Source organism: Carassius carassius, chromosome 37 (genome assembly GCF_963082965.1).
Source record: "Carassius carassius chromosome 37, fCarCar2.1, whole genome shotgun sequence".
Taxonomy (NCBI): domain Eukaryota; kingdom Metazoa; phylum Chordata; class Actinopteri; order Cypriniformes; family Cyprinidae; genus Carassius; species Carassius carassius.
The window spans coordinates 4,983,996-5,128,174 of record NC_081791.1 but is presented as its reverse complement, the minus strand read 5'-3'; the positions used below and the strand labels follow the sequence as shown (position 1 = coordinate 5,128,174).

The 144,179-nt window shown below is 39.0% G+C and overlaps 6 protein-coding genes across 14 annotated transcripts in view; 5 read left to right on the top strand and 1 right to left on the bottom strand.

Moving 5' to 3' along the window:
- Positions 1-28,887: 28,887 nt before the first annotated feature.
- snai1b (snail family zinc finger 1b) lies at positions 28,888-32,621 on the bottom strand. Its single transcript, XM_059526979.1, has 3 exons — positions 32,375-32,621; positions 30,648-31,193; positions 28,888-29,578 (listed from the first exon to the last, which is right to left on the bottom strand). The coding sequence occupies exons 1-3, from the start codon at positions 32,448-32,450 to the stop codon at positions 29,397-29,399; spliced, it is 804 nt and encodes a 267-aa protein (XP_059382962.1). The 5' UTR covers positions 32,451-32,621; the 3' UTR covers positions 28,888-29,396.
- A 15,084-nt stretch (positions 32,622-47,705) lies between these two features.
- On the top strand, positions 47,706-57,756 carry LOC132117874 (tumor protein p53-inducible nuclear protein 2). 3 transcript variants are annotated; one of them, XM_059527207.1, is made up of 4 exons: positions 47,706-47,987; positions 50,073-50,415; positions 52,646-53,066; positions 55,941-57,756. In XM_059527207.1, exons 2-4 carry the CDS (start codon positions 50,292-50,294, stop codon positions 56,203-56,205), a joined length of 810 nt encoding a protein of 269 aa, XP_059383190.1. In that variant the 5' UTR covers positions 47,706-47,987; positions 50,073-50,291; the 3' UTR covers positions 56,206-57,756. The 3 variants fall into 3 exon arrangements, with proteins under 3 accessions (XP_059383190.1, XP_059383188.1, XP_059383191.1); XM_059527205.1 differs by having other exon boundaries at positions 47,708-47,987; positions 55,938-57,756; XM_059527208.1 differs by having other exon boundaries at positions 47,711-47,987; positions 52,937-53,066; positions 55,938-57,756.
- A 2,970-nt stretch (positions 57,757-60,726) lies between these two features.
- Positions 60,727-87,189, top strand: LOC132117873 (glutathione hydrolase 7). The gene is made up of 16 exons (XM_059527204.1): positions 60,727-60,880; positions 62,185-62,378; positions 62,444-62,670; positions 64,947-65,098; positions 67,536-67,650; positions 67,776-67,843; positions 68,705-68,778; positions 68,862-69,055; positions 69,204-69,291; positions 76,233-76,360; positions 79,520-79,608; positions 79,696-79,848; positions 79,975-80,092; positions 80,844-80,981; positions 81,081-81,180; positions 85,623-87,189. Exons 2-16 carry the CDS (start codon positions 62,192-62,194, stop codon positions 85,790-85,792), a joined length of 2,001 nt encoding a protein of 666 aa, XP_059383187.1. The 5' UTR covers positions 60,727-60,880; positions 62,185-62,191; the 3' UTR covers positions 85,793-87,189.
- A 1,195-nt stretch (positions 87,190-88,384) lies between these two features.
- Positions 88,385-109,152, top strand: ncoa6 (nuclear receptor coactivator 6). Of its 5 annotated transcripts, none has more exons than XM_059527200.1 (15): positions 88,385-88,495; positions 94,552-94,806; positions 95,148-95,303; positions 98,773-98,895; positions 99,284-99,412; positions 99,889-100,719; positions 100,806-100,937; positions 101,046-102,438; positions 102,553-102,668; positions 102,746-106,246; positions 106,326-106,373; positions 107,796-107,826; positions 108,100-108,141; positions 108,430-108,581; positions 108,922-109,152. In XM_059527200.1, the coding sequence occupies exons 2-15, from the start codon at positions 94,596-94,598 to the stop codon at positions 108,972-108,974; spliced, it is 6,918 nt and encodes a 2,305-aa protein (XP_059383183.1). In that variant the 5' UTR covers positions 88,385-88,495; positions 94,552-94,595; the 3' UTR covers positions 108,975-109,152. The 5 variants fall into 5 exon arrangements, with proteins under 5 accessions (XP_059383183.1, XP_059383186.1, XP_059383184.1 ...); XM_059527203.1 differs by having other exon boundaries at positions 94,549-94,806; positions 100,806-100,892; XM_059527201.1 differs by having other exon boundaries at positions 94,549-94,806; positions 108,430-108,575.
- Positions 109,153-112,373: 3,221 nt separating this feature from the next.
- On the top strand, positions 112,374-119,242 carry zgc:114123 (uncharacterized protein LOC569174 homolog). The gene is made up of 14 exons (XM_059527198.1): positions 112,374-112,662; positions 114,210-114,241; positions 114,327-114,491; positions 114,592-114,717; positions 114,960-115,019; positions 115,650-115,823; positions 115,914-115,991; positions 116,498-116,675; positions 117,206-117,315; positions 117,656-117,775; positions 117,842-117,909; positions 117,982-118,009; positions 118,083-118,207; positions 118,416-119,242. Exons 1-14 carry the CDS (start codon positions 112,413-112,415, stop codon positions 118,582-118,584), a joined length of 1,683 nt encoding a protein of 560 aa, XP_059383181.1. The 5' UTR covers positions 112,374-112,412; the 3' UTR covers positions 118,585-119,242.
- Positions 119,243-128,836: 9,594 nt separating this feature from the next.
- Positions 128,837-144,179, top strand: part of top1b (DNA topoisomerase Ib) — a 16,461-nt gene continuing 1,118 nt past the window's right edge. The window contains exons 1-21 of one of the 3 annotated variants that reach the window (XM_059527196.1): positions 128,839-129,010; positions 129,241-129,265; positions 132,030-132,126; positions 132,337-132,415; positions 132,534-132,583; positions 132,746-132,835; positions 132,920-133,010; positions 133,094-133,188; positions 133,282-133,397; positions 136,085-136,206; positions 136,350-136,472; positions 136,546-136,733; positions 139,141-139,285; positions 139,567-139,710; positions 140,850-141,035; positions 141,345-141,413; positions 142,218-142,332; positions 142,450-142,577; positions 142,660-142,754; positions 142,918-143,067; positions 143,552-144,179. The exon at positions 143,552-144,179 is cut by the window's right edge and continues 1,118 nt beyond it. In XM_059527196.1, coding sequence (XP_059383179.1) covers positions 128,978-129,010; positions 129,241-129,265; positions 132,030-132,126; positions 132,337-132,415; positions 132,534-132,583; positions 132,746-132,835; positions 132,920-133,010; positions 133,094-133,188; positions 133,282-133,397; positions 136,085-136,206; positions 136,350-136,472; positions 136,546-136,733; positions 139,141-139,285; positions 139,567-139,710; positions 140,850-141,035; positions 141,345-141,413; positions 142,218-142,332; positions 142,450-142,577; positions 142,660-142,754; positions 142,918-143,067; positions 143,552-143,654 — 2,244 coding nt within the window. In that variant the 5' untranslated portion in view covers positions 128,839-128,977 and the 3' untranslated portion in view covers positions 143,655-144,179. Of the gene's footprint in view, positions 129,011-129,240; positions 129,266-131,765; positions 131,874-132,029; positions 132,127-132,336; positions 132,416-132,533; positions 132,584-132,745; positions 132,836-132,919; positions 133,011-133,093; positions 133,189-133,281; positions 133,398-136,084; positions 136,207-136,349; positions 136,473-136,545; positions 136,734-139,140; positions 139,286-139,566; positions 139,711-140,849; positions 141,036-141,344; positions 141,414-142,217; positions 142,359-142,449; positions 142,578-142,659; positions 142,755-142,917; positions 143,068-143,551 lie in introns of those variants that run through there. The other 2 variants (XR_009425864.1, XM_059527197.1) reach the window with 2 other exon arrangements.

The following is a 144,179-nucleotide window of genomic DNA, read 5'->3' as shown; positions in this document are numbered from 1 at the left end:
CCCTTGTGAAAAAACGAAAATTTCTTTAACATTCTGTGGACTGAGAGTGTCTCTATGATCCCTTAACATTCCCTTTGTATATCTGGTGTGTCTCTGTCTTATGTAACTGGAATCTTAGTTTAAGTAAGGAGACAGGTGTGGACCCACCTGACCACATCCCGAGGTCACAGGCACCTTCTGTCTCGCCTCCATCCACCTGTCTGTGCCTTCTGTGCTGGGACCTCCAGCTCTCTAAATAATCACACCCAAGAGAAACTACTGCTCACAGTAAAGCTCAAAGAAACTTTCTCAGAAAATTCCTTTCATTTCTGAAGATTTAAAATTAAACATAGAGTACTATGAAAATATTATTGGATAGCACAGGTCAGATAAATTAATCTTGGAAGAAACTGTTAGGATTTAGCCCCTTTCACACTGCCACTGATTTCCCAGACCCTGAGCATTCGTTCACACACAACCCGTAAAGGTCCCGTAATAACATTTTGACATCAGGATGGGATGTGTAATGTACGAGTCGAAAATGCTAGGCACGTTAACTTTCACTTAAACTGAAGAAAGATCTCAGCTACAGTGCGGAGAGTGAGGAACTACCTGATCTCTCCTTCATTACAGTTTGCACATAATTTTTTTTTTGTTGCAAACCTTGATCTGCCTTCAAAACACCCGCTAAAAGAGTCGCATGATAACGTACGTCATCACTACAACACACCCTTTACGCCATTGGTCAAGTCAAGTCAAGTCACCTTTATGTATATAGCGCTTTAAACAAAATACATTGCGTCTAAGCAACTAAGCAACATTCATTAGGAAAACAGTGTGTCAATAATGCAAAATGATAGTTAAAAGCAGTTCATCATTGACTTCAGTGATGTCATCTCTGTTCAATCAAATAGTGTCTGTGCATTTATTTGCAATCAAGTCAACGATATCGCTGTAGATGAAGTGTCCCCAACTAAGCAAGCCAGAGGCAACAGCTGCAAGGAACCCAAACTCCATCGGTGACAGAATGGAGAATGGAGAAAAAAACCTGGAGAAACCAGGCTCAGTTGGGGGGCCAGTTCTCCTCTGACCAGACGAAACCAGCAGTTCAATTCCAGGCTGCAGTAAAGTCAGATTGTGCAGAAGAATCATCTGTTTCCTGTGGTCTTGTCCTGGTGGTCCTCTGAGACAAGGTCTTTACAGGGGATCTGTATCTGGGGCTCTAGTTGTCCTGGTCTCCGCTGTCTTTCAGGGCAATAGAGGTCCTTTCTAGGTGCTGATCCACCATCTGGTCTGGATACGTACTGGATCCTGGTGACTGCAGTGACCCTCTGATCTGGATACAGACTGGACCTGGTGGCTACAGTGACCTCGGAATAAGAGAGAAATAATATTAGCGTAGATGCCATTCTTCTAATGATGTAGAAAATGCATCGGCCTAAAAATCCTTTAAACGTAAAGGTGGATTCAGTATTTTTTTGTTAGCATTTGCATTGTAGTTCTTTACATACTTTAAGTAGCGTCTACAGTGAGTGTGGTCTGCACAATTATTTATTTTTCTTAACTAACCAACTAACAAGAAGCAACTTGTGCATCACTATTTTCTCTGTCAGCACATCTTTTCAACCTTGTGTTTTGCCATTTTCTGTTGGTCACCCACCAGATGTAAATAAAGTAGTAGCTCACCTGAGCATCGCAAAGAAATGGCATGATTTCATTCATGCCTACGTCATACACTGGGTGTTCTCAAAGACCACTGCAATGCAAGCATTGTAAAACATTGTTTTTCTGTTTTGTACTGTGAAATCGGGTGCGTGTTCCTCACTTTGTGCTGCACCTGCAGTAACAGAGAATACACCTGCAGTGTCTCTGATTGCGCCACAGGTATTTGGTGCCTCAGGAGGTACTTTGTATTATTTAAAAGGTGCAAGGTGCACTTTTGTTCGGTCCTGAGACCTGCAGCACTTTACAGCTTTATTGTTCTGCCACTTGTGTGAGGCAGAGGTCAAGGAGACCGCCGTGAGTGTTAAGACCCTTTTTACACTGCAGGTTGGTCCTGGAAAATTAGCGGATTGCCTTCTGTGTGAACGCATGTCCCAGGATTGATTCCAGCATCGTTCCTGGGTCAGGGAACTAGTAACATTGCCGGGTTCAGTCCCGGAATGAACTCCGTGTGAACAAAAGCCAGTACCAATGCGTTAGACAGTACCTTAGCGTTAGCACTCGTTAGCTTGTTATTAGCATTTTCATTCGAACCTATCGCTGTTTTCTTTTCTCCTCTCCTCTCTCTCGCTCCAGTTTTTCACAAGTTCATCAAACAACTGTGGTAAGAATATTTCATCAAGCACGGTGAGTAATGGCTTCTCCTGCTATTGTTATTTGCACCTCTTGTCACATGTACAGTTTATCTATCTCTGTCGCAGATGAGAGATTCACATGTGATAAATGCAGGGAAATAGTTAGGCTGACAGAGAAGATTTCAGAATTAGAGACAAGCATCCAAACTTTAATTGAGGACAGTAAGAATGTAAGGGCTCTAGATACGGCTTTGGATGCGTCTAGCTCAGGGATTCCTGTACATTGTTCAGTTCCGGCAACAGAGCCCCTGCAGCAGGGCAACTGGGTGACAGTGAGGCAGCGTAGTCGTGGGTCAAAACACCGCTCTTCTGTTCCGATTAAAACATTAAACAGGTTCTCCCCACTCAGTGATGCACCCACTGAGAATCCTGATGAAAGTGCTCTAGTTGTTGATGATTCTATTGTAGGGAACGTGAATATAGAGACACCAGCCAGCATAGTCAAATGTTTACCGGGAGCCAGAGCGCCTGACATCTTGGCAAATTTAAAAGTGCTGGCTAATGCTAAACGTAAATGCAGTAAGATTGTTATTCATGCCGGTGCTAATGATGTTCGACTTCGCACGTCGGAGATCACAAAAAATAATATTAAAGAGGTGTGTGAACTTGCAAGCACGATGTCAGACAGAATATGCTCTGGTCCCCTCCCTGCTTACCGTGGTGACGAGATGCATAGCAGATTGTCATCACTCAATGGCTGGATGTCTAAGCGGTGCCCACAGAATAACATAGGTTTCATAGACAATTGGATGAGCTTTTGGGGCAGACCTGACCTGTTGAAAAGAGATGGTCTTCATCCCTCCTGGGGTGGCGCCACTCTTCTATCTAGAAATATGGCAAATAGTCTTAGTGTTTATACTTGACTAACTTGGGCACAGGTCAGGAAGCAGACAGACTGGCTAAACCGACCGTCTGCTAGTTGCCTCACGTCACAGAGGTCAGCTAATTCTCAGCACATAGAAACTCTTTCACCAAGATATCACACTATAAAGACTGTGTCTGTTCCCCAAACTAGAAAATACAAAAAACGTCCAAACCAAGTTAAGATTAACAATTTAATTGAGGTTCAACAAATAAAACACAGATGCAATACGGATAAACAAATGATAAAGCTTGGCTTATTGAATATCAGATCCCTTTCTACGAAAACAGTTTTGGTAAATAATATGATCACTGATCATAATCTAGATGTGCCCTGTTTGACAGAAACCTAGCTAAAACCTAAAGATTACATTATTTCAAATGAGTCCACCCCCCAAGATTACTGTTATAAACATGAGCCGCGTCTAAAAGGCAAAGGGGGAGGTGTTGCTTCAATTTATAACAATGTTTTCAGGATTTCTCAGAGAGCAGGCTTCAAGTATAACTCGTTTGAAGTAATGGTGCTTCATATAACATTATCCAGAGAAACAAATGTTAATGATAAATCCCCAGTTATGTTTGTACTGGCTACTGTATACGGGCCACCAGGGCACCATACAGACTTTATTAAAGAGTTTGGTGATTTTACATCCGAGTTCGTTCTGGCTGCAGATAAAGTTTTAATAGTTGGTGATTTTAATATCCATGTTGATAATGAAAAAGATGCATTGGGATCAGCATTTATAGACATTATGAACTCTATTGGGGTTAGATAACACGTTTCAGGACCTACTCATTGTCGAAATCATACTCTAGATTTAATACTGTCACATGGAATCGATGTTGATAGTGTTGAAATTATGCAGCCAAGTGATATCTCAGATCATTATTTAGTTTTGTGCAAACTTCATATAGCCAAATTGTAAATTCTACTTCTTGTTACAAATATGGAAGAACCATTACTTCTACCACAAAAAAACTGCTTTTTAAGTTATCTTCCTGATGTAGCCGAATTCCTCAGCATATCCAAAACCTCAGAACAACTTGATGATGTCACAGAAACTATGGACTCTCTCTTTTCTAGCATTTTAAATACAGTTGCTCCTTTACACTTAAGGAAGGTTAAGCAAACCAGTATGACACCATTGCATAATGAGCATACTCGCACCCTAAAGAGAGCAGCCCGAAAAATGGAGCGCAGCTGGAGGAAAACAAAAATAGAGGTATTTCGTATTGCTTGGCAGGAAAGTAACCTATCCTACAGAAAAGCATTAAAAACTGCTAGATCCGATTACTTTTCTTCTCTTTTAGAAGAAAACAAACATAACCCCAGGTATTTATTCAATACAGTGGCTAAATTAATGAAAAATAAAGCCTCAACAAGTGTTGACATTTCCCAACATCACAGCAGTAATGACTTTATGAACTACTTTACTTCTAAAATTGATACTATTAGAGATAAAATTGCAACCATTCAGCCGTCAGCTACAGTATCGCATCAGACAGTGCACTATAGATGTCACAGTCTTCAGCTGGTGTGCCCAGGATGGCGACCAGATGACACTGTTTTTCTGTGAGCACATGGCTTGTGTTGTTTGTTTGGTGCCATGTGCTCTTTCTCCTCTCTATTGTCTGATCCCGCCCATCATGTTATGTCATTATTGTTTTAGTTGCTCCACCTGTGTCTCCCTCGTTAGGTTCCCTACTTATTCTCCTTGTGTCTGCAGTCCTCTGTTGGGGACTTGGAACGAAGTTGGGCTGGCGAATAATCACCGTCTGCCGGAGGGGGTGAGTGATTGGGTGGCAGCCATTTTGTTGGAAGTTTGGTGACTGGAGACTTACCCTTTGGAAAGTTTACGCAGGAGGAAAAGTTGAAGAAGCGATGATAAAAGTTCTTCGAGTTGCTGTCACCTAATGAAGAGAAGACAAGGAACTTTATTGGAAGAAATGGGGAAACGTGACAAAGGAGTGAAAACGATGTCGGGTAGGCAAAGCTGTGCTGGAAATGGGCCAGAATGGGCTAACTCGGATGACACTGAGAATGAAGATCATATGGAGTTTAGTCAGGAGAGAGATAGAATAAGAGAGAAACGGGGTGGTGAAAGTGGAAAAGAGGGGTCAAAGAAATTCAAAGGGATGATGACTAAAGTGGATGGAAAGGATGATAATTTGAAGATAGATGATGAGTGCAAAGTAATACTTAGATTTGAGGAAGAAAATGGAGTGCTTGGTATGAATCCAGTGAAGTTGACTACGATAATAAAAAACCAAGTGGGAGATGTCAAAATGGCCAAAGTTTTGAGGGATGGAAACCTTTTAATAATATGCAAAAATGAAGATCAAAGAGAAAGGGCCTGTAGAATGAAGGAGATAGGAAGGTTTAAAGTAAGTAGCGTTAGTCGCGTGGAGAAGAGAAACATGTGGAATAGGGGGGTGATTTGGGGGATCCCTGTTGATGTAAATGTGGATGAAATAAAAGCAAACTTAAAAGGAGGGAAAGTGAAAGATGCCCGAAGATTAACCAGCTTTAAGAATGGGGTGAGACAAGTAAGTGAAAGTGTGTTGTTGGAATTTGAGGATGAAATGCTTCCTAACCGAGTATCCCTAGGATATATGATGTATAATGTGAGAGAATACGTTCCTAAACCTTTGAGATGTTTTAAATGCCAGAGGTTTGGTCACACAGCCATGAATTGCAAAGGGAAAAGAAGGTGTGCTAGATGTGGTGAGGACCATGATTATGAGAAATGTAGAAGGGATGTGCAACTGAAATGCTGTAACTGTGGAGGAAATCACAGTGTGGCATATGGGGGATGTGAAGTAATGAAAAGGCAGGTTGAGATTCAGCAGGTCAGAGTGAAAAATAAAATATCATATGCAGAGGCCGTTGGACTGGTGAATCACAGGGATGAAAGAGTAGTAAATGAGGCAAGTGAGAATCGGAATAATGATCAACATGAACAGATAAAAGGGGGTAAAGATCTGGTTGATTTAAGGAAATTTGTCATCTTTATGGCAGGGGTCATCAATGCTACCACTGAGGCAAAGTCAAAAACGGAAAGGATACAAATAATAGTAAAGGCAGCAGTGAACCATCTTAGCCTGAATGATTTGTCCTGGGAAGAGGTGAGGAATGAGTTAAGTGCTCAGGCCGGTCAGGAAGCTTCATCTGTTGGCTGATATTATGGTTCTTATTCTTCAATGGAATGCAAGAAGCTTGGTGGCAAATGGGCAAGAATTTAAGTATTTTATCAGTTCGTTACCAACTACACCTGATGTAATCTGTATACAAGAAACATGGTTATCACAGAAATTAGATTTTAGTATATATAATTATGTTAGTGTAAGGAATGATAGGGAAGATGGTGTAGGGGGTGGGTGTGCTACATTTATCAAGAAGAATATTCCATATCAAGTTATATCAAAAGGAAGGGAGGAAGAGTATATTATTGTTAAAATATGGACTAAGCAAGAGAAGTTTTCTGTGGTAAATTATGATAATCCATGTAGAAGATTAGATGGTAATAAATTAAATCAGATTGTTGAACTAGCAAGTGACCGCATTGTTTCATGTGGAGATTTTAATGCCCATAGTTCATTATGGGGAGGGGGGAGAACTGATTTAAATGGGCTAATAGTAGAACAGTTGTTGGATGAGTTTGATTTGGTATGCATTAATGATGGGAGAAGCACAAGAATAGATGTTCACACGGGTAAAAGTTCAGCACTTGATTTAACACTAGTGTCAAAAGAGGTGGCAGGTATTTGTGAGTGGGAGTTATGGGAGGAATCAACTATGGGTAGTGATCATTTTCCTGTTGTATGTAAGTTAGGTGTGAGAAAGGATGAGAGGGAAGAAGGAAGAGAGGATAAATGGATATTAAATAAGGCTATGTGGGGTAAATTTAAATATCTATGTGAGGAGGTGAGTAGTGAAATTGATTTAAGCCAGGATATAGATGAAATTGAAGAAAAGTTTAAAGAAGTACTGATTAGAGTGGCTAACTTATGTATTCCAAAAAGCAAAGGAAAAATGAATAGGAAACCAGTTCCATGGTGGACGGAAGAGTGTGGGAAAAGCATTAAAGTAAGAAATAAGGCATTTAAAATGCTGAAGAGTAATCTTAACTTCCAAAGATTGATAGAATACAAAAAGGCCCAGGCTCAAGTTAGGAAAGTAGTAAAGAAGGCAAAAAGAGACAGTTGGAGAGAATATTGTAATAAAATAGGTAGAACGACTACATTAGGAAATGTGTGGGGAATGATAAGGAAGATGAGGGGAATTAGAAAGGACTGGCAGATTCCAGTTTTAAAAGCAGGTGAAACCATAGCAGTAACAAATAGGGAAAAAGCTGATATCATAGCTAAGGCCTTGGTTGAAATTCATAGTTCTAGTAATCTGTCAGAGGCTGGGAAAAGAGGAAGAGAAGTGACTAGAGATGCATACCCAGAGGCACTAATAAGAAAGGAAAGTACAGAGGATGCTATGGATTCCCCTTTTACATTAAGTGAAATGAAACGGGCAATAGATAACGCTAAGGTAACTGCTCCAGGAAAAGATCAGATTAGTTATAGTATGTTGAAACAGTTTGGAATTTTAATGCAAATGAAACTTTTAGGTATATATAATAAGAGCTGGGAAGAAGGGAGATTACCAATAAGTTGGAAAGAGGCTATTATTATACCTATAGCAAAACCAGGTAAGGATTCAACGAATCCAGCAAATTACAGGCCCATTGCCCTTACGTCGCATGTTGGGAAAATTATGGAACGGATGATTGTAGAAAGAATGACATTTTATATAGAAAGTAAATATCTTTTATCCCCTTATCAAAGTGGGTTTAGGAAAGGACGGGGAACAATGGACCCTGTGGTTTGCTTGGAAACCGAAGTTAGAAAAGCTATGATAAATAAGGAATCGGTTATGGCAGTATTCTTGGATGTGGAAAAAGCTTATGATATGGTATGGAAAGAGGGGCTATTGATTAAATTAGATAAAATGGGTATTAAGGGAAGAGTTTTTAATTGGGTCAAAAGTTTTCTATCTGAAAGGTATATTCAGGTTAAAATTGGTGCTTCAGTGTCTAATAAATTCAAAGTGGATAATGGCACCCCGCAGGGTAGTGTGATAAGCCCATTACTTTTCTCTATTATGATTAATGATGTTTTTAGTAAAATAAGGTATGATATTGGGAAATCATTATTTGCTGATGACGCTGCCCTTTGGAAAAATGGTAAGAGCTTGTTGTTAGTTCAAGAGAAGATACAGGAAGCTGTAGGTTTAATTGAAGAATGGTCTTATTTATGGGGTTTGAAATTTTCAGTGGAAAAGACAAAGATGATGGTTTTTACTTAAAAGAGGGATAGGGTGGCTAAGGTGTTATTGTATGGGAATATAATTGAGCAGGTAAATTACTTTCGGTTTTTAGGGGTAACGTTTGACTCTAAACTAACTTGGACAGAGCAGGTAAGGATAGTAGAGGAAAAGTGTAAGAAGATTTTAAATATAATGAGGTGCTTAACTGGGATAGAGTGGGGTTCTAGTAAAGGAGCCTTAAGAGGGATATATGTGGCTTTAGTAAGACCAATGATTGAATATGGAAGTATAGTGTTTAGATCTGCATCGAAAACATCATTAAAGAGACTGGAAATTATACAAAATCAAGCACTACGAATTTGTTGTGGAGCCATAAGGTCCTCTCCGGCTTGTGCATTACAAGTTGAGGTGGGCGAGCTTCCATTAAGTTTAAGATTTGAGCAACTGATGATGAACTATTGGACTAATCTAAAAGGTCATAATGAAAGATGGCATCCTACAGTTAAGTGTCTTATTCCTTGTTGGGAAAGTGGGAAGGCTAAGATAGAATGTTTTGCTTGGGCATCTAGTAAAATAGCAATTGAAATGAAATTGCTGGAGAATAAGTTCAGTCCTATTGTTCCTTTTTCAAGTACGCCGCCTTGGTTGTTTTCGCCATTAATTATAGACTTCAATATTCAAGGAGAAATAAAAAGACTTAATGGGAAAGGAAACTGGGTAGAAAAAGTGGAGGACAGAATAAGGTCTATATATAATTAATTTATAGCTGCATTTACGGATGGTTCAAAAGATCCTAAGAGTGGTGTTACTGGTTTTGCATTCACTATTCCAGAATTAAAGATTAATGTTAAGGAAAGAACCTCTGATCATTTGACAGTATTTACTGTGGAAATGTTAGCTATTTTAAGGGTATTACAGTGGGTAGAGGAAAACAAAATTACCAAGGTTCTAATTTGCTCGGATAGTTTATCATCATTAATGTCTCTTCAGTCGTTATCATCTAATAGTAGACTTGATATTGTGTACGAAATTTATCAGACTGTATATAGACTGCAACATATTAATGCAGCGGTCAGATTTTTGTGGATTCCAGCTCATAGGGGGATTGAGGGAAATGAGACAGCAGATATGTTGGCTAAGCAAGCTTTGAAACTCGACAGAATTACAAAAGTGGCACTAAGTAAAGCTGAAGTTAAAGTAAAAATAAAGGAAAATATTATGAAGACATGGCAGAGACAATGGGATGAAGGGAAGAAAGGGCGACATTTGTACAATATTGTGCAAGAAGTAGGGAAAAGGAAATCTATAGATCGATGTACTAGAGAAAGTAGCATTATTTCGAGGTTGAAATTAGGACATACTGGATTAAATAAAACTATGTATTTATTGAAAAAGCACCCTTCAGGTTTGTGTGATTGTGGAGGGGGAGAGGAATCAGCTGAACATGTGATTAGTGAATGTGTTAAATATGGAAATCAAAGGATAAAATTAAAAGAGGAATTACTGAAATTTGGGGAAAATGTGTTGAACCTTAAAAATCTTTTTAAAATTGGAGAGCAGGTAATGGGAGCTTTGTTTAACTTTTTGAAAGAAACTGGTTTAATGAAAAGGATTTAATTGATTGGTGAAGTTATTATAAAGGTAGAAAGAAGGTAAAGTGAGTTTTTTTTTTTTTTTGTTTTGTTTTTTTGTCGCTTGTGATGCTTACATTTCTGGCCCACACTCCAGCACAGTAGGTGGCGGTTATGCACCTTAACCCTCTGGGCTTCTTCGTAAATGGGTTACACTTAGCTTCCTCCGGGTCAAAAAAGACCGAAGCCTTAAAAATGTAACTTTTTTTTTCCCAGGAAAACCAATCAAATATATTTTTGTTCAATAATATTTTTTGTATATTATTTAGAATTTTTAAAGATTTTTATGATACTTTGCATTAATTATATATTTTTTATGAGCAATTTTTTCCATTAGAATTAATATATATATTTTTATTTTATTTTAATTTTAATTTTTTTTCAATAAATGCACCATTGCACATCAAAATAGAGTGCAGGCCTAAAATAAAAAAAAATTCAAGTGAGAAGAGCGCCATCCAGTGGCTTTAAAATATAATAAATGTGTGTAATGTCCTGTAACCGCCTATAGGCTGCCATAGCTTTTTTTTTTTTATTTTTTTTATTCCCATTTGGAAAGAAAAAAAATCGAATTACTAAGCAACCACTGAATGGAACAACACAATCTATATATCATTTTAAAGCTTAGGATCTCAGCTTTTTAATGCATCTAATCACATTTATTAACTCTTAACGAGTGCTGAGTAATCCCTCTAAAACCGAGTGTACCGCCAGCAGGCGCCACCTAGCTGCGAAAATATTCATTACCATATTTTTCAAAAATATTGCCTTGATTAACACAAAGTTGATGTCATTTGAAAGCTTAGGGTATGACCTTTACAGTGAATGTATCCACTTTGAAAAAATCTTAAGTATTGCTGAGTTATTTGGTGATAAATACAATTTCTTTTTTTTTCATAATCTATAAAATAATGTACTGCAATGTGTCAAAAACATCATACAGCTCATGAAACATTCACAGATCATTGAAAATGGCACTTCATTTTTTACAGCATATTATTACAATTACAATGAGCCTAAAATTAACATAATCTATTGCTTTTATGACTAGATATTCTTCATGGAGAAACAATTGCCCATGAGGGGGCGTCAAAGACTGTACAAAAAGGCTATCTCTGTTCCAAATGCTGTAACTTTTGATTCCTTTATCCAAATTATTATTATTTTTTATCCAGATGCAGCTAACATGTAGGGGGACTTCACTAAAAAAGAATTTTCCTCCTACCTTATTTCCTTCCTGAGTTATTCCATGACAAATAAGAAAGATATGCAAAATCATAATACAAATTATATATATATTTTGTCTTTTATCCGCAATTTCTCTGCAGGACAATGTCTAAATGTAATCTAATTTATATTTTTGAAAAATTTAAAAAGAGTTCTTTCAAACGATACCTACCTTTTGACTCTCCTTGCTATAGTTTTGGAGTTATTATGATTATATAGTAAAATATAGCAAAATTTGCTGTTTCAGTCTTACCAGTTAATTTCTCTGTGTGTGTGTGTGTTTGTGTGTGTGGGTGTGTGTGTGTGGGGGGGAGGGTGTCTTATTTGCACTCTTGATGTTTTAGAGTGTCACCCCTTCATTGCTGTACACTTTTTTTCTGCACAGTGGCTGATCTGTAGTTTGTACCACCAAAGTTTCTCTGAGTTTTCGGATTTTCTTGTATTTCCCATTCATTTCCTATGTGGGTCGTTTTTGACCCGTAGGAAGCTAAGTGTGCAATTTTTTTTTACGACCCTTTAACATATCAGAATCATCTCCTTGATTTTTTTGTGTGTTCACATAGGTAATACAACAAAAGTCACCAAGTTTCATCCCCCTCCGATGAAGCAAAAAAATTTAAAAATTTAAAACGTACATGGTTTCGGTCTTTTTTGACCCGAAGAAGCCCATGTCGGTTGCCACCCGCCAATAAAAAGAAAGAAGAAGAAGAAGAAGTCCTCTGTTGGTTTGTTAATTAATGTTATGTTCAGAGTATTGTTGGATCTGTGTATGTTCCTCTTGCCTTGCCTTGCCTTGCCTTGCCTTGCTTACCATCCAAGCTCCTAAAAGAGGTGCTTCCAGAAGTCATAGATCCTCTTCTGACTATTATTAATTCCTCATTGTCATTAGGATATGTCCCCAAAACCTTCAAACTGGCTGTTATTAAGCCTCTCATCAAAAAACCACAACTTGACCACAAAGAAATAGTTAATTATAGACCAATCTCGAATCTCCCTTTCCTGTCCAAGATACTAGAAAAGGTGGTAGTCGATATAAAAAACTGGATGACGAGTAATTTCTTACTGCTAAATTCTGAAAAAACAGAGGTGTTAATTATAGGACCTAAAACCCTCCATGTAATAACCTAGAACACTGTCTAAGACTTGATGGTTGCTCTGTCAATTCTTTGTCATCTGTTAGGAACTATGACGGCCTATGCTCTCAATGTCAAATGCAGAAATGTTAAGTCATAATACAGTTGCACAATGAATACAACACTATTGGCATTGTGTGTTACCGTGCTGTTTATCTCTGCTCATGAACATAAACAGGAAATGCTACTCTTGACTTTTCACTCTTCTGTAAATGCTTCTCTTCTTTCATTACCATCTCTTAAATGTTTTCTCTCTCCCTCCTCTCCTTTCTTGTGTTGTTACACATGCATCTAATTTCCTGCACTCTCTTCAGTCTCCCTGTAATTGTGAATGTGACATAATTTGTTTGTTTCTTGCAGAGATTCTTAAATTGGGCCTCAAACCACGAACACCAGATTTCAGTGTGCTGCTGTTGTATAACAGCTGTTTTTCTCTGTTCAAGGTTGCCGAAATCTAAACTGTTAGACCACCACACTTATGGCGCGTTTCCACCGAGTGGTACGCTACGGTACGGGTCGGGTCGGTACCCTTTTATTTGCGTTTCCACTGCCAAAAGTTGAGAATGGTACCAAAAAGCCGAACCGTACCGTACCACTTTTTGGGTACCCTTCCGTTGGGGTACCTAGCACAGTGTAACGGTACTAAAGGGTGGAGCTAGACTCACTGCAGAACGTTGATTGGTTGACAGAGAATCGTCATTTGCGCGTGCCGCAAGGGGAAAGACACAACACACGAGGCGCCATTTCCTTTTCCCGCGCGATCGAATGACGTCAAGCTACTTTCCGTCATACACCATGCCTATCAAGTAAGGGTACTGTTGGCGGTGGAAACGCTAGCCAAATCATGGTTAACAGACCCGACCCGTACCGTACCGTACCACTCGGTGGAAAGGCGCCATTACCGTCTGTCCCCTTCACTCACATTTTGATTGGTACTAATGAAAAGTGGTTTTTCTCCGGGAGAGCCGCCTTCTGGAGTTTAGCACAATTAAACACATCTAAACCAGCCAAACACACTCGTTGGATCACTAAACTTCCATGCAGGTGGGTTGAAGCTGTGCGCTACCTTCATACAGAGTTTAGCTCCAAAGTTAATCAAACCCAACAAACACAATCAAGGTGTTCAGGATTACTAGAAAACAACAGCCAGGTGTGTTGGAGCAGGGTTGGGACTGAAGCTTAGGGTTCCACTTCGCTTTTCGACACAAGCTCACAAACCTACCTAAGCACTTCCTGCTGCCATTTTGAAGTGCATTGCAAAGTATATTAATTGTTTTTCTAAATATTTAAAACAGACCAAGCATACCTTAATAAACATAGAAAGAAGCATCAAATTCATAAGGGCTTGGGGCGTTCCAATTCAGCGTACTGCAATGGCTCCACTAGTAGTGTGCACTCATGCAAAAAAATCAATGAAGTACATCCAAGTTAATGAGGAAAAGGCATCAAAAATGGAGCCCAGCCCTGGATGGCATAGGTCGGGGGTGTTCATTCCTGTTCCTGTTTAAAGAGTTCAGATTCAACCCTGCTCCAACACACTTGTTTGTAATTATCAAATGTTCCTGGAGATCCTAATTGACTGGTGGTTTGCCAGATTGGAGCTGAGCTTTGCAGGAAGGTAGATCTCGACGAACAGGCCTGGATGAATTATGCATTTTTTAATTGCAAGTTTAAATTGCACTGTCAAAGCATATTTAAAAAGGCTCCAGCATCCTAGCTCCCTGCTAAGTGGTTCACAACCACATGCCTATAGCCCCCAAAAACCTGCTGCTCTGGGAATGTATTTGAGAACCACTGCAATGGATCTGATGATCAAAGCTCAAAAAACTTAAGGTCATTGCACACTGAGTCTGAAATTTTCACAGTTAAAAAAATCAATACGACCTTGCGTTGTGTTAAGCATGTTTACATACTGCCTCCGAAACGTTCGTCCATCATACAAAAAAAATTGTAATTGTATCGGGAAAGATTTTCTGCATTTTTTCACATCCATAGCAAGCATTTTCAGGGGTGTTTTGACAATTCAGAGCCACTGTAGAAATGAAAGCCAAAATTGTACACTGGTTTCAATGCCTGGCACGCACCTTTCCAATGACACAGTTTGATGCGTGTCCATACCTTAGACATACAGCCTAATAGGGAAGAATTGGTTCATGGAAATTGTTGGTCTTCCTTTAAATATGTGGCTCTAATATTGCTACCAAAGCATCAAAATCCTGTAGTAAACTTTGAATCTCGCAGCTTCTTGATGAGGGGAAACTCTCCTTCCTCTCTATACAATCTCAGCATTAGATGGACCCAAAATATTTCCTCTTTTACCCAAGAAGAGAGAGGACAACTAAATCATCCTCTCTGCCTGAAGACTCCATTTTGTATTGTTTTGTGAATTTTTTCACAACTGATTGATTAATACATATTTGACCAAATTTTTACGATGATGAATACGAAAAAATGCATACAAAAATTTCAGACAGTGAGCAAAAAGCTTTAGACTGAAATTAATACAGTAATTATGATATTTGAATTGGTCACCACATTGGAATAGTTCAATATGGCAACACAAACCTCAAATGTCAACTAACATCAAAACTCATTGGTTCTCACACATCACGTGACCAAACCACAGGACATTTGATGTTTGTTTTGATATATTTGATATAGTCTTAGTGTATGGTGACATCGTCTGCAGTTTGAAGATACTAGTTTACTTGCATAAATTAATTTCACAATATCTTTTTGAAACATAAAAGTTTAAATCACATTTGGACTCTAAAACATTTTTCATTTGCGCAACACAGAAGAAATAATTCATACAGGTTTAAAAAATGACATGGGGGTGAGTAAATGATGACAGATATGTACCTGCTAGGACATAATTCATGTTCATCATGAGGAGTGGGAACATTTGAGGAAACAGAATCAGAAGGGGAAGGAGACAGGTCAGATGAAGAGAACAGTGGCGGCTTCAAGGGAAGAGTTACATCTGGAAAAGAAAGAAAGAAAGAAAGAAAGAAAGAAAGTTGGAGAAAGAAAGCTGGAAGCCAAAGTATGTGGGTAATCCCCACACAAGAGCACAGTCACCCAGAACTCTGTTAGTAATCCAAACCATCATAACAGCTCCTGGCTCAAACATGATCCCTGTGACTCAGTTCTCTAAACCTCCACCTCAGACATGAAAAGACATGAACATCACTCCTCAAATATGCCCTTTTAAAGGCAATGTAGAGCCACTGCCAAACACAGAGACTAGAGCCAGGCCAAAGGCCCTCGCACTGAATGCAGAACCTGATTTTACCAAGTGAGACATGTTCCTGGGACAACATCTTTGTTGTCCCTGGAACAACATTGTGATTAACCAATCAGATTTGAAGAACCAGTTTATAGATATTGTGAAGTTTATGCTTAAAATCACTGTTTGGTGCTTGTACATCAGTGTCATTCATCTATCATTTCCTCTGATTTTAGGGACTACTCATGGTTAAGGTTAGGTTTAGGTGTGTTGATATGATCAAGGATACATTTTTGGAGTAAAATGTTGTTCCAGGGTCAGCAAAATATGTTGACCTAGGAATGCAACAAAATCAGGACATGCCGCACTGAATATCTATAACCAGTTCTCCCACTTCAACTATCTAGTCTCCAAATCTAAAACTGATCTCAGAGGTGTGTAAATGGCCCAAAACACATGAGGTTAGAGAATTAGAGATCACCCAAAAAATTATCACTTCAAACCTACATGATAGTGTGTAGTCCATCTCGAGTCTAAGTCTCAAAACATATTTTCATGTCTTGGTCTCGACTTCCTTCACCCCAAAAGAAAAAATCATGTCATTCAGCCCATGGTCAAACTCAAACTATAGAAGTCTCAACTACAAGGCTATCATACATTTAAATTGTCGTGAAATGTTTGTCATTAAACATGTCAAGAAGACACACTGAGGCAGGATTGATGTCACTATGTCATTGGTTCTAGCCTGTCAAAATGATCAAAAATGATCAGTGAATAACGTAAATTTGAACCAGCACCTCAAACGTAGCCGTCGCATGACTTGGAATACAATGTATGAACCATATGGACCACTTTTATGATACTTTTATGGTGCTTCTTGGATCTTCTTCTCTTAGTTTCCACTCTGTGGAAAATAGGGAAATTCTGTCTAATCTCCAATTGTGTTTCATAGAAAGTCATTTGGGTTTGGACCGACCTCAGGATGAGTAAATGATGACAGGCGTTTTATTTCTGGCCAAAACTATTCCTGTCATTTTCAGCTGCAGCTAGCAGGACGCTTCTCTCTATCCAGATGCTTCAGATGTTTTTTATCAGCGCTGCAGCGAGGCCAGTGTTTATATGTGACTGACAAACCGTTTCCTGAGTCCGATGGGCTCCTTCAGCCCAGAGAGAGGAAAGGAGGGAACAAAAGACCAAGAGAAAGGAGAAAGTGAGGTTAAACTAGATCAACTATAGGAGTATTTTGGCCAATGTAACACTGTTTCTATTAGCACCTTATGGCTTTCAAATTAGCTTGAATTGTATACTTCATGCAGCAATACAGGCTTTGACAAATGTGGTCTTCATTACTGTCAGATATATAATATATGCAGCTGAAGGGCCCTCACATATGTTTTTTCCAGCAGGAAAAAAGAGGAGACAGCAACTTAAACCACACTGCACCCACGTCAATTACAGACACATTATCTCTCCCGCTCACAGGTACTAGGAGACATTTTTTTTACTTTACGGGGCATTCTTGCAGATTCGTTCTGCTTCAAGGGTTGAAAGACAATGCCATCACCCTCTGACATCCATCCAGCCGCCCACACACAGTTGTCATCTCTGTGTGAACATGACTCCGAGGGTCTGAGGGGACGCTCAATCCTCCATGTATGTCTCCAGATCAGGCCAACCACATCAAAAACCGAAAGCCCAAATGACTTTTGTCTACTGAGCACCAATCATATCTGAGCATGTCGGCCCACATACACCCAAACATACACAGTTTAACACAGTATGAAAACTACCTTAAATGAGTAACTCAAATATTTACCACAGAAAACAATTTGACTCATACCTCAGTTTAAAAAGAAAAAGTTTACAGCAGTGTTATTTAGGATTATTTCTCTACTATTACAGTATTTATTGATATTTTTAATTAGCTTTTGTGTTTTTATTGTAATTTTAGTTAAAAGTGTAGTAATTTGGTTACGTTTTTTGTCATTTCTACTATACACATCAGATGTGTTGCATATATACAGTGGTGTTATCATTATTTATAATAATTTATTTTGAATATGCTTTATTGTTTATATTTTCAGTTTTCATTTCAATTTTAGTTAACGTTTTAGTAATTGTGTGTGCTTTTGTTATTTAAATTTTTTTAATATATATTTCTATATATTAGCTGTGTTGCTCTCAACCTTTTCTGAGGATGGTACTCCCCTAGTTATGCTTGGATATTTCAACATTCATCTAGAATGTCTGTTTGCCGATTTCCACACTCTGCTTGCCTCTATTGATCTCAACCGAGTGTCAACTACTGCTACTCACAAATCAGGCAACCAACTGGACCTTATTTATACACGACACTGCTCTACTGATCATGTTCTGGTTACTCCACTGCACACGTCTGATCACTTCCTCCTCACTCTTAACCTCAACATGGTCCCTGACACTTCACTTACCCCTCCACATGTCATCTTTCGATGTAACCTACGCACACTTTCATCCTCCCGGCTTTCTACAATGGTTTCATCTTCACTTCCTTCCCCTTAACTGTTTGCATCTTTGGATGCTAGTGCTACTGATACTTTCTGCTCCACTCTTACATCTTGTTTAGACACTGTTTGCCCCTTATCTTCCAGGCCAGCCCGTAACACCCCTTCTGCCCCTTGGTTATCTAATGTTCTACGCGAACACCGTTCTAAGCTTAGAGCTGCTGAAAGGGTGTGGCGCAAATCCAAAAATACTACTGACCTTAATATGTATCAGTCACTCTTCTTTCTCTGCTAATGTCTCCACTGCTAAAATGACATACTACCATAACAAAATTAATTTGTCTAACTCTCGCATGCTTTTTAAAACATTTTCCTCACTTCTTTGTCCTCCTCCTCCCCCTCCTGCTTCATCTCTAATAGCTGACGACTTTGCAACTTTTTTCATTAATAAAATTAAACACATTAGTACACAATTTTCCACACCACAATCAGTCAAGCTCATATCAACAGCAAACTTTCACTCATTTACATCCTTCTCTTCACTCTCTGAGGCAGAAGTCTCAAAACTCATCCTTTCTAATCACCCTACAACTTGCCCGCTTGATCCTATTCCATCTCATCTCTTTCAAGCCATTTCTTCTGCAGTAGTACCTGCACTCACTCACATCATCAACACATCCCTCCACACTGGTGTTTTCCCCTCATCATTTAGACAGGCACATATAACTCCACTACTTTAGAAACCCAACCTCAATCCATCTCTTTTAGAGAACTACAGACCAGTTTCCCTTCTTCCTTTCATTGCAAAAACACTTGAACGAGCTGTGTTCAACCAAGTCTCCACATTTCTCAAGCACAAAAACATCCTTTTACAGCAACCAATCTGGCTTCAGAAGTGGACATTCAACTGAGACTGCCTTGCTCTCAGATGTTGAAGCCCTAAGACTGTAAAGAGCGGAATCCAAATCTTCAGTACTTATCCTGCTTGATCTGTCCGCTGCTTTTGACATGGTTAACCACCAGATCCTCCTATCAACCCTACTGGCAAAAGGCATCTCAGGAACCACACTTCAATGGTTTGAGTCTTACCTATGAGATAGGTCCTTCAAAGTATCTTGGAGAGGTGAGGTGTCCAAGTCACAACATCTAACTACTGGGGTGCCTCAGGGCTCAGTTCTTGGACCACTTCTCTTCTCTGTCTACATGGCATCATTAGGTTCTGTCATTCAGAAACATGGCTTTTCATACCACTGCTATGCTGATGACACTCAACTCTACCTCTCATTCCATCCTGATGATCCGACGGTAGCTATTTGCATCTCAGCTTGTCTAACAGACATTTCTTCCTGGATGATGGACCATCACCTTAAACTCAACCTTGACAAGACAGAACTGCTTATGATTCCAGCAAACCCATCGTTTCATCACAATTTCACCATCAAGTTAGTCACATCAACCATAACTCCTTCAAAAACAGCTAGAAGCCTTGGAGTTATGATTGATGATCCTGCAGATCTGCTTTATTCAACATCAAGAAGATCAAGCCCTTTCTTTCGGAACATGCTGCACAACTCCTTGTTCAAGCTCTTGTTCTGTGGCTGGACTATTGCAATGCCCTCTTGGCAGGTCTTCCAGCCAGTTCTATCAAACCTTTACAATTAATTCAGAACGCAGCAGCAAGATTAATTTTTAATGAGCCAAAAAGAATACATGTCACACCTCTGTTTATCAATTTGCACTGGCTTCCAATAGCTGCTCGCATAAAATTCAAGGCATTGATGTTTGCCTACAAAACTACCACTGGCTCTGCACACATTTAACTAAATTTGTTACTTCAGACTTATGTGCCCTCTAGAAGCTTGCGTTCTGCAAGTGAACATCGCTTGATTGTGCCATCCCAAAGAAGCACAAAGTCACTTTTACGGACTTTTAAATTAAATGTTCCCTCCTGGTGGAATGACCTCCCCAACTCAATCCGAGCAGCTGAGTCCTTAGCCATCTTCAAGAATCGGCTTAAAACACATCTCTTCCATCTTTATTTGACCCTCGAACTTTAACACTCACTATTCTAATTCTATTCTTTAAAAAAATCTAACTACCTTTCTAATCTTTTTATATTCTATTTTCTTTTCATTAATTATGCAATTGTACAGTATGTGTGTGTGTATGTGTAAAGATCTCTAACACTTTTTTTCTTTTCTCCTCTCCCTCGCTCCAGTTTTTCACAAGTTCATCAAACAACCGCAGTAAGAATTTTCATCAAGCACGGTGAGTAATGGCTTCTCCTATCATTGTTTCTTGCACCTCTTGCCACATGTACAGTTTATCTATCTCTGTCGCTGATGAGGGATTCACATGTGATAAATGCAGGGAAATAGTTAGGCTGACAGAGAAGATTTCAGAATTAGAGACACGCATCCAAACTTTAATTGAGGACAGTAAAAATGTTAGGGCTCTAGATACGGCTTTGGATGCGTCTAGCTCAGGGATTCCTGTACATTGTTCGGTTCCGGAAACAGAGCCCCAGCAGCAGGGCAACTGGGTGACGGTGAGGCAGCGTAGTCGTGGGTCAAAACACCGCTCTTCTGTTCCGATCAAAACATTAAACAGGTTCTCCCCACTCAGTGATGCACCCACTGAGAAACCTGATGAAAGTGCTCTAGTTATTGGTGATTCTATTGTACGGAACGTGAATATAGAGACACCAGCCACCATAGTCAAATGTTTACCGGGAGCCAGAGCGCCTGACATCTTGGCAAATTTAAAAGTGCTGGCTAATGCTAAACGTAAATACAGTAAGATTGTTATTCATGCCGGCGCTAATGATGTTCGACTTCGCCAGTCGGAGATCACTAAAAATAACATTAAAGAGGTGTGTGAACTTGCAAGCACGATGTCAGACACTGTAATATGCTCTGGTCCCCTCCCTGCTTACCGTGGTGATGAGATGCATAGCAGATTGTCATCACTCAATGGCTGGATGTCTAAGTGGTGCCCACAGAATAACATAGGTTTCATAGACAATTGGACGAGCTTTTGGGGCAGACCTGACCTGTTTAAAAGAGATGGTCTTCATCCCTCCTGGGGTGGCGCCACTCTTCTCTCTAGAAATATGGCAAATAGTCTTAGTGTTTATACTTGACTAACTGGGGCCCAGGTCAGGAAGCAGACAGACTGGCTAAACCGACCGTCTGCTAGCTGCCTCCCGTCACAGAGGTCAGTTAATTCTCAGCACATAGAGACTTTTTCACCTAGATATCACACTATAGAGACTGTGTCTGTTCCCCGAACTAGAAAAAAACAAAAAACGTCCAAACCAAGTTAAGATTAACAATTTAATTGAGGTTCAACAAATAAAAAACGGAAGCAATATGGATAAACAAATGATAAAGCTTGGCTTATTGAATATCAGATCCCTTTCTACGAAAACACTTTTTGTAAATAATATGATCACTGATCATAATATAGATGTACTCTGTTTGACAGAAACCTGGCTAAAACCTGATGATTACATTATTTTAAATGAGTCCACCCCCCAAGATTACTGTTATAAACATGAGCCACGTCTAAAAGGCAAAGGTGGAGGTGTTGCTTCAATTTATAACAACGTTTTCAGGATTTCTCAGAGGGCAGGCTACAAGTATAACTCGTTTGAAGTAATGGTACTTCATATAACATTATCCAAAGAAACAAATGTTAATGATAAATCCCCTGTTATGTTTGTACTGGCTACTGTATACAGGCCACCAGGGCACCATACAGACTTTATTAAAGAGTTTGGTGATTTTACATCTGAGTTAGTTCTGGCTGCAGATAAAGTTTTAATAGTTGGTGATTTTAATATCCATGTTGATAATGAAAACGATGCATTGGGATCAGCATTTATAGACATTCTGAACTCTATTGGTGTTAGACAACACGTTTCAGGACCTACTCATTGTCGAAATCATACTCTAGATTTAATACTGTCACATGGAATTGATGTTGATGGTGTTGAAATTATTCAGCCAAGTGATGATATCTCAGATCATTATTTAGTTCTTTGCAAAATTCATATAGCCAAAATTGTAAATTCTACTTCTTGTTACAAGTATGGAAGAACCATCACTTCTAACACAAAAGACTGCTTTTTAAGTTATCTTCCTGATGTATCCAAATTCCTTAGCATTCCTTAGCATTCCAAAACCTCAGAACAACTTGATGATGTAACAGAAACTATGGACTCTCTCTTTTCTAGCACTTTAAATAAAGTTGCTCCTTTACGCTTAAGGAAGGTTAAGGAAAACAGTTTGACACCATGGTATAATGAGCATACTCGTACCCTAAAGAGAGCAGCCCGAAAAATGGAGCGCAGCTGGAGGAAAACAAAACTAGAGGTATATCGTATTGCTTGGCGGGAAAGTAACATATCCTACAGAAAAGCATTAAAAACTGCTAGATCCGATTACTTTTCTTCTCTTTTAGAAGAAAACAAACATAACCCCAGGTATTTATTCAATACAGTGGCTAAATTAACGAAAAATAAAGCCTCAACAAGTGTTGACATTTCCCAACACCACAGCAGTAATGAGTTTATGAACTACTTTACTTCTAAAATCGATACTATTAGAGATAAAATTGCAACCATTCAGCCGTCAGCTACAGTATCGCATCAGACAGTGCACTATAGACCCCCTGAGGAACAGTTCCACTCATTCTCTACCATAGGAGAGGAAGAATTGTATAAACTTGTTAAATCATCTAAACCAACAACATGTATGTTAGACCCTATACCATCTAAGCTCCTGAAAGAGGTGCTTCCAGAAGTCATAGATCCTCTTCTGACTATTATTAATTCCTCATTGTCATTAGGACATGTCCCCAAAACCTTCAAACTGGCTGTTATTAAGCCTCTCATCAAAAAACCACAACTTGACCCCAAAGAACTAGTTAATTATAGACCAATCTCGAATCTCCCTTTTCTGTCCAAGATACTAGAAAAGGTGGTATCCACACAATTATATTCCTTCTTAGAGAAAAATGGTATATGTGAGGATTTCCAGTCAGGATTTAGACCGTATCATAGTACTGAGACTGCTCTTCTTAGAGTTACAAATGATCTGCTCTTATCATCTGATCGTGGGTGTATCTCTCTATTAGTTTTATTGGATCTTAGTGCTGCGTTTGACACAATTGACCACAACATTCTTTTGCATAGACTTGAATACTTTGTTGGCATCAGTGGAAGTGCATTAGCATGGTTTAAATCGTACTTATATGACCGCCATCAGTTCGTAGCAGTGAATGAAGATGTATCCTATCGATCACAAGTGCAGTATGGAGTACCTCAAGGCTCAGTACTAGGGCCGCTACTCTTCACGCTTTATATGTTACCCTTGGGAGATATCATCAGGAAACATGGTGTTAGCTTTCACTGTTATGCTGATGATACTCAGCTCTATATTTCTTCGCAGCCCGGTGAAACACACCAATTTGAAAAACTAATGGATTGCATAGTCGATATAAAAAACTGGATGACGAGTAATTTCTTACTGCTAAATTCTGAAAAAACAGAGGTGTTAATTATAGGACCTAAAAACTCTGCTTGTAATAACCTAGAACACTGTCTAAGACTTGATGGTTGCTCTGTCAATTCTTCGTCATCAGTTAGGAACCTAGGTGTGCTACTTGATCGCAATCTTTCCTTAGAAAGCCACGTTTCTAGCATTTGTAAAACTGCATTTTTCCATCTCAAAAATATATCTAAATTACGGCCTATGCTCTCAATGTCAAATGCAGAAATGTTAATCCATGCATTTATGACCTCAAGGTTAGATTATTGTAATGCTTTATTGGGTGGTTGTTCTGCACGCTTAGTAAACAAACTACAGCTAGTCCAAAATGCAGCAGCAAGAGTTCTTACTAGAACCAGGAAGTATGACCATATTAGCCCGGTCCTGTCAACACTGCACTGGCTCCCTATCAAGCATCGCATAGATTTTAAAATATTGCTTAATACTTATAAAGCCCTGAATGGTTTAGCACCTCAGTATTTGAATGAGCTCCTTTTACATTATAATCCTCTACGTCCGCTACGTTCTCAAAACTCAGGCAATTTGATAATACCTAGAATATCAAAATCAACTGCAGGCGGCAGATCCTTTTCCTATTTGGCGCCCAAACTCTGGAATAACCTACCTAACATTGTTCGGGAGGCAGACACACTCTTGCAGTTTAAATCTAGATTAAAGACCCATCTCTTTAACCTGGCATACACATAACATACTAATATGCTTTTATTATCCAAATCCGTTAAAGGATTTTTAGGCTGCATTAATTAGGTAAACCGGAACCGGAAACACTTCCCATAACAACCTATGTACTTGCTACATCATTAGAAGATGGCATCTACGCTAATATTTGTCTGTTTCTCTCTTGTTCCGAGGTCACCGTGGCCACCAGATCCAGTCTGTGTCCAGATCAGAGGGTCACTGCAGTCACCCGGATCCAGTACGTATTCAGACCAGATGCTGGATCAGCACCTAGAAAGGACCTCTACATCCCTGAAAGACAGTGGAGACCAGGACAACTAGAGCCCCAGATACAGATCCCCTGTAAAGACCTTGTCTCAGACGACCACCAGGACAAGACCACAGGAAACAGATGATTCTTCTGCACAATCTGACTTTGCTGCAGCCTGGAATTGAACTACTGGTTTCGTCTGGTCAGAGGAAAACTGGCCCCCCAACTAAGCCTGGTTTCTCCCAAGGTTTTTTTCTCCATTCTGTCACCGATGGAGTTTCGGTTCCTTGCCGCTAATAATATTATATTATTTAAAATTCCATGCTATGTATACTGTGTTAACCTAACTGAGACTTGTTATAGCACTTATACATCATTGCTCTTTTTGTTGTTTTTGATTGCTTCCACTGTCCTCATCTGTAAGTCGCTTTGGATAAAAACGTCTGCAAAATGAATAAATGTAAATGTAAATGTATATACCTTTGACTAATATTTATTTAGGTTTTTGTCATTTTAGTATTTCAGTTTCAATATTTTAAACTCAATTTTAGTTTAAATAAAAAATAAAATAAATTACTTAACTATTTTAGTTTTTTTTTCAGTTAACATTTCTCAGCTAATGTTTACATCTTATGTTTCAGCTTTATTTTAATTATTGACAATGATTTTTTATTAAGTTTTAAGTTTTAGTTTTACTGTAATAACACTATGAGGCAACAGAATTTGTTTATTTATTAATTTATTTTGTTTATATTTGTTCTGTACATAAATGTTGTATCAGTGCAAAATTGTCTAAATTGTCTTTTTGAAGTGGCAGAACCTATTTTGCTGGATGAATGCAAACTTTTTTCTTTTTTTTTTTTCCTGTTGGTAACATTTAATTCAAGTAAGCAGTCTTTCATGCAATCCTTATGTAAAGGGTTTACTGGTTAGTACCTGCTGGTAATACCAGCCAAGAATTGGGAGTGTTAACTGAAAGCTTTCTCCAGGTATTATAGGCTTTTTGAGCTTACACTATGTCCCTGTTGTTTATCCTGGCACATATCATTCAAAAGTTACCAAGTCCACAGTGTTCAAATGGCCATGATATGAGATGAAAGACTGAATGTAAGAAACTTTTTAAACTCAAATACGGAGCCCTAAACATGACATGTTGGAAAAAATTTATAACATGGCCACAATTTCACTAAAACAAGGGATAGTGCTGGGTAGATTACTTACAAATTATAGTCTGTTACTGAATACAGATTACATGATGAAAACTGTAATCTACTTTTTAGATTACTTTTGGATTACTTTTTTATTTAACACTTACTATTAAAGGTGCCATGTGCAAAAATTGAGCTAAAAATATTCAATAAATGACCTACACGCATCAAAAGTATGAGAAGAAATAAGGGCGATAATGTCATTAAAAAAATGTAAAGTTATAGTGCTGCAGAGATATCAACCTTAATTAGCAGTAGCATTACTAGCCCCGGCCCGACAGGTGTCGTAATACCAGTTTCGGCCATGGGAGGCGGTATGCGGGCAACATAACCACCAGCCAACCTGCAAAACACGAATAACTCGCACGGCTTGTGGGCGTACTTATACCTGATGTCAATCATGTGGAAAGTACAGCCCACTACTTCATGTGACTTAAGCCCTTGGCAAGAGACCACCACCCGCTACAGGGAAACAACCACGCTCGGAATCACAAATCAAATCCGATAAGAAAAGGAGCCGAACCAGAGTAAACAACAGAGTAAACCAACTGATGGACTTGAAAGAAATGAGGTCCGACACCGAACTTGCAACATTTCTTTTGGATTGGTAAGTTAGATGCTGTTAGTATTTCGCTAGAAGTTTGTTTTATATGTTTGTGTATTTTTTTTCGGAAAGTTATAACATAGAAATGTATCGAAGGCTGTTCTAGAAACGTGCTAATGTTAGCGATGGCTAACCGTAGCTGCGTTTGATAACCCATTTTTTTATATCATAAGTAACCTGCTCTGTCTAGTCTGTTGGCCTCCGTATCCTCTTTGCTTCGTGGTTTTTCTGTACGTGAGAAAATTGATGTGTGGCGTGAAAGCGTGTGAAAAGAGTCAATTGCGTGTGTCTCACGGTGAATGCTTGAGAGTTGGCAGCTCTGGTTACGTTGGTTGGCGCTAGCTTGGTCAACATCAGCTGTCTGATGTTGACCAATGATGTTGACAGAATGCTGTCTGTCAAATTAATTTAATTCCAATAATGTGTATTTACAACTCAATGTAATATGAACAAAACGAATATGAACATATTCACTGGTAAAGGTGAAGGGGAGCATGTTTCAAAATCACTTGACATCACCCAACGTTCCTCTGGAGGCAAAACGTCCTCTTAGGCTTCGGCTATGGCTCTAGGGTTGTTGTGAAGGTAGAATTCACTTTATTGAGGCATACTGCCCCCATCTGGTATGGAATGTGGAGTATGACTTGATTTTTTTGCCAGATATGACAGATGGCACCTTTAAAAGTATCACATGATATTTTTAAAAAGGCAAAAGGAAAATATATTCCATTATTTGATATCAGTATCATGAAGTGCATTAAACACTTTACTCCGGGGGTTTCCCAAACTGGGATTTTTGGGAGAACTGGGTGAATCAATTAATTATGAATCATTTACTGCCCTTGTGTGAATAATATGTAATCATGTAATCCATAAAAAGTAACTGTAATCTGATTCCTGGCATTTTAAAATGCAATATAATACAATTACAAATAATACATTTTGGGATTTTATTACGTAATCCAGATTACATTTTAACACTACTGAGAACAAATTAAAACAACACTGAACAAAATCAGAGTATGGATTAATAAAATAAGGCCACAATTTAAGTAAAATGAGAGAACAAATGAATAAATTGTTGGAACAAACTCTTAATTCGTGCCCCCATTTTTTTTTTTTTTCAGCATGTCATGTATTGGGCTCTGTACTTAAGGAGTACAGCATTTTTAGTGGTCACAGATGTTGTAGATAGAGAATGCCACAGATACTTTCGATAGAGCTTAAGCTGCGTTCAGCCTGGAATATCCCTTTAAGCGTGCCCTCGCCCTACAGCTAGCTTCTCCCACCAAAATCCCACAGCTTTGAGCCTTCAAATCAGCAGAGGAAGTGCATCGTTACTCTAGCAAGACTGGTTGGCGTCAGCGCGGGTCACAAGGGCTTTGTGGATTCAGCTTCCTAGAGAAAGGGTGAGCTGCGGAGGAGGGTTACAAAACCTAAAACCTCAAAACTCTGGCTACACTGGAAGCACAGATTGTTGGCATTTCCCACATTTATTAAATGTCCCCTCGGGAGGGCGTATCTATCTGTTTGACAGATTGAGGTTCTGGAGCTAAGAGCTGGATCCACTGGTCTTAATGGTGCAGACTGGCCCATTTCTCTGGTGCTCCTCTAAGTCTTCTGCCTCCCTTTTGGTCTTTTTCCACCTGCAGTGTCTCAGACGCGAACATTTGTTGACCATGTGTCAGCTAAACTGGGTTAGTGTTGTATTAGCGTTAGGCTAAGCAGAAAAAGTGTGTGCAGGTGTTCTGACCATCACTCAAAATATCTGACTGCGTCTAGACAGGGACTTTTTATATTTATTGCACCGTATCTATTCAGAGACCCTTGGATGTACGTTCATGCATTCAAGGAATAATTCACATTTCTTTTTTCAACAGTCTTTTAAAATTCTGCAAGCTTTGATGTTAAACGTGGAGTGATGTAATGCATGAATGATATGAAAGAAAGATCTGACCGAATATTAGCCTGTTTGACTCATAAAACTTCTGAAAATGCACTCCTGAAAATGCTTAGACTACTAGAGCATGTTTTCTATTCCTTTAATACACAAATTAGACACGTTTCTGTTAAACAAACAACATAAAATTATTTATTGAAAAAAAAACAGCAAGTGGAAATACACTAAAACACATTTGGTTTGTGTCATACGTCCAACATATAAACAATATGTAGACAGGCAGCTTCATATATCATTGTGGCTTTGGAAAAAATAGGCTTCATGGAAGACCTTTCTCCTGATCCTGCAAATTCCCTTCAGTTCAGATGGAGTAAGCTTTGTACATGAAAAACATCTAAAACCCAATGACTTTCTTTTTGTGTTGTTGACACCTTATTCAGTCATGAATATAACAACATTCAGGAGATGCCAGCTGATATAATACCTCGAAGCTATGATTACAGAGACAAATTGCAGAGTCTAATTGAACTTCTTATTTAAACCATCAGTCTAGAGACACAGCCAATGCATTTGTCGACAGGCCTGCGCTGCAACAGCTGTCCCCATACATCCCTGCACGTCTGTGGAGATCTTGGTGAGAGATGACCTCTCACCACACACGCTTTACAGCAGCTGCCCCCTCACAGTCCTGGACCAGCCGGCACCGAGGTGCATCCTGGGATTCCACTGAGAGTCAGTCTGTGGGCCTCCTTCCCACGACAAAAATCTGCAGTCTACATTTAACAGGCTGCTACTGTACTGTGTGTGAAAGTGTGTAAGACTAACACTGGAAGAAAGATAGCATCTCTCCTTTGGCTTGTGGAAGCAAATATAAGGCACTTTATGCTTCAAAAACAGCATTCTCTATGAGTCCAAACATTCACTTATGGCTGAAACCCGTCCCAGCTCAACATGGAGTGATGGGCTCTAGGCAGACGGACAGCAGCTGGAGAGGGTGTGTTTGTGCAGGAGGGACATGCGGCTGAAGGTACGAGAGCACGTTCCACACTGGTACTTCTTCACTTCCGAGTGGGTCTGCAGGTGAGCGCGCAGGTTTGAGCGGTCCGCAAACGCACGGTTACAGTGGGGGCATGAGAAGGGACGTTCACCTTAAAAAAAAAAAGAGAGATAATTTAGTTTTTAGCATACACACACAGTTTAACTCTATATGCAATTCAGGAAATATAGACAATACGATTCTGCAAGAAAAGGTGAACCTTCAAAACTCATGATACTCTGATATGTTGTTGTTTTTTGTTTTTATTTTAGGTTGGGTTTAGCTAGGTATTTGCTTAAAAGAGTCCATCCCTAGGTTTCTATAAAATCCTTTCTATTAAAGTCTTTTTGGGAGTCCTTTATGCAGACAGTCAATGTTTTACTTGGTTAGCCCCTGCTGATAGATGTACCAGCCAAGCAACTGCCATTGACAAGAATGGGGATGTTATTTCTACAGGTATTATGGACCTTGTCACTTTTAAAGGTAATTTCACCACATTCCTCACATTTATCCTTCTAGTATCATGCAGTAGTTACCGAGTTCATCAATTTAAAAGACTATGAAATAAAAGACTATAACAAATGTACCATTTTAACTCAAGTACAGAGCCCCACATGACGTGAAAGAAAAGAAATGATATAAGAACTTGTGCTTATTGATTTATTAATTCATTTATTGGTTTTGGTTAAATTGTGTCCATGTTATACTGATTTGTTCCCTCATTTTAGTTGCAACCGAGCTGTAATCCATACCCTGGTTTTAATTGTGCCTATAATTTAATTTAAACAAGTGAATAAAATTGATTATTATTTAATCTCCATTATATATACTTTTTGGGATTTTATCACCAGTTTTATTGTCTGCCAAATGCAAATGCTAAATCCATTGGCTTGGAAAAGTAATAGCACGCCTCTTCTTGATAAACTGCATTATTTGGGGCTTGGTGATTGATAGTACAAGATTTATCATTTGTGTCCATGCCACAAACAGTGCAGGTTGAGTTACATACCTAACTTCAATACTTCAAAGTTTGATGGTCAGTTTCTGGTCCCCATTGACTTCCATAGTATGAAAAAAACAGTATGCAAGTCAATGGTGACCACTGAACTGAAGGTGAACTATCCCTTTAAGGGTTGACTTTGCATGCACCACTAACAGCCTCAATGCATCCGCTCACTCACCGGTGTGTGTACGGATGTGTCCTCGCAGTAACCAGGGTCTGGAGAAGGCCTTTCCACACGTGGTGCACACACAGGGGAGCGTGTGTGAGCGGATGTGCATCTTGAGCGCACCCAGACTGTTGTACTCTTTGGGACAGTGCTTGCAGTGGAAGGCCGCTTTGGTGCTTGTGCTGGTGGCTCCTGCAGCAGTAGTGAGCGTCTGTGGGCTGGCGGTGCAGTGCGTGAGCTGATGGAGAGACAGCACGGCCGGGCTGCTGCAGGTCTTGCCGCAGTGGGAGCACTGGAAGCGGTCGGCGGGGTCTGGGCTGGGAGGGTCAGATGTACGGCAGTCGTCCTCCTCTCCACTGCTGCTGGAGCTGGACTGAGAGCTAAGGTCCAGAGGCCCAGGAGGAGAGGGGATGCTGGGTGACACCGCTGTGAAGGTAAGGGGTAAGGCACTGGTGGTCCACACGAGCATGGAGGGATAGGTGGGCACCACGGAATCACCTTCTCTGGTGGGGAAGTCATCCAGAGGGAAGCATTGTGGGAAGACAGCATAGCGTTGGTCTGGGGAGAGACAAGATGCCTGTTTAGATGGTTGCTGGACTACATGAAATGTTTCAGAATATTGTTTTAGGTAAAACTTTTCTGTTTCCATTCCTTCTGGTTTATTAAAAACACACTCACCCTGGAGCAAAAAAAAACTGTCTTAAGTCTCTGGGGTATATTTGTAGAAATAGCCAAAAATACATTGTATGGGTCAAAATGATTGATTTTCCATTTATGCCAAAAATCATTAGGATATTAAGTAAAGATCATGTTCCATGAAGATATTTTGTAAATTCCTACAGTAAATATATATATAAAAAAGAAATTAGTAATATGCATTGCTGCAAATTCATTTGGACAACTTTAAAGGTGATTTTCTCAATATTTCGATTTCTTAGCACCCTCAGATTCCAGATGTTCAAATAGTTGTATCTCGACCAAATATTATCCTCCTAATAACCCATACATCAATGGAGAGCTCATTTATTCAGCTTTCAGATTACGTATAAATCTCAATTTCACAAAATTGACCCTTATGACTGGTTTTGTGGACCAGGGTCACATTTGGTTAGTAACTACCAAATATCTACTTCATACTCCAAATAGGGAGCTATGACTCACTTTATGAGATATCTTAATCAAATTAAATACTGTGAAATACTACAGTTGATGCATTTTAGCAGTTAGTTAAATTACATACTGCAGTTTGTGTAGATGCCATATTGAAAAAGTTAAAAAGTAAAATAAAAAAAAAAGGAAAAGAAATGTCACTAATCTATTTTAGAGTAGCCTTATATTATAAAAACTACATAACAAAGGCCCAGTTTCACAAAGAGGGCTTAGCCTAAACCAGGATTAAGCCATATTTAAATAGGGCATTTAAGTATTTTTTATAAACTTGCCTTAAAAAGAATAAAAAATAAAAAACATTATTGGTATGCAACAAAGGCACTGATATATTTTAATTTCAGTTGGTGCAAGTTTCTTTCAGCTGAAACAGCTCAGACTTACACTTCAGTCTAGGACTAGGCTTAATCCTTGTCTGTGAAACTGGGGGTAAAAGTAAGTTTTGGAAATATGAAAATGCTGAGATTTTTGCTCACTAAGTTTTGACTAAACATTAGCTGTTTAATTTGACATAGGTCTACTGATATTGTTTACTGTAACAAACATTAACAAATATCTCTCGGCACACTCACCAGTTTGACTCTCCAGTTCACTGTAGTTTGGCTTCTTGTTGGAAAAATATTTCTTGACAAGAAATGACCGTGGCATTTTGTAAAGATCCTCCCCAAACTCCAGCGAAGGTTTTAGATGAACTCTAGACTGAGTGTCTGGAGAAGCTGTAGTGTGAATCCCTACAGAATCACAGACTGCCTCAGATGTCCAGTAATCTTTGAGCTCGGAGCAGATGGAAAGGTTATTGCCATTCTGCCCAGATCAGTCTTTTTAAATGAGGCTAGGCTGTGAGAGGGGGCGGGACTTGAGCTCTGTCCACGCCCCCCAGGAACACCCACTGACTGACCCCGCCTGCTGGAGGATGCCCACGGGAATCACACCACAGCATCCAGCTTATATCCTCAAAACATTTATATTCAGGCTATTAAACTAAAAAAGATTGGATAAGGAGATCTGATTGAAAGACCTACTGTAATGAGATGCATTGCTTGGCAGCGTTAAATGTTGGTGGTTGTGGAAGTATTGCTTGATCATTTTAAATGCATTTGTAAAACTGTTCCTTGGAGAGGTTATCCTATTTAATAAAAATAAAAAAACACTTGTGAAAACTTTCCTTGTCTTGCCATTTATGAACAACAGTCACCCTAATACTCTGAATTAAACGTCAATACAGATGTTTGGCTATTTTCGTGTTAGACATGCAGTCCAATCTTTTGTTTACTAGCCTACTCAGTAAAATAATTTGCAGTGTACCTTTATTATAGTCTACAGTTTAAAACCGATATTTAAAACTGCTTTTGAAAATGCTTTTGTGTGACTAGACGATAAATACAGCCTTACACAATTTCAGCGTGAGACAACTCGCCCCGGTCACCCCTACAAAGGGCAGAATCCACACGCTTAAATTTGACACAAAGCACAATGCAAGTCATTTAACAATGAGGAGCACAAGCTGCTATCTGTCCTTCATCTCCGGGATCAGAGGACACACATTAGACTGATTTCCAGCATGGACACCGCAGGACATCAGGAGCTCAGCGGGTGTGTGACTAAAAATCAACCCACTTCTCTGAACAAAAGTGCCTGTCCTGAATGCTCCTCTGATGCTCGATCCTCTCATTCACCGCTCACATCACATATCACCACATGATATACAGTAATATAATGCTGAAGTTTGTCTTGACAAGCTTTTAGCTTTGTTTATTTATAGTATTGCTGTTATTCTGTTATTTGCTCTTTCAATGCAGGACACTTACACATATTATGAATGTGAAACACTGTCTGTTTTCTGACTGCAGTACAAGCATTAGCTCTTTTTTTTTTGTCCAAAACATCTCACACATACTATTAGTGTTGAACTGGCGATCACATAGTTTGCTGTGTTTTATGCCTGTCAGTACACATTAGAAAACAGCCACAGGTTGTGTTTTGCGAGCAGGGTGCCGTGATCTCTTGACCTGGACACAGGGGAGCACATAAAGCACAGAAATGTCCCGAGCTGAGAACAGATGTTTTCCTTGTGTTGCTCTGGAGAGACAGACACTCACTCAGCACAGTCATGAAAAGAGCATTTACACCCAGCAGCGCTCCAGCTTCATTCAGCACTCGCCCTGTCTGAGTCATGTGACTCCATCAGCATCAGATCTGTGTGTGTGTGTGTGTGTGTGTGTGTGTGTGTGTGTGTGTGTGTGTGTCTGAAACAGGGATGATTGCTGCTATGAGACACTGAGTAGAGAAATATGTCTTGTATAGCTGTGATTCAAGTAAAATAAACAAGGTAAATGCTGAATTGTTAGTAAACAGACTAACATTCCTATATATTATATAAATTATTTTAGCGATAAAAGGCTTTAAATGTGGAAGATGTACAATTAAAAAATAAAAAAGAATAATATATATTATTTTGCCCAGTTATTGCACAGAACACATCATTTGAAAACTATAAATATGAATACTATTTTAATATTTGACTAATTATAATATTTTACTGTGAGTAACAGGACATAGACTAAACACTAGTTCAAATGTTTGGTGATATTATAAAAAATATTTTTAAAAGAAGGTTCACGGAGGCTACATTTATTTGATCAGAACTACAGAAACAACTGTAATGTGTGAAATATATTGTGGAAGTATAATATATTGTCAAATACAATATATGTTCAAATGTAATTTATTTCTGTGAACGAAGCTGAATTGTCATGATCTTCAGAAATCATTCTAATATGCTGGTTTGCTGCTCAATAAACATTTCTGATTATTATCAGTGTTGAAAACAGTTTGATATTTAAGGTTTGATGAAAAAAAAAATCTAATATAAATCTATTGTAATGTTAATAAAGTCTTTACTGTCACTTTTGAACAATTTAAAGCATCCTTGTTGAATAAACATATACATTTCTTAAAACAAAAAATCTAGCCAAACTTTTGAATGGCATGTAAATTAGAAGGTAATTCATTCTTTTTACTTCCAAAAAGCATATTTACAGTATTTCACAATAAAATGCCTTGTCTTCCTGAATCTATCGTTGTTTTATATTAATTGTTCATTTCAACCAGTACTTGTACAGTATTCATACCGGCTTTTTTATTTTTCTGTTAAAATTATAAAAGGCAATTGTCTTTAAACACTCTTTAGGCGTTTCACTCTTGGTGTTATAATTTGTGGAAACTTCATTATAATAAAGATGTTAAGGCTTCTGTTTGAAGCTGAAAAGGGAAATGGCTGAGAGCCAGTGAGTGGTTGGTGTGAAGGGGAAGGGGGTGTGGGGTGTTAAAGAGGAGCATGAGCAAGATAAGGTACTACTTAACACCCCTCTGGAGTTTAAGCTGAAACATATGGTGAATTCACTTAACAACCTTGATGAGTCTGCTGTTCCTCTGGACTCGACCTCAATAAAAACACAAGCGGCTCTAACACAAACAAACCAGCGTCCTCAGATGACCGGCCGAGGCTGGACGCTGGGTGACACTCACCACGTGTGAAAATAACCCACTGCCTTCACAGGAGTAATTACAAAACTAAAGTTCAGAAACCAGTTTAGACCAAAGAAAGGGGAAACTTTTGATTAGGGAGTTCTCTTTTTTTAGAAGGCTTATGAAAATGTGAACAACATTCATAAAAGGTCTTTGGAATGGCATTGTGAATAGCATTTTGTCTCATTTATATATCACAAGTGTAATGATTTGTACATAGACATGACACAGTTATGGATCTTTAAGTCAAGTATCACTGGCGCTATGTTGGATGTTCTCTTCCCAGAACTTAAATGTCATTTACTTGTCAGTTTGGGAACTTGTCCATCTGCATTTCCTGTGAGGATGATGTTCAAATAGTGTGCTGTAGTTGTCATTAACATTTTTGGGGTTCGATGTCAACACCTCAGATATCTGCACGGTGTGAGGTGAAGGCACATGTTTTACTCACAGAGGTCTGTCCGTTAGCATCCCATAGACCTCAGAGACACTTTCCTGGCTCATACCAGTGCTGGACACAAGTAGCCTCACAATTTGAAAGGCTTTGCTTATGGGACAGAATATTTCCAGGCAAACACTGGGGGAGAAATCAAGGCAGTAGTATTGAGCTACAGTAATGGGTCACATTACAACAAGTAATAGCACAACAAGAACAGGGCAGGGGAAAATATAAGTGCATTTAATGCACAGAAAAAGATCTGTTTTTGTTAGTATTAATATGATGTATGCAAATATCTATTCTGTTAGAATATGTGACTACTTCTGAATGTCCATGAAAGCACAGAGAAAATGATGATATTGAAGGGGCTAATACAGTCATGCTAACCAGTCAACCCTTGACCTCTTGGTTCTCTCTGGCTCTTTCTGACACTGCCATCTACAGGACAACTGCAAAACTGCATTTAACTCCTTTGTTTTTAATTGTTATGCAAATGACAACCTATCAAATTAATTCATTGAGACTTTAAAAACAGGGGCATTTACTAAAAGGCTCTTTGGCCTTTAGCAGTTAGTTGATTGCTGGTTAATTCAAATCTAATTTTAAAACACTTTAAACACTTGCTTTTGAATACAGACGGCTCATTTAAATACTGAGTGAATGAAATAGGCAATTTACTCAAAGTGATCATGATCCAAACAAGCAGCAATTAATATATTACTGCTGTCAAATGATTATTCGCATCCAAAATTAAAGTTCTTGTTTATGTAATATAGGTATATGTGTGAACTGTGTATATTTATTATGCATACATAAATACACACACATGCATGTATATTTTTAAGCAAAATATGTTACTTTTTATGTATTAAATATATTTATATGATATAACATTACATTTACATTTAATCATTTAGCAGACGCTTTTATCCAAAGCGACTTACAAATGAGAATAATAGAAGCAATCAGATAAATTATGTACACTATGAGGACAACTCCTCACTCTCAATAGTTGTTTGGGAGTTCTTTCATTTGTTCTTTAGTTAACATTGCAAATGAAAAGACTAGCCAAGTAAAAGCATCTTTTTAGTATGTCACGTCAAACTTAAGTCATTGTAATTAAATTGTTTTGTTTGTTTTGGAAAATTAACTGAAAATTTTCACAAGAAAACTAAACACTGCAATGTTTGAATGACTGATGACATTCCTAACCAGTAGAGGTCACACATGCCAAAATAATGAATGGTTTATTTTCATTGTTTGACAAGTTTTTATAATTTTCTGTTTGTCATCTTTAGGTGAGGAACTGAGCCTTTTTAATCCCTGGTATGGTTTTAAGATTTGCCTGCTCGTTGATCTTAATCTGACTCTTTTGTTAGACCCCGTACTATAACTAGCACTGGAGAACTTGGGGGTCAAACATTAGCGTGTCTGTCTGTCTACTTTTAAAAGTCCCCTGAAATTAAAATTAAAGTTTTTTTTGGGGGGTGTTAGTATCAATATGTTAGTCTTACTGTTAGTGTGCTCCGAAAACAGTGACACAATTCGGGTTTTGAAGATATATGCATTCAAAGCTTGCAGTTTGTAACTTCTGCCAAAATGGATCGACAATTTTTTTTGACGTCACCTCGCATTTCAGCTTCTCATCAAATCTTCGGACCAATCAGATGCTCTCTAGAATCCAGAGCGCCCACCCCCTAGACTATTAGCAAAGGAGATCTGTCACTTGTTTACAGTAGTGTAGTATTTCCTGTACAGTGAATGCTCTTTGTGCACAGTGTAGGCCAGGGCTATTCAAATCCTGCCCTGGAGGGCCAGAGCACTGCAGAGTTTAGCTCCAACCCTGATCAAACACAAAGTTGCAAAGACTAAAGTCTCAAATGCAAAGAGATATTCTTTATCAAAGTTATGACTGTTCCACGCCCTCATAAAACACCCCCCCCCCCCCCCACACACGTCTACATCACTCTGTGGGAAGATTTGCATAACGCCGCCCAAATGTTCACGCAAACAGAAGGCGTAACTTTTATTCTCGCTGTAGTATTGTTGCTGCCATGTCGTGGAGATGCTGTGTTTCGTTGTGAAAGTGAAACTACTTTGTTCGGTCTCCCAAAAGAGGACACAACTAGAAATCACTAGTGAAGTTGTATTTACAACAATGTTCCAGAACAGTTCAACCCAAATATTCAGATGTGTGCAGCACATTTTATGGAGGATGAGGACTGTTTCCTGAACCTGTACAATGAGTCTGTGGCACAAAGGCTGTTTCTATAAAGTGGGGCCCTTCCAACTTTGCAAGGACAGTCCGGCGCTTCTCACTCACAGCCTGTAAGTATGTTTTTTTTATTTAAATAATTTGCCAATGATGATTCAAACGCGAGTTTTGCGCAGTGTAGAGTAGCATTTGTTGTTTGTTGTTTCTCAGATCACTAATGCAGACATGGTTTTATGTTTACACAGTGCAGCGTGATATACAACATTTAAATAAACAGTATAAGTCATTATAATCAATAATTATGTCCCACCTGTATGAACTGCTGTGAAGAGAGAACTGAAGATGAACACCGAACCGAGGCAGATAACGACTCGTTCACGAGTCAAGAACCGTTTCTGTCAGACGCGTCCGATTCGAACAAAATCAGGCCGAAAAGAAGTTTGTTTTGAGTCTGTTTCAGCAGTTCGAAACAGCTCACCAAAGCAAACTTTCTGGGGGAGTTCACCTAAACACCTCTGAGATTCCATTGGTTTGGGGCGATTACACAATCGGTGTGTGTGTCTGAAACTCCTCCTTCTTTGAGGCAAGATTTTATTTCTCGGTTCGTTCCTCGTTCTGCAGAGGTCATTAAGGAGAGCAACATCGCCTCAATACACTGGAGTGTCGAATAGCTGAGCTGCACAAATATATCCGCAGCTGTACGATCACTCGCGGACAGACTTTAAAGATTTAGAGACAGTATTTAATTCCTAGAAAGAAATAGCAACGAAGCTTGGTGTCGACGAACCGGAGTTATGCCAAAAGCGAAGCAGAGAAACATTCGAGGCAAGTTTTCCAAAGCCATGCAAAGACTGAAAGGAAAGAGTAAAGAAAGAAGGTAGTAAGTACCAAATACATGTTTCAAATAAAAGTTACACCATACTGCTGCTGTTGTTCTTTCAATAAGCGAATTTAAAGGGCATTCAGTAGATGAAATGCCAAACGAATATACAATAATAAACCTTTGTTTTTATCAAAACATTTTATCCAGTTTAAAAAAATAAATGAACACTAAAAAAAAATAAAGTAACAGACTCCAATACTTTTTTTTCCGACATCATGCTACAGTTTTACAGACTATGAGCCATTCACACATCTCATAAAGGACTGATTATGGTTCTTTTGTATTGTAAACATGATACTTGACTCTGAACTGCAGGTAATCATTATGCTTGTGTCTATAATATTCTGATCATTGGTGCCCGTTTCACACCTAGATTGCCTACACTTCATCATTTCATCATTGTTGTGTTTAGGGGATACACGCGAGCGTCGTGACTCATGTTTACATTAATCTACACCCTGCCTCCAGCAGTGCGGGGGTGTTGGAAAGTTCATTAACAGTATAGCATCGCTCAGCCTTTTCGAAATGCTTTTTGCCCCGAAGCAAAGAATGAAAACGAACTTCGTTTGAAGTATATCAGGGCCTCACCCCGTCCCCACATAGGGGTCTCGGATCACATCTCTGTTATGCCAATTAGGCTACTGGTTTTCCAAAGACTCACCTAAACTCTTCATATAGGGTTAGGTTTAGTTGCATGTAATCATGCATAATTTACTGTTGTTGTTATAATGGTAAGTAATTGTAACATGTATAACAAGGTCAGTGAAATATAAAGTGTTACCAAGTAATTTTCTAATGAGCTACTTTAGCTTCACTTGAGTCAGTTTCTATGAAGGTATCTTTATATTTACTTAGGTACAGTTGGATAGTTTATACTAGTACACTACTAACTCCACACCGATTGGCGAAGAGTCGAAGCTCAGGGTTTCTGGTTGTTTCTGCTTTGCACCTGCTGGTAGATGAGGTCATTACACCAGTCTATATTCCTCTGGATTTGAAGCAAAACACACTCGGTGGTGTTTTTAAATGAACTGGTTGAATGGATGATTGATGACTCAACACCTACTGGCATAATAATAAAAAAGACATTTAATGGTTTGGACCTCAATTTTATGTGTCCTTTGCATTTGAGATTTTAATGACAAAATATGCAAAGCAGCCTTTAATGCAAACAAACTTGTGGTTCTTCCTTTCAAAGTGCGAGCCCATAGCACAACAGGGATGGTGTCACCTGGAAGCTTCTTCATATGGCTTCTTCCAAACATAGCGCTTTCCTTTCAGGACAGAGAGTTCACCTTCAGCTTTAGTTTCAGGTTTTGTCACATGATTTCAAGTCTAGCCTGCAGTTTCCCTTTGGCAGCACTAGAGGTGACTCTCTGTGAGTACTGATACTGATGTTGTCTTCTTTAATTGCCTTTACTACTGTCACTGCAGTTGGCTGGTTCTGTTTTTATTGTTTGATTCCTATCGGATCCATCAATAAAGTGCCACAATACTTCTCTTCATTTTGAATTGTATTTATTTTTTATTATACTTAACTAGGCCTCGGGCCAATAACACCTCGTACAACTGACAGAAATAAACAGTGTTTTTAACCCTTTAAAGCCTTATATATGAAATAATAGTAAACTAGATATATTTATTATATATAGTATAGCTCATATAGTATGATATAGTGAAAATATGGAGCTCATACTTGAGGAGAAAAAGCACCTCTTTTTTATTTAGAGGCCCAAACTGAGCATAATTATGCATTTGAGTTCAAATAAACAGACAGCCTGTCATGTAAAACAATAAGATCTTTATACAGTTTTACAGACCACTTGCATGAACAGACATTAATATCAGCCATCACTCTATATCTCCAATAATACATTTTTGCAATAGTATATTTGGTAACACTTTAGTATAGGGTCCAATTCACACTAATAACTAGTTGCTTATTAGCTTGTCTATTATTAACATATTGGCTGTTTATTAGTGCTTATAAAGTACATATAATGCATGACATCCATAATCCTACCTAATACCCAAAACTTAACAACTACCTTATAAACTATTAATAAGCATCAAATAAGGAGTTAATTCAGGCAAAAGTCATAGTTAATGGTTAGTTAATAGTGAGAAATGGATAATCAGGAAATGTTGCTTCAGTCCAGTAAATGTTTGTGTGAATTTGTTGCTAACATCATTCTTACGTTTACTGTACAAAAAACAGAAAAGATTTCACAACAAAAAGACACGTGAAGCACGAGCTGAATGTGGACTTTTGTAACATTATATAAAAGAACTAAAGAAGTGTCAAAAGCCATGTAATAGTTTGTGTGCAACAGGTTCTTCAGCAAAGTTTTGGTCCTGTTAGAAATGTAGAGGCCTTTAAAGCAGCACTTCACCTGCAGGTTTTGTACACACTGTATTTCATTGCAGGCCTGTGGTGTCTCTTCACACGACCTCTGCTCCCAGCGCAGGCTTATGTTATCAGGTGAAGGCTGCGGGTAAGAGGAGACACAGGTCCGGGCAGGATATTTTAGGACGGGACAGAAAAAGGTTATGTAATCACCTCTACTTACTATCCATCAACCGGCCAGTGTGTATGTGCGTGATCTGCAGGAACACTGATGAGACAGGCCAAATAAGCCAGCTTCATTACTCAAATCTAGTTGTAAAGTGAAACGTGGTCTCTATATGACAGGTGTTTGGACGGGACGGGAGGGGAAGAAAAATAGTTGCTGGCGTCAGTCCCACCGGAACATTACATTTTGCTGAAGACAAACTTTTATTTGTTTTTTGTTAGAATAATGTGCACTGATGAATCGTGCATGATGATAAGAGCAGGAAGATATGTCTTGAGAAAGTCAGTGCTGTCCAAGCTGTTCTTTCGGTCCTCTGTATTCCCCAGAGACTCTGTGTGCTTCATATTCCTGCCAAGGGCATTCCTCTGGGATCGTTTGTTCCAGTCGTGTAGACACATCAGATGGCCGGACTCGGAGGAAGCCACTGAACCAGTGTTTTAGCCCCCGAGCGGAGACAACAGTGCAGCAGGAGTAGCACAAATGAGTCTTTCTCATCTGTGTTTATTCGAGTCTCAGCACTCAGCTGCAAACCCAAGTGGAGTTCTATGCAAATGCTGCAGTAGATAATAAAATGTTGCTTCACTCTTCCTCTGTATTCTACTATGCTTGCTTCCCTCAATGGATTTTTTTTACTACTTGAGCTCTTGTAAATCCAGCTAGACTTTAGCATTTTCTGATGTAAATGTGAGTGTTATTATCTATGCTATTCATGTAGCCTGTATTTATTATGGTGTTGTTGGTGATGGCTTGAGTGTTGCTATTGGCCCAAGTCAAAAACCCCATCCTCAAGTGTCTGGGATATTCCAGTTGACACAGGTCCCTCCTTCAGTGTGACTCAAAGAGAGTTTTATTATTGTCTTTTTTATCATGTTAAACTGAAGAAAACAATATTGGACTCCACTGCACATGAAGCTATTTTTTTCGGTCTGAAATATACTTATGCCAACTTTATCTTGTAAAGAGCACTGAACTGAAAAAAAAAAACTGAAAAAAACCTACTGAAAATATATTAATATAAACAGATTTTAAAATATATATTAGCAATAGCCTATACAGTATACTCAAGGTTCTTTATTGGAACTGATTGCTCCATGAAGAACCTTTATGGAAATGTTCCATTCTACAAAAGGTTCTTTTAGTGGAAATATGTTGTTTAGATTATATTACAATGTTCTTCACACTAAATATATATTTTTTAATATTTTAAATATTTTATTTAACATTTTAATTTATTTAATTTTTTTATATTTTATATTTGCAAATATAGTAAATATATTAAAATGTGTTTCAAAATATATGTACGTAAATATATTTTCTGACAATTACATTTTTTGCCATTCGTATATTTTTGAAATTATATTTAAAATATATTTTTAAAAATATAGAAAAAATTGTCAAAAACCATTTAAAATGCTCCAAAAAATGCAATATTGCAATATATACAGATTTTAAGAATGATTTAAATAATTATAAATCTACTTTTGTTTCTCTAGTAGGCCCGTCCACATTTGTATTTAGCCTAAATGTAGGCTACTGGACTGGAAATGTGTTTTCATGTCCCTTAAATATTTAATTGTATTTTGATATATGAAGGTTGAAACTAAATATATTTTCCATTTCAAAAATACATATTTCAGTGAGCTTCACTGTTTGTAACATATATTTAGTATATATTTCAAATATATGTTGGCCACAAAAAAATAAATAAATCATATATATATATATATATGCCATGTGGGAGAACTGTTCTCTGAAATTGTATTTTTATGGCATTGCTGTGAAGAAAAAAAAAGAAAAAAAACTTTTTGGAGCTTTATTTTTTCAAGAGTGCACCATTTAGAATTTTGAACTTAAACTAGACAAAATTAGACATTTTACAAAATATTTTATTTTATATTCTACTGAAGAAATTAAAGTCATACATGTTTGGAACAACATGAGTTCTAAAAATGTGAATTTCTCAAAGACTTGTTCAAAGAGCTATCTGCCATTTTATTTTTAAGAACACCATGCAAGACTTGCAGCTACAGTAGATTACCGCATGTCATCATATCCCTCTCAGACCGAAAACGCTCCATGTGAACTCTAAAGATAAAGAGTGAGAGCAGAGACAAACAGCAGGCCCCAGAAATGACCTCAGTCTTATCAAGAATTAGGCTTGGGTTTGTGTGATCCTCATGAAGAGCGAGGAGAGTCAGTCACTCCAGTCAAGTGTTGTGTACAGGCTGCTGGAGTTCAAAATATAACATCGCAGCACTGTGAACTTTCACCCACTGAGAGAAAACACCTGCCAAACAAACGCTCGAGGAAATAGCTGGGAAACAAGTACAGAATGTATGCATGTCAAGAATCTGATGTTTCTAGGAATGTTTAAAAGGGGTCATGAGAAACCAAAAAATAAAAACATCCTGTAAGTTTCAGAAGATCCAGAACGTATCAAGAACTTGGTCTTTTGTTCACTTCATTTTCTTCCCGCCGATTTATTTACAAACAAGGCACACTTCAATGCGGGATTTTCAGAAAGATTGAAACTAAAAGATGATCACTATTGCTTTGTCTGTTATTTCAGATCATTTGATATGTACTGAGAATGTATGCATTTTTTATTTAAATCACTGCAGTGTCTATCTGTGAAGGATGACTGTCAATCATAGCAGTGGCGTTTACTTCTGAGTCTACTATCCTCCAGAGCTTCTGATGAGAGTGGACAAAAACAGGACAAAAAATAGCCTATTACTTAGAAATTATGATGTTTTTGATCCAAAAATCTTGATAACATTATCAGGGGACCTCAGAGAACAGTACAAAATAAAAACAAAGGCAGTTCATGACTCTTTTAGAGCTGTGGTGTGAAGTTTCTGCAGCAATAGTGGTTTCCAAACAGGTTTTCCAAACACTAGTTCCACCCCAAAGTCACGCTATTGGTTGAGTCACAAGTTGATATTGCTTAAAGAAACAAAGCAATGTTGTGAAAGAAACAAGGAACCATTGTGTTTTCACAAGGGTTGGGAGAAATTTCCAATTTAAGTGTGTGTGTGTGTGTGTGTGTGTGTGTATTAATTAATTAAAGCATTCTGGGAAATTAAAGTCCATTGTTTTGTTTATTTCTTACCATGGTCCATAAAATAAAGATCATATGCTTGTTACATCTGATTCTTGTTACGCTTCACTATTTCCAGAGCCAAATGCTCTGTCAGATTCCAAAACAAGCAATAAATGGTGCTAATATACACTAAAAAGTAAAATGATGCTAAATAGCACCAAACGTGGTTCACTGGCTTGTAATCAGGAACCACTTTAAGTGCTATAGCAGTATAGCACATACCTTTAAAGGCCAATGGTGTCAAAAGGTGCTATGTGGAACCATAAGAGGAACCCCATTCTCCTCCTCAGATTTATATGTTACTCCACTCCCATATGTTTTCTACGAATTGGAATTTACTACAATGGCAAAATCTGTTTTGAATCACTTTTATGCTTTTCTGAAGTCAACACATCTTGTGGGGGCCCTGGAATATTTCCTTATGGGGGTCCTTCGGGGCAGAAAGGCTGAGAACCACATTGTCTTTGTCACGATCGCTGCCGGAAAGGGACAGAGAGCCATGGATAATCGAAATCGTCTTTAATAAATCCAAAAACACTGGGTATATCGACACAGGGAACTGGAGAAGACATACGAACACAACATAGTAGACCTGACAGAGACAGACTGAACAGACTAGGACTTAAATACACAGGATAATGAGGCACAGGTGACACTCATTGAACACAATCATACATGGGGAAACTGGGTCACAGACACAACACAGACAGTTCATAATCCTGACAGACTTCAGGAAACACACTGTATTTTAATGTTGATTTTTAATCCTTACTGAATTATACCAAGAAAGTTAGAGAACTTTTTAAAAACTATACAGTGGCTTAAGGGGTTCTTCTTCTCAGAGGAGAAATTGGGTTGTAATGAATGGAATCAATTATACAAATATAAATAAATAACATTTATACAGGTGGCATGACTGATTATTATATTGACATTTGTTGTTCATATTATGTAATGTTTCTGAAAGTAATAGGCTTACTCGTGTGTATGATAGTATGTTTATGGATGACAAAATGTGATAAATGTGTTATATATGTAGAGAAATATTAAATACAGTAGTTTTGTGACAGTTGTTCTGCCTCCCTAAATTCAAATTCATCTGTATTTGTCTTATGTGTTGTTGTGCACATTATCATTAGCAATAGCAGGACCTATTATCAAGGTGAAATCATATAAAATCAATATGTTTATGCAGAGTCCTTTTGTGTGTTTGTGTAAACATTTATGCTTGTGAAACATCCCAGTTAATGACAAGAACATACTGCTTGCTCAATATGTAATATCACCTATCATACCTGTTTGATTCTGAGGGCAGGTGTGAGATAAAAGCACATGCTGAAGGCTTTTGTCTCTGCTTATTCAGTTTTCATTTTAATTTTAATTATTGTTCTAGCAGTTTTATGTAGGATCATGTCCAAGTTTATTGTTCTTATTTTAATAAGGACAACCCCATCCAGGGTGTAGAAGACCAGTCACCAGTGACTCAGATAAGGGCAGGAATTATGGGAAAGGTGTCATTGTTTTAACATATGTAGTAGTATCATCTCTAGAATACGGACTGTGGGAATGGCTACAAATCACATTTCACAGACGTTTCGCAGAAGCAAAAGATGTAATAATTGGGTAAATTTCTATAGCAGTGAATATATATATATACACACACACATTCTGTTGCTAAAATGTTTTATTAGGTACAAGTGCATTAAGTGATTACTAGGATTTTGGGCTGCTAGATAAACTGACCCAAATCAAAAGAGGCCACTTAAAAAGTCTTTACCATATCCTGATCTGTAAATGTGTCTCTCCTATAATCCTAAAATACATTCAATTAAAAATTGTATTGCTAATATTGTCTAGTAATGTTTAATCACCATACAATTATTACATGTCTGCTAGTGTTAGAACAAATATGCAAATAAAAATAATACGAGTTACTATCTAAAGATCCTGAAGGTTAAAAACGCCAGTCAAACTTCAAGGGCTTTCCAAATACCCATAGGTTGCTGACATGTCAGTTTTCAGACCAGGAATTGTGATTGGTTGCTCATGTCTAAGTCCCACCCCCATAGCAGGAATGTGGAGAGGGAGGGACAGCCAATATTTAAAAACACTGTTTAAAGAGACAGAGCTCACATAACACCATCATATTACCTGCAGTACCAGGGACATATTTCAAACAGGCATCTCAGACCAGCCAAAGGCAATGACAATCTGTGACCCTGGAGCACAGAACCAGTCACAGCACAGGTGCACAGCCAACAATACACTGTATGGGTCGAATTATCCTTTTTTGTTTTATGACAAAAATCATTAGGATATTAAGTAAAGATCATGTTCCATACAGATAAATTTTGTCCTCCTAACAAAACATACATCAATGAAAGATTGTTTATTCATCGATAATGTGACATATACATCTGACTGGTTTTGTGGTCCAGGGTTACATATAATATAAAGCCTGTGAAATCAGTCCATATACACAACTCTGACTCTACAGTTTTAACGACTTTACACAGTTAATATAATTATTTTTATCTAGCAAAGTTGAAACATCTTAATAATTACATTTACTTGTACGTTTATTCATTTAGCAGACACTTTTATCCAAAGCGACTTACAGATGAGGACAGTGGAAGCAATCAAAATCAACAGAAGAGCAATGATATATAAGTGCTAAAACAAGTCTCAGTTAGGTTAACACCGTACACGTAGCATGGGATTTTAAATAATATAATAAATAAAAAGACAACAGATAGAACAGAGCAAGCTAGTGTTAGAGGTCTTTTTTTTTTGTTAATTGTATAATAAATAAAAGAAAACAGATAGAATAAAAAAAGATTAGAAAGCTAGTTAGTTTTTTTAAGAATATAATTACAATAGTGAGTGCTTAAGTTAGGGGGTCAAATAAAGATGGAAGAGATGTGTATCTAATAACCTTGTTCTTTTTCAGCATTATTCTATGCAAAATAAAACAACGCAAGCTATTCTAGTAGCTGTCCGCTTTAAGGCTAGGTGTAAACTTATTCGATTTCATAAGCGATCTTTTAAACTACAATGACGTCGATGACACACTATCCGCTTCACTCTGGTGTAAACCTCTGATTGGTGCCGCGGCCGCAGTGGGCGGGGCCAGGTCGTTGCTACGAGCGCCGTGACGTCACTCAATCAGCTGTTTGTACGCGGTCTGTATTGTGATCTGCGGATCAGCTGGGCGAAGCAATAACATCACAAACACACACAAGCTGCAGATGCTACGGCTGAAGCGACGTGTAAAACAACATTTACACGCAGATTTCTTCTAAGAAGAAGTACTTTTTCTTTTTTTTTGTGAAATTACTACCTCATACAAAAAGAACACCTAAAGCTATGCTTTAAGATTTTTGTGTTTTTTATTGTGTGGTCGTTGCGTTTACAACTTTACAACAAATTTTGCATCTAAGACAGGTAAGACGCTGCCTCTCTTCTGTTTTATAATTTATTAGTCCGTCTGTTGAAGCTGGACTCGTTTAGACCTGCCTCGAAGAAAGCAAGCGCTAATAAGAGCTGCCAAAAACTGTAGATGCTCCATAAATGGATCTGTATGAACAGTGCTTTATTCTGTTGTCATTCTTGTCATACGACATCATCATCATTACTCTCGTGACAGATCGTTTTCACAGCAGAGACCGAGGCCAGTCGATGTGGTTTTAAAATCGCATTCATTACAATATTGTGTTCAAGTCGACGTTTTGTTGCAGTGTTTTTGATCTCTGATCTTTAGCGTTATGGACAAGCACCTCGTCACAAACCGTCGGATCTCGATGAAAGCCGCTCTATCACTGAAGAGATTGTGGTTTTTAGAGCTGATGTGGTTATATGAGTGATCTGAGAGCTGGTAATACCCTGATCCGAGCTGTCATTGCTGTGACCCTTCTCTCTCTCTCTCTCTGTCTCTGTCTGTCTCTCTCTCTCTCTCTCTCTCTCTTTCTCTCTCTCAGCATTAAATGCTCCTGTTCACTGCTGTTATGCTTTTTTCTTTGCCGTTTTTCAAAAATATATGACCACGGTTGCCTTGGATTCATCTGTAAACAGGATTCGGTGTTGTTTTTCAAGCAGTATCTGTCAGACGAACGATAAATTCATTTTAATTAATTAAACGCGTTTTTGGTGAATGCATTCGGTTTATCTTGGGGGGGGGGGGGGGGGGTTGTTTTTATATCTTGTTGCTAAAGCCATAGATCATAAACGGGGTTGTTTTTGCTGATTTCTGTTAAAATGACCCTGCTTCCTTTCTGTTGTTCATACTCTGTCCGCTAGTCTTCGAGGGCGGGGTCAGTTGCGCCTGTGACGTCACCCCCACGCAGGGCTGCGCATCTGAAGCCCCGCCCACTGACGGGTGGTTAAAGCCCGCCTGCAGGGGAGCCATTGGGACTTTTTTTTTCCAGTTCAGTGAATGAGATGCAAAAAAATCCAAAGCAACTTACAGTGCATTCAGGCTATCTATTTTTTACCTATCATGTGTTCCCCGGGAATCGAACCCCCAATGCTCTACCTATTGAGCTACAGGAACAATTAATTTAAAATCATTGAAATGTAATTGATGACATGGATGAACAGAGAGATAGATACTGGTTATATTTCATATCCATATTCCAGTCATATTTCAACCTAAAATTACAAGATAAAAAGATTGCATTTAAAAGAATGTAGCATGTTTAGGACCATTATGAGTATTTTCATCAATTTTATCATAAAGTATATTTTCACCCTAAACACCAATTCTCTCTGTGTGTATGTGTGTATTTAGTATGTATATATAAATACACACATACAGTATATATTTAGAAAATATTTACATGTATATACATTTATATTCTTTTATTTTATATTGTTTATAAATTTAATATATAAATGACATTTTTAAATGTATACATGTGCTTGTTTTTATATATGCACATAATAAATATACACAGTACACACACATTATGTAAACAAAAACTTTTATTTTGGATACAAGTTTAAATCACGATTAATCGCTTGACAGCACTATATATATGTGTGTGTGTGTGTGTGTGTGTGTGTGTGTGCGTGTGTAAATTATTAATAAACCAAATTATTAAGTGAAAGTGACTTGACAATCAGCCAAGTATGGTGACCCATACTCAGAATTCGTGCTCTGCGTTTAACCCATCCAAAGTGGGGTTAAATGCATTTGCACACACACACACACACACCCGGAGCAGTGGGCAGCCATTTATGCTGCGGCGCCCGGGGAGCAGTTGGGGGTTCAGTGCCTTGCTCAAGAGCACCTCAGTCGTGGTATTGCCGGCCCGAGACTCAACCCACAACCCTAGAGTCAAACTCTAACCACTAGGCCACGACTTCCCCATTATGTCACATTACTCATATTCATACTCATAGTGCCACTAAATCTGTTGATCTAGAGGTTCCTACATGTTATTTTTATGTTGTTTTTTTTAAGTTTTATTTTATGATATGGTTTTCTTGACCAGTTCTGTTCTTCTTTTTTTCTGTCTTTGTCAAATGTAGATCTCTGCACCAAGTGAGACCTTATATTATATTGCGCCTTCTCTGTAGACTCAAAAAAGGCCAGTACACCTGTGATCAACCTGCCATCTGTTACATCACTGAAAAAATACAAAAAACTAGCCTCTTTAGTTAATTAAACAGCTATTTAAAAAAAAAAAACCTTCTAAGGCAGCTATCCCTCAGGGAAAAAAACTGTGACCTTTGACCTCCGAGGCAGCCATGTTCCAGCGGTTCACCAGTTTGTTCTTTGGAAGCGAGGAAGAAGTTACTCCAGATCTGAAGGGACCAAAGCCCTGTGTATCTGAGGCTGATGAAGAGGGATGGCTCCTGGTCAGTCTGCACGGTGAGTGTCCATCACAAACAACAAAAACATCTGCCTCTAATGGGACCTACATTTATACAGTTTACAAAATAAAGGCAAGAAAATAATTATATTTAAGTTAGTTTCAGGTTTGAAGAGTATGTCAGAGTAAAAAGGCAAAAATCTACTGAATGTAATGAATTAATCTTTATGAATGTGGAAAACATTGGCTTGGTTCCAAAACCCAGTTAACTGGCAGCTTGTGAGGCATCATCATCACAAACACCATGGAACCCGGTCTGAAATGCTTTTCATAGCCACCAGCTGTTTTAACACTCATGTATGCATAACATGCAAATAGCAATCCTCAGGCAAAGCCCACATCAATCATCAAATGCTAAAAATAGCATTTTGCTAAGCTAAAGATGTGATACTCTAAGGCCCAAAACAAACTCTTTGAATGTAAATATAAATACTTTTAGCTGCACAGCTCAATTTCATGTGTCGTTGAGTTCAAAATGTGTCATACAGCATAGAATAACTCAAAGAATGTAAATGGTGCTAATGGTGAACATAAAAATCAAAGAAATTAGCATATTTTTTTATTTCAGTTCAACTACCATCATAAGGTTACTGCACACAGTCCGTAATTCTTGTTAAAAAAAACACGACCTCACGTTGTGGCAATCATGTTTACACACACTGCCACAGAAACTTTCAGGTTCGATTTTCTGCGTTTTCGCATCCATAACAAGCATTTTAATAGGAAAGGATGACGAATACGAAATCGCATACTGTCTAGCAGCTACTACATGTGATTTGAAAGCATTAAATATGTTCACTGTAGTATGAATATGAGTACAGCAAATATTCCTGAGCAAGTTTTTCTTTTTCCCCAAAAGTAGACAGGACGCGAAGTAAGAGAGAGTATTAATCATGATTTATCGTTTGACAGCACTATGGCTAGGCTATTGGCACTAGCATATGCCTAAGCAAGATAGAAAAACTACCTGAAATTGTAATCTGGTTTAAACAGGTAAATCTATCAACCCCTGGGCTCTGAGGTTTGGTGAAGTGTGTAATTCCCATGACAATCCCCCTCTTTAGCCATTATTTGCGATAGTCCCTCCCAACTGTCCCCAATGGTCAAGTAAGTGTAGCAATACTGTGTCCCGTGGACCCTTTATACATAACTATGTTGACACGTTCAACAATCATCAGTTTAAGTTTAGTTTATTTATAGTGCACATTTATAAGACCAAAGTGCTGTACAGGAAAGATCAAATTAAAAAAGGTTAAGTACACTGATAGCAGCAAAACAGTAAAACGAACATTCTTATAATCTAACAGCAACACAGAATAAAAATATTTTGAGACATGACTTGAACTCAGACAAAGTGTAAGCCGATCTAATATACTGTAGAGTAGGGGCTTGTTCCACAGTGTCGGGCCAGCCACTTCAAAAGACTCAGTTTCCGCTCGATTTTAGCCGGGTTCTGGGTATCGGCAGGAGTTTACCTTTGGGTCCATGGCCTCTGGTGGGAGAGTACAGTTGAAGTAGATCGGACATGTAAGAAGGTGCCAAGTCATTTAATGATTTATACACCAGTAATACAATTTTAAACTCAATTCTAAAATTAATCAGAAGCCAGTGAAGAGATCTCAGAAAGGGGCTAGTATGATAAAAATGTTCCTTCCCGCAGCATTCTGAACAACCTGTAAGCATGCCATTTAGGACATATATACCAAAATAAAGGGATAATCCAGGCGAGAGGTAGTGAAAGCATGGATAGCAGTCTCCATGGAAAGCTTAAACAGCATCATGAATCCTCTAAAGTTTTTCAAATTTGTATTTTTTTAATGTATGTACATTTATAACACTATTCTTTGTATTGTATTACATTTGCATCAAATGACAAAAAAAACAAAACGAAAAAAATGGTTAACGCTAAAGGGAGGGTGTTTCTAATGTAGCGTCTATGGGAGGGACAGTAAATTTGACCTCGTTCTCTCTTTTGACTGCCATTATGTTAGGTTTTGGAACCAAGTTGTTGTGACTTAAAAGGGCTTTAAAGCAACTAATGGTAGTATTTTCTATGTTTTTCTGTTGTTTTTGTATCCCTTCTCATTTGTCCATATTTGAATGAATTCCTTTTATTGGTATGTGTGCTCATGGTACTGGTATCCCCCATTCGCATGGCTTCAACCAAACCTTTCATATTCTGGAAACACACCCTGTTTCTGTCTTCTATCACTTCCTACTTCACTGAAGGTGAGGATGGGCCAGAGGCAGCATCAGTAGCATGTGCCCGTCCCCGCAGTGAATGTCATGCATCTCAGATATGCAGCCCCTCTCCTCCCACCTGCAGAAACCGCAGGACTAGATCAGGCAGGATACAGGCAGCACATGCTCCCTCCCCTCCCATCTGCTCTCCTCCTGATCCCACCTCCTTCTCTCACCTTGATTCAGTAGAAGTGAATGTGTTGTTAAGCGAGCGGGGATCATGTTCCTGCAGCATGGATGAGAGCTGGTTTGTCACCCCTCCGCCCTGTTTTACTGCAGAGGGAGCCACGGCGGAGGCCAGCCCCATGGAGGACCTCCTCATCGAGCACCCCAGCATGTCTGTGTACGTCTCCGCTGGCCCTCTCCCTGCGGTGGAAGAGAGCACCACCAGCCTGGCTGGCAGTGTCAGGTACATTTCACTTCTGCTGTTTACGCTCTTTTCTGCAGTGAGAAGAATGCAAGCTCCAATCCCCAGTTAAACACAGCTGAACCAGCTAATCAAGGCGTTACTGGGAAAACTGGATACTTGCAGGCAGGTGTGTTGAGTCAAGCAGAAGGTAAACTCTGAAGGCCCTCCAAGACCAAGTTTGGACAACCCTGGATTAACACATATTGATTTATTGCTTGCTGGTGTTGACATTTTGTTGGGTTCAGGGGTTCTATAGGTGCATTTCCATTACAGATTTGTGCAATATTTTATATATATTGATTAAAAAAACACTGCAAAATGACGACGTTTCAATTGTTTCCATGTTATGTGACTAAATGTAATTTTTTTCCTCTCGCAATAATTCATGGTAGGTTTACGTATATTGCAGCCACCGTTATAGCCATTATTTTTAATCGAAGGAGATGTAGGCGTGTATTTTAAGAGAAGAAGTGCAGAGTGACGCTTTTGGGATACTTCTGAAACATGCCGTGGTGCAGCTGGTATGAACACAATCATTGATTAGAGTGGCCACGATCAGCTCCAGTGGCCGTGTCGGAGCTGTAATGCAGTGTATTAAAGAGGTTATCCATGCATTAATGACAAGAAAAGCCCCTTATACTTGAGAGCGGCCACATATGAGGGGTTTCTTTGAGATCATAGTACATAAAAAAATGATCATGTGACTTATGTACGCCAGATGACCTGTAAATGCGAAATAACAGTTTCCATTGCAATTTGTAAAATAATAATTTATCTAATTTCCTGAAAAACTTTTTTTTTGCAATATATGGGAGTTTTCTTAAAATTGACGTCTTTCCAATAGGCGTATTTGAAGGGTAACGGAAATGCAGTTTATGAGTTTTGCTCCAACCTTAATCGAACACCTGAACAAGCTAATCAAGGTCTTCAGGATTACAAGAAAGCTAAAGTCACGTCAGTTTGATCAAGGTTGGAGCTAAACTCTGCAGGAAAGTGGATCTCAAGGACCAGAGTTGCCTAGACCTGGCCTAGTTAGTACATAATATGGCAATACATCTGAAAGACGTAGCCAGCATACAGAGATAAGAAAGCAACAAGGCATGTCCGAATCCAATTATCATGTCACATCCAGTCTGCTGTGATACCTTCATGTGATCGTTTTCTAAAGGCAGCTCAGATATATCCTTCACTGCCTATGATATCCCACGATTTTATGCATTCTATTTCGTGACAGTATAGCTAAAAAATAAATATGGTGTCTGAAAGATGTAGTTGGTTGTCAGTTTTTGACCCACTTTCCCACTTTTGATGTCATTTCTAACAAGTAACTTGTACTACTATTATTAAAAATCTGCTTAGTTATCACCAGAGTCTGGTGATATCGGAGTATCTTCCCGCGTTTCCACCGCAGGATCTTTACCCAGGAACTAGGGACTTTGGCATGGTACTCGGTGTGTTTCCACCGCAGGAACCAGGAACTAAATAAAGTTCCGGGTAAAAAATGTCCCTCAGAAAGTCCCTGCTGGCGAGGTGGTACTTTTTCAAAGTTCTGGAACTTTCGGGGGCGGGACTTGGCCGCTAAACATCCTGATTGGTTGAGTTCACGCAGCATTGGTTGAGTTCAACCACCATTTATTCGGATCAACATTTTCAAAATATTACTGTTATTGTGTTATGAAATGTAATTTTAAAAGTATTTCAGGCGAGAATGTAGTTGTTTAAAACTCAAATCTGTGGTTTATTTATAAAGAGAGCGCCTATTTAAAAATGTGTTTCGCCGATCTCAGAGACGGTGAGCTCCACGCGAACACTCCCGAGTCGAATGCACAAAGTCTGAACTACCGAGGATGAACGTCCAAAATCAGCGTACTTTGTATTGAGAAACGCGTGCAGACCTACGTCACCAGTCTATTTGCCTAATCTTCCCGGTACTTTACACCGTGGTGGAAACGCAGAAAGCAACAGGTCTGGGGGGAAAAAGTTCCTGGGAAAAAAAGTTCCTGGTACAAATGTTCCGGGTGATTTCGGTGGAAACGCGGCATCTGTATGTTGTAGATCATTAAACTATAAAGCTACCTGTTCAAAATCAGTTATGGGGGTACTTTCATGTGAAAATGCTGTCTGCATATCCATTGCCATATCCAAGCTTTCAGACATAGCCTATTAGAAATTCACGAATTATAGTACCACCTGGTGGATGATTGTTTACAAAATTTGGTACACTGCCTCTTAAATGTACCCTGCAATAATACTATCTTTATCATGAAGATCAGACATTCCTAACTGACAAAAACTGACCACTTAAATTGGCTGTTAATTACTGTTGTTGTTCATCTATAAACCATTCAACATCTGTAAGTAATAAAAAATTGTAAGACAGGGGTGTCCAAATCAATTCCTGGAGGGCCACTTTCCTGCAGAGTTTATCAACCTTAATTAAACACACCTAGACCAACTAAACAAGATCTTTATACTCACTAGAAACCTTTAGGCAAGCGTGTTTGTGTTGGGGTTGGTTGGAGCTAAACTATGCAGGACATCGTTTTTTCAGGAACAGGAAAGGAACTAGGATATGTCAGCACTTACACCAGGAGTGTCTAGTCCTGGTCCTCATTGGCCTCTTGCAGAGTTGATCTCCTTCACCAGTTAAACACACCTGAGTTAGCTGATCAAGGTGTGTTGGAGCGAACTAGAGATGAACTCTGCAGGGCTTTGGCTCTCCAGGAGCAGGACTGGACACCCCTGACTGAATAGGAAAATCTTTTTTTTAATTTTGTCTTCCATCTTATCTTTTTTCATTAACACTCCATTCTGTCCATTTGCTTCTCACTCCAATGCTTCCCATTCCTCCTCCTATCTGCACTGTTCCAGCAGGATGTCTGAATCAGCAGCACCCGTAATGGCCAGGAGCAGCATGCCCACACGGGTGTCCCGAGGAGCAGCCGCACAGGCAGGGGCCCTGGCTAAAGTCACCCAGGTCTCCAGGGTCCAGAGGGCCAAAGCCCGCACTGAGCGTCGCCAACTGGCTCGCAACCGCATGCAGCGTCAAAACCGTGTGCGTGAACAGGTGCAACGGCGCGCGACCCACACCCGCAACTCCTTCCTGCACCAACCGTGCCAGCGCAACTTCAGCCACTGATGCATTAAAGTTTACATTGAGGGCATTTTAACCCACCCCAAGAAAACCCACACCTCCCAACGAATCCCCTACCTTCTCAAGTTCTCCTTTTGCTTTTACTGGTTATATCCATAATGTTATTCATTTTCATATTAATCAGGTTTGTCGTTGAGCACAAGCCAGTTTATCCTCTTTTCATTCTTATCTGAAAAACCCACTACCAAGCACAATTACTCTAAGACGATTAATGTATTTGCTTAAATGGCCATGCACCTCCAATAACACCTAAATCAGTTTCCCTATCTGGGTGTGTAGCTGAAAAGGAGACATGTGTAAACTATTTATCTTTACATACACCCCTTTAAATGTATAACAATGACACTTCAGGTACATTGACACTATTCGTTGAAACATAATCAGGTTAAATTATCAAAAATCCAACCACTGAATGCTTCATAGAAATATGATCCTAAGATCACGTCACACTAAGAGAACAAAAAGCTACTACAGCAATGAAAAGTTCTCTTTAAGACAGCAAGAATGAAAAGTATGTAGATAAAGTGTGAGCAAGAATAGTTAGCAGATACATGCAGTTGAGAGTTTGCAGATTAAGACAAATCTAGCCAGAATTGTTTGTTAAGAGGTCATTTCAAAGCAGATGTTGCTGCCTGATTTTCAGCATAGTGGTGCTAACTTTCAAAAGTAATTCAACTCCCAAACAATTTCATTTAATTGCTTGCTTTTGAATGACCTCTGTTCCTAAACCTAGTACACCTAAACAGCATTTAGGAAACAAGGCAGTATCCATCCAAGAAAAAGAAGAAATCAATTCTAGATGGTGGAGAAAGTGGGCACTGTCAATTTTATACATAGTCTGAATGGGAAAACATACCCCAGTGCATTTATAAATAGATATTTACAAACAATATTTAGATGTGCTATGATAGTTTGAGCTTATTAGAGCATTGCCTTGCCTTAGCTTAGCAACATGGTAATATTAAATTCTATTTGAATCAACTGTAAGCATCAAAACGCTTGTGTATTTAGTAATTCGTTCAGTACCAAAAAGGCAACATGCTACCATCAAACTCTATTAATATATTTTTTTATTTATGTCTCTTGAGGCAGCTTCTCAAGGTATCTAGCTCACTAGATTTTGAAACCGAACCTTCAGGTAAACTGACAGAGGAGTCCATCATGGATAGTACTCATATAACAATAACAAAATATTACTAAGAAAAATAATTATTCTTTTTCAATGATCTTTTAGGGATATAGCCATTTAGCATTTCCGTAAAACATGACATGAGCTAAAGCTGACATGATAGCTTCCCTGTCAACATCTAATCTATTAGGAAGCAATCGCAGGAGTATCGGGGCAATGTGCAATGTCTTTACAGATCAGCTTATAGAGCTGAGGAGAGGTTGCCGTAGATTATGGATACAATTGCTTATAGAATGTGCAGAATAGTATCGATTGTGACTCTTTATTTGCTTCATGGAGGATTACTGTTTGGTGAATTCCATAATCTGCAAAATATAGTTACTTTAGATTTTGGGATGCAATATGTCAAGTTTTTGTGAGATTGACCAGATGCTCCATATGCTTGTCCACTGCAAAGCTTTCAGTGTAGCTTGAAAGTTCCCCTGTCCAGCACTTAATGCTTGCACTGTGTGTGAAATAACTGTGCCCACAGAGACAACAAATGAAAACGTCTCCCATGACCATTTCTCTGTTTCTCAAAACAACCGTTTTTCAGATAATGTCATTATTTGCATTTCATCATACCTCTTAAATACTGATTGTACGATTGTGCTTTACATCTTTCTTGTATTCTGATGTCTGTCAGCGGTTGCTGGGTCAGCGTCTCTCTTTTGATGGACCCAGCACACATGCACTTACACGAACGCATACGTTGAATCCTAAACTGTGCTCTTCCTTGATAGTCAGCGAATACTCTCGGCACATTTACAGGAAATGCATCCACCACGTTGTGATCTATCTTACATGTGTATTCAGTAATGAATAGACTAACAATGGTGCTTAAAGTATATAATTATGACTGTTTGTACATATTTTGAGACTTTGAGAAGTTTGCACTGTCTTACGTTTTATGGAGAATCATGGTATTTAGCAGTATGCCGTTTCGTTTGCAATGTTGAATGAGATGCCAACATGCATGAGTTGGAGAAAAAAAAGCTACATTAAGAGGTAAAGTTGCATTCAAATGTATGTAATTGCAAACTATTTACAGTTCAGTGTTTGCATTATTTTCATTTTGAAACATCACCTTCCAGTTTTCATGGTATCGTTTAACCATATGTTGCTCCAAAAACTTGAGTACATGTTCTTATTGGGTATTTTATGATAGGAACCAACGTTTGCCATGCTGTCAGTACCACCATAGAGCTCTTTTGCATTAACAGGATTTGATTTTACATGCAATTTTCTTTTATTCTTCGGTCAGATTAATGTGGAATCATTTTAAGGGTTCTTCTTGTAGTCTTTCCTATCACCTGCCAAAATCTGTAAAGCTATTATCATAGTAAGCTATCTAAAGCTATCTATTAACAACATAATGTAACTATAATGTAAATCTAAATATGCTTTTATTTCTATGTTTTCATTTGAAACTGACTGTTTCTACATTATATTGACTCCACAGAGAGTGCAGTACGAATGTCATTGGTGTATCTAGGAAAATCCAAAGCCCTGTAGCCTTACAAGGGTCCTTAACATCGTCCACTTGATGCTCGTCTTCTATTTGCATTGGTTATACATGTTAGATGAAGTGGACACGGCAATATCGCATAATGAACATACATTCAGTGATCTCTGCCCTCTGAACAGATCCACCGCTGCTGTTCAGCGCAACAGCTGGGCAATGTATACTCTGTGTTACTTTTCTGTGTGTGTGTGTGTGTGATTCATTTAATTTTTGGGACTAGAATGATATCCATTAGGCCTCATAGCGATAGTTATTTGTGATTTAAGGAAGGGTTGACTGAAAACATGAAACGAGAAAAGACTACAAAAATAAATATGCTTGTATTTTTTCCTCATATTGTTAATAGAAGAGATGTTCACCTTAGTAACAAAGTACAAATAGAGTATAAAAAATGATTGGTGTATCATGATATCTATGGTGATTGTGCCTTTCACTGTTCTGCATGGTTTTCATGATGTGCCGACTGTTTCAAACATTTGACATGGGCACCAGAGACCTATGCAAGATACTCTGATGGGTTTCCAGCGTCCTTGCAGAAATGCAGGTACCAGACAATAACAATAAACACTCAGGATGCAACTGCAATCTGGGCTCATTATTTACCTGCATGCTTCTGTCTTCATGCAAACGACTTGAAATAATGCCTTCGATGAATTTTAGAAGTAAATGACTGTAAAACATAAAATAGCTTGTAGGCCTATATGTAAAATAAATATATGTGGTAGACTATATAAACATATTCCACCTGAGGCCTAAAAAAAAAAAAAGTTTGGTTCCGGTTGGTTGTCAGTTGAGGTCATTGGTCGGTAGGGATTTATTTTTTTTATTTATTTATTTTTTTCTCCAGTGGCAGTTTTACACACACACACACACACACACACACACGCGCGCGCGCGCTGATTTTAAATGTGTGTACCGGTACTTTTACGACAGTGATTCTGTATTCCCGTTTAAAGTCTGTTGTTGCCATAGACACGCAAAACGCACACACACACACACAAAAAGCCTTCGCGGGAGTTTGACAGGCGATCTCATAGTAGATTAACATGGAGGATTTGAACTTGAAAAACGGAGTGTACAGACATCTTTTTGTAGTCAAACAACATTCTTTGTTATGTTCATTTATGTGGTTTATTTGATTTTGATGCTATAAATTAACTAGAAGCAAGAGACGATCAGTTAGTTTTTAACTGATGATCTAACTTACAGCGATCTGTTCGACACATTCAAGAGCCACAAAACGGTATTTATTGTTTACATTTCTTTAAAAAATGAACACATTTGAAAGGTGAAATAACCAAATGAGACTTTGTTTCATATTAAAAGTAAGCTGGTAATGTTAATGTCCTGTCTGTCAGCATGTTGTCAGTGCCCTCTCTGTTCCGCGATATATTGTTGACTCCCCCCTCCCCCCGTGTTTCTCTTAATGTTACGATTTCCAAACCTTAAGTTATAGCTCACTTTAGGAATTGACAGTTAAAGGGTTTTGATGCAATACTTAATGGTTTTTAACGGATTACTTAAGTGTAAAACAGCATTTAAAGGAAACTGTAATTTAATTAACGATGTGTGAAAGACCGTTCTTTCCCAGTCTCATAAAATAAATTTGGGTCGCACATAAATTGACAGGGTCTGTCGGAAACCGGAACCAAACAATTTTTTTTTTAGGCCTGACAACGGTTGAATGCAAACCAGACACAATCAGTTTGTGTCTGGTTTATAAATATAAGAGATAGCTACACTGTAAAATTAATTATTACACCGACACTGTCCATATTCCTGAGAAACACGGAGTGCGTTGTACGTGCTTCAGTAAGTAGACACAAACAGAGGAGTAACCTGCTCGGCAGGATCCGCTTCTCTTCACCCGGAGCGCGCATGCGCAGTGGCAGATTCATTCATCAAGGAATGAATGCACAAATTCAACTTCTATATGTGACAAGAGAACTGGACTGCGTATTAAACCTGTAAGTATGATGAATACCCTGGATTTAAAAACGTTATTGCTTTTGTGCTGGTGTAAACAGAAGCATCAGACGCGCGTCTTTGGCGGTGCGTCGCGTTTTAACGCGGGGTGTAAGATAAAATACTAACGTTGCATAGTTAAAAAATGGAAACATCTCGAGATCTTTTTGTTTTGTCCCCGCCGTCTTGTTATATTAAGATGTAAACGTGTCGTGTAAGTGAACTCCCGCACACCTGCGTCTTTATGCGTTGCGTTGAAGATGTCAGCTGATCTTCCTCCAGTTTCTCTGTCAAACACGCACAGAGTGAGTCAGCTGCTGTGTGTACAGCCTTCACGGATCTGAGGGGCCTGGGCGGATCATGGAAATTAACCGCATCTCTGCTTTATTTTAATTGTGATCGTTACAAATAACGCGTGTATTTATTACTGTTCGCCCGTGGCCTCGACACGGATCATCCTGCGCTCTCTCGGAGGTGTTCAAATCCAGGAAGCGTCATCTGCGCTGGATGTATGACGGAGTGTTTATTATTTCTTTCGACTGATTTTCATGACAGATTGTTGTGGTTTGTCTCTATCGCGCTCGTGATGAACGAACACACACCAGGCCTTCACTGCTGTCAGGGAATAGAAGATCTGGAGGCCTTGATTTATAATGTGACACTGGAAGTGATGAATGTGCTTTCAGATGAGTTTTGTATTAGATATTGACTAATTCAGTTCAGGGTACAATGTCAGTAGTCATCATAGTTATACTAAAAGAGGAAGTTTACAAAATGCAAAAAACCTTATAACTGATAGTTACAAGAAGAGAAGCAAAATGCTTTTCGGTAGAGAATTGCGTGTCAGCTAGCCATGAATACGCATACAGTATAAACATGCAGTCAAACGAAGGCAGATAGAAGTTACTAATAGGTTCTCACAGCTGCCCATTGTGTACAGGTGCATCTCAGTACATTACAATGTCGTGGAAAAGTTCATTTATTTCAGTAATTCAACACAAATAGTGAAACTCATGTATTAAATAAATTCAGTGCACACAGACTGAAGTAGTTTAAGTCTTTGGTTCTTTTAATTGTGATGATTCGGCTCACTTTTAATAAAAACCCACCAATGCTAAACCTATATTACATCTTGTAAAAAGTGGCATCCTTTAAGGACGATGGAACCAGAAGTGCTGAAATGCATCTCGTTTACGGTTTTTTGGCCTACAAACACACCTCATCCCTGCAGTACTCTGTGTGTTATACTGAATAATTGTGCTATGAATCTATCAGCATTGTGCTGAGCTCCAGTTGGTGATTTCAGGTGAATCATGTACACTCCAGCAGCTGATGCAGGAGTGACGGTGGAGAAGGATGCGGCTCTGAGCGGTGCGTACTCACCTGTGGACTACATGAGCATCACCAGTTTCCCTAGACTCCCAGAAGATGAAGCTTCAGCCGACAACACGCTCAAATCACGCAGAGAGGACGATAACTTCCTCAGCGAGCAGGACACAGGTAATGCATTTGATCACAGTCCTGTCTCCTCACAGCGGCTGAAGTCCTGTCCCGTCTCTGTGCAGACCCTGATCTGTTCCTGAAGTCGGCCCGACTGCAGCGGCTGCCCTCCTCTGCCTCGGATTTGGCAAGTCGGGACGTCTCTCCTCTGAGAGAGACCAGCAGAGACCCGCTGGCACAGGACTGCGCCTGCACACGGGACGGGCTGACCGTCATCATCACCGCCTGCCTGACCTTCGCCACCGGGGTCACCGTGGCCCTCATAATGCAGATCTACTTCGGAGACCCACAGGTGCTGAGAAGTACTACCGCCATTCTGGTTGTTTTTCAGTGCAGGATATACCTAAAATCTGCTTTGCTCATTGAAGAAGTGTGTGTGATTACTAGGGCTGTCAGAATTAACATGTTCATCCGTTTTAAACAATTAACACAGCATCCTTTTTTTCCTTGCCATCCTTTGGCTAGTGTTACAGTAGCATTTATAAACACAGTATCAAGCACGAGAAGGAAAAGAGAGCTCAATTCGCTGTCTGTGAAGCAGCTCACTGTGAACACAGGCATCCAGCTCATGCATGCACACAGAAAGTCGCTTCAGAGAGGGCACTAGTACAGCAAAAAAAAAACACAAAACTGTCAAAATACCCGTGATCGGTGAGTGACCTTGTAAACGCAGTCTGAAAGAAGTTAAAAAGTCATAAATGACTGCAAAAACTGGGAGACAGCGCTGCTTAAAGTGAAACCTGCTGCAGTCTGTCATTGTTGTAAATCAAAGAAAAAGAGAAATCCCTCACTGCTCTTCACGGATTACCTTCTGTGGCTTGAATAAAGATTAATCTAGATTATCAATTTATAGTTTTTGCATGTAAAATGTATGGTTTATTTTAGGTTTATTGCAGGATTATTTAAGTTCACTTACGTCACATTTTCCCAAAAAAAACATCTTTCGGTTATACTGTAATGTTCAATGGCTATAATTAATGGCTAAAATTGAGCGAAATGGCATTTAAAGGGGACATCTGATGTAAAATTCACTTTTTCAAAAAACTCTCGGATGGATCGGGACGCACTGTCCGTGATCCAGCTGTATTTTCAGAAGCCTCACACATTGTTTATTTTGATTATTTGATATTTTTGATATTTAGTTCTTTTTTTATTGATTGACAGCACTTGTTGGTAGCTATGTTTCCATCACACTGTTTTTATGTCCAATTTGAAGTATCGCATCAGAAATGAGTGATGGAAACAATTTCAACTTCAATTTCGACAAATAATGGAAGATGGAAACACATTTTGTAGAAAAAAAAGTTATCCATGCAAAAAAACTCATGTCTGTCATCAAAGTATTCCTGTAAAGTGACGTGACAATCATTCAAGTACGGTGACCCATACTCAGAATTCAGGCTCGGCATTTAACCCATCCAAAGTGCACACACACACAGTGAACACACACCCGGAGCAGTGGGGAGCAGTTCGGGGTTCGGTGTCTTGCCCAAGGACACCTCAGTCGTGGTTTTGCCGGCCCGAGATTTGAACCCACAACCCTAGGGTTAGGAGTCAAACTCTCTAACCACTCGGCCACAACTTCCCTGAAGGTAGAATTGCCTCCCACAACTATTACTGCTTTCCCAAAGAGCAGCATCCATCTCCAAAATCAATGACAGCATTTATTGTGTTTCAATTGCTCGCCCTCAGGCGCAATAGTTTGTAATAAAAGAAAATGATTGTATTAATTTTTTTTATATATATATATTAGTGCCAGTTTATCAGAAAGTGACGATTTTGTTCTCTTTGTGATATTTCAATTTTGGGCACAGGTTTGCAGCTTTGGTTGAAAACCTGGCTATTGAGTTTCACTTATGCATTTTGGACGGTGGAAGATAAAATAGGTGAAAATAAGAGAAAAATTCCAATAGATTCTTTTGATGGATATTTTTTCCCAAAAGGACTATAACCTTCCCAGTTATTCAAGACTGGGATTGCTATACCAGAAAAATTTACAAAGCACAAACAAACTTGCACATGGGGTGACGTACAAATAAATAAACAAACAAACAATGTCCAGTGGGAATGTGCAAAGGCTTGAGAGGGGAATGTCCCATAAGCTGTAGATTAGCCAAACCAGTTCAGGTCAATGGTTGCAGTGCATGAATAAGTCAACGGTCTTATCTGATGATGAGATGATCTCTGTGGTGTAGAAGTCCTTGAAGTAGGAGGCCGGGAATGCTTTGGGTATAATCCTTGAGCAGTTGCAATAATGCATCAAAATTAAAACACCCATTTTGTGCATTCACACAGCAGTACTGTTGTAAACATGCAGGCATTAAACCAAATATGATAATAAAACATCAAATTTACGGTTGAACAGCAAACTAAATATTTCTCAAACCAGCGCAGCAAGAAACCATGTGGAGTTCAAACAAACACTCACTCTACTGCTTCCTTAATTCCTTTATTCAGAAATGGTAGAGCTACTACTGCCACCTAATGGTCTGGAGGAACACAGCACAACAAAATAATGACAGGTTACAGGACAGAACTTTTCCTTATGTTAGCCTCTTCTGTCCTCAGGTGTATAACCAGGCCGCGGTGGTGACGGATGTGGCCCGCTGCACGTCTCTGGGCTTTGACGTTCTGGCCAAACAGGGCTCCAGCGTTGATGCTGCTATAGCCGCTTCGCTCTGCCTGGGCATCATCCATCCCCACACCTCAGGCATCGGCGGGTACGAGCGCAGTCCAGTGTTTCACAGCAGTCTTTGTTCACATTTATGTATTTAGCAGCTGCTTTTTATCCAAAGCCACTTACAAAAAGTGTTGAAGAGCCAGTTTTATTAGACAACTAGATTAGGAAGCGAGCTAGAGAAGAAAAGAAATACTGTGTGTGCGTATTGGTTAAAAGTGTCTTCAGCTATTTCTTGAAACATGATGGTATCTCAGTAATTCAGTTGGAGGTTGGCAGATCGTTTCACCAGAGGGGAACAGAGAGGGTGAAGGTCCTGGCGAGTGATTTTATGGGCTCATCACTGTTGGGAACATTACTATAAAAAAGTAATTAGTTATAGTTACTCACTACTTGTTCCAAAAAGTAACTGAGTTAGTAACTGAAATACTCTATAATAAAAGTAACTCGTTACCAGGGAAAGTAACTATTTGCGTTACTGTAAAAAAAAAAAAATAAAGTTGCTAAATGTCAAAGAATTTGTTTTTTTTTTTTTAGCAGTTTTCACAAGTAAGTTAAAATAAGTAGAACAGACAGGTGTTCGTACATAACTTTCGAGATTTATTGCACGTCAACAGACAGCAAGAGTTTTATCCTGCACTCTTTGTAAGAAAAGTGTTTTTGGCCACTAGCTTTGTAGATGCGTGTGTCACACATTACATGCACGTTCTTGCCTTTGACTACAATGAATTTGAAGTAGTGCTTATATCTCCACCTTGAAAATGCCAACTTTTCATCGGATCGCTCCTGACTCGCCATTTCTCCTGCTGCTGCGAATCTCTGTGTAGCTGTTGTGTGTGTGTTTGGAGCCGCTGGCGCGTGTGTGTAAAAACACTGGCTCTGATTGGCTACCATGAAACGCATGACTCTGCTTTAGCCAATCAAAAATCGCTTATCTCGTTATTAACCCACCTGCTCACTCGCTGTGTGAGCCAGGGGTGCGTTCGGATTGCATATTAAATCAATGCATAGTAACGCACCGCATTTAACGTTCAGTAACGTTAATGGCGTTGTAACGACGGGAAAACTAATTAGTTAGATTACCCCGTTACTGAAAAAATAACGTCGTTACCTAACGCCGTTCTTTTAAACGCCGTTATTCCAAACACTGGGGCTCATTGAGAAGAAACAACTACCGTATTTTCAGACTATAAGTCGCACCTGAGTATAAGTCGCATCAGTCCAAAAATACGTCATGATGAGGAAAAAAACATATATAAGTTGCACTGGACTATAAGTTGCATTTATTTAAAACCAAGCACCAAGAGAAAACATTACCGTCTCCAGCCGCGAGAGGGTTGTAGACGGTAATGTTTTCTCTTGGTTCATTTCTCTCGGTTCATGTCAAATTGATTTTGATAAATAAGTCGCACCTGACTATAAGTCGCAGGACCAGCCAAACTATGAAAAAAAGTGCGACTTATAGTCCAGAAAATACGGTAGGTGTTGCTCTTTCTTAATGTTTTATAAGGTAACCTTTAAAAGGATGGTTCACCCAAAAAGGAAAAATTGGTAAATGGAGCCAATAAGGTTTGTTCTTGTGCATCAAGCAAGTGCTGTTTATCTTCCACTTACCATGTGATCAATGTTTATATGTGAATAAAAGCCTAAATGAAACCTGCTCAACATATTAAGTGATTGTGTCTCGTCAGGAGACTTGGATTAAAAAGCTTGATTGATATTCATGTCTCGATGAACAAAAACATTTCGAAGTGTCAAAGTTTTGGTTATCTGGACTGAAGATTAAAATACTTTTTGAAGATTAACAGTTTGGAATGACAGGAAGTTGTGTAACTGATGACAGAATTCTCATTTTTGGGTGAAATATCCCTTTGAAGATTACAGACAAGAAAACAGTGTTCCACTCTAATGGAAAAATGAAAAGATTTTGTGAATTAGAAATTTAGCTGGAAAAGTAAAAGAAATAAGCAAAAGTTATGGCCATTTTTGTAGGGAATGTTTTTTTTTTTTTCAAATATGTTATTTAAAGAATATTTTATTTAGAAAAGCTCTATTTATGATGCCCATATTTTGCTTATTATAACTTATATTTTAGGGTCTGTTAGAATACATTTACATAATTTAAATAAAAGATTGCATGTTTTTTTTTCTTATTATGTACATTGCTGCAGCACCTCGACTGCTGTGAAACATTTCAGATATCTCTTTGTGAGTGTTGGTCTAGACTAAAACTTGCTCACAGATTAATGTGAAATTGTGTGCAATGTCCATTTTTGGTCTTATTGTTTAAATGAGTTCTATTGAAAGTCTAGCCAGAAATCTCTGGAAAAAAACATCCTTTTCCAGTAAATCACTTATAACTGGAAAGGTGATGGAGATTAACTGGTGAACTCCAGGAAGGCACATGTGCAGGGCTAGAGAAATGGATTTTGTGGGTGATGAAAGAGAAACAGTGAGAGACTGTCTCATTCTCTTCCCAGCGGCGGCGTGATGCTGGTCCATGACATGCGCAGGAATGAGAGCCGGGTCATTGACTTCCGTGAGACGGCTCCCTCCGGGATTCACCAGGACATGATGCTGCATGCTAATCAAATGGTAAAGGTTTATTTTCATCTGCTTTCATCTTGTCTGGAAGTGCGTCATATGATACTGTTAGCGAATTAATAATGCAAGCACAGTTTCTGCAATGATGTGTGTCTGTCTGTCTTTCTGTCTGTTAGTCAGGTCTGTTAGTGGCTGTTCCTGGCATGATCAGTGGACTACACCAAGCTCACCAGCTCTATGGGAGGTACAGTTAAAGATGAGCTGTGCAGAACTGCTTGGTTTGAAACTGACTTCTGTGTTTCATGCATCACTACACTAGTGACAGTAGACAGGGACCTACTTTTTTGCCCATGAAATATTACCACTGCATCTTATAAAGTGGGTAAATCCATAGAAATAAAATAATGAATCTCAAGTCGAGGCACATTCATTTCTATAGTGCTTCATACAACACAGATGGTTTCAAAGCAGCTTTACAGTGATTACCAAGAAAATAATGTCGTGTTAACTAATAATGGCACAGATGTTTGTGTATAAGAACACATCTGGAAATGAAACTTCTGCTTGTGGTTTTGTGACTGATGTCAACTTCAAGATCCTATATAGACCCTTCCATATTTTAATCAGTTATCATTTTATAATTTTGAGTTGGTATGAAAGGATTTTATCCTCAGAAATGTGCGTACGTTATTGCATCGGACTAAAACGAACTGATTTGGCTTACAAAGTATATGACAAAATGTAATATTTTTTTGTGCTTTTTTCCACCACCTTGTTACACTTCCGATGTTCTCCAGCGCTACAAATAACAAATTGCATTTTTTTGCAGTTTTTCTTTAAAGAACAGTTTTTCAGAACTGACTGGTCATAGACCTCAATGCTTATATTTTTAGATGAATAAACAAGATGCATGGGCTCAAATCAGTGAGTCCAATGAAATACAAAACCAGTGCTAACTGAAAGAAAACAAGCTGATAAAAAGTATTTCATTATATTATAGCATAAGATTGAGAGGTTAACAAGGAACACCAAACTAGACAAAGGATTTCCAACACAGCCCAAGTGTTAATGATGGCTGATCATTAGTGTTTTCTCACTCCTCTAGAATGGCCTGGAAAGACGTGGTCACTATGGCCGCAGATGTGGCAAGGAATGGATTCAATTTGACGCATGAGCTGGGTGAGCTGCTGGAAGAGCACGCACTGTACACTGGAAGACTGTAAATGTAATATCTGTGGTATAACTGGCACGATCTCTCGCAGCTGATGCACTGTCTGAAGTGAAGGAGCAGAACGTGTCGGATGCGTTCAGAGACGTGTTCCTGCCGAACGGTCAGGCTCCCCTCGCGGGACTCTTCACCAAACGGCTGGATTTAGCTGCTGTTTTGGACAGGATTGCAGTCAATGGAGTCTCAGAGTTCTACAGCGGGAATCTGACACAGGAAATGACATCAGTGGTGCGTCTCCATTGTTATCTTAGTACTATTGATATGCTATCATTTTTAAACCATTTTAGCTATTTTCTTTGTTTTACAACTAAGAGTTTAATAACAGATCATTCAGCATTTAACAGATAATATAACTATTATGTGTTTTTGTGGCCAGGTTCAAGCTAAAGGAGGTGTGTTGACAGAGGACGACTTCAAAAACTACACCACTGTCATAGAGAAGCCCCTGCAAAGCCTTTATCAGGGTAAACACACGTCAGCTTTCAACAGCACCTACAGATGTTTAAATACTGCAGGAGTTTAGATGTAGTCATCTGTTGACCTTCAAGGCCTCCAAAGTCAGTAGACCAATAAAAACCTTTCTTCTTTACCCTATATCAGTTTCATAATAGTGCATATTTATCGAAAGCCAAATGGTTCAGAATTTGTGTACTTTTCACTGCCGTATCAATATTAAAACACCATTTTCATAAGTTAACGGCGGACTCCACCAAGCGTTAAAATAATGCCGACCGATGTTAAGTTAACGTCACATGCCACTTAAGATGCAGATTTAAGTGAAGATGGCCAGGACAGCCCTTACAATACTAGATACATGGGGGAAAATACCCCTGAATGGGCTTTTTATTTTATACAAAAGTTATCATTTAGGGCCCTATAATACACCTGGCGCGACGCGAGGCGCAGTGCAAGTGTGTTTGCTAGTTTCAGTCCAACGCCGTTCGCATTTTCCCGACCAGGGCCACGTCGTTTAATTAGTAAATGCATTTGCACCCATTTGTGCGCCCATGGGCATGCTGGTCTAAAAAAGAGGTGTGTTCAGGGGCAGTGCTGGCGCATTGCTATTTTAAGGAGCTGAAAATAGACTGCGCCATAGACCAACTCAAACATGGTCTAAAGTCAATGGCGCAATTTTTTTTGTTATTTAAAGAGTGCGTTGGTAGAAAATGTGCCTCTGGGCGTTATCACACAAACATGCCAAATATTAAAAACAAAAGGATTACAGTGAAATAATATTATTGTGTAGGCTACATAAATATAAAAATGTAATGATGGATAGTCATTGCATGTATTAAAATTAGGCTACCTATTTGCAATTCAGCCTATTACTATTATAATGATGAATGATGAATTCTACTTCATCCCATGCCTTCTTCACCTCAAGAAGCTTTGGTGGATTTCTGCTTGTCCCGTAGATGATCTGTTCGCACGCTTTAACTTCGCGCAGATCAGTTTCTTCGCTTGAGCTGCGCATCTCCAAGCAAACACACAGCTGTTTCCTTTCTTGATGAATCTGCGTTTTTGAACAAATCTAGTTTATAAATGTGTCCATGGACCACAAAACCAGTCTTAAGTGTAAATATTTCGAAATTGAGATTTATACATCATCTGAATAAATACGCTTTCCATTGATGTATGTTTTGTTAGGATCGGACAATATTTGACCAAGATACAACTTATAAAATCTGGAATCTGAGGATGGGAAAAAAAAAATCTAAATATTGAGAAAAACGCCTTTAAAGTTGTCCAAATGAATTCTTAGTAATGTATCCCACTTATACTACTAAAAAAAATTAGTTTTAATATATTTATGGTAGGAAATGTACAAAATATCTTCATGGAAAATGATCTTTACTTAATATCCTAATGACTTTTGGCATAAAAGAAAAATCGATAATTTTGATCCATACAATGTTTTTTTTTTTGGCTATTGCTACAAATATACCCCAGTGACTTAAGACTGGTATTTTGCTCCAGGGTCACAAATCTACATGTTTTGGCTCTAAATATGACATGCATTTAAAGTTTGAAAAATGGGATTACAAAGGGAAAAAAAAACATTAAAAATAAAAAAAAAACATTAAGGAGTCAAATGTGACTGTTATTCTGTGTTAATTCTGTCATTGATCAGAAGGTGTTCCTAAAAAATATATATATCAAAAAAGAAATGTAAGCATTAAGACTATAATATTACCTTTAAAACCTAATTGCAAATGTTTATGCAAAGTGTATTAAATGTTATTTACAAATCATGCAATACTGTACCACAAAATAAGAAAGATTTTGAGGGCAAAGCTAATCAGGCCAATGAGAGACAATTAATAATCATTCTCATTTTTTTAAATCATTCTTTGATTTCAATAATCAATCTTTTTATTTTATTAATTTTTTTATTAAACACAAGGGGTCATGAATGATGCTTACATTATAGCATGTGCAAATTCACACACAAAGTATCTATAATTTGACCAAAATTGCAGGTGCCAATCTTAATATCCAAGAAGGGTTAACATAGAGAAAATATTAAATAAATGTAATTTTATTATAGATTACAAAGAGATTTACAATTAAATACATCCGAAAAGTCATTACCTTTTATTATTTTTTTATATATTATATATGTTTAATATATAAATTAAATATATATATTCAATTTATATATAATATATCAATTCGTCATGCTTAGGTAACGATGTTCGTTTGGAAACTAAGTAAAAGTTAAAAGAGTCCATGAAAATACTAATGTATTAAAGTTACTGATATTTTATGTACTTCTGTACTACAAGCACAAGGGACTACTTAAATAATGTCCCACAGATCCATCTGTGGTTGCTTTTCTGTGGGTCTATAGAAATTACATTTTCTTCTAAATATGGTGTATTATAAGTCAACATAAACGCTGACTTCTGTATAGTGAGTATTTCTGCTTCGTTTCTGTACACTTCTTCTATGCAGTTGGAGTGATGACTCATTAATTAAGATAAAACTCTATTATTTCCCTTTTAAATTGTAAGGGGTGTTGGTAAATAAATTTGATAAATTTGATGCTTCGGTGGATAAATGTCGAGGTTTTATTTGACAAGTAGAAATGTATTTTGTCTACTAGAAAGACAAGTTTGCTTCTGCTTTTTTTGATGATACTCCTTACGGGAAGAGTGATTACCTGGGCTGCTGCTGTTTGGGAGTCGGATTCACTAATTCGTAACACTTATGAATACTTTAAACAACAGCTACGTGATGTTTTTGAATATCCCATTGGGGGCCGGGTTATTTCGACGCCACTACTTTCTATGACCCAAGGAAATTGTTCGGCAGCAGACTATGCAGTGGAGTTCAGAACACTGGCAGCTCAGAGTGGATGGAATGATGTCTCGCTGAAAGCAGTTTTCCAGCTAAGCTTAACTCAGGAACTTCAAGCAGAACCGGCCTGCATAGCCATAAGGATTGATAACCTAATGAGGAATTTTCCTAAGAGAAAAACCTGATTATGGGTTGTTGTCAAGCACATCAAATCTATCCCAGTCACACTCAGTTCCCTCGGCCACCAATCAGGAACCTATGCAGCTTGGTATCTCAAGGCTCTCTGAGTAAGAGAGAGTTTGAAGACGACTGCACAACTTGTGTTTCTATTGTGGTGAGGCCGGACATCATAGGCTGAAGTTCCCACACAAGACTTGGACATTTTCCAATCCCACATCCCAGGTAAATATTGATTAGTTCTTTCTCCTGCAATGTAAAACACTCACCATTCCTGTTCAACTGGCTTCTGATGAGAACTAATTTTTGTTGAGAGTGCTGATAAACTCTGGACCTGCCTTAAACCTCATTCACAAAGACATTTGATAACTTATATGACAAAGTCATAAAATACAACATTCCCACTCAACCTTGTAAACCACCTATCAAGATCAAAGCAGTTGATAATTCATCCAATGGAGATAATGGAACAAACTCACCCCATTCAACTCCCAAGTCAGCCTTTTCCATCAAGAGGCTATCTCCTTTTATTTAATCGACTCTCCAAGAAATGAAATCATCCTAGGCTTTCCTTGGCTATCAGTTCATGAACCAGTTATTTCCTGGCATCATGGTGAGTAAACCAGTTGGTCAAATTTTGGCTTAACCCATTATATGCACTCTGATATTTCACCTGTCTACCAGTGTTGAAAGCCATGTCACCGAGCAAACCACAGTTTGCACACCAAGTCCCAGACTGTTACAATGACTATGCTGAGGTATTTAGCAAGGTGAAGGCCACCTCGCCATCCCTAGGATTGTGCTATCAATCTCCTTTCCAATACCATTCCACCAAAAAGTAAAGTGTACAAGCTAACCCATAATGAAACCCTTGCTATGGTAGAGTTTCATCGAAGACACCTTAAACAATGGATTTATCCACCCTTCAACGTCTCCAGCCGCTGCATGTTTCTTCTTTGTAGAGAAAAAGGATGGTAAACTTAATCTTTGTATCGACTACAGAGGTTTGAATAAAGTAACAGTCAAGTTCCGCTACTCACACTCCCTCTGGTTCCAGCAGCCCTTAAACAGCTCAATTATTTTTACTAAATTGGATTTAAGAAGTGCATACAACCTGATCCGGATCCGTGAAGGGGATGAGTGGAAGACAGGTTTTCTCACCACTAGGTGGCACTACGAGTACCTCGTAATGCCATATGGGCTAGCCAATGCTCTAGCTGAGTTAGAGTCATTCATTAATGAGATACTTCATCAGTTAAATCAATATGTGATATATTATAGGAACAACATCTTAATCTATTCCAAGTCAGAAGTAGAGCACATCCAACATGTCAAGATGATTATTTTACTGCTCCTTGAGAATCAAATCTTTCTCAAGGCAGAGAAGTGTGAGTTCCATGTTTCACTAACAATATTTCTAGGGTATGACATCAGCCATCAAGGGGTAGAAACAGACAAATCCAAAGACAAGGTAGTCAGCGAATGGCCACAACCAACTACCATGAAGGGACTGTAGAGGTTCTTGGGATTTGCTAACTTTTACAGATGCTTAATTTTCATTCAAAGTTTCATTTCCTCCACATTAACTTCTCTCCTCAAAGGCAAACCTTCCAAACCGACAAAAGTTGACAGAAGATGCAACCAAATCATTCAATACCCTCGAGGTTAGCTTCACAACAGCACCCATATTACAGCATCCAGAATCTGGGGAAGTCATGGCCTAATGCAGAGAACGAATTCTGAGAATGGGTGACCATACTTGGCTGTGTGTCACTTCACTAATCTCCCCTTTGTGGTCGAAGTGAACATATCTGACAGTGGCATTGGAGCTTTACTCTCCCAGCGTCATGGACAACCTGCAAAAGTATATCCTGTGCTTTCTTTTTGAGAAAACTCACACAATCAGAATGTAATTATGATGTGGGCAATAAGGAACTGTTGTCTATGAAGGTCGCCATTGAAGAGTGGAGACACTGGTCAGAGGGGGCAGTCCATCTGTTCTAATTTATCACAGACCACAAGAACTTGGAGTACATCAAAAGTGCAAAACGTCTGAATCCTCACCAAGCTTGATGGTCCCTGTTTTTTTACAAACTTCCATTTTACAGTTACATACAGACCCGGAAGTAAGAACAGTAAAGCAGATACTCTGTCAAGACGCCTTGACTCTCTTGTCATTCCTGGTCCACCTGAAACTATACTGCCATCAACCATTATCATCGCACCAGTTACTTGGGACATTATGGAGGAAATTCAACATGCCCATCAGCAAGACCAACCATCAGCCGACTGCCCCCCAAGCAAACATTACATACCTCAAGCACTTTGCCAGAGAGTCATGCAATGGGTTCATACAACTCTAAATTCAGATCATCCGGGGATCTCACGCACAATCAACCTGCTACAAACTTCTTTCTGGTGGACATCAATGAGTAGAGGTGTTACTGCTTAAGTCAAGACATTTGTTCCCAATCAAAGACCCCCAAAGAACTGCCCTCTGGCCTGTTACAACCGCTACCCATTCCACAACGCCCTGGACATATCTATCGATTGACTTCCTCACTGATCTACCTCCCTCTGATAGATTCACTACCATTCTGGTAATCATCGACCGGTTCTCTAAATCATGCTGACTAACTCCTCCTTAAGGGTCTCCCTACAGCCATGGAAACAGCACAGGCTCTTTTCTACCATGTCTTCAGAATCAATGGCCTACCTGAGGACATAGTTTCCGACAAAGGAACTCGGTTCACTTCACGAGTCTAGAAAGCTTTCTGCAAGCAACTTGATATAAACATAAGCCTCACCTCAGGTTACCACACTCAGTCTAATGGACAAGTTGAATGACTCAACCAGGAGATTGGAAGATATTTGCAGAGTTATTGTAGCCAGGAGCAACATCGGTGGGCCGATGATACTCAAAATTCAGCCACCTTGTAACAATATAATAACTTGCCATTTCACTTTGTTTCTCACCAAACCCTCAGTATACCTTCAAAATGCTTGGAATATACACCACGAGATGCATAGGATTATTTTACGACAGATATGCATCTGCTTAAAAAAAAAAAAAATACAAAAATAAATAGTCACCATTCGCTGCCATTAAATTGCCAAGTGCGACATTTTTGTGTTAAGTAATAAGCCTTCAGAACAAAATTAAGATGAGTAGAGACTCAAGTTCACACAGTTCCAATAAATTACGATGGGTTAAATAAACTCAATAATTAGCAGACAGACGCGACTACAGTCAAGAGCAGACCAATATCGAAGTGCACGGGAAATAAGCAGCAGTCATATTTAAAGCAGTTTAAATATTGTTTCAATTACTATTGAGTACTGACTGATCTTCAGTGGGATTTTTTTTCCCTATCGAGGGGAAATAACTTAATAGGCTACTCTGTCATTTATAGTCGTATGGTACAATGTATATTTTTGTGAAACGTTACGTTCAAAATAACTACAAAATGTAATTGTCTTTGAAAAATTCTCAAATCCTTGAGCATCTTTCTGGTGATAAAAAGGAGCCTTTTTCAGATTTTACTACTTTCAATATTAGATAAAAAAAATTAATGATCGAATCATACATGAATTATTGAGTTTTTTTGCTTTTTTTGGTTTTGGTGTTTTGTTTAAGTGGTTTATTTTAATTTAAGTGGTTTAAGAATGCATTTCTCTGCTGTAAAATCACTTTAATGGTCTCTCGTGGCTTATTACTTTAAGGAAACATCATTAGATAAATGTAGACTAGACTGCTGCCTGGGTTAATGTGACAATTAGGACTTTCCTGTTGCCTGTTAAAAGCATTTCCTCAAACCTTTAATGCCTTGGTTTTTCATTAAGTTCAACACCTCCTGTAGTCTTGAGCACCTCAGCGATGTTTTAATGGACAGGTTCAGCAGTGCTTTGCCTTGCGTGTCTCTGACAGGCTACCAGGTGTTTGTTCCCCCTCCGCCCCACGCAGGAGCCGCCCTGCTGTCCGCTCTCAACATCCTGGAGGGGTTTAACATCACAAACCAGGTGTCTAGGAGCAGCATTTACCACTGGATAGCTGAGGTACTGCAGCGCTGCAAGCATCATAACTCACTTCACATTTCTGTTGATTTATGGCTTTAAATAAAGTGCACCAGTGATGTATGTTGTGTAATAATACGATTTCTTATTCTTCTTGGTCTTTGTATCATGTACTTTGTGCTTTTTACAGAGTCTCATGCCTTTAGTAGATGCCTTTAACTCTGTTCAATAGATGAAGTCATTTTAGACTTTATTGCATTTTTTTATTGCTTTTCACAACATGCTTTACCCTGGGTTAACACCTTTAAATCCTGGTTAAAGCCAGTGCAATGATTGTTCAAGGAAAAAAGCTTTTTACATAGCAACCATGCGGAAGAAATAATGTTGCACACAAGACATGAAAATTAGTTTGGAAAGCCATTTGATTGATTGAATTCTAGTAAATGCAAAATAATTGCAATGCTCGGGCAAACCACTATTTATTTATTTACTTATTTAACCAGGAAGGTCCTGTTGAGATACAATATCTCTTCTACCAGGGAGTCCTGGTCAAGATACACAGCAAAGGACAAAGTTAGAAAGAAATACATATCACCACACAATGAACAATCACATAACGCAATTTTCTAAAAACAATACAAATCCTAGTCAGTTATTAAAACGTATACACTGTTCTATATAAACAGACTTTAAAATATTTTGGAAGATTTGAAATAGGCCTATAATTTGCCAGTACACTAGGATCTAGTTTTGGTTTCTTAATAAGAGGCTTGATAACCGCCAGCTTGAATGGTTTTGGGACGTGACCTAAAGATAACGACGAGTTAATGATATTGAGAAGCGGTTCTTCGGCTACAGGTAACAGCTCTTTTAGTAATTTAGTGGGTACAGGATCTAATAAACATGTTGTTGGTTTAGATACAGTGATAAGTTTATTTAGCTCTTCCTGTCCTATAGTTGTAAAGCACTGCAGTTTATCTTTGGGTGCGATGGATGAAACTGAAGTGTTAGACGCTGTAGAATCTACATTCGCTATTGTATTTCTAATGTTATCTATTTTATCAGTGAAGAAATTCATAAAGTCATTACTATTTAACGTTGGTGGAATATTTGAATCAGGTGGCGTCTGGTAATTTGTTAATTTAGCCACTGTGCTAAATAAAAACCTTGGATTGTTTTGGTTATTTTCAATGAGTTTGTGGATATGCTCTGCCCTAGCAGTTTTTAGAGCCTGTCTATACCTGGACATACTGTCGTATGTTTTCATAAATTTTCATGAATTTTCATAATCAAAATTGTCATTAATGACTCACCCTCATGTCGTTCCAAACTTGTAAGACCTCCTCCGTTCATCTTCTGAACACAGTTTAAGATATTTTAGATTTAGTCCGAGAGCTCTCAGTCCCTCCATTGAAACTGTGTGTACGGTCTACTGTCCATGTCCAGAAAGGTAAGAAAAACATCATCAAAGTAGTCCATGTGACATCAGAGGGTCAGATAGAATATTTTGAAGCATCGAAAATACATTTTGGTCCAAAAATAGCAAAAACTACGACTTTATTCAGCATTGTCTTCTTAAAAAAAGTTAACAGCTTAAGTCATTTGAGGATTAATGCGTATTGGAGACACGAACCGTTTAAAACGATTCAGTTTGATTTGGTGAACTGGTTCAAAAAGATCCAGTTACATCGAATGATTCGTTCACGAACCGGATATGACAAACTGCTTTGTTTTGAACTCTCTCTCACAACAGACACGGAAGAGAAGACAATGCTGAATAAAGTCGTAGTTTTTGCTATTTTTGGACCAAAATGTATTTTCGATGCTTCAACAAATTCTAACTGACCCTCTGATGGACTACTTAGATGATGTTTTTCTTACCTTTCTGGACATGGACAGTAGACCGTACACACAGCTTCAATGGAGAGACTGAGAGCTCTCGGACTAAATCTAAAATATCTTAAACTGTGTTCTGAAGATAAACAGAGGTCTCACGGGTTTGGAACAACATGAGGGTAAGTTATTAATGGCATCATTTAGATTTTTGGGTGAACCATCCCTTTAAGTAAGAGTTTATCTGTTGATCTGCTATTATAAATATTTGTGCAGTATGTCAACAAACTAGATGTATACTCTGGTAATTTACCCTCCAAAGCTTTTAAAATAAAAATTAACATACAGTTTGTTCGTTTTTTTCCTTAAGCACAATGAAGTCCATTTTGTCATTTCATATAAATTACAGTGATGTGTGCGGACACTTGTACTAATGACAAAGTGACTTACAAAGGAGGAAAACATTATATTATATTATATTATATTATATTATATTATATTATATTATATTATATTATATTATATTATATTATATTATATTATATTATTATAAATAATTTACATTTCTGTGTGAGATTTTTAAAAACATTTTTTAGATTTTTAATAGAATTTTTTGGTAAAACAGCACTGTAAAAAATGTTTTCTCTGGTAACCTAAATTGTGCATTACATAAATTAATCAAATCAAATATAAACAGCATGTTAAAGTTAAGTCACACACTTCTTTGGGTGTGCACTGGTATAAATAATGTTTTTGCTCAGGCGGCCGAAATATCCACCCAATAGATAAAAGTTTTGCTTGATAAGAAAAAAACAATTGAGAGAACACTGGTTGTAACATGCCTTTTAAAGGAACGTAATCCAGCATAAAATCCATTCAGAATGTACAAATATGCAGTTCACTGCACTTTACTGCAATATTGCAGATTTAAAGTTTTTTCTATTCCGCTAAAAGCTCACTTAGTGAAGTATCAATGAATCAGTCCCACACAATTCACAGGTCAGAGTTCACCGAAATTTAACTTTAAATTTCACACGAGCTTGCGTTTCCTGTCTCCTGCATTTGCATGTGTATAAATAAAGTCAGTGGAAAGAAAAGAATAGTGAACTTTTTTTATATATATATATATGTCCATATGGTCTTAATTCATTTCAATTATAATTATTTTAGTACATCAAGTTAAACTAAATGAAAATGAGAAATGTTGCATTGGGGATTAGCTGAAATAAATGTTAAAAAACTTTTTTTCAGTTAACATTTGTTTGATTTCAAGACTTTTTACACTCACACTGTTTGGTGCACAACAGCGCTTCTGCTCGTCCACTATTGTCAAAGTATTCCTGTGTGTTTAATTTCCTCCACATGTAGTCTCTGAAGATCGCTTTGTCTCAGGCCAGTGGACTGGGAGACCCCATGTACGATTCATCGGTTTCTGAGCTGGTGACGCAGATGCTCAGGTGATTATTTAATCCAAACTGAAATAGACAACATGTTTGTTTCAGCAGCAGTGTTTTAACAGTGTCTTTCTGTCTCGTCTCTGACAGTAAAGAGCAGTCTGCTGTGCTCCGGCAGAAGATCAGTGATTCTCAGGCGTTAGCGGCCGAGCTCTACACGCCGTCATACGAGCTGCAGGAGGGCGCTGTGGCCAGCCAGCTCATGATCATGGGCACCGATGACTTGATCGTGTCTGTTATGAGGTGTGTTAGTTAGGGCTGTGATGGAGTGCTTGTGAGCAAACCCAGTACCAGGGATGTCCAGTCCTGCTCCTGGACGGCCACTGTAAATATGCATAATGAATGAATTCATGCTTCCTCTGTTCCTAGCTCTCTAAACCGGCCGTTTGGAAGCCGCATTGTGACCCCCTCGGGGATTCTCCTGAACAGTCAGATGCTGGACTTCTCTTGGCCCAACAAAACCCACAGCTCTGCAGCTCTCAATCAGGTACGCCTGGATGCCTACGCATGCCAAAAACAGGCTCCTCAGTAAATATAACCGTTCTTGTGCTCCGTTTATCATCAGTAACTGTACCCAAATAGTTGTATGAAATGACCTACTCAACTTCTTTACCTGCTATCACTTCTTTTAAATGAAATATCAACGTACAAAACTGCGCTATTGAACAGTCAATAGCAAATACTTAAACTAATAACAAAACATACTTCCAGTAGCTGATTCAGAAGCACCAGATTGTCGTAGCAGAGTCAGAATGACCTCCTCTCCTAGTTTCACGAAACGGTCGTCCATAAAATGCGTTGCTGCTCTGTTGTAAGTAATCTTAAAGATTCCTGAATGCATCTACTTTGGGAAGACCAAATAAACAGCTTTTTCTTTCTCCTAGATACACACAGCATCTCCCTGACGTGGCTGCTTCAACACTAGCTGTGTTTTACTGAAACCACGTCTTCTTTCTTTGCGTGAACATTTGAGCGGCATTACGCAAATCTTCCCACATAGTGACGTAGACATGTGGGCCGTGTTTAAACGAGGTGTTTTAGGGGGGCGTGGACGAGTGTTAACTTTAATAAAGAATATCTCTTTGGATTTGAGACTTTAGTCTTTGCAACTTTACAGATCTTCTTCATGCACCAAGAGCTTGTAACACTCCAAAGAGAAAGGAAACATTGAACTCGTATCATATGACCCCTTTAAGTGATATGTGTGAGGATTGTAAGATGTTGTGTGTTCTCATCAGCGTAACAGTATTGAGCCTGGCAAGAGGCCGGCCTCGTTCCTGACGCCGATTGCGGTGCGGCCGTCCATCGGTCTGTGTGGCACATACGTGGCGCTGGGCTCCTCTAACGGCGAGCGGGCGCTGAGCGGCATCACACAGGTCAGCACTCATCACGTACTGTGTGGATCTTCACCAGCACAGTTCATTCTGCTACTAGCATCAATGTATATCACCCCATACTCTGATGTGTTTTTGCAGGTTTTGATCAATGTTTTGTCAGCACGTAATAACATGAGTGAGAGCGTGTCCTATGGCAGACTGCATCCCGTCATCCAGAACAACACCCTGCTGGTGGACTGTAAGTTCTACATTTCTCTAATATAGTGTAGAGTCTACAGTCATTTTTATTATAATAATGCCCAAATGTGTATTGACTTATGTATCTGAAAGAAGTCTCTTCTGCTCACCAAGGCTGCATTTATTTGGTCATAAATACAGTAAAAACTGTAATATTGTGAAATATTTTACAATATAATGTAACTGTTTTCTTTGTGACTATTGAACTGTAATTTATTTTTGTGATGCACAGCTGTATTTTCAGCATTACTCCAGTCACATGATCCTTCAGAAATCATAATAATATATTGATTTGCTGCTCAACAAACAATTATTATTATTAATGTTGAAACATGGTGTGCTGTGATGCACACTAATGCATTATTTTTGACTGCAGACGTGTGATTTTGACTGAGACGTGTGATTTTAACTGCAGACGTGTGATTTCAGACTGCAGACGTGTGATTTTAACTGTAGATGTGTGATTGTTGACTAGACGTGTGATTTTAATTGCAGACGTGTGATTTTGACTGCAGACGTGTGATTTTAGACTTCAGATGTGTGATTTTGACTGCAGACGTGTGATTTTAGACTGCAGACGTGTGATTTCAGACTGCAGACGTGTAATTTCAGACTGCAGACGTGTGATTTTAACTGTAGATGTGTGATTGTTGACTAGACGTGTGATTTTGAATGCAGACGTTTGATTTTAATTGCAGACGTGTGATTTTGACTGCAGACGTGTGATTTTAGACTTCAGACGTGTGATTTTGACTGCAGATGTGTGATTTTAGACTGCAGACGTGTGATTTTGATAGCAGGCGTGTGATTTTGACAGCAGACGTGTGATTTTAGACTGCAGACGTGTCATTTTGACTGCAGACGTGTGATTTTAGACTGCAGACGTGTCATTTTGACTGCAGACGTGTGATTTTGACTGCAGACGTGTGATTTTAGACTGCAGACGTGTCATTTTGACTGCAGACGTGTGGTTTTGACAGCAGACGTGTGATTTTAGACTGCAGACGTGTCATTTTGACTGCAGACGTGTGGTTTTGACAGCAGACGTGTGATTTTAGACTGCAGACGTGTCATTTTGACTGCAGACGTGTGGTTTTGACAGCAGACGTGTGATTTTAGACTGCAGACGTGTCATTTTGACTGCAGACGTGTGATTTTGACAGCAGACGTGTGATTTTAGACTGCAGACGTGTCATTTTGACTGCAGACGTGTGATTTTAGACTGCAGACGTGTCATTTTGACTGCAGACGTGTGGTTTTGACAGCAGACGTGTGATTTTAGACTGCAGACGTGTCATTTTGACTGCAGACGTGTGGTTTTGACAGCAGACGTATGATTTTAGACTGCAGACGTGTCATTTTGACTGCAGACGTGTGATTTTGACTGCAGACGTGTGATTTTAGACTGCAGACGTGTCATTTTGACTGCAGACGTGTCATTTTGACTGCAGACGTGTGATTTTAGACTGCAGACGTGTCATTTTGACTGCAGACGTGTGATTTTGACTGCAGACGTGTGATTTTAGACTGCAGACGTGTCATTTTGACTGCAGACGTGTGGTTTTGACAGCAGACTTGTGATTTTAGACTGCAGACGTGTCATTTTGACTGCAGACGTGTGGTTTTGACAGCAGACGTGTGATTTTAGACTGCAGACGTGTCATTTTGACTGCAGACGTGTGGTTTTGACAGCAGACGTGAGATTTTAGACTGCAGATGTGTCATTTTGACTGCAGACGTGTGATTTTGACTGCATACGTGTGATTTTGATAGCAGACGTGTGATTTTAACTGCAGATGTGTGATTTTAGACTGCAGACGTGTGATTGTTGACTGCAGACTAGAGCTGGGCGATATATTAAAAAAAAAGATATCTCGATATTGTCAAATTTTTTACGATATTCGATATATATCTCGATATGTTTGCATTTGAATTTAAATAATAAAAAATAAAACATGATTTTCGTTTGCCCATTAAAAAAAAAAAAACTATTTAGATTAAACAGCTAATTTAAGCAGTTAAAAAATCTAGACCAAGAGATCACTTACTGCTTTTTATTAAATGAATACATGTAGGCCTATATGTAACTGAAGCAGTGCAAATTAAGTAACAGTTACAGAAAGTGCATTCTGTCAACTTTTTAGTGCATGCAATTCACAATTTAAACCATGCAACTGGGATAAGTATTTTATTTTAATTTTTTTAACAAGTTTTTAAGCTAAGAACACAAGTCTGTCAACTGTCTGTGGTTTTAAGAGAAGCTCTGTGGCATGAAACTATGTTCTTACTGACACTAAAAACCCTCTTAGATGGGGAGCTAGTTGCTGAAGCACATAGCTATTTCTTATATAAATATATATAAATGAATACCAAAGACTTTTGCATTCTCTCTGTCTATATTATGGAAACTGGTAAACATATCAGTGAAATTCCCCAATAGTAATTCCAAATGGCCATAGCCTATGTTTCTCTATTCAAACATCAGCGGTCGAGTAAGTGCATTTATTTTGCGATCACAAACGCAAACAATACAGTTGAGATCTCACGACAGAACACAGACCGGCTGAACGACGCTTTCATTAGATCGCTCAATTCCAGCTTGTTAGTGTTTTCAGATTATCGTCGGCGGCTCTTCCGCAATGAGGAGTGAGCACGTGCGCATGGTTGCCAGATTGCTTAAAATAAGCAAACACTGGGCAGAAAATGTATCCTTGTAACAGTGGAGCTCTGATTCGGAGATTTAAACTCTTGTTATCTGGCAACCGCTATCATTACAGCTCTCGTAGTAGAGGGGCGTAGAGCAGTCAGCAGTTACAGGTTCCTTTTTTGGACATTCGGCGCGTTCTTTTGGGAAAGTATGCTTGAATTTGAAATATTCGATATTCCCGATATATTCAAATTGTACATCGTCGTCAAAATTATTCCGATATTATCGCTAATATTCGATATATCGCCCAGCCCTACTGCAGACGTGTGATTTTTGACTGCAGACGTGTGATTTTAACTGCAGATGTGTGCTAGTTGACTGCAGATGTGTGATTTTAACTGCAGATGTGTGCTAGTTGACTGCAGATGTGTGATTTTAACTGCAGATGTGTGATTTTAACTGCAGATGTGTGCTAGTTGACTGCAGATGTGTGATTTTAACTGCAGATGTGTGATTTTAACTGCAGATGTGTGCTAGTTGACTGTAGATGTGTGATTTTGACTGCAGATGTGTGATTTTAACTGCAGATGTGTGATTTTAACTGCAGATGTGTGCTAGTTGACTGTAGATGTGTGATTTTAACTGCAGATGTGTGATTTTAACTGCAGATGTGTGCTAGTTGACTGCAGATGTGTGATTTTAACTGCAGATGTGTGATTTTAACTGCAGACGTGTGATTGTTGACTGCAGATGTGTAATTTTAACTGCAGATGTGTGATAGTTGACTCTTGATGTGTGATTTTGACTGCAGATGTGTGATTTTAGACTGCAGACGTGTGATTTGTTGACTGCAGATGTGTGATTTTGACTGCAGATGTGTGATTTTGACTGCAGATGTGTGATTTTAACTGCAGATGTGTGATAGTTGACTGCAGATGTGTGATTTTGACTGCAGATGTGTGATTTTGACTGCAGATGTGTAATTTTAACTGCAGATGTGTGATAGTTGACTGTAGATGTGTGATTTTAACTGCAGATGTGTGATTTGTTGACTGCAGATGTGTGATTTTAACTGCAGATGTGTGATTTTAGACTGCAGACGTGTGATTTGTTGACTGCAGATGTGTGATTTTGACTGCAGATGTGTGATTTTAACTGCAGATGTGTGATTTGTTGACTGCAGATGTGTGATTTGTTGACTGCAGATGTGTGATTTTGACTGCAGATGTGTGATTTTAGACTGCAGATGTGTGATTTTAGACTGCAGACGTGTGATTTGTTGACTGCAGATGTGTGATTTTGACTGCAGATGTGTGATTTTAACTGCAGATGTGTGATTTGTTGACTGCAGATGTGTGATTTTGACTGCAGATGTGTGATTTTAGACTGCAGACGTGTGATTTGTTGACTGCAGATGTGTGATTTTGACTGCAGATGTGTGATTTTAGACTGCAGACGTGTGATTTGTTGACTGCAGATGTGTGATTTTGACTGCAGATGTGTGATTTTAACTGCAGATGTGTGATAGTTGACTGCAGATGTGTGATTTTGACTGCAGATGTGTGATTTTAGACTGCAGACGTGTGATTTGTTGACTGCAGATGTGTGATTTTGACTGCAGATGTGTGATTTTAACTGCAGATGTGTGATAGTTGACTGCAGATGTGTGATTTTGACTGCAGATGTGTAATTTTAACTGCAGATGTGTGATAGTTGACTGTAGATGTGAGATTTTGACTGCAGATGTGAGATTTTGAGGGTGGAGTTCCATCTTAATTCTCTTGTTCTCTGTCCAGCTAAATTTGCTGAGGCGGATGTGAAGTCTCTGATAGAGAAGGGTCATGATGTGCGTAAGGTGGACATCATCTCACTGGTAGAAGGGACCCGGAGGACCAATGACCTGATCATCGGTGTGAAGGACCCGCGCAGCACTGATGCCTTGGCGCTCTCCATGTCCATGCCCTAGATTCTCACACACACACACACACACACACACACACTGTGCTACTGTTCTGTTTGTGCACTAAATGGTTATGAGGTTCCAAGTTCCAAGGATAGAGCTGATCACTAAAATAGATGGACAATGTCCAGTAGATGGAAATGAGCTGGTCCCTGCTACCCCATCAAAAAAAAACAGCAACATACACACACACACACACACACACAATGATGGCAAATTGTAAAAGACAGCTCAAATGTTGTAATGCTAAATTTCGCCAAATCTATTTTGATGAAGAAAAAAACATTTTCTACTTCTTGGATGATCTGAAGGGTCAGTATGTTTTCAGGAGAGGTTTATTTTTGGGTAAACTGGTTCAAGTCAAGTCAAGTCTGCTTTATTAACTGCTCACATAGAGTATGTGTCAAAACATTTGGACATACCTACTCTTTATTTATTACTGATATTTTCCACATTGTGGAATTACAGTAAACCAATTAAAACTGTGAAATGACACAAAAGAAAGTGTGCAAAATACGTAGTGACCAGAAAATTTTAAACAAATCAACATATTTAGCTTATTCAGTCATCAGCCTTCATCTAGAGTCCAGCTGAGCACACTTCTTTAAAAAAAAACCCTCATGTGGAGCATCAAACAAACAGTATTGAAGGTGTTTTGTGTGTGCTAGATGTCTGCTGGCTGCTTTTCCTTCACTCATAAGATCATAAGGAACAAATTCAGTCACGCGTGTGTAATTTTTAACTAGTTCTGTCAGGGTTGTGTAGGATTATGCCTTGTGCGAATTAGAGGTAGATAAAGGCAAACGAAAGTATTTTTTAATATCTTGAAGTTTTCATGAAGAAGTGTCCTCACAAATGTGAGGAAATGTTACTTGAAGTGAATGTTACATGAGTAAATGCTCCCATTTACGAATGAATGAATGATTGTACATATTATATAATGATTAAAGAGGTTTGGGTGGTAACAAAAGTATAACTATATGCTCTTATTTTATTAGCCGATCAAAAAATCTTGGAATCATTAAGGAGCTGGTCTAAAATGAATAAAGCTGTGAGAATGGCTGTTGTAAAATAGTAATATGCTTTCAGATGCAGTTTAATATATGCCATGATTATTTCCTTTTACGGTTTTATTTTGAATTGTGGATGTCAGTTTGTTGATGTAGGCCTATATAATTGTAATACATTTTCTCTTGGGTGTGGAAACGGTAAAATAAGTTTCCGCACATATGTCTGAGAGACGATCAGTTGATTATTTAAAAGTGATGTGAGCTTCCTGTTCGTGGGCACATTTGGTTATTTTCTGCCCTAATTGAATATTATTGCACTGTAACAGCACTACTGTTGTGTTTAGTAGCTTAACAATGACAGTGATCACGATGGAGAATAAATATGTACATGTAGTGTAGTTTCCTTGCATTATTTCCAAACTCGTTCATTTCAGCATGCAGCAGTACTTGATATGTTCATTGTTTTGTAATGAACCTGTGCCCATGCATTGCGTGTGCTTAAACTGAAAGGATTAAAGATATTTCATATGAGTGAAAGTTTAGAATAAAATTGTATTTAATTATTTACAATTAGAGTTAAACGCTCAAACGTAAGCTTAATAATGATAATAATAAAACGTCACAGTCTCACGAAAGTGAATAAATTGAAAAAAAAAATGCATTGCATTACAATTTCAGAAAAAAAAGGATTAAGCCGATAAAGCATACAAGTAAAACTAGTGATAACTGATCTGAAAACGTTTCTGTGCATTAAGAAATTTGAAATGAAGAAACTAAAGTGAAGAATCAATATATTTATGTATAAACCACAAAATAAGATTCCCAAATGAAGCTGTTGTCATATTCAGTGGCGTGGTCATTACTCTCTATATCAGTGGTTTTCAACCTATGGTCCGCGGCCCCCTAGTGGGTCGCGATGGTATTGCAAGTGGGCCGCCAATTACTATTAAAATAAATAATAATAGTTCATATATGTAAAAATGTCTAAGTCATAACATAATAACATCATTTCATATATATATATATATATATAATTAAATAACAAAAAAATAAATATTAAACTGTAACTATGATTCCACTATTCAAGCTTGCTGATTGGTTTAAGAATAAACCTCCAATTTATCTTAGATATTTTTGCTGCACGTGTTACAGAACAACAAGAATTGTACCAAGCGGTGCCAGCCCAAGTTATTTTCTGTTCATTGCCAGTTCATTCAATGGAGACAAGTTAACAATCTAGCTTCTGAGTACTAAGTTATTAACCCAATAATAGCGGGGTCAGTTAATTTTTTTTTTGCAGTGGGCCGCGCAAACATATGTGTTTGGTTGTGTGGGCCGCGAGTTGAAAAAGGTTGGGAACCACTGCTCTATATAAAAAATATATACATATTTCAAGGATCCTAAACAAGTGAAGCGGAGCAGTGCTGCTCTGAAACACTTTCACTTCCGGTCACTGCGTCCCGCCCCTTTAGTCACCACTGTTTTGTGCTACTAGCGATCTTTCTGGCACGATAATATTTCTGTGATCATAACCTAACACTTTATCGTAACACAACAGTCAGTGAACATCATAACCCTATCTCGCGAGTACGCGCACAGCGTTGAACTGACGTGCTCAGCCGCCTCGCGAACGAGCCTTTAGCGTCTGCTAGCAGAGACCTGTTTACAACAGAAACCCGCTCCTGATGGACTGACAACGGTGAGATCTTACCTCCTCCTGACCTTAAAGAAACATTACCATGAAGTTAACACGTAAACGCGTGCGCTGCAGGGAAACACGAGGCTGATATCAGCGAGACCGTGAGCAGTGATGCTGACTGTGTTTGTAGAGCTAATACATCAGTTAACGTTAGCCGGAGAGAAGGAAACTCCTTGTGATTATTCACTTATTCACTGCGGTGTTATTGTTAGGACTGCGTGTACCACACATGAGCTAAAGGCTTCTTAATGTTGTTTTGTTTGTCTTTAGCTGAAATTAAGCGGTTTGTCTTTGTTTTCATATTGCTAATGCTAATGCTAGAGAAATAAACCCATATGAAGCTCTTCAGTCAAGTCATCGATAATCGCAAGGATAATAATATATTATTAGAGGTTATGTATTGGATGTTTCCAGGTTAGTTTGCAGTGAAACTCTTTTCTGTGTTTCTAAAGGCACCTGATGGCAGTATTTGACATCTCATTATCACGAGTTCACTCGTTTAATCATCATCGTTGTTGTTGTTGTTCTTTCAGTTGATTATATCTGTTTGATAAAGAAACGTTGAGTAGTTTTGGGTTCACGAACAGAGAAATACAAAAAAAAAATGTTTTTTTAATACCATGTACTGTATCAAAGTGTGGTTTTATCCTCTCTGCTACAGTACCTTTTTATTAAGCTTTAAACTACATTACAGCTTTTCTCAGAAAGTGACGTTACCTCATGTTCAGTCAGTGTTTCCTTTTGTATTGAATTATTGTGTGTTATTAAATACTGTATGAAGTATGTTTGGGGTCAGTGAAGTGACTGGCGTCTATTAATTATGCAGTTCATATATGCACATTTGAATCTTCCATGATAAGCATGTTTTTTTAATCTATTTTTTAATTATGCAAAAATGTTAGGGGAATGCAACTTTATTGCGGTAAAAAAGTAATTAAGGTATTGTTTAAAAACAAAACAAAATGTTTAATTTAAATGATTAAGCCTGGGAGCCTTGCGTAATCATTTATTATTATTTGGAAACTGCTTATTAATGTTTGAAACATCTTTGTCCTGCAAATATAAAAACATACAGAGAGAGCCTAACAGGAAATGATGTCATACAGTAGTGGTGCTCCTGTCGGACATTTAAAAAAAATATATATAGATTTATCCCTCTTAAATGTTTGATCATGAAGTGCATTTTTATTTTTACACTCATGCAGTTGTTGCACAATAGCTTACACACAGCACACACAGTTGCTCAAACAAGTGGCAAAACATGTAAACTACATCACCACTGACAGAAACAGTCAGTTCTACTGCCTTTTCTTTTGCATTTTAAACTTTATTACAAGCAGTCCTGCGGTTATAAAGAACTTTGTTTCCCTACCTCCATGAGTGGCATCTATCAATGCCTTTTTTATCTAAAAGTGCTATTGTCCTTTAAAACATTTGTGGTGTAATTACTACTTTTTTGTTGTCATAATTACTGCATACAAGTCGCTGTCACTTTTAATTCAGCGTGTGCAGCGGAACCGACCGCAACCGTGTGCAGTGTGAGCACTTTTAAATCCATTAAAGCTGCAGTCCGTAAGTTTTGCCTCTTTGTCGCCGTCTCTGTTTGAAAACCTGCTGAATTATCTGTCTTGTGTACTCTGGCACACATGCGCACGCACCGCTGTGAATCCTATACTTAATAATCACAGATTCTAGCCTACGTCTTGGAATATATGATCCAAATAAAAGTTTTTCACAATATATTGTCATCTGAACAAGTAAATTTAAATAAAAATAAATTTATGCATTTAGCAGATGCTTTTATCCAAAGCGACTTACAGGCTATCAATTTTTACCTATCATGTGTTCCCGGGGAATCGAACCCCCAACCTTGCGCTTGATAGCGCAATGCGCGAACAATTGAGCTACAGGAACACTAACAAGTAACAAGTAAGTAACAAGTCTGCCACGTTTGTTCTGACCAACTGAGGAAAAAACGTATGGTGATTTAATCTATAGATTGTATCACATCAAACATTGCAAATTATTATTGTTGTTATACTTTATTCTCAAATTAGTAATGTTAACAACATCAGGATTGTGTGACTATGAGTATATTGTGTATTACATTACATTACATTTATACGTTTAGCAGACACTTTTATCCAAAGCGACTTACAAATGAGGACAGTGGAAGCAATCAAAAACAACAAAAAAGCACTGATATATAAGTGCTATAACAAGCCTCAGTTAGCTTAAACACAGTACACGTAGCAAGGGCTTTTAAATAATATAATAAGAATAGAATATTATAAGTGTTACATGTAGATTTAAATTTCTGTACAGTCTAATCTCTAAGAAATTCTTTTAACCCAAAAAGCTCATTATTCTTCCTTCGAAATGGTTGTCTTTAAAATACAAATCTTGTGTAAACCCAGGCTATCTGTAATCAGAAGCACATATAAAACTGGAATATAATTTAATATAATTCACATGCGTTTCATAAAAACAGTAACCGGTGCAAAATCTACTTTTTATATACAGAAAATTTATATATTCGACTCTAATTAAATGTACCATTATTTTTCTAGCATATGAAACTGATGAACTTCAGTGATTGTGTGATTTAGAAAAAAAAGTAATTTTCACTACAGCTAATAGTAGCAATAGGTTATATACCAATAGTCGACTATTAGTCGCACTTTTAATAATAAACCATATAAATCATAATAATGAGCCTTTAATTGCCTTCATAGCTCAAGCGCACGCAAAAAAGGCTTGCCACAGCGATGCACTGAATGTTCTAATCACACCGGTGTGATTTACATTAAATATAGAAAATATAAATCTTTTTGTCTTTTGGAAGCTGCATGACCCCGCGTGACCCCCTCACTTTGATTGGGCATGATTCCTCTAAGCTGCCATGTAAAGTTGCTACTACTAGGGGTGCTCCGATCACGATCGGCCGATCGTTAATGCGCATCTCTCAGTAAAGCCGGTTCTCTAATCAGCGGTAAATTCCATCAGGTGCGTGATTTCACATAGAGCAGCTGTTACTACACAGAGCCGTTGTTAACTGAGAAGATGCGCCAATAAACGCTGAAAATGAAACTGGATTTGCGCATCTTCTCAGTTAACAATGGCTCTGTGTAGTAACAGCTGCTCTATGTGAAATCACGCACCTGAGGGAATTTACCGCTGATTAGAGAACTGGCTTTAGTGACGAGATGTGCATAACGATCGGCCGATCGTGATCGGAGCACCCCTAGCTACTACATACATACTTCAGATGATAAGCCATATCTGAGGTCGTGGTCGATCGATATATCGGCCAATATTTGGCATTTTTCAAATATCGGCATCGGCCGATCAGTTTTTCTGCTTGGCCGATGTGTTCGCGGCAGGACTTTTATTTTGACGGCGCTGAGAGCGGCAGCGCCTGAGCGAACACAGTGCTCAATCTCTCTCTCGTTTACTGTCGGTGTTAACAGTTCTGTCTAATACAGATAGAAGTCTGTCTAATAATCAGATCGAACGGTTAAACAAAGGAGTTAATGTATACAGAAAGTATTACAATGATTGCTTTTATATTATTAGTAATAGAAAGACAAACATAATACTTTCTCGTTTGCTGTCAGCATTAAGCAAATACACATTTAATTAATTTAAACAAATCTTTGAATGACTCATGAACATTAAATTTCACAAACCTTGGAAACTTAGTCGAATCCAGCTGTGAGGTGTGTGTTTTTATCCAGCATGATCATGTGCTCTCTGTGTGACGGTCCGTCCGTGTGAATTAAATGCTTAAAACTTTAAACTCATGATTTCAAATTATGCTGTGCTTTATGCATTTGCCCACTGTCATATTCATGTCATTTTCACTGTGTGCTCAGGATTTTTCTGCATAGAGAATTACGAGACCTCCGCCAAATTTTGTGCCGTTTCTGGTTGTCGCAATCATGTGCAATCGTCACTGAACTGCTTCTTTTAAAGCTTTAGTTCATATGCGATCGATGAGCATTAAAGGGTTAGTTCACCCAAAAATCTAAATTATGTCATTAATAACTCACCCTCATGTCGCTCCAAACCCGTGGGACCTCCGTTTATCTTCAGAACACAGTTTAAGATATTTTAGATTTAGTCCGAGAGCTCTCAGTCTCTCCATTGAAGCTGTGTGTACGGTCTACTGTCCATGTCCAGAAAGGTAAGAAAAACATCATCAAAGTAGTCCATGTGACGTCAGAGGGTCAGTTAGAATTTGTTGAAGCATCGAAAATACATTTTGGTCCAAAAATAGCAAAAACGACAACTTTATTCATCATTGTCTTCTCTTGCGTGTCTGTTGTGAGAGAGAGTTCAAAACAAAGCAGTTTGTCATATCTGGTTCGTGAACGAATCATTCGATGTAACCGGATCTTTTTGAACCAGTTCACCAAATCAAACTGAATCGTTTGAATAGGTTCGCGTCTCCAATACGCATTAATCCTCAAATGACTTAAGCTGTTAACTTTTTTAACATGACTGACACTCCCTCTGAGTTTAAACAAACCAATATCCCGGAGTAATTCATTTACTCAAACAGTTCACTGACTGAACTGCTGTGAAGAGAGAACTGAAGATGAACACCGAGCCGAGCCAGATAACGAACAAAACATTGACTCGACTGAAAAATTTTGGAAGAAATAAAATGGAATTTTGGAAAAAAATAAAACTTATTTCATATATTTAACACACAATTACAGTAATATATGATTTGTATGTTATTTTAATGAAATTTGCGGTGTATTCTTAACAATAAAGAAAGTTTAAATGAGAAATGCCAAGCTGCTAGCTTAGTATAAAAAAAACTACAAGTAAGTTATTACAAACAGTCGATGCTGGTTTGAAGTGAGATTTGAGTAAAAGCTTACTATTAATGTTAGCTCTAATGCACCTGCTACCATGCTGCGACTGCATTTCATGATGTATCAGAAGAATACAATTAAGGTTGTAAGAAAAAAAGTGTTTGTTTCAGGGTGGGTACAATATGTACATGATCAGGATGGTACCTTATTTTGAGCCAGGAAAATTCGACGTACTTGTATATAATTATGGCGTTAATATTTAGGATACGCAGACAAGGGTTTCTCATCAATGGTGACTAGGGCTGGGCGATAATTCAGTAACGATATTTATTGCAGTATTATTTAGGCTATTTACCTGCTCTGATCAAAGTTCAGACTACAGCGCAGAGCAGATGTGTTTACTCGTGTAACAGCGGTGTAAGATCCAGTGTGAAGCGCTTGAACTAGTTTAAAGCCAAACAGGAGAACACTGTGTGCAACGAGACAGTCAGAAGGCTTTTCAATCTACACATCACCATCATGTACCATGGATTTACTGTAGTAACACTCACTGCACCAAGATATTGTGGCAGAAATTTGGGATATTCACACTGAATTTAAATACATAATGATATAGTACGTATTTGTGATTTAAGACTACTGTTTTTCATTCAAACAGGCTGCCTAAAAACAGTTATATTTTTACCATGGTATTGAGGTGCTATATGTGTGGTTTTAACTGTTTATCATGATTTAAATGTATGCTGATATGGGAAACCAATGCTTAATAATAATATAAAAAAACCTTGGTCAGAATAAATATAACCATAGGTTGATACATTTTTTTTTACAGATGTTATTGATTTTGATAATGAACAAAAATGTACCTCTGCATCCTAATTCAAGCTACTATCAAATGTGCATTTCTAAGAGACAAAAAAGTGATATTACTATTAATATTATAAGGCAACCCAAATCTATTGATTTGAAACAATATCACTTGTTAGAACATGCAGAAACTAAGAAATATATTTTTCTATTTACATATTTATTTTAAGTAAAATTAATGGTCTGGTTTCTACAACTTTCATCTTGGAGCAAAAATCTGGCTTTAAACTTGAAAGAAATATAAATGTGATATTTATCGTGAAAATTATCGATATCGACTTATATGAAAACTATTATCCTATCTTTTTTGTCCATATCAGCCAGCCCTAGTGATGACTGATGTTGTTGTTTGTCTTTAAGCAGTGTCACTGTCGCCAGAGGCTTCGCAGCTCTTTTGGTGAAGGGCTATGGCGCATCAGCTGTCCCTGGATGCACAATCCCCTCGAGCCGTCCCGCTCACAGATCACGACTCCGGAGTGGAAGATGGAGACGATGGCTCCCACAGCCCTACCACAACCTCCACCATCTTTGTTGCCTTCAAAGGGAACATGAATGACGAGGACTTTCAGGAGAAGCTGGATACCATCTTACACGGGATGCCTGATATGCTCTTACTAGGTCTAGATTTGGCTTCAAACTATGATTATTACTTGTATGCAAAGAAAATGGTTCGTTGCTGCTGGAAAATTGGATTTCTGCAAAGATTCATTGAAGTTTAGACTTATATGTTAAATTTTAATGTTTAATTAATAAATATAGAGTCATACTGTCTTACCTCCATGTTTAGTATATGGGCTAGTAGTCCATTTTTTTTTTTGCATTGTTGTATTTTAAACCTAAAAGTCTAAAAGCCCTAAAGTCTAATTTTATTTCATTTATATTTTTGGTGTCTTTAATGTTATGTTTCCTATGTCAGTTGAGTTATATTGCTCCTGTACTCCACTCGTTGTCTAATAAAGGTACTCCGAGGCTGGAACCCGAGCGCGTGGAGCCGTGGAACAGCGTGCGTGTCACTTTCAACATCCCCCGAGAGGCAGCTGAGCGACTGCGCCTCCTGGCTCAAAACAACCAGCAGCAGCTGCGGGATCTGGGCATCCTCTCTGTGCAGATTGAAGGTACGGATGTGTTCAATCTGCTCGGGCTGAACCACTGGCAAAGGGTTAGCTCACCCAAAAATGAAAATTAGGCTGCGTTTTACTCAACCCCGAGATATCCTAGGTGTATATGACTTTCATCTTTTTAAGACGAATCCAGTCGGAGTGATATAAAAAATGGTCTTTGATCTTTGATCTTTGAAGTCAGCAGGTGTTGCATTGCTTCAGTCCAAAAGATTTTAAATAAAAAGCCAAAAAGTCTCTCACACGGCTCTGGGGGGGTGAACATAGTCCTCTTGTAGCGAATCGATGCATTTTTGTAAGACAAAAATCCATGTTCAAAACCTAAAAATCACTTGAATGTAGCTTGCGCCAACAGTTGTTCTGTTTTGATATCCACTGCGTTTCTGCGTGCGTCACTTTTGAGCAGTGCATGTGCAAAGCTGACCTCATACGTCATACACCCTCCTGAAAGTTACTAAATACAAACATGTGTATAGATTTAAGGCTATTTTTGATCAACAGGTAAGTGTTTTCAACCAAAACTTTTAAAGACAAGTAATTTCCTGACAGTTAAAGGTGTTATATAGCCCACTGAATCATACTCCGACTCAATGCTGGCAGCAGTGGAAGCACTTGGGAGAGAACTGCCTGGTGACATATTTCTTAACATAAAAGAGGACAATGGTACAAGAGATGATTGTTTTAAATGTGACAATATAGCCGAAGTAGCACCCGCTTTAAAAAACAATGGACTTGTGACAAAGCTCCTGAAATACTCCGGTCTTCACTTTAAGATTTCATTTAGTGATGAGTGAATTTTTGCTAGAAAAAGAGCAGGAAAAATAACATGCAAGCGTCTCAGAGCCGGCAAAAGCTATGAAAAGAGTAACACAGCCTGCAGAAGTGACATGCATGGTTGTTGTCACCACTAGAATTACCTACTGTAGCCAAAGCTAAATAAACTCATTTAACCTCTTCCAAGGCCCATATGTACAAAAAAGAGACTTCTGGGAATCCATACTCTGGTCTCAAGAGACCAAGTCAATCATTTCGGATCCTAAAGCATCCAACATGTTCTGGTGTTGCTAGAGGAGGAGTACAGTGAGAAGTGCTTGGTTCCCACAGTGACGTTCAGTTGGATGAATGAGTGCTGAAGGTGTGCTTTATCAACGCTGGCATGAATTCACACACTACTGTGTGATCTAATACAAAACCCGAAGCAGAAGATTCTACCCTTCCCTCATTCCCTGCATTATTGGGCATTTTTTCAGCAGGACAATGAAGATATTCATTCTCCCAAAGTAAAAATCCTTCAGTGGACATGTATTTCACTCAGTCTTAATGCTCTAGAGCAGCTGTGGGGGATTCTGTAGAGACCAGCTGAGCAACACTCCCCATTATAGACCAGAGCATTTAAGGAGGTCATCACGAGTTAAACAGGACAGATGTGAAAATTTGTCATGAACTTGTACACTCAGTGCCAAGAAGGGTCAGAGCAGTATACTTTAAGTTCTGGAGGACATACTAAGTGCTAGAATATTATATATTTCCTGAATTAAATCTAGGATGTACTAATTTCTGCAGTCCTTCTTTAAAAAAAAATTGGCTAATTTACTAATCTTATAGAATAAGGAGTCCCAAAAACAGGAATATCTGCTAATCGTCCATCTCGCTGTTTATATTACACATGCATTACCAAGACAATGACTGACGCATTTGTATTGCAACATGTATTGCAAAGAGCTCCATTATCAGCACCACCGTGGAAAATGAAACCATATCCATGCTGACTGGCCCGGATCGACACGCAATGGAACGGTTAAGCAAAGAGGACCTTTCTGCCCAATAGTGGAAAAGAGTCTTATAGCTCGACCATGAGTGAACATCATGAACGTCATGAATCATTTTATCTGGAAGAGAAGACAAAAATGCAGAAGACCTCAGCTGTGTGGGAGCACTTTAAACTGAGTGAGGACAAGGCAAAGGCAGTGTGTCAGATATGTGATTTGGAACTGTCCTACTACAACAGAACATCAAGTTTGAAAAATCACAAAAGTAGTATGCCTATAATATATTGTTGGTGTAAAAAAAAAAAAAAGAGCTGATTTTATCCTCTCTTTTACTTTTATGTTAATCAGTAATTTTACACAATAAAAATGTGCAATTAATTTGCTTGGAAAATACTTGCAAATACGGCAGTCATAAAAAAATGTACAGTATCCCAGCCTAATAATAATCTGCCTATATTAAACGTATTGCTCTGTGTGTGTGTGTGTTGACCTGTGTTTTTTGTATCACAGTGTCCATTCTTGGAGAATATAAGCCCTGCACGCGTGAGACGCGCTGCTTCCGGGTCGCACTGTTCTGTAGTTTATTAAAAGTTTATTAATTCTGAACACATGTCCATATTCCACCAAAATGTGACACTGCACTCTCTTGGGTCCACAGCAACACACCTGACATGCATGAGGTCGATTTGATGAACAGTTCTCGACATAATAAAAATGCAAACCGACAGACAGACACCCAGAGATTCTTGCTTTTATAAGAGAGATGAATATGTTTAGCCCCCTCAAAATATGGTATTCGGACCAGCCCTAGTAAAGACAAGGCTTTGTAAGACAAGTATGGATCAACTTGTGTATGGATTAACTGGTTCTCGCTATGAATATAGCCATAGATGCTGGATTGGCATTAAGAAATAAATAAAACAAACAAATTTACATTTTAGACACAATGTGTAGTGTTTTGCTCTATTTCACCTGCAAAACTAGTTCCAAACAAAGACCACAGCAGAAGTATTGCACATTCTCCAAGCAACACTTGGTGGTGTTTTATATGGAATGATTCAGCGTTTTGAACTAATCAGTTGAATGAAGGTCTTAATGACTCACTAAGTGAATTACTGCAACTTACGAGTGGTTTAGTATGTTTAAGAGTGTGCATTTCCCCCACAACATTCTTATTTGTATGCTCAAAAAATTATTTTAAACCTTAATTTAATTGCATTTGTAATTTTACTGTAAAAAAAAATATTTAATTTGACTGGTAACAGCCCTATAGTGTAAATTTAATTAATTGGTCAATTGTAAGAATTAAAAATATGTAAGAATAAAAAATATGCAGACTTTAGTTTGTAAAATCTGATAGAACATTTAATGAAAATATTGCTCACTAATGTGGGATTATTTTGTATGGAATATTGTCTGCTGATATGAAAAGTTCACTGTATATTGTAACAGTAAATAACATTTATGACTGCAATGACATTTTGTTTTCTTTTCACATTAAACACATTAAATATTACATATATGTATGTAATATAGTGTATTTCCATCACAGGGTTAGGTCTTAAATTTCATATAAGGTGGTATTAAAAAGGTCTTAAAAGGTCTTCAATTGAAGTTGTTCATATCAGTAGAAACTCTGATTTTAATACTTGACGTCATTGGCACAATTTGTTGATCGGCCTGTTGGGTTCATACAGGTGAAGGAGCCATTAACGTTGCGGTTGGACAGGGCCGAAGTCAAGAAGTAAGGGTAAATGGACCCCTTGGTGCTCCTGGTCAGATGAGAATGGATGTTGTGTTCCCTATGCAGCAGGGCCAGGGTAACTATGCACAAGTGCTTAACTCAACAGCTTTATTTAACTCCTGAAGGTGCACTGTCTTGCAGAGTTTCTCTCTAATGCTGATGTTTCACTGGGCAACTTTTTGAGCAATGTTGCTGGGCAACTTTGGTTAATGTTGGCATCAATGGGCAACCAGGTGAGACACAGTGCCCACGACAGATCTAAAGTATCTAGACAGAAATCTGTTACCCATTCTCAGTACAAAACACAAAAAAAAACAGTTGCCCGACACAATTGCTCAAAAAGTTGTTCTGTGTATCATCAGCCTAAACCTAAACAAGCACACCTGAACAAACTAATCAAGGTTTTCAGGATTACTTAATATTTAATTAAGAAAGTGTATGCTGAAGAAATACTTGTTTTTCAGCTGGAATGCGTATGAATAACCCTTCGGTGTCCATGATGCCTCCTGGGGCTAATATGGCAGCACAGCGAATGGTACCGAATAGTGCTGGACCAATGCAGCCAAGAGCACCAAGGCCACCTTCACAGACAAGTAATGGCAATTATTTAGTTCAAAGAAGTGATGAAGTTACCCTTATTTATATTCCATACTGCTCTATAAAGGCAAATGCAGTAGTTGCAGCACCATTGGGACTTTGTTTTGAAAAGTAATTTCACACTCTGTTTTCTCTGAATCAGACTGTATTAAGATTTGTCTTGAAGGCACAATTGTCAGGCAGGACTCAGAGCTGGTTCACAGCTTGTTGTAACATGCGTTTCAAATGTCACCTATGACCATAGATTTAAGTGAGTCCTATGATCTCATGACTACATGCATCAGTCACTATGCAAATGTAACTATATGTTGAAAAAGCACAACAAAACGTTTCGAGCTAAAGTTTTAGTGCCTGTATTAAGTGAACTCTTGAGGATAGAGCTTCATATGTTCTGTGTGAATTTTTTTGGCCAGATATACTGATGTTGAATTAATGGATGTAATTTTCACATTTCTGTTCACGTTTTTTTCAGACACAATGGATCCCATGCTTTCAGGGCTGGCCTTACAGCAACAACAACTCCAACATCCACATGTAGGACATGGTCCACTTGGTAACTTAGGCCCACAGGGACATCACATGCAAGCCATTCAAGCAAATCGACAGCTAAATCCAGCAGCCCTACAGCAACTTCAGCAACAACAACACCAACAACAGCAGGTTCAGATGGCCCAACTAGGTGGTGCACGTGGTCCTTTCAACCCCTCCAACCAGATGCCTGTACCCCCTGGCTGGAACCAGTTGCCCTCTGGGGTTCTCCAACCACCACCTGTCCAAGGTCCTATGGGACCAGGTTGGAGAAAAGCCCCACCACAGCCACAAATGGGGCAGCGTCAACCCTCTTTGGCATCTGTTCAGACGCCCAATCATCCACCACCACCATATCCATTTGGAAGCCAGCAGGCCGGACCGGTTTTCAGTACAATGACACAACATCAGTTGCAACAACAGCAGCAGCAGACAGGGGCAAACCAGTTTGCAACCCCTCAGCCCAAAGTCCCTCAGGGAGCACCAGGTGTAGTTGTTTCAAGAGCGCCGCCTCCTCTGCCTCCCTCCTCTGCCCCTCAAGGAAGTCTCACAGCCAAGTCCCCTGGTTCGTCATCATCTCCTTTCCAACAGGGCTCACCTGGAACACCTCCAATGATGGGACAGGGGCAGATTGGTCCACGTCCCACAACCCCCCAGGGTTTCCCACAAGGTGTTGGATCTCCAGGAAGAGCTGTGATGGGCCAGCAAGGAAACATTCAGCCCAGCTTTATGGGCATTCCACAACATGGACAGGTTCCCCAAGGTGGAATGGGAGGTGTGTTTTCAGATATTCAATGTAGAAGTGAGTGTGTCTTGTTATTAATTTGGTTACCTGTAATTGAATATGTATATATTTTGCAGGTATGCCCAAACGAATGCCAGTGGGGTTCCCAAATGCTCCTGTTAATCAGAACTTCGGACAAGGACAGGTTACTACCACTGGAGCAGGTAGTACACCTCAAATACAAAATAGTCAGAGCATAGCAAACACTGGTAAGATGTGTGGATTGTTTTAATACTGTTTTGAATCTTTTGCTCTAATATGAAGTTTTGTCCACTTTCTATATATCGAGTTTCAACAAGTCTGAATTCTCATTATAGGCGTCCAGTCATCAGTCCCAGTGCCAAATCATATGCAGTCAAATCCCCTTCAAGTTGCTGCAGTGACCCACCACAGTGGCATGCAAGCTCAACCTTCAGGCACCACCTCAGGAGGTAGTATGGGACAACCTCAGCAAGGTCTTCAGACTCAAATGATGGGTGTACCACAATCACAACATCAAACACAGGTTGTAGCTTCCACTCAAAGTCAAATGGCACAAAGCCAAACAGGAGGCCAGACTGTTTTGTCCAGGCCAGTGAATACCGGGCAGCGAGGAATGACCCCTCCCAAGCAAATGATGCCACCACAAGGTCAAGGGATCATGCAGAACCAAAATCAGCTGGGTGGAGGACAGGGACATCAGGCTTTATTGCTTCAGCAGCAGCAGCAACAACAACAACAGCAGCAGCAGCAACAACAACAACAACAGCAGCAGCAACAACAACAACAGCAGCAACAGCAAAATGCCATGATGGAACACATTGTAGCTAGTCAGATACAGGGTAACAAGCAGGCCTTTGGCCCAAAGGGTCAACCTGGTGTAATGCAAGGCCAGATAATGAGAGGTCCTTCACCTAATATTCAAGGTAATATGCCGCAGTTTCAATCTCAGATGGGTCAGCAACAAATGACACAACAACAGCATCAGCAACAACAAATGGCTCATTTACAACAACAGCAGCAATTACAGCAACAGCAACTACAACAACAGCAGTTACAACAGCAACAACTACAGCTGCAACACCAGCAGCCACAACAAGCACAAATGCAACAGCTACAGCAACCCCATCAGCAAATGGTACAACAACAGTCTCAACAAATTCCAATGAATGGCAACCCCAACCAAGCATTAGGGATGAATGGGTCTCACATGCGACTTCCAGGAAATCATCATTTAGTACAACAACAGCTTCAGCAAAAACAACAGCAACAGCAGGTGATGCTGCAGCAGCAACAGGCTGGTCAGCAGCATCAACACCAGTTAGGAGATAGTAGTGGAAATGCTGATATCAGCCAACAGATGGTTCCAGACCTGCAGAATCCACAACAACAGCAGGGTATGTTGGGAAATTCTCAACATATGCAGGTGGGCAATGGTCATTTTCCTGGTCATGGTATGTCCTTCAATCCTCAGTTTGCTGGTCAGATGCCAATAGGAGGCCCTTGTGGGCAAGTGGGTGGATTTCCAGTAAACAAGGATGTGACACTAACCAGTCCCTTGTTAGTAAATCTTCTCCAAAGTGATATTTCTGCCAGCCAGTTTGGTCCTGGTGGGAAGCAAGGAACAGGTGCGGTTGCTGCTGCTAACCAGGTCAAGCCTAAAAAGAAGAAACCTCCCCGTAAGAAGAAGCCAAAAGTAGAGGAAGGACAACAGACTACTGACAGTCTGTGGTAAGAGCTTTTTAATCTTTTTATTTATTTAATTATGTTTTTTTTTACACTGAAGATGAGTAAACTACTTTGTTGCACTGTTGAATAGAATTAAAAAGTTTTTGTCTTTCTAAGTGGTCTGGATTCACTGCCTCATGGAATGGAGGAAGTAGAGATGCAAGGGTTGGGAGGCGACCAAGGGGGTGGCATTGACTCGAACTCTAAACTTTCTGAATTCACTAGTCGACCAGGTAAACAATTTAATGGCTTTTGATTGATCATTTCTTACTTGTACATAACTTTTATTTACTTAACATTTTGTCTTTAGGTCTGCCTGGTCAGTCTGGAGATCAAAGGGTATTACAGCAAATGCCAATGCAGTTTATGCCTCCACAACAGCAACAACAACAACAGATACAGCAAATGCAGCAGCAGCAGTTACAACAACAGCAGCAGCAGCAGCAGCAACAACAACAAATACAGCAGCAACAGATGCGACAACAGCATCAACAGATCCAGCAGCAGCAAATGCAACAGCAGCAAATGCAACAAATGCAGATGCAGAGTATGCAGGGTCCTCAAGGTCAAGCTGGAACATCACAAGGACCCCATCATGTCCAGACCCAGATTCAATCACAACAGTCAATGCAGATACAACAACAACAACAACCACCACCACAACATCTCCAACAACAACTGCAGTCACAGTCACAACAGCAACAACAACAGGCACAGCAGCAGCAGCAGCAACAACAACATCAGCAGCAGCAACGACAACAACATCAGCAGCAACAACAACAAATGATGATGATGATTAAAATGCAACAGGAAGCTAAAAATCGAATGACACTACAGCAAGGTGGGCACATGCAAAAGAGTTTAGTCAACCCTAATGATCCATCTCAGAGAATGCCTGTATCACAGCCAGGCAACATGCCTGTAATGATTGATCTTCAAGGGCATGGAGGTGTTCCACCTTCTCCTGATAAAGCCAGAGGAATGCCACTAATGGTAAATCCAACTCTGACTGGACAAGCAAGAAGGACACCCCATTCAGAGGTCGGACAACCAACACCATCAGAGGAAACCCCTGGAACCCATAGCATGCAGGACCGGGGACCCCTTGAAATTAGTCAACAGTCAGGAAATGGAAATCAACCAATGATTCCCAATCAAGGTCCTAATACTCATTTAATGAAATCGGTGCCATTATCAGTGCCCCACCAGCCAGGAGCAAGTCCCCAACAGCAGTCCCAGCAAGTGTCAGCAATGGCTGGCTCACATAATATTCACTTTTCCAGTGCTCCTGCAGCTTCCCAAAGTTCCCGCCCTAAAACCCCTAACCGAGCCAGTCCTCGGCCATATCACCACCCTTTAACTCCAACCAACCGTCCACCTAGTACTGAACCCTCTGAAATAAATCTGTCCCCTGAGAGACTGAATGCCTCTATCGCTGGTCTTTTCCCTCCAAAAATTAACATTCCTCTGCCACCGCGGCAGCCAAATCTTAATCGAGGTTTTGATCAGCAAGGACTTAACCCAACTACACTTAAAGCAATTGGCCAGGCTCCACCCAACCTAGCAAATCTTCCTGTCAACAATAATACCAGTGGCAACAATAATGGCCCACAGTCTTATCCATCAGGTGTTGGCATGGTAAGCTCCGGAGGAAAACAAGACAAACAGACCGGTGTTGGGCACATTAAAAGAGCTAGTCCTAGTAATAGTCGTCGATCCAGCCCTGCCTCAAATAGAAAAGCTGCCACCCCAAGCCCAGGAAGACAGAAGGGTGCCAAAACATCACTGACATCACCTCCACAGCAAATGATGGTTAGTCCACAGAACGTGATGGTTAGTCCCAACTCAGTGCTCCCAACTACCTCTGCATCTTTGCCATCAGCAGGACCTGGAGAATCACAACAGAGTTTAAATTCTCTGCAAACCCTACCTGGTAGTGCCGATGCAATTAGAGATGGCCCGGTAGTGACTACACAAGCAGAGCAGAATCATGCAGTTCAGTTTAGAGAGCAGTCTACTCCTAAAATGGCAAGCCCTCGGGTGCCTTCTCAGGAACCCAAACGGCAAAAGCTTAGCAATTTGGTTGAACAGCGTGCTGAAGATAAACAACAGCCTCGGACAACACCACAACATGACCATGGCTCTGCTGTAACACCATTTAGAGATGCTCCAACGTCTCTGAATCAGCTATTAGACAATACAGGAAACCCATCTTTGTCAGTGAAATCTCAAAATATTCCTCAAGTGGGTGGAGAACCTGTGCAGAAAGAAAGCCCTCATGCTCCACCAGCTCAGGAGAACCAACCTAATCCTCTTGTATCACAGAGCACAAATATTGCCACCTCCTTGTCTACAAGTGAAACTGATCAGAAACCTAAACCTGCTTCAGTATCAAGTCCAAATCTTGTAGCCAGTAGCAGTGCAAACCTGCAGTCTGTCAGTGCTGTATCAAGTGTTAGCTCAAACCAAACTGTGCTCTTAAGTCTCACTTCAATACCCAACCCTTCAGTTAGTTCAAATCAAAACCTTCTACCCATCTCAAATGCATCTCAAACGGTCTTGCAAAGGCCCATCTCATCAGTGACAACGCCACAAAATCAGATCACGGTCTTTGTAACCTCTAATCCTATTAGCTCTGCTACCAACACGGCTTCTGTCGTTCCTTCTGCTGTTGTATCCAAGGTACTGGCAGTTCCAAATAAAAACATAAGACCTCCTGATATTCGTCAACAAAATCCTACCCAAACACGTCCACAGTTCATCGCAGGATCTGTGTATTCAATATTTCAAGCTACGCCGGTATCATCAAGTGCTAATGTCATGTCTCAACCTGTCACTATGGTTGGTCCCATAGTCTCTGCAAATATCCAGCTTACTCCTACCCCAGTGTTAACTACATCACAACCCTCTGCGCAAGCATCAACATCTGTGTTGAAAACCTCGCCTGCTGTCAGCATAGCTGCTACTCAGCAGAGCCGCACTGTTATTGGGCAGCTTCAAGTTCAAGTACCTGCAAATCAGTTTTCCCATGTAAACGTAGTGCCCTCACCTCAACAGCCAAGCCCTGGAGGTCCCAAACAGGAGAGTGTCTCTGAAGCTAGTGGCCCAAAATCTAGTCCTGTTGGGCAGTCTGTGTTACATTATGGCATGTCCTCACCTTTTCAGCAGCTATTGGCTTCTCCACCTGCTTGCTCTAGCCCAGGGGCAACGGCTGTTGCCGGCAGAAGTCCCCTGTCTCCAACTACAATGTTAGCAAAAAGCAGTCCAGTCCAGACTGTTGTAAGCAAAAGTTCCATGCCCAGCATATCTTCAAGCAATGCCGATGATCAAAAGGAGCGGACCCCTGTCACTCAGATTGGAAAGACTTTGGATGTTGCCACAACTCAAGCTTCTTGTGCGGTTACGTCTGAAATGGTATCGGCACTCCAGCCCAATGCTCCAGTGGCTATTCCAGCTGCTCAAATAGCGTCTCAGCAATCTGCACTTCCTCCAAAAGTGTCTTCTCCTGAACCTGTGCCCACTCCTTCACCAGTCCATACTTCTACAGCATCATCTAATATGCCGCCACCAGCCTCTACCCCTGGAATGGTTCACTTATCTAGTCCTGTTGCTACTTCTTCACCACCTTCTAGTTTGCATGCAGTTTTAGTTTCTGCACCCACTGCTGCTCCAGGACCTCCCACTACAACTTCCGGCTCCTCCACAGCAACAAACGCACAGCTCTCTGGGGAAGAGCAGCCTTCACTGGTGGAGACTAGTGGACCTGACTCTGCTGAAACAAAAGCAATTGTAGATGCTCCTGTCATCTCAGGTAAATACTTGATGGTATCAAGGCAAATTCATTAGTTGTCTAGTCAAATGTTAATGATTTTTACTGTTTAACTTTACAGCTCATCCTGAAGCTCCACAAGAAGACCAAGCTTCATGTGGTCAAGCTGGTAAACACCTTTTTAAGAAAATCTATTTCTACCCATGCAAATTGTAGTCATATACAGGGACACTGCTATGGTTCCTGGGCCCCCTGAACTAGTACCTTATGATCAGGGCCCTTGGAATCATCCTTACCTTCCTCCTCGTTAAGGCACCCCTGGCCATATGTGAACTACCTTAACCCCAAAGTTTACTTATGCATATGACCAAACACATGTACACTACATTTCATATAGTACATGAACACAGGTGCATGACACATGCACGCAAAAAAATTTTTGTCCAGTGTCTTTGCTATTTCCATCTGGAAGTTGCAACCGAAAAAGATGTCTTTGAGTTCTTTCAACTAGAGTTGCCGGTAGGGCTGCAACTAACGATTATTTTGATAATCGATTAAGCAGTCGATTATTTTTACGATTAATCGGTTTATGTACTTATATTTTAGTTTTTTCCATTTTTTCCCCAAGTAAATTATTAATAAATGGTCTTTATTTTTCAGCATAGATTTTTAAGAGATTTTAACCATTTTGCACGGTCATATCCTCATCAAAAATATACCTGGAGTTGTTTTATTGTGTTAGTAATCCTTTGTTGAACTCTTCTGCAATCAGAACACTGACCCATACTCTAGCAAATTTCACAAGGAGATTTCAAATAATGTTTTCACCATGGCAGTCCTTAGAGCTCCTAAAGTAGTTTAACATCCCGAACAAAGCTTAAGGAATCTTTCAGAACATATTTTCATGAAGAATAAGGATAAAACAGAATAAAATTGACACCTGCTGTCAGAGAGTGAATTTTTATATAGCATAATTTCACAAAGCTGTAGTTGCATCATTCTGTTTTTGCTTCAAATGCATCTTCTGCTGGAAAGTGTGGACATTATATTTCTTTAAAATTATAAGGGAGAAAGAAAACCCAAGCTAGGAAAGAGCACAGGCAAAGCCTTAGTTTTGTTTATATGAATAAATGTATTTTATTTGTATTTTTCATTTATTTGATTTGGTAATAGGATTTATTTTTTGTTTGTTTTTTTTACAAATTATTTTTATTTGACTTAAAAAAAAAATAACTTTCAATTTCACGAAGAAATGTGCAGCATTTTGTCTGAGAAATAATAAAAGGACACTTTTTTCATAATTTTATCTTCGTGAGGAGGTTGTGCATATTAGGCTAATGAAATATCTTTAAACATGCACTGTATGCATACCCTAGTTAACATTAAAAAAAAAAAAAAACTGAAGTATACTTTGGGTTTTAGAGAATGCTAATCTAATTCAAGATTATGTGATGCAGTCCTGCACCAGAACCATTTCTCCTGGTCTGAACAAACACTTTTGGTTCAGATTTGTACCAGCTCAACTCAGAAATAGAAAAATGCTATGCACTGTGTTTAACACTAAATTAATTTCAGTTGTCTCTATTTACAGGACAAGGGGTTACCACTGCAGCAGAGCAAGGGTAAGGCAATATTCTTGACTTTCTGACTCTGATTATCTTTTTTTCGCCATCATTTTCCTTTTATTCATTTAAAATAAATACATTTGTTGATTGTGAATCAAGGAGATTAATTTTATTGGATAATCTGAATGAAATCACCCTCATGAACACTATAATCATGGATGATTCATGAAATCATTATTTTTCTTGATCATTACTCAAATATGGGGAAGGAGGAAAAAATGTTGTTGAGCATCAAAGCAGTTTACCGCTGTTTTTCCACTTCTATAACAGATGGGCAAAGAAAAGAAAGACGCCCGTCATCTTAGCCCCAAGGTATGTATATAGCAGACCTGTAGATTCCCTGCACGGATCCGTGCACGGGGCAGCGTGGCCATTTTAGTAACACGGTCATGAACAGGACGGACGTTATCTGTGGTAGATGAGGAAAAACAGCAAGTGTGAATTCCTCAGTTGTGGTCATTTTCTTCAGTGTTAAGACCAACAATTGATTTCCAAAGAAAACTAGAGAATATATGCAGCATAAAAACAATTCTGCATTCTATGAGCATTTTATTGATTAGTTTTTTCTGTTTATACCCGTTGCCCTTCTTCCTTCTGCAGGGATACAAGGGCCACCACCGAGAAAGCAAAAGGTCCTAGTCGACGAAGCTCACGAACAGACAAGGAACCTGAGGAGGAAGCATCTGACAGTGGACAGAGAAAAAGAGTTGCTAGGCCAGGCTCAGCCTCATCAAACACAGGAAAAGGTACAGGTTAGACGTCTAGAACATATAAATGGATGCAAATACATGATATACACACTACAAGTCAGTCAGTTTGAAGATTTTTTTTTTTTTTTAAGAATTCTCTCCCGCTCACCAAGCCTGCATGTATTTGATCCAAAGTACAGCAAAAACAGGACAATTTTTAAAATACTTTAACTATTTCAAATAACTGCATTCTATTTGAATATATTTTCAAATGTAATTTATTCCTGTGACTTCAAAGCTTAATGTTTAGCATCATTACTCCAGTCACATGATCCTTCAGAAATCATTCTAGCATTCTGATTTGCTGCTACCATAAATGATTTTCTTTCTTCTGTCTTTCAAGAATCAAACACTGGAGCCAGTCCCACGCAGGCAAAACGAAGGAAGTCAAAGTAATCATGACACATCAATAAACCTGTGTATTGTACATTCTTATTTTGTTGTTTTCTGAACTTGTTTTATCCGCTGTTTTTTTCCTTTTGTTCTAAGCAAGATAACCATGTACAGAAAGTTCTTTTTTTCTTTCTTTCTTTCTTTCTTTTTTAATCATGATACTGTATTTTGTTCCTGGCTATTAGAATTGTGTTTGTGTTTGTAAGTCATTGTTTTGGTGTGACTTTTTTTATTATTATTAATATTGATCAATTCTGGATTAATCATGTGATGCAGACTAAGAACAGAATCATGTCTGTAGTATCGCAATATAATAACGTGACAGAATCAGACTTTGTACTTCAAACCCCCATGTCGTAGGCTATATCATGAATTAACTGTGCATTTCAGTACTGTCCACACCTGTGTTCACCCATTTAGCCCCTGGATCACATGCATTAAACTATTTCTACAAGTGTACTATGTTTAACTTGTTTTTGTCACAAAAAATGCCAATTAAGATCTTGGTGATCTTAAATTAGAATGGATTTAAAGACCACACTTGGAAAGTTCTAAATGGAATGCTAGCATACTTACTGTGAACTGTGCAGTATACACTGCATGTTTATTTGTTTTACTTTTTTTTGTCCTTTATTTAACCAGGTAAAACTTTCGGAGATTAAAAACTTTCTGGCCAAGATGCAGAACACAAAACACTGTATCCAAAACAGTAAATTCTTCCTTGAGCAGCTCATTGATCAAGAATCTAAAGGTGTTCACTGACACCAAGCTCTGCAACTTCAAGTTGTGTTGTAAAGAGTTCCAGTCATTGGGCGCCGCAAACCAAAAAGCTTGTTTTCCAAGTTGAGTTCATGCAGATGGAACTGAAAGAGTATACAAGCAGAGAATAAGCTCCAGTTAAGTGGGGTGAGAGAACAGAGATATGGAGATAGTAGACCCAAAATGCATACGATCACATGACCTCATTGTGTGCTTGGTTCATTGGCTAGTTTTTTTTTTTTCTTAGTAGTTCATGTTTTCACATATATTACAGTGTAATAAAATAATAGACAGAAATAGACGCAACCCTTATGGTTGGTTTGTATTCCTTTCATACCACTGGAAATAGAAGTTGAATGCAGGCTAAATATGTTTCGCTACAAAATGAAATTAAGGGTGCTTGGGTGGTTGGCACACCCCAAGTATTAGCATACCCCAGTTGGGATCTTTAGTGTTTGTGAAAGATATGAAGGCTGCGTTTATTTGATCAAAAATACAGTAAAAATGGGAATATTATTAAATATATTGACAATTTAAAATAGCTTTCTATTTTATTTTGCTTCAATTGCTAGTTTTTAATGTTGTGATTCCTCAAAACTGGTTTTTGTTCAAGAACCCCTTACCTGAAAGCAACTGTATGCAAGGTTTTGTTTTTTCACAATTTTGGAGCAAGTGGTATTCGCTTTGTTGATGAGAAAAAAATATATAATAATCACAGAATTTCGCTCTTTATTTTTATTAAAAAAAAAAATATATATATACATATATATTATATATATATATATATATTTTTTTTTATTTTTTTTTTTATTTACCTTTATTTTACCAGGTTATGTCCCATTGAGATATTCAAATCTCTTACAAGGGAGCACTGGTGTTTAACTTGGTTGTGTGGGAAGGAAACAGAAGTCAGGTCTGTGTACCATTAGAACCAAATTTTTTGATGCATCTCAATAAATTTGAATATCATGGAAAAGATATTTATTTTTTTGTAATTTAATTTAAAAAGCAAACTTTCTTATATTCTAGATTCATTGCACACACACTGAAATATTTCAAGAGTTTTTTATGTTTTTTTTTTATTCTGATGGTTACGACTTAAAGCTTAGGAAAATTAAAAATTCAGTATCTCAAAAAATTAGAGTATTCCATTCTGAGCTTGATTCGTTTGATTAATTTTGAGTATAAATACTGGGTTCCTCCTGGGCTAGTTCAGAACATGCTACCACAATTATGGGAAAGACTGCTGACTTGACAGATGTCCAGAAGACAATCATCAACACCCTCCACAAGGAGCGTAAGACACACAAGTTCATTGCTGAATGGGCTGGATGTTCACAGAGTGCTGTAGCAAAATATATTCATAGAAAGTTGACTTTAAGGAAAAAGTGCGGTAGGAAACGGTACACAAGCAACAGGGATGACCACAGCCTTGGGAAGATTGTCAGGAAAAGCTGATTCAAGAACTTGGAAGAGCTTCACAAGGAGTTGCCTGAAGCCGGAGTCAGTGTTTCAAGAGTCTCCACACTCAGACATCTTCAGGAAAAGAGACAGATGTCACATTCATACAACCAAGCCACTCCTGAACCAGAGAATAACATCAGAAGCATTTCACCTGGGGTAAGGAGGAAAATAACTGGACTGTTGCTCCGTGGTCCACAGTCCTCTTCTCAGATAAAAGTAAATTTAACATTTCATTTGGAAATCAAGGTCTGGAGTCTGGAGGAAGACTGGAGAGGCACAGAAACCAAAGTCCAGTGTGAAGTTTCTGAAGTCAGAGATGATTTGGGAGCTGTGACGTCTGCTGGTGTTGGTTCATTGTGTTTTATCAAGTCCAGAGTCAATGCAGCCATCTACCAGGAGATTGTGGAGCACTTTATGCTTCAATCTACTGACAAGCTTTATGGAGATGCTGATTTCATTTTGCAGCAGGACTTTAGCACTTGTCCACAGTCAAAACCTCTTCCAAGTGGTCTGCTGAACATGATACTACTGTGCTTGATTGGCCAACCAACTAACCTGACCTGAACCTCACAGAGAAACATGGGGTATTGTGAAGAGGAAGATAAGTAACAGCTGACAAACAATACAGAGGATCTGAAGACTGCTATCAAAGTGACCTGGGCTTCAGTAACACCTCAGCAGTGAGACAGATTGATCATCTCCACGCTGCACTGAAACAGTCATTCATACAAAAGAGCCCCAACCAAGTATTGATGCATAATTACACCTGCTTTTTTTATTGACCTTTAGGAAAATATTCAATTTTTTTTAGATACTGATTTTTTTTTCTAAGCTGTAAGGTCATAACCATCAGAATTAAAATTTAAAAAATCTTAAAATATTTCAGTGTGTGTGCAATGAATTTAGGATATAAGAAAGTTTTTTTTTAGATGCACCTGTGTATATATAAATAATTGCTTTAACATTTTTCCGTGGAAACAAAGCCGGTTGATTCACAGTTTGAACGAACCGATTCATCACAGATGATTCGACACGTTATCAGAGCGACTCAGTTCTCAGGTGTAGTTAATTACGCTCATTACAGAGAAGAAATGTGACGCACACATATTGAAGGAGCCTTTTACGTTGTGGTAGTAATCTTTATTCAAGCAGGGTTTTAAATACTAGTGTTTGTCTCTGTGACCGCGGAGAAGCTGAAACTCTCGTGTTATCGAGGAGATGATGGAGTTGTCTGTATATGACATGAGCACAGCTCACAGGTGTTCACACGAGCAGATGTCTCTGGCTGAGATGCTGGAGGTTCAGGATCACCCAGTGAGTGAGGAGCAGGCCTGGGCTCTGTGTTATCAGCTCTGCTGCATACTCTCTCATCAGTCAAGGAGAACCGTCTCGTCTCCGGCCGCAGAGGCGGTGCTGTTCTCCGGGGACGGGAGCGTCTCTCTGCGGCAGAGGAACGGTACAGACACCGGTAAGAGCACGGTATAAACCCAGGTGTGCACTGCAAAAGTTTACATTTTAACTGTGAACTCTAGGAATTACGTATATATTTGATATTTGTTTGTAAAGAAATGCTGGATTTAATCTTCAAGCGCATAATTGTGGTGCTTTCCATTCATTGCAAACAAATGCGTTTACAGTAATGTAGACCTACAGTTGAAATCTGTGGGCCAAGCACGGTCTAAAAGCAGAAATCAAGAACTTCTATAAAAGCAAATTACATTATTAATTAGAACAAGTAATTACTTGTTCTGTTGATTATATTCATTTATAACTTTGCAGCGACATGAATCAAAAGTTACCATATCTACATTTATAGAGGAAAAAAAATATATACAGTACAGACCAAAAGTTTGGAAACATTACTATTTTTAATGTTTTTGAAAGAAGTTTCTTCTGCTCATCAAGCCTGCATTTATTTGATCAAAAATACAGAAATAAATCTAATATTGTGATATATTATTACAATTTAAAATAATTGTTTTTAAATTTATTATACTTTAAATTATCATTTATTTCTGTGATGCAAAGCTGAATTTTTAGGATCATTATCACATGATCCTTTAGAAATCATTCTAATATGATGATTCATTATCAAAGTTGGAAACAGTTCTGCTGCTTAATATTTTTTCAGAACATGTGATACTTTTTTAGGATATTTTGAATAAAAAGTAAAAATAAAAATAAAAAAAAGAAGCTATGTTTTTTAAAATATAAATATTTTGTAATAATATACACTACTGGTCAGTAATTTGGGGTCAGTAATTTTCTTTCTTTCTTTTTTTCAAAATAAAATCAACACTTTTATTCAGCAAGGATGTGTTAAATTGATAAAGTGATAGTAAAGAAAATATATTATTAGAAATGTTTTTTTATTTTGAATAAATGCAGTTCTTTTTAACCTTTTATTGATCAAATATATGAGACAGCAGAACTGCTTCCAACACTCATAATAAATCAGAATATTAGAATGATTTCTAAATGATCATGTGATAGACTGATGTTTCATGTGACACTGAAGGCTGGAGTAATGATGCTGAAAATTCAGCTTTGCATCACAGGAATAAATTATTTTTTTAAGTATATCAAATAGAAAACTATTATTTTAAGTTGTAATAATATTTCACAATATTACTGTTTTTTCTGTATTTTTGATCAAATAAATGCAGGCTTGATGAGCAGAAGAAACTTCTTTCAAAAACATTAAAAATAGTAATGTTTCCAAAATTTTGATCTGTACTGTATATATACTATTATTTTTTTGTCTTTCCATGTTGACACACTTTGTCAATGTGTGGGAGTGTATTAATTAAAATATGACAAATGAAAATAGTTTTTTAAATGCTTTTTAAACCGCAATGTGATTTGGATGTAAAAACTGCATAGTTGTGTGGGTGAATTAGTTTACTGTTTTAATACAAATGGGTCTATTTAAAAAAGAAAGGTCTTTTTATAAAATGGGACTATTTTGTAATTTCCCGTTACAATAAAAACATTGAATTTAACATCTTTCTGTAGGTAATTTGTTTGTGATCGAGACAGAGGAACAGGTAGGCTGTTATATTTTCTTCAGATAATCATAAATCTGTCCGTGATTGATGCGTGTGCTGTTGAGAGCGCTCCATGTGTCTGTAGGCTGTGGAGTTTGTGGGCCGTCTTGTGTACTTGAGTCTGGACTGGGGTCTGGAGACGCAGGTGGAGCGTGAATTGAGCGAGACCTTGGAGATCCTGGTGTGTCAGATGACCAAAGTGAACCTGGGCCACCGTCGGCCCATCTGCAGCATCACTGACGTCATCCACGTACTGAAGTCCTCCTCTGCTGCATGCTCTGAAGCTTTGGTGTGAATGATTGAGACATGAGTGGCCTGATCCTGGCTTCTGTCACTTGTTTTGTGGACAGGTTTGTAAGCAGCGCCTGTGTGATCCGGGTCAGGCAGCGAAACACTACAGGAGTGTGTGTTGCAGTCTGTTCTCACACACTGTTGAACTGTGTCAGTATCTGCAGATCCTTCAGCAGTCCAGGAAGGTGGGAGAACTCAGCAGTGCATCCTGATACAAACCTCTGTGCAGTTTTAGTATGGATCGTGAATTCACGTTGACTTTAAAGAGGTCATATGATGTGATTTTAAAGTTTTCCTTTCTCTTTGGAGTGTTACAAGCTCTTGGTGCATGAAGAAGATCTGTAAAGTTGCAAAGACTAAAGTCTCAAACCTAACGAGCTATTCGTTATCACAGTTAAGCCTCTGCTTCGCTCTCCTCTCTCAACAGAGTTTGCAGAAACTGTTCGAATCCGAGACCCAACTGGTTGCACAAGTGACCACAGACTGGGTAAGCAGCACTGCAATCATCACACTATTATTGTAATGTTTTACATTTTGACCGTTTTCATGACAATTTTGAAAAAACATTCTCATTACTGTAATGCGTTATTGCCCAGATTTACAGTCTGTTGTAAGTTTACTCAAGAGCCAGTCTGCGGATTTCATAGAAAATCTCATTCAATCATTCAAATCCGATTCAGATTTGATTTATTAACAGTTTTTTAGCTTCAGGCTCTGAATCCATTCAGTCGGGGATGATCTATAAATCTCATACGATATTTGGAGCTGATTTTAGAACGCATTGATTTCATTAAGTGTGTTTTTGTTGTGACTGGAACAACTTTAAGGTCTGGCGGTGTGAGATCCTCTACTGTTTAGTGTATGATGGCCAGTTCTTCCTAGCTTTTCAAACGATCAGCTTAACAGGGTTAAAGGGTTAAAAATGGGGTCAGATTTCACTGTCATTCTTTTAACGTCTACAATCCTCTCAGACACAAAGTTAAACTCGATCTGTCAAAAGCATAGAGTTCATTGCGCTGTGCCCTAAAAACAGTCGGAGAATCCCAGTGTGCTGAGAATGCAGTGTCTCAGAAGTCCCACATCTCAAATGCAGTGTGACTGTGTTGATGTCACTCAGGTGTCCTCGTGGAGGGATCTGGTGGATGAGTTGAGCAGAGGTGTGTTTCTGCGGCCGCTGGCTGAGAGACTGACGGCCAGCACATGGCCACGGCCTGCGGAGAGCCCTCCCTTCAACCAGCTGCTGCGGGACATCCAGAGCAGACGCTACTCACTGCGCAAAGTGCAGCTCACTGTACTCAGGCTTCACTTCTATCCTTAAATCAATATATTGATTATGACTTCACTGAAGTTATGTTATCTGAATGTGTTCTTGTCTTTTTAGGATGTAGGAGGCCAAAGAAAACTAGACCCTCACCAGACTCTTCTAGAGTTCATCCGCGCACGTCCAAAGTTGCGACCGGTGAGAATTTGAGTTTGTAAGTTAAGAAACTTACATTTGACAGCGTGAGATCATATGTCGTCTTGTGCCAATTCATCAGTGCGTATATTTGAAGAAAAAGCCAGAAAAACATTGTTTGGGTCAAAATAATCAATTTTCCATTATGCCAAAAATCGTATTAGATGAAGTAAAGATCATGTTCCATGAAGATATATTTTCCTACCATATCGTAAAACTTAATTTTTGATTAGTAATATGCATTGCTAAGACCTTCATTTGGACTTTAGAGGTGGTTTCTTCATATTTTTGCTCCCTCAGATTCCAGATTGTTTAAAATAGATGCATCTCAGCCAAATATTGTCCTCCTAACAAACCATACATCAGTGGAGCGCTTATTTAGATTCAGATTCAATACATTAGAGTATATTGAGCCTTCTGACTGGTTTTGTGGTCGAGGGTCACATTTGTGAGCTAACAGCTGTTGGCTTCCACCCCCATAGAGGTCTTCTTCATGTCCTCTTCCTCAGGCGTCCGAGCGCAGGATAGGCCTGAAGCCCAAGCAGCAGATCAGTCTGCACGAGCTGCTGATGGAGGAGATTCGCTCGACTGACCGCTGCAGACGCCTGGCGAACAACACCGAGCACAGCAATAAACGTACAGACACCGCAGTCCACAACGCTGGCCTTTACTCTTACTGTTTGAGCGATCTCATGACTCGTTTCTGTAACCTCTGAATTTGGTAAATGACCGACCGTTGTGTTTGTTTCGAACAGCAGAAGGCCTGAGCATTAATGAAGCTGAAGAGCGCTGTTTCCTGAAGCCCGCTCCTCACAGGACACGCTCAGATGTATGAGTCCCAGCAGCACTTGCACCAATGCAAACTTGAAGCAGATTAAACCATTACTGCAGTTTATAACCGTTTTTCCCGACTGTGCAGGAAGCTGTTGCTTCAGGAAGTGATGCGCAGGATGCTGTCTCTACAGGTCAGATCTTGATTTTAGTTGCGTTGAATCCTGTTAATGTGGAAAGATGTCACAGTGACGTCCAAATAAATGATTAAAAAGAGCATTTTAATGAAGTTACGTGAAGCAGTTTACTTGTAACACCTGTTGGCACAGTAGTGAGAATTTGAGGATTAACCGGTTCATTTCAATGTTTGCTTTTGAAGTTATTTGATGTGAAATTGAAAGGGGTTTCCTTTAAATGTGGTGGGGATTTTCCCACGAAAACATGACTCGTCTCATCTGAACGTGCAGTCATGTCTCTCAATCTGTCAGACTTCAGACTCGTCGCAGGAAAGCGCCGGACCAGATCTTTTGCTAGCAGCCGGGATCTCTTCAAAGTGGTGCGTCACTTTGTCTCGATTATGTTGAATGTGATGAAGATGTGCTCTGTGGTGGCACACATCACTCTGTGCACTATATATATAAACAAGATACCCAAAGTATGTCACACTTTTGTGTTTTTCTGTAAAGGACTCATGAACTGCCTATTATTTTGCACTTATGAAAGATTAAGTAATCGGGTATTTTCTGTGCTGTTTTTAACCCTCTCATCAGAAGGCTCTGTTTGAATAGACTCCCTCATCTTTTGAAGTCACATTAGGATAAAGACTTTTAGTTTGTAATGATTAAGGACCGATATGTGTGTAGTATTAAAGTGCTATTCGTGTCTTCCTGCTGAAGGTGAAGAGCAGTAACAGGGGCTCTGTTCTCACCACTATCGTCGACGTCATGAAGATGCACCGTTCTGAGGAGGAGGGAGATGTGACGGATATGTCGTGTGAGAGATATCAGGACTGGCGGGTGAGAACTCCTCCAATCCTGATCTAGGAGCTCATAATATGTGGTCTCAAAGTCTGTCGTCCTCAGGTTTGTTCTTGCTGTGCGACGAGGAGCCTGTATTTCACGTGGCATAACGTCTGCTCTGTGTGTCGGAGGTCAGATCACTCGTTTCTCTGATTGTGCACGTGATGAAACAGTGTTGTGACCTTTCTGCTGTGTGTTGGCAGGGTTGTGTGTCCCGGGTGTTGTCTAGAGGTAGGCTGGAGACTCCTGTATTGAATCCTTCGATGTTATTCGGCTGTTCATTAGCATGTGTTCCCTGGATCAGATGCGTCTGCCCTCCAAGCGCTGCGTCAACCTGCCTCTGAGCTTCTTCAAGCAAATCGTGATGAAAGATGGCGAGCAAAGCCAGAGAAACTTCTGGAGTGAGCGCTGGTCCTGGAACTCAGTCTGGTGAGTAGAGCACATCGGCTGAACCAGTTACCCAAGATTACGCACTTGAATAATCACAGAAGTACAGAGGAATCAACTGATCTAGTAAGTAGACCAAAGCAAGAGGAAACTTTCAAAGCAAGACCTGGAGCTGAACTCTGCAGGGCTGTGGCTCTCCAGGAGCCTGGTGTGTGTGTGTTTGTGACTGAAACTGTGTTTGCCTGCTCAGGATTCCTCTGGTCCTGGTGTCCAGCGGCTCCAGCTCCACATCTCTTCACACTCTGGCCACGCGTGACTGGTACAGTCAGGACATCTGTGTGCGCTGCCAGGAGGATCTGCTGCAGGCGTGTGACTCGCGGCCGTCCCACTGTCCCGTCACAGGCTCTCAGGAGATCTGATGGCTCTGTCCTCTTATCTGCTCCTTCATTTGTCTATCAGTGGTGTTCATGTGTTTGGGTTGTTGGGCACCATATTGGTTCTAGATGTTTGTTTTCACCAGTTGCATAGTTCGTTATAAGGTTTTACATTATTAACAAATTAATTAAATGTGCTGAATTTTTTCACTAACTTTTGTATGTTGCAGTTTAAAGAAATAAAGGCAAACCCCCAGTGATGTTTCACAATGGTTTAAAAATAACTAAACCAATATAAAAGACAAATTAAGTTTTGGTGTAGGATTATTTGGGAGTGTCACATTTCAGTTAAATGATCCAAATTCATTTGTCATGAAGATCTTGATTTCATGCAAATCTGACCAATGGCAGAAGAGTTTGGAAAGAGGTGTGTTGTCTTTTTCTTTTCTTTTTTTTTCTAGGCAAAGAGGAAATATTGCAGGGCTTGACTGAACCATTCAGAGGACAATAATTTATAAGCTTTATGGTTTTGAGCTAGTAGTGAAATTTTAACTGAACACCTGTTAGTTGTAAGGTTCTGTCTGATTGTGATGTAAAATCAATTTTGGTTGCCAGTGCACCAAACCAGTCAAACATGTTGTTTGGTTTAGTCTTTGAGTTGAGTTTAATAAATTGCATGTGTACCCTAAAACCATAAATGAAACTACTTTTTTTTTTAAGACTTCTCCTTAGATATATCTCCTGTAACCATTTAAAATGTTCATTTTTTTTAAATTAGGTTAGGTAATGTTTCCTGGTATTACTGAAGAATAAATAAAAGGACCATTTAGCAATGCATTATTGTCTGACAGTAATGCCTAATGTCTTCATAAACTCCTAATTAAGCAATACATTACTCATTAATAATGTTGGAATATATATATATATATTTTTTACAACGTAAGATTCATTGTTTACATGAAATAGAGGTATAGCATCACATAAACTAATTAATAATTCCATCAAAATAATAATATAAGCATCAAAAAAATTTTTGGGCCACTGTGCCAAAACCGTTTACACGTTCAGTAGCCTAAAAGGCAGCATTTTGTGTCACTTTGAAAAATAACTGAATAAATAAGATTAACGTCATAATATTTTTTTTTTACTCTAACTCTGATCAACCGATTCATGATTCATTCGTTTGTATTAAATTGTTCGTGTTTTTATTTTTTCAACATTCAAATATTCATGTTTAATTTCATGCTGCAAATATTAAAGAGGAAAATATCATTGATTCATATGCAGCTACTGAACGAATTATCTCATTACAAATTAAAGCGCGTTAAAAGACGTGCATTGTTTGTATTTTATCATAAAATTGACAGAAGGCTGAGTAGTATTAGTAACAAAGCAGAAAGCTGTGATTATTGGGTGGCTTGCGTGCTACAAATTATGAATGGACTTAAATGTTTTCAATATTTTTTTATTATATTTAAAATAAACGGTGTCAATGACTTCTTTGACACAATTGACAAACATATTTGTACTGTAATTTTTGAATGTCTTAAACTTTGTTTTTCTATTTTTACTTCTAGAGCCCAGGTTTGACAGAACTACACACCCATCTGAGGCTTACCTGTTTTACTTCGTGATCACCCCAGATACTTCTCCAATTAACCCGCTTTTTAAGATCTCATAGCTATACTTCAAAAAAGCACATCATTTTGAGGGTGGAAAAAAACATGTGTATTTGCTGGTATATTGTATAGATACCTTTATAAAGATTAATGTTGATTAAATACCTAGTTCATCCAAAAAAAAAAAATGTGCCATTTAATCTCCCTCGTGTCATTCTATTCCGTAAAAATGCATGGCAGTGTAGGCAGGACAGATAACACTGACAACTGATCATCCATCGTTTCCCTGCTAATATTGTTTTTATTTGGTTTTATACAGGTGTCTGATGTTTATGCAGTCTGGGCTCTAGTATCTGTTGGGATGCTGACTATCAATGAAGATGAAGTACTTCTCCAGACCTTCTCTGCCTTGACCCTGTCTTTTCTGCAATCATTGTTCAGGGAAGAACAGTCTCCAGGGTCTACCTCGAGCATTTGCTTACAGACTGCCATGTGCTACATTTGGATTACCCTAATACTGTGGAGAACACTGACCGTTTGATGCTTGACTTGGGACAGAAAAAAAAAAAACATTGGCAACTTGCGTGGTCAACCCAGTGCCATACTTAAACTCATCATACTGCTACCTTCACTGTTTAGCATAACCAAAAGCAGACTGTTTTTGCTTTGTTTAAAAATGTTTGTAATACAAGTTAAAACTGCATTGAAAAAAAAAAAAAAATATTATATATATATATATATATATATATATATATATATATATATATATATATATATATATATATTTATTATCTTTAACTTTGAACTGTCACTATCTTTGATTTATGTGTTATGTGTGTGAAGAATAGGAAAGTGTTCCACTTCTTATCACATGCCCTTGGTCACGGCTTCTGCTCATGGCAAGGTATGTGATGATTGACACAACTGATTGCTTCGTTAGCAAAGTGAATGCATAAATCACACCTCATACAAAAAGTGCATTAAGCACACCCCATATCTGCTGAGTGTATCCTCAAAGCAACAAACCTGACGTGTGTGATGCCTGTCAGGTGTGTTCTACAAACACCTCAGAGAACCCAGAGAAACGCGTGAAGCCTGGAGCAAATATAGCTACTAGACCCCTTGCCGGTTATCGGTTTATACTTTAGTTTGTTTGTTTTTAATGACTGTTTTCAAACTTTAAATGCACCATACTAGTAAATCTATGTGATAATTAAACTCAAAGCTGTAATAGCACAGAGTTCCTCTGCATTATGCCATGAAACAGCTGCTAGTGTCAGTCAAGCACCAGTGGCTCATGAGACACTTCAGGGATACAATACATTGTCATGTGTCTTTTCAAGTTTTTAAGCGTCTCGTATGCTTTGTATTATATAAAATAAAATAAAAAGATACCGTCTCATTTTAATTGGACAGCATGTTTGGCAATTGGCAGATATGTTTTTTTGTCAAATTATGGTACTATAAAATGATCTGAAAGCATGTTGGAGATCACCGATTATTTGCAAACTAGCTATGGATGCAGAAATAAATGTCTTAGCATTTTCTTGTATTGCATGTGAAGCTATTGATCTTTATACGCTGATACACAAGTATGAACAAATATTTTCCCATGGCTTCCTCTAGTGGACAACATTAATATTACAGCCTTTCACTTCCATTTAAATGGGTGATCTGAAGCCCCTTTCACACTGCGAGTCAATGTTTTGTTCGTTATCTCTGGCTCGACTCGGTGTTCATCTTCAGTTCTCTCTTCACAGCAGTTCAGTCAGTGTACTGTTTGAGTAAATGAATTACTCCGGGATATTGGTTTGTTTGAACACAGAGGGAGTGTCAGCCACATTAAACATGTTAACAGCTTAAGTCATTTGAGGATTAATGCGTATTGGAGACGTGAACCGTTTAAAACAATTCAGTTCGATTTGGTGAACTGGTTCAAAAAGATCCAGTTACATCGAATGATTCGTTCACGAACCGGATATGACAAACTGCTTTGTTTTGAACTCTCTCACAACAGACCCGGAAGAGAAGACAATGATGAATAAAGTCGTAGTTTTTGCTATTTTTGGACCAAAATGTATTTTCGATGCTTCAAAAAATTCTAACTGACCCTCTGATGTCACATGGACTACTTAGATGATGTTTTTCTTACCTTTCTGGACATGGACTAGCCTGGCCAGCCAGACTTGCATCAAGATGTTTACTGTACTCTAGGCTGCGAAATACATTTTGCTGCCGCTAGGGTGCGTCTAGATTTCTAGGCTAGACATGGACAGTATACCGTTCACACAGCTTCATTGGAGGGATTGAGAGCTCTCTGACTAAATCTAAAATATCTTAAACTGTGTTCAGAAGATAAACGGAGGTCTCACGAGTTTGGAACGACACGAGGGTGAGTTATTAATGACATAATTTTGATTATTAGGTGAACTGACCCTTTAAGCAGTGAAATTACACGTTGTGTTTAAATTACGCGTTGAGTTTAAATTACACGTTGTGGATAATGTCCTGGAAAATTACTAGTATCTTTTCTGTTTTTCTTACAATGTACTAACTGATCAACAATTGCAGGTACAAGCTACTAACAAAGTGTATCATAAACAAACAATTATTAAATTATTATTATTATTATAATTATTCAATTGAACCGTTGCCAATAGCACCTAACTCAGTTCACTGATGTGTGTGCTGCTAGGCATGTTTGGTTTCCTCATTTTGTTTAATTTGGATAGAAAATGTGGCACACATTTTATTAACTTAATATAGTGCCACCTTGTGGTCGATCCTCACCAAAAATACACATGTCTCATGTAAGCCATAACCACTCAGTGTGAGCAGCCTTCTGAATCCTGAAATGACAAGTGGGCAGCCCGGTGTGTTTGATCACTCTGTGCCCAGTGCCCACTGTTTAAAAAAAACAATGCAGGTGCACATGATTTGAGACGGGCCTACAACAAGTCTCTGAGGGACGGTATGTTTAGGGCAGAAAAAGAATGGGAAAAACCAGTACAACCTTTAAACCTTTGGTACCTGTAGCCCTAACTACTAATAATTTTAGTTTGGAGGACATTAAATGGGACATAACACACATAGTTTCTGCCAATCTCATGTACAGTAGAGTAGTATATTGTATCCTTCATATCTCAGAAGAGTCTTTAGTTTTATCAGATTTATAAATGACACATACAGCCAGGGGCGCTGCACAAGATCCCGGGCCCTATGCATAGGCAGTCCTAATGGCCCAGCCCCCCCCCAAAATATATATTCCAGACTTTTCAAGGGCCCTCTCTTCCTTTAGGGCCCTGGTAATCAATACTGGTTTTACCCCCAGTCCGACGCCCCTGCATACAGCTGTACTGCTTCTCTACAAAAACACGAGCATGCTCAGTCTTTATGTAGTGATTAGGGTTGCCACCTTCACCCTCAGGCAAAATAAGGGGCACCCATTTGTGAAGAATGAGGGTAACTAAACAGCTGCTTGTCCTCAGCCACTTGCATAGCAGAGAAAAACATCTATCAGAGTCATGGGGACCAGAAACTGTTTGGTTCCCACATTCTTCAAAGTATCTTCTTTTATGTTCAACAGAAGAAAGAAATTATTATAGAGGGGTATTGCAAAAAAAGAAGAATTTAAAAAGCCAGGATAACAGAAAAGGCACGGCTTGGACTAGTTTAATCAAGCCAGGATGAGAAATGTTTTGGCAAGGTGTTACATAATGCTGGAAAAGGCACACATTCGACAAACTCCAGCACTGATCGATTGCAAGAAGAAGAAAAAAAACTCCAAGCATCGATTATGCAAGAATGGTCTGCCATTAGTCAGGATGTGGCCCAGAAGCTGATTGACAGCATGTAGGTGAATTGCAGAGGTCTTGAAAAAGAAGGGTCAACACTGCAAATATTGAGTTTTTGCATAAACTTAATGCATTTGTCAATAAATGTCTTTGACATGTATGAAAGGCTTGTAATTACACTTCAGTATATCATAGTAACATCTGACAAAAAAGATCTAAAAACACTGAAGCAGCAGCAAATTAATATTTGTGTCATCCTCAGAACGTTTGTCCACGGCTGTATTTTCTATAGGCCTACACTTCGTTTTTAGGTTTTCAAAAAAAAGTTCTGCATGATTTCTGTATTATACTGTATTATTCTGTATAATGATTTATAAGCTGTTTTCCTTATGGAGATAAAATGTCCCAACATTAAAAAATATTATAGTAATTTATAATAAATACTATAGTGTTTTTGAACCATCCTATAGTAAAGTACTTGAACTGTGGAAATGCATTCAGATGGATAAAATCATATTTTCAAAATAAGAGTTTTTTGGGAAAGTTTGTATCGGAATCTGCACCCATTTCTTGGGGGAAATCATGGATGGATGATAACTTTTTGAGTCTAAATTAATTGAAAACAGAGGTGATTATATTTGAATGAATGATACGGCTGGAGTTAACCTGGGAACATTAAGCCCTTTTAGGAAACATCATGTAAAAAATTTGCATGTGATCTGTGACAGTGCTTTAAAATGTAACTCTCAAATAAGCGAAGTTGTCAAAGTTAGCTTCAACCAAATAAAAATGATTGCTACGAAGATTAAGATTACATAAGCACATAGACTTGGAGAAGCTTATTCATGTTTTTTTTAATTTTAATTAGATTATTTCTAACTCACTTTATTACGGTACTCAAACTAAACTTTTATTCAGATTACAAACTGTTCAGAATTCAGCAACAAGACTACTGAGAGGTACTCAGAAGCATGATCACATTGCCTCTGTCTTTAGATCGGTGCACTGGTTACTAGTACATTATAGAATTCATTTCAAGATTCTATTTTTTGTTTTAAATCCCTGCACGGTACAGCCCCTCCATACATTGATCTTATTCAAGAGTCATTACGATCTATTTGACAAAATCTCCTACAGTACATGTTCCTCGATCAAAACTGAAGTTCAGAGGTGAGTGTGTGTTTGCGCTAGCTGCCCGAGGCTTTGGAACAGTTTGCCAGTGTCTTTGCAACAATTATCATCTCTGAATGAATTTAAGGAGCAGTAAAAACAGATTGTTTTACATTAGCTTTTGATCAGGAATGAGTGCTGAGTGGAGGAGATGACGACAGCCTTCACACGGCCTCCTCCGTGAGTAGCAAGAAATGGTGCAAGACCAGCTTGCGAAACTAATGTCGCCAACCAGTCATCATCTAGCTGGCAGACCGAGGTGCAAGAGACCGAAGGGACATGGTGCATCCATGTCAGGACGAGTGACCATCCCGACCATCGAGTACCAAGGTCTGTCGGTGTTTCAACTTAATGTAGAGGGCCTTACCACCGCCAAAATGGAAGTCATCTACAATCTCGCTGACTCCCACAAAGTAGCAGCCGTCTTCCTCCAGGAGACACACCGTGACAGTGATAACATCCTCAAACTGCCCGGTTTCCAGCTTGCTGGGTCTACCCACAGCAAACAGCATGGACTTGCAACCTTTGTAAGGAAGAACCTTAGTTGGACAGCCACTGGCCAATCTCCACCAGGCTCGAGTATCGAATGGCTGTCCACTAAGGTGCAGACCACAACGGTTGTCAATGTCTACAAGCCCCCACCATCAATGCTGACCATGACATCACTTCCACCGGCACCTGCACCCGCCATCTATGCAGGGGACTTTAACTGCCAACACATAGACTGGGGTTACAGTCATACTACACCAAATGGAGAGACATTAAGCCAATGGGCCTCCAGTGCCAATGCGTTGCTACTGTTCGACCCCAAAGAACCTGAAAAGAAGCTTCTTTTCAGCACGCTGGAACACCCACACCAACCCGGACTTGGCTTTCGCTGTGTGGCACACGGCTCAAAAGCCAGAGAGACGTGTCCTGGATAGGTTCCCCCGCTCACACCACCGACCGTCCATCATAAAGGTCCCATCCCTGGTGCAGCCAGTTGCAGGGAAACCCGTCAGGAGATGGAACTTTCGTAAGGCAAATTGGCAGTCATTCACTGAGGAGACAGAAAAGACATCATCCTGTCTCCCAGACCCAGACAACGCCGACGTGGACGCTGGGTATGCAGCCTACTGCAGAGTACTCCTTGGGGCAGCAAGGAAAACCATCCCCCGTGGCTTTAACACAAACTACATCCCGGGCTGGGATGGAGAGTGCAGCCACCTCCTGCATGTCCACCAGCAGGCAAGCTCCAGCGAGGAAGTGGAAGAATCTGCAATGGTACTTCTGCAGAAGCTAGATGCCACCCGAAGGTCAAGGTGGACAGAAGTAGTTCAGTCAATTGACTTCACCCACTCCAGCCGTAAAGCGTGGCGGACAATAAACCAGCTGACAGGTAGAACACCATCGACCTCCCGGTGCCCAATAACAGCAAATGCCATCGCATCCCAGCTCCTTAAGAACAGCTGTTTCCCTGATGCTGATAAGAACTTTGCCCACACAACATCACACCAGGTGACTTCCCTGTGTAGAGCAGCTAGTGTGGACGCCAACTTGTCAGGGGAATTTACAACAGCTGAACTCCAGACTGCCTTGAGTAAGACCAAACAAGGGAAAGCACCAGGACATGATTACATCCACCCATCTCACTGCTCTGCGTCCCATTCAAAACCCTGGAGAGGCTGATCTATAATCGTATCGAGCCAATAGTGGACCCTCAACTCCCACGGGAACAAGCTGGCTTCCGGCGCGGTCGGTCAACGGTTGACCAGGTGACACTGCTCACCCAAGACATTGAGGACAGCTTTCAGGAAAAACAGAAGGCTGGAGTAGTGTTGCTTGATCTCACAGCCGCTTACGATACCGTCTGGCACCGCGGACTCCACCTAAAGCTACTAAAGATCATTCCCGACCGGCACATGGTGAAGTTCATCATTGAGATGGTGACGAACCGCAGCTTCACCCTAAAGACCAGCGACGGTCAATGCAGCAGGCTTAGAAGGCTGAGGAATGGTGTTCCGCAGGGTTCTGTCCTCGCACCGATGTTATTCAATATCTACATCCACGACTTACCGGAAACAACATCCTGGAAATATGGTTACGCTGACGACCTGGCCATTATGACGAGACGACAAACATGGGAGCAGATGCAGGCCAGCCTAAACCAGGACATGGACACCTTGGCAGCTCAGCATCGGCAAGACAGTTGCAGCAGCTTACCACCTGAACAACAGTGAGGCCAGACGGGAACAGGACATATTCGTTAATAACAAGCGCCTTGAGTTCCAGCAAGCCCCACGGTACCTTGGCGTACGCCTGGATAGATCTCTAACATTCAAACAACACCTAGAAGAAGTGACGGCCAAAGTGTCATCAAGGGTCGCAATAATTCGACGTCTCGCTGGTACTAGCTGGGGTGCAACTGCCAAGGTGCTTCGAATATCAACAGTAGCTCTCGTCTTCTCCGCAGCTGAATACTGTGCCCCAGCCTGGTGCAGAAGCCCACACGCCAGGAAAGTCGACATTGCCATAAACACACGCCCTTCGGACTATAACTGGCTGCCTGAAATCTACCCCTGTCTACCATCTGCCAACATTAGCGGGAATTGCCCCGGCCGGCCTCCGACGAGAGGCTGCTACCCTCGCTCTTGCAAGGAAAGCCCAAAGATACAACTGGCATATCCTGCACAATACCACCACAACAGCACTGCCTCCTCATAGACTGAAGTCCCGCCACCCGTACAACAAGGCGGCACAAGACCTGCTCAGGTCCATCCCTGAGTACCTGTCTACAGAGGCATGGCTCGCGGCAGCCTGGAAGCAGGAGTGGGAGTCAGCAGGGCCCTCACGAATCCACCGTTCAATCTATGACCCTGGAGGCGCTCTTGAAGGAGAGGATCTGCCACGCCGGCAATGGACTCTAAATGGACTGCTAAACCGCCTGCGAACCGGGTTTGGACGTTACAAAGCATCGATGAGGAAGTGGGGCCTGGAGGACAGAGCAGTGTGTGAGTGTGGGGAGCCAGAGCAGACCGCTGAGCACATAATCACCACCTGTCCACTGTATAAACCACCGTCGGAGGCCGGCCTCTTCGACGTGGGACCTGAGATGAGAACGTGGCTGAGTTCTACTGAGCTGGACATTTGATGACGACACACGAAAGAAGAAGAAGTGCTGAGGCATGTTTTTCATGGGTAATAATTTTTTGTTAGTTATTGTTATTATTATTTGAGTTATTTGTTATTCTTTTAATTGAACTGACTGTACACCACTGTGGTCAACTTAGTAGTTTTATTAGGGGCTTTATAAATAAAGTTGAATTAAGTTGTGGTGGTAATTCTATAGCTACTGTGAAGATATAACAACTATATAAACAAAATACTGTACCCAATACTGACTAAGTTTTCTAAAACTATAAGGTAGGCTATATTGCACTACAATACACTACAGTTTAAAACTAAAGCATACTACAGTGTTTATTACAGTTTGCTGTAGCATTCATTAACAGTATAATACACTACAAAAACACTAGTATTTACTATAAACAACTATAGTATTTTTTGACTAAATTTACTGGTATTGCTATCCTTACACACACACACACACACACACACACACACACACACACACACACATTTGGGTGTCATCGACAGAGTTTTAACAGCGTGTGTAGATCAGTGTAAAGTTTGCGTGTGTGTCCTGGAGAGTGTGATTATGGATCGTGTTTTCCAGACGCAGCGCATGCGCAGTAGCGGCACAGTCAGACTTCGCTCGACGACTGTCACAGCTTTTAAAACACCGGCTGCTTCATCATCTCCAGCTTACACCTTCATCATCATCATCATCACCTTCTTCATCTCCAGAGTGTCATCATGAGTGGAGATCATGCACACAAACAGCACCAGGTACCATGTCTAGCATGCTCTCTATACTGAACCATTCTCGCAGGACATATCTGCAAATGTCTGCAATAAAAATGCTCCGTGATTGCAGTAAACTTGACAAACTAAAAGTTAAGATTGCACGTAACGTTAAAAGGACAATATTGCAATAAGCTTTATGCGCTCGTATCTTCTGATTGTATGCGTTTGTGACATTGACATGTCTTTAAATGCTGTATAAATGTGTGTTTCAGATGCAGTCCGGGTCTGAGGACTACAGTAAGTGTTTTTAACAGAAGAGAAGAGCTGAAGCGCTCGTGACAGTTAAATACAGTGAGATGAAGCAGTCCCGTCCGTCTATTGTTCAGAAACAGCGCTGTGAAATCACTTTTAACACCTGAAATACCGCACACCGACGGCACATTCGTGTAGAGAAGTATCTCGGTTAGCGGATAACGACCGTCATCGTGTCGCTTTCGAAGGATAACGGGCTGAAAGCGAGGAGACGATGCGTGAGGACTCAGTCTCTGCGCCATTTTCTTTTTCTCTCAACATAAGCAGCATTTCTAGAGATGATAACGATCATATACAGCACCGGTACCACTGTGTTCCCACCGAAATAACACAGCTGCTAATGTAAAATCGTAATATGACAGAAGCTTTGGCTATATTTCTGTGAGCAACACAACTGTGGTAACTCACTCACTATGGGGTTAACATAAAACATTAACATACAAGTCCTGTTATGTAGTATAACTGGCATATTTCCTGGTATTCACCATGGTAGTACTATGGTTTGGGTTATATGGTAATCATTCAGTATATAGGTGGACACAAAACGACAGGTTAAGAAATGCAGTCTTGTAGTTAAGACCGCAAACGGCAGTCAGTCTTGATTTACAGTCCCAGTTGAAACTCATGTATGCTGATATTACTCTCTAAACACTCCTTCAAACTGCCTGAAATACGTGTAAGTTATATTTGTGGTGACTGTACACCCTGCCCACTCTAAACCGGGGAATAAAAGCACTGTTTTGTTTAGTTGATCTATTTGTCACTTTGAGTTCTGATCTAGGACTGATGTTAAACAATGATTATACATGAAATTACATTATTTGAGCTATTTCTAGTGATTATTTGGAAAGGATGCTTCTTTTAAACCCTCTTTTGCTCTTCGGTCAAAAATGTTGAGGTTTTTTTAGATTGTTTTACTCCATGAATGGTATAAAATTGATAAAACCCTTTCTAACACTTTCTATGTGAGTACACAGTCTATGGAGTACACACACACACACATACAAAAATAAAATAAAATAATAATTACTAAATAATGGACATGATTTGAAAAGGTTAAATGGTTCTGAATGATTTTTTTAAAATGTTCATGTTCATTAAATGGATTAAAACTACTGCATAAATATAATTTGGTATCATAATATCCCCGAACATTCAAAGAACTAAATACAAAATATTGTTAACAGTTAAGGGACCAATTCTCCCTATTAACTATAACTATAGCTTATTAGCAAGCCTATTATTAACATATTGGTTGTTTAGTAGTACTTATAAAGCACATATTCTGCATGAAATAACTCTACACAATATCTACTTAACAGCAACTGTTACTTATAAGCAACACATTTGGAGTTTATTGAGACAAAAGTCATAGTTAATGGTTTGTTAATAGCAAGAATTGGACTTAATAGCAAGAATAATGCAGTCATTGGACTGGCTTCACGCTCTAGTGCACTGTCAAAGCATCACGCTTTGCATGTTTCATAGTGGTCTAACATTTTTCAGGTGATCTTAAATGATACAGTAGCACAAAAGCAAGTTGCACATGAAGAATTGAATGAGAACAGCACATTGTGTTTGTACATGACCAGATCATTGATGTGCTGTTTTACTGCAGTAAGTATAGTTTAGTGATGCATGAAGTATAGTGAAGTATAGTGATGCATGCACTAAGTAATAATGTGTTTTTTTTGCCAATCAGTGTGTAAATGAATTAAATATAAATTAAAAGTGTCCAAAATCTTGATAAGTGTAATGGGTGCACTTACTCAAGATATACTATCATAATGTATGATTACCATATTTATATACTATGGTGTTTACGTGGAGCAACAGGGTACCAAAGTACCTTTCTGGTACTTTATTGCTAGTTAAGAATTGCAACACAATCCTATAATAACCACGTAATATACTGGTAATTGCTATAATGATGTAGCATCATGTAGTGTGAAATGGTTTCATTTACCGTATGCCAGTTACATGATACTGTATCATGTTATTGCATATCACTGACATTTGAGGGGTGTTAAGAGTGTACAATGGTGCTAATTGCTTTTACTAATGTTATGTTAAAGGTTCACCCAAGAAATGAAAATTTGCTGAAAATATATTTACCCCTAGGCCATCCAAAATGTAGCATTGCATCACTTGCTCACCAATGGATGCACTGCAGTGAATGGGTGCCGTCAGTCCAAACAGCTGATAAAAACAAGTAATCCACTCCACTCCAGTCCATCAGTTAATATCTTGAGAAGCGTCTTGTTTGTAAAGAAAAGTCTGTTGTCCACCCACACACTTGTTTTGAACTGTTTTCAATCTGTGCATATTTCTCTCCTGATTCACACAAGATAATTCTTTCACTGGAAAAAGCAATTATATTTTACCTTGAAACCACAGTTTGAAGTTGAAAACATTTTAATGATGAAGATTCTCATTCAAACACACAGCTTTTCTTACTCGTGGATTATTGTGATGTTTTTATCAGATGTTTGGACTCTCATTCTGACGGCACCCATTCACTGCAGAGGATGAGCAAATGATGCAATGCTACATTTGAAGAAACAGACTTGTCTACATCTCGGATGGCCTGAGGGTCAGTCAGTTTTCTGCACATTTTCAATTTTAGGCAAACTATTCCTTTAATTTAAATGAATTATTATGAGTTTCATTGAGATTTATGGCATCTCTGAATCTAAACCTGTCTGGTTTTCTCTCTGGTCTTTATGACACTTTATGGTTTTTGGCTCAGATTCACACAAACACAAGGACAAACATAAACACAGAGAACACAGCCACAAAGACCTCAAGAGAGACGAAGAGCGAGGAAACTTGAAGAACGGGAACAGGTGATTCTTTTTATTACTTCTGTTATTTTGACCATTTGTTTCAAGGTTTGTAAGCTTCATTACTCCTGATGCGTTGACCTTTGCTTCAGCGTATTGATCTGTTGTAAGAGTTTGCAGTCCTGCCCATTTCAATGGCACTAGTCATCATCAGACATTCATTTATCTAGTGTCCTAAAGGAGAAACTCATCTGGTTTTCATTTGTTTTACAGTGAACACAGAAGCTCTTCTGAGAAGAAGCATCGAGAGAAAGAGCGGCTTAAGCACAAAGAAAAGCAAAAAGAAGAAAAGGTTGATTTATTTATTTGTGCCGTACCAGACAGCCACAAAACATAATGAATGAAATAATGTGTCTGTTTGAGCATGCTTATAAATCTTCTTTTGGGTGTGTATTTGTATTCTTGTGAAGTTTCGTAGCTCTGATGGCAAATATCGAGATCAAGAGAACGGCTTCGTAAGGTAAGACGAGCGATGCTCCTCTTTTATGAGTCACAGTCTTTTGATTTGCACATTGGAAAATATAAATAGTCTGTTATTTTATATATGTACCAAGATAAACATTTCAGGTTTTTTACTTTGTAATGTAAAATGGCACGTTCCACTGCTTATGTGTTGTTTCAGCTCTCTGTCAGTTAAAGTGGAAGAGGACAACGGCTATCATCAGCCCATCAAACATGAGAAACCTCTCAAGAGAGAGCGGGAGGAAGACGAGTATGTGCAATACAGATCAGTTCCCATCATCCTCAGCATATGCACACATTTGCTAAACCCATAATATTTCTCTTTGTCAAGCAGCTATGAACACAAACCCAAAAAGGTCAAAGTGGACCATGAGAAGAAAGTGAAAAGACGAAAACAGGAGGACAGTGATTATGAGGAGAGGGAGGTATGCATCGCTCTTTCTCCTGAACTATCTGCTCCTTCACTTTGGCGTTGGATTGTTACTCATGTCAGATCTGACCTGCTCAGGAAAAGAAACCAAAGAAGAGGACCAAAGAGGTGAAGAAAGACTCCACTGGAGGGAAGAAGAAAGCCAAAAACGAGCCGCAGGAAAAGTGGAAATGGTGAGACATAATAGAGACAAACTTGTACTTTTACAATTTTTTTAATGTTTCTCCGTACTATCTGCAGTGTTTGTGTCCTGCTCTGTTTCTCAGGTGGGAAGAGGAGAAATACACAGATGGCTCCAAATGGAGGTTTCTGGAGCACAAAGGGCCCGTGTTTCCCCCGCCGTATGAACCACTGCCAGACCGTATCAGGTTTTATTATGATGGTGAGGAGGGTTGACCTTTGACCCCCCCCCCCCCCAACCTGTCCGCTATCATATTCTGCTCAAAAACACTAAAATCATTACAGATTGACCAATAATTTCATTTTATAATTTAATTTTTTTACAACCAATACAATTAGTACTTTAAGATGCTTTGCCTGTAAAAAGTGCTGTTTCCTGTTTTGTATTTTTTTTGGGGGGGGGGGGGGGGTGATTTTCTCAGGATGCCTTTATACCATAGTGAAAAAAATATATACTAATATATATTTGAAATACATTTATTTCATGCTAAGTATACTAAAAATACATTTACATATTTCTGTATTTAATAAAAATACCCTTTAGTGTACTTTTGGCTAAATTGGAACAACTAATTTTGTGCTTTAAGCACTTTAATTGTGTGGAAGTAGTGCAGACGTCCAGCTAAAGATATACTGAAGTATATTTGATTGTGATAAAGTGGAGCTATTGCAAGTATACTTCATGTACACTTTAAATATCTTGCATTTAAAGACCAATATTATTCAAAGATTGTACAATCCTTCTTAATATTGACATTAAAACACATTTTAGGTTTAATATTAAGAAATGTGCATTGTGCACAAGTGATATTCCAAATAAAGTATAATTATAATTTTTATTAAGTCTTGACATGTCAGTAAATATGTTAATGTATTTGAACTATACGTATGTATTTAAAATATATTACTTTTTACTAGGTTCAGTTTACATAGTATGCTTTTTAAAAGAGATAACTTATTAATTAGAAAAGGTGAAAATAAATGTCACAAATTGTAAATTTTTAAAAAATAAAAATAGTATCAGCAAGTACAATGAGTATACATACGCTGGTCATATAATTAGAGTATCATCAAAAAGTTGATTTATATCACTAATTGCATTCAAAAAGTGTATATTATATACATTCATTACACACAGACTGATATTTACATTTATCTGACGCTTTTATCCAAAGCGACTTACAATTGCTATATATGTCAGAGGTCGCACGCCTCTGGAGCAACTAGGGGTTAAGTGTCTTGCTCAGGGACACATTGGTGTCTCACAGTGGATTCGAACCCGGGTCTCACACCAAAGGCATGTGTCTTATCCACTGCGCCAACACCACCCCACAAGACAGAAGAGGGCTCGTCCGGGATATATTTCAAATGTTTATTTATTTTAATTTTTATGATTATAACTGACAACTAAGAAAAATCCCAAATTCAGTATCTCAGAAAATTAGATTATTACTTAAGACCACTACAAAGAAAGGACTTTTAGAAATCTTGGCCAACTGAAAAAGTATGAGCATGTACAGCACTCAATACTTAGTTGGGGCTCCTTTTGCCTGAATTACTGCAGCAATGCGGCGTGGCATGGAGTTGATCAGTCTGTGACACTGCTCAGGTGTTATGAGAGCCCAGGTTGCTCTGGTAGTGACCTTCAGCTCTTCTGCATTGTTGGGTCTGGCATATCACATCTTCCTCTTCACAATACCCCATAGATTTTCTATGGAGTTAAGGTCAGGCGAGTTTGCTGACCAATTAAGAACAGGGATACCATGGTCCTTAAACCAGGTACTGGAAGCTTTGGCACTGTGTGCAGGTGCCAAGTCCTGTTGGAAATGGAAATCTGCATCTCCATAAAGTTGGTCAGCAGCAGGAAGCATGAAGTGCTCTAAAACTTCCTGGTATACGGCTGCGATGACCTTGGACCTCAGAAAACACAGTGGACCAACACCAGCAGATGACATGGCACCCCAAACCATCACTGACTGTGGAAACGTTACACTGGACCTCAAGTAACATGGATTGTGTGCCTCTCCTCTCTTCCTCCAGACTCTGGGACCCTGATTTCCAAAGGAAAAGCTAAATTTACTTTCATTAGAGAACATAACTGTGGTCCACTCAGCAGCAGTCCAGTCCTTTTTGAAGCGAGACGCTTCTGATGCTGTCTGTTGTTCAAGAGTGGCTTGACACCAGGAGTGCGACAGCTGAAACCCATGTCTTGCACACGTCTGTGCGTAGTGGTTCTTGAAGCACTGACTCCAGCTGCAGTCCACTCTTTGTGAATCTCCCCCACATTTTTGAATGGGTTTTGTTTCACAATCCTCTCCAGGGTGCGGTTATCACTATTGCTTGTACACTTTTTTCTACCACATCTTTTCCTTCCCTTCGCCTCTCTATTAATGTGCTTGGACACAGAGCTCTGTGAACAGCCAGCCTCTTTTGCAATGACCTTTTGTTTCTTCCCCTCCTTGTGCAAGGTGTCAATGGTCATCTTTCAGACCACTGTTAAGTCAGCAGTCTTCCCCATGATTGTGTGGCCTACAGAACTAGACTGAGAGATCATTTAAAGGCTTTGCAGGTGTTTTGAGTTGATTAGCTGATTAGAGTGTGGCACCAGGTGTCTTCAATATTGAACCTTTTCACAATATACTAATTTTCTGAGATACTGAATTTGGGATTTTCCTTCGTTGTCAGTTATAATCATAAAACTTAAAATAAATAAACATTTGAAATATATCAGTCTGTGTGTAATGAATGAACATAATATACAAGTTTCACTTTTTGAGTGGGATTTGTGAAATAAATCAACTTTTTATGATATTCTAATTATATGACCAGCGTATGTATATTGCGGTGTATGATGAGGATATCTTCAGATATTGGTCATGTGGTCCACAGGAAAGGCCATGAAGCTGAGCCCTGGTGCAGAGGAAGTGGCCACGTTTTATGCAAAAATGCTTGACCATGAATACACAACTAAAGACATATTTAGAAAGAACTTCTTTAAAGATTGGAGGAAGGTAACACACTTTCCAATACATTACTGTCAGTATACTGTTCACAAATGCCAGTTTTACAGGAATAGTTTTATCAGCAGCTGGAAATGTGTAAATATTTGAAATTGTTCTGATGGAAATATTGTATCACAAATGTTTCTTGTAAGGAAATGACATCAGAGGAGAAGTCAAAGATCACAGAGCTGAAGAAATGTGACTTCACTGAGATGCACGAGTACTTTAAAGCACAATCCGAGGCCAGAAAACAGACGTCGAAAGCGGAGAAACAGGTTAGTTTGTCACTGTCTGCAAACACACACATGCAGAAAACATTTAGACTATTATTCAGTCAATTTTCTACAGAAAATCAAAGAAGAGAACGAGCGCATTCTGCAGGAGTACGGATACTGTGTCATGGACAACCACAGGGAGCGGATCGGGAACTTTCGGATCGAGCCGCCGGGTCTGTTCCGCGGCCGTGGGGATCATCCTAAGATGGGCAAACTGAAACGCCGCATCCGCCCCGAGGACATCATCATCAACTGCAGCAAGTCAGTCCCTGAGCATTCATTATTATTACTGGTTTATATTACTGGTCTCTGTCTCTGTCTGTCTGTCTGTCTGTCTGTCTGAAACTTAAAATTACAAACCTGATTCCAAAAAAGTTGGGACACTGTACAAATTGTGAATAAAAACAGAATGCAATTATGTGGAAGTTTCAAATTTCAATATTTTATTCAGAATACAACATAGATGACATATCAAATGTTTAAACTGAGAAATGTATAATTTTAAGGGAAAAATAAGATGATTTTAAAATTCATAGCATCAACACGTCAAAAAAGTTGGGACAAGGCCGTGTTTACCACTGTGTGGCATCCCCTCTTCTTTTTATAACAGTCTGCAGAGCTCTGAGGACTGAGGAGACAAGTTGCTCAAGTTTAGGAATAGGAATGTTGTCCCATTCTTGTCTAATACAGGCTTCTAGTTGCTCAACTGTCTTAGGTCTTCTTTGTCACATCTTCCTCTTTATGATGCACCAAATGTTTTCTATGGGTGAAAGATCTGGACTGCAGGCTGGCCATTTCAGTACCCGGATCCTTCTTCTATGCAGCCATGATGTTGTAATTGATGCAGTATGTGGTCTGGTATTGTCATGTTGGAAAATGCAAGGTCTTCCCTGAAAGACACGACGTCTTGGATATACCTTTCAGCATTGATGGTGCATTTCCAGATGTGTAAGCTGCCCATGCCACACGCACTCATGCAACCCCATACCTTCAGAGATGCAGGCTTCTGAACTGAGCGCTGATAACAACTTGGGTTTTCCTTGTTCTCTTTAGTCCGGATGACATGGCGTCCCAGTTTTCCAAAAAGAACTTCAAATTTTGATTCGTCTGACCACAGAACAGTTTTCCACTTTGTCACAGTCCATTTTAAATGAGCCTTGGCTCAGAGAAAATGCCTGCGCTTCTGGATCATGTTTAGATATGGCACGGTGGATTGTGTTCACGACAATGTTTTCTGGAAGTATTCCTGAGCCCATGTTGTGATTTCCATTACAGTAGCATTTCTGTATGTGATGCAGTGCCGTCTAAGAGCCCGAAGATCACAGGCATCCAGTATGGTTTTCGGGCCTTGACCCTTACGCACAGAGATTGTTCCAGATTCTCTGAATCTTTGGATGATATTATGCACTGTAGATGATGATAACTTCAAACCCTTTTCAGGTTTTCTCTGAGAAACTCCTTTCTGATATTGCTCCACTATTTTTCGCCGCAGCATTGGGGGAATTGGTGATCCTCTGCCCATCTTGACTTCTGAGAGACACTGACACTCTGAGAGGATCTTTTTATACACAATCATGTTGCCAATTGACCTAATCAGTTGCAGACTGGTCTTCCAGCTGTCCCTTATAAGTACATTTAACTTTTCCGGCCTCTTATTGCTTTCTGTGCCGACTTTTTTGGAAAATTGTAGCTCTCATGAAATCCAAAATGAGCCAATATTTGGCATGACATTTCAAAATGTCTCACTTTCAACAATTGATATGTTATCTTTATTCTATTGTGAATATAAAATATAAGTGTATGAGATTTGTAAATTATTCCATTCTTTTTTTACTCACAATTTGTACAGTGTCCCAACTTTTTTGGAATCGGGTTTGTATATTTTTACAGATTTTTGAAACATTTTCTTAGACGCATGAAATTACGGTAGAATTATAAAGATATACAAACATTACCAAACAGTTTGTAAATATTGCTGAATTGTCTCATCATGTTTAGCAGTTTGCATCTTACCTCAGCTCGCATTCAAATGCCGTCTGTGGATAGTACATAGCATGATAGTCAACACATCAAAATAAGTGTACTTTCAAGCTCGACAAAGTACAGATAATTTAAAATGCTTTTTAATGTACAAGTTTTAATTTGACATTATTATAACACACACTTCTTAACGCACACTTGTTAATAAACATAATAATGAAAATGAACTCTTTTTAAGTTTTTTAAGGCATTTTATGACATTAATATTGTAGAATCTGCAAGTAAAGATTTGAAGTACACTACAAGTGCACATACAATGCAATTAAGCACACTTCTTTCTCACAAGTGTTAGTTTAGTGGTTAATAATCTTGACCTGAGGCAGCCCATATATTTAGCAGGCTATTGTTGTTGTTGTTGCTCACCACTTATAGAGGAGCTGTTTATCCTGAGAGCGTGTCAGAGGACCGCTTCCTGTGAGTGTTGTGGCCGGCCTGATCCTGTTTTGTTTGGCAGATGTGTCATGCTCAAACTCTGATGATATCTTTCATACAGATCTTCAACAGAAGGAATGTCAGTTTTCCACATTAGATTTCACTATCAGGTTAAAACAAATAATTTTATCAACAAGCAGAAAAACTGTTAGGTGTATTTGGAATATGATGATCCTCCGTCGTATGTTGTCCTCAGAGATTCGGTCCACCCTAAAGCGCCTCCAGGCAGCAGGTGGAAGGAAGTTCGTCATGATAATAAAGTCACGTGGCTAGTGTCTTGGACGGAGAACATTCAGGGCTCCATCAAATACATCATGCTCAACCCCAGCTCCAGAATCAAGGTCAGCCAACACTAGGCCCAATCCCATCATTAGAGCTTTACCATTCTATAGTAATGCGCTGCTTACTGACACACACACACACACACACACACACACACACACAAACACATTTGTTTCTGTAAATTGTGGGGACTATCCATAGACTTCTATTACTTTTATCCTAGTAGTCGATTAATTGATTAATGGTCCAATGCAAACTTTGAATGGCAGTTATATTGACAAACTGGCATATGAAATGCAAACAATGGACTTCTGACTTGAGATTTTTGCGTGTGTCTCAGGGAGAGAAGGACTGGCAGAAGTACGAGACGGCGCGGCGGCTGAAGAAGAGTGTGGAGCGCATCCGAGCGCAGTACCGCGAGGACTGGAGGAGTAAAGAGATGAGGATCAGACAGAGAGCCGTCGCTCTGTACTTCATTGACAAGGTCTCTTCATCACACAGGCCACTTTAGATCATCTGTTAAGACTTGTTCACACCGGGACGAATATTGCGTGATTATCGGCGATGTTTAACGCCTCGTGACTTAACAAAGGATGCCTATGCACACTTGATACCTAACGACGAAGAGGAAGTAAGTAGACCAAGAAGATGCATCAAGGCAAGATGAATGAAGAGCTCAGTGGTGTCTGAACACAGAGTGCTTTATGACAAACACAACAGCGACTACAACAATCTCGATAAGAGGAAGTTGTTATGGAGAGGAATTGCAGATCAAATAGGATTTGATGTGTAGCGGGGTATTTCTGTCTTTCACTATGTGTCGTCTAATGTCTGGGAGTGAATTTGCATGGTCACTCGGCTCATCATCACCGAAAATTGCTTGGGTATGAACACAAAAGACCTGTCAAAAACGTAGGTGATAAGCACAGGCGATCATCTCGGTGTGTACGAGGCTTCACATTCACTACATTTGCTTTCTGGGAGCAAATATTAGCTGTTTATAAAGCACATATTAATACCTAAACTTAACAACTACTTTATAAACAAGGGGTTTATTGAGGGAAAACTCTTAATAGTGAATATGTGTTCCTAATCTAAAGTGTGACCTAGTAACATATATCAGTGATCCTCGACTTGATGTGCTTCAGGGCCCAGATTTTAATTAGACCACAAAAAATTTTTTTTTTGCAAAACTATTGGTAAACAAAAGTTTAATCACGTTATATATTAATGTGCTGCTTTATCACACACAGTCGGAGATCGCAGATTGCGATCACATAAACTCATCACCGCTTCCTCGTGATTTTTTGTAATAAAATAAACGATTCTAGGTCGCTTCATTATATTCCCAAACTATGAGGTGGCAAAATCACTGGAATGTTAGCACTAGCATTAGCATTTTTACCCTTTCAGTCAAATTTTGCTCTGCAAAGAGCAATACTGATTTTAACTTGTGTATAACGTGGCAAATGACCATTGTATAAGCAGGATAATCAACGGCATGCCGTGCATTCAAGGATTTTAAATGCACGACGTGGTTTCAGACGAGTGTTCATCAGGACAGCCTGAGTTGACCCTTTACTGCACTAAAAGCTGTTGATGTGTGTTTGTGTTTGCGTGTAGCTGGCTCTGAGGGCCGGCAATGAGAAGGACGAGGGAGAGACGGCAGATACGGTGGGCTGCTGCTCTCTGCGCGTGGAGCACATCAGACTGCACCCTCAGATGGACGGACAGGGCTACGTGGTGGAGCTGGACTTCCCAGGAAAAGACTCCATCCGTTACTACAACAAAGTCCCCGTGGAGAAAAGAGTGAGACAATCTGCATATGAGCAGCATATTGGTGATATTTAAAGGAATAGTTCACCCAAAAAATGAAAATTGTGTCATTAATGGCTCACTCTCATGTCGTTCCAAACCCGTAAGTCTTCGTTCATCTTCAGAACACAAATGAAGACATTTTTGATGAAATCCGAGAGCTTTCTGATCTTCCATAGACACCAAGGATCCTAACACGATCGAGGCATTTAATGACAGAATTTTCATTTTTGAGCGATTGCAGATTTAAGATGTTCTTTAATATTTATTACTAATGAATATATATTGGTTTTGTTGTGTTAGGTATTTAAAAACCTTCAGTTGTTCCTTGAAAACAAGCAGGGGAAAGATGATCTGTTTGACCGACTCAATGTAAGACCTGAACCTTTATACTACATTTCACCATAAACATCCGCCTTGCATCTTGTTTAAACAATCCTGTTATAAAAAAAAAAAAGTAAAAGTTTGCATACAGTCAGGTCTGGAAGTATTCAGACACTGACTAATTTTTTGTGCTTTTGCCTTTATACACCACTACAGTGGATTTGCGGTATGCTTGGTATGCTTTTGTGGCTCATTTAGTATGATGTAGTAGAATACAGAGCTCATACTAGGTGGGAAAAAGCCTTCAGTTTTATTCAGACACATATTAAGCAAAATGACGTGATTTTGTGCAGATGCTGATATTTACATGGACACTAAGTAAAGTGAAACTCTGACAGCTGGTAATGTAATAAGTGAGATTAGTATAACAGACTACTTATCTCAATTACAAAATATGTAATGCAATGCAATACGAGGACTGAGAGATGATCATATTTGATACTTATATTTGAACATGATTCTTTAAAAAGCAAGTATGTATAAACAAGTAAACCTAAGCTGCTTCATTCCAGTAAATTTCAATCTTTTAAGAATAACTTTTGTATTATGAGTAATATTTCATTTATAAAAAATCAGTATATATTTCACAACAAAAAGACACGTGAACCACATTTACAACTATACTAAAAAGGCTTTTCTTGCTAAAAATTGATAAACTATCAGTCAGACGACAGAAGGCATGATTATACGCTGAAGGCTTTTAGCAAAGTTTTGATCATTTAGTGGCTTTAGAATTTGCATAGCAAATATAATACCTTTCATGTGATGTGCACTGTCTGCTCTGTTCTTTAGACATCAATTCTGAATAAACATCTCCAGGATTTGATGGATGGGTTGACAGCGAAAGTGTTTCGCACTTATAATGCGTCCATTACCCTCCAGCAGCAGCTCAAAGAACTGACCAGCTGTGAGTCTGTCTCTCCTCGGCTCCATGTCTGTGTACTTGATGAATTATTTGCTGATACCCATTTTATTTCAAAATTCTTTAAATGACCTAAAACCCCCTTCATCCTAAATATTACAGCTGATGATAACATCCCTGAGAAGATCCTCTCTTATAACAGAGCGAATCGCGCTGTGGCCGTTCTCTGCAACCACCAGAGGGCGCCACCAAAAACCTTTGAGAAATCCATGCACAACTTACAGACCAAGGTACGAGTGACGAGTGAGTAATTTGAATTCTGGCCTTTTTGCAGTCATCAATAAACAGAAAAATTGCGTATCGGTATTGTAGATAGACGAGAAAAAGAAACAGCTCTCTGCTGCCAAGAAGGAACTTAAAGCAGCCAAAGCCGATGCCAAGACGCTTCGCAATGAGAAGAGTAAAAAGTAAGCAGTCTTTTATTTAAACCTTTTGTTTTCATTTTCGGAAAAACTGGAAACTGATCCAATATGTATTAACGCAGGTAGTAAAAAGGAGATATAAAGAGATTGTTATATAATAGCCATTCGTGTTTTCTCTAATAAATGTGTGTGTTTTTGTTGCGTTGAGGACGGTGGAGACGAAGAAGAAGGCAGTGCAGAGGATATCTGAGCAGCTGATGAAGCTGGAGGTTCAGGCCACAGATCGTGAAGAGAATAAACAGATTGCATTAGGCACATCTAAACTCAACTACCTGGACCCGCGAATCTCAGTCGCCTGGTAAGAGATATCTGTGTTTTCACATTGACTTTGGCAAGCTGGACTTCATTCTAGTGGTCTAACCTTTACTGTAGAATTAGTGCAAAAGTACTAGTGTGGAAAGAGTTTTAAGGTTGCATATGTCCCTTCAAAGTAAAGAGGGGAAAAACATGCAGGCGGGAACAATAGACTCTGGCGGTTTTCCTCTTGTATGTAATGTCCGTGGGTGGGAGTAGTGGCGGTTTAGGCCCAGAGAAGGGTCTGTGCCTGAACCAGACTCCTGCCTCTGTGTGTACTGTCATCAGCCCACCTCTCGGCTTATTTTTGGAAAAACTCCATCCTATGACACAATGGCCCCTTCATTAAGTTTTTAAATGCGAGGACTTTTTGTTTTGGAAAAGCATGGAAGAATATCCCTTTGACCTTTACCCATGCTAAGTGTGTGTTTGTGAAAGAGACTTTCTCCAGCCTTGACATCTTGTTTATTACTTTCTTCCCTTCACAGGTGCAAAAAATGGGGAGTTCCCATTGAGAAGATCTACAACAAAACACAGCGAGAAAAGTTTGCCTGGGCTATTGACATGACAGATGAAGACTTTGAGTTTTAAAACTTTTATTGTTATTATTTTGATGAATTGTTTATCAAGAAGATTTAGCACAAGATTATGTAAAAAATACAGAGCAAGTCAGTAGTTTCTCTCAAAATGAGGGTCTACATGAGTTCAGTGGTTATTTGTTCAATCCATACTGCATTTTTTTTTAAAACAGAAGAGGGCCTGATACTGAGCCTTGCTGAACACCATGTGTCTATTCAAGAAAGGCTGTAGTTGTTTCATGTCATTACTATCCTTTGGTTTTAACCTTCAGATTTATTGATGAATTTTGTATTTTCATAGAAACAAATAATGAAATACTGCAACGCCTGATATCCTTTATGAAAGGATGTAAATAAAAAATGTAAAATGAGAAATTCTGTATAAAACTGAGTTAAAAAAGAAAAAAAATGTTTTTAGCTGACATATAAATCAGAGGCACCAATGTCATGACAATGCATTGCAACAAAATGTGAATGTAGTCTTTTTAATTGTTTTAAAGTCTCTATTAGGGATGAACCTTTCATTTTTAACGTGTGC

Bases quoted from the DNA above. Each gene is read 5' to 3' on its own strand.
- LOC132117874 (XM_059527205.1), top strand. From the start codon at position 50,292: ATGTTCCAGCGGTTCACCAGTTTGTTCTTTGGAAGCGAGGAAGAAGTT. The intron at 50,416-52,645 runs GTGAGTGTCCAT...ACTTCACTGAAG, and splicing joins GCTCCTGGTCAGTCTGCACG to GTGAGGATGGGCCAGAGGCA. The intron at 53,067-55,937 runs GTACATTTCACT...GCACTGTTCCAG, and splicing joins AGCCTGGCTGGCAGTGTCAG to CAGGATGTCTGAATCAGCAG.
- ncoa6 (XM_059527200.1), top strand. From the start codon at position 94,596: ATGGCGCATCAGCTGTCCCTGGATGCACAATCCCCTCGAGCCGTCCCG. The intron at 106,247-106,325 runs GTAAATACTTGA...TTAACTTTACAG, and splicing joins AGATGCTCCTGTCATCTCAG to CTCATCCTGAAGCTCCACAA. The intron at 107,827-108,099 runs GTAAGGCAATAT...CTTCTATAACAG, and splicing joins ACCACTGCAGCAGAGCAAGG to ATGGGCAAAGAAAAGAAAGA.
- LOC132117873 (XM_059527204.1), top strand. From the start codon at position 62,192: ATGTACACTCCAGCAGCTGATGCAGGAGTGACGGTGGAGAAGGATGCG. The intron at 67,651-67,775 runs GTAAAGGTTTAT...TCTGTCTGTTAG, and splicing joins TGCTGCATGCTAATCAAATG to TCAGGTCTGTTAGTGGCTGT. The intron at 76,361-79,519 runs GTACTGCAGCGC...CTCCACATGTAG, and splicing joins TTTACCACTGGATAGCTGAG to TCTCTGAAGATCGCTTTGTC.
- snai1b (XM_059526979.1), bottom strand. From the start codon at position 32,450: ATGCCACGGTCATTTCTTGTCAAGAAATATTTTTCCAACAAGAAGCCA. The intron at 31,194-32,374 runs GTGAGTGTGCCG...GTCTCTCCCCAG, and splicing joins TGAACTGGAGAGTCAAACTG to ACCAACGCTATGCTGTCTTC. The intron at 29,579-30,647 runs GTGAGTGAGCGG...TTTTTTTTTAAG, and splicing joins ACACATCCGTACACACACCG to GTGAACGTCCCTTCTCATGC.
- zgc:114123 (XM_059527198.1), top strand. From the start codon at position 112,413: ATGATGGAGTTGTCTGTATATGACATGAGCACAGCTCACAGGTGTTCA. The intron at 114,492-114,591 runs GTACTGAAGTCC...TTTTGTGGACAG, and splicing joins GCATCACTGACGTCATCCAC to GTTTGTAAGCAGCGCCTGTG. The intron at 115,824-115,913 runs GTACTCAGGCTT...TTGTCTTTTTAG, and splicing joins TGCGCAAAGTGCAGCTCACT to GATGTAGGAGGCCAAAGAAA.